General features: G+C 45.3%; 1 protein-coding gene across 1 annotated transcript; it reads left to right on the forward strand.

The window, feature by feature from the left end:
• Positions 1–53,644: 53,644 nt before the first annotated feature.
• On the forward strand, positions 53,645–117,333 carry LOC141140468 (ADP-dependent glucokinase-like). Its single transcript, XM_073627688.1, has 6 exons — positions 53,645–54,212; positions 80,066–80,225; positions 84,086–84,276; positions 98,684–98,780; positions 100,147–100,283; positions 114,128–117,333. The coding sequence occupies exons 1-6, from the start codon at positions 54,029–54,031 to the stop codon at positions 114,793–114,795; spliced, it is 1,437 nt and encodes a 478-aa protein (XP_073483789.1). The 5' UTR covers positions 53,645–54,028; the 3' UTR covers positions 114,796–117,333.
• The last annotated feature ends 26,846 nt before the right edge of the window (positions 117,334–144,179 follow it).

Consider the following 144,179-nt stretch of genomic DNA (forward strand, 5'->3'; position numbering starts at 1 on the left):
TCAGGTAGTGGCTGTTTTAAGATCACTTTTTTATGGCCCGTATGCTGGGCCGGCCCTACGATGGGTCCCAGTGGTTCCATTAGACCCAGACAGCACTTTGAGAGGAGCAGCAAATTGAACAATGGCCACCTCACCGTCTCTTCTATTTACCCATCAAATTGACGACCAAGATTTTTTTTCCAGGAGTTTTGTGTGTCATGATGACAACTGCCCCCGTGCCTTTTCGCCTGCCGCTATACTACCCTAGCCCACTCCTATACTACCCTAGCCTGTCTATATACTACCCTAGCCTCTCTATATACTACCCCAGCCTGCCCCTACACTGCCCTAGCCTGTCCATATACTACCCTAGCCTGTCTATATACTACCCTAGCCTGCCCCTATACTGCCTTAGCCTGTCCATACTAGCCTAGCGTGCCCATATACTACCCTAGCATGTCCATATACTACCCTAGTCTGTCCAAATACTACCCTAGCCTGTACATATACTACCATAGCCTGTACATATACTACCATAGCCTGTCTATTTACTACTTTAGCCTGTCCCTATACTACCCTAGCCTGTCGATATACTACCCTATCCTGTCCATATACTATCCTAGCCTGTCTATATACTACCTTAGTCTGTCCCTATACTACCCAACCTGTCTATATACTGTCCTAGCCTGTCTATATATTACCCTAGCCTGTTCCTATACTACCCTATTTTTCTATCAATGACAGTAATAAAATAGACAGACAACAATCTGATGAACCAATAAACTTTGTTTACTGATATTATAAAGACATATGAGGATGAGTAACATAAACTTACAATCTATAGCAATACTTCAGGTAAAATGTCACTGATGGTGAAACAGCAATGAATAATTTAAAATAATCAAATATAAAGAACAATTAGATATAGACATCCCTTATGCATATATATGTGGCCTATGTGAACAGGCAGAAGAAGGGCAGAGGAATGACTTTCAGCTATATCAAACCACTCCCTTCTGTACCTCAACCCACAGGTGCAAGCAATGTGTCATAACATTCAGCAAACGGTAACTGTTGTGGAATTTAACTTGCTCCTTCAAAGTGTTCTAGGCAAATTCAAGCTCTATGAGCACAGTAAAGGGAATTCCTTATGATGGGGGGAGAGGTTTGATGTAGTCCTGGACTAAAGAGATGAAGTCCTTTGGTCTTCGGCTAGCATTTAGGAGAGTTGTAGTAAAAGAAATCCTGAATGGCAGAGCAAAGCAATTCAACTGGTTTGGCTTTGGCAAGTTAAGAACAGAATCTTCTTGTGTTGGTTAAGTGCTAAGAGGGATCACGGTAATTGTTGACTCAAGGGTATTGTATCCTGTGGTACTACAAGTAACAGCAAGGTGAATGGAGACAATGATGTCTGTATACAGTGTTTATGTAGCTGAATGGACTTATCCTGTAGCACTACAGGTAACAGCAAGATGAATGGAGACAATGATGTCTGTATGTATGTCTATGTATGTGGATGGGCAGGTGCACGCTCACCGATACTGCAAAGGATGATGCTGGTGGTGATGAAAATGACTTTACAGGCTCTCCCTCAGGGACCTGGCTCAGGTGATGGCATCCGACCTCCATCACATCGCATCACGGCCTACCCGGATCAGATGCAACATGATTCAGGTATAGCAGAAGTGGCCTCCAGGCTGCCGCTGGACAATAAGGCAGTGCTGTCCACAGATGCCCCAAGGATACACGTGTGGTGACTCTTCTTGCACAGGCTGCGACTCTGCCACAGAACTCTCAGACACAGAGTCCCTGTTTGCAGATCTAGGCCAGGGTCCAAGAGAGCGATCCAGGCCTAGACCAGACCTTTTTATAGGCTCTCCCAGCAGTCTGTTCTTTTCTTCCCAGCCAGGTAGTTGTAGTTCCAAACAATTCAGCTAAAGGGGAAATCCCAGCAGTCTGAACTATATATTCCTAGATTGTAAGCTCTAACGAGCGGGGCTCTCCGATTCGCCCCTGTATTGAATTGTATTGTAATTGTACTGTCTACCCTAATGTTGTAAAGTGCTGCGCAAACTGTTGGCGCTATATAAATCCTGTATAATAATATTAATATGTCCCAAGATGCTTTGCTTTGCCTAGTCACTCCATTCAGGATATGACAACACAGAGTCCAGGCTCAACACTAGAGGGAAAAAGCACCTGAAAAGTAATGCCTCATACACACGATCGGACATTCTGACAACAAAACCGTGGATTTTTTTCCGACGGATGTTGGTTCAAACTTGTCTTGCATACACACAGTCACACAAATGTTGTCAGAAATTCCAGCAAGAACGCAGTGACGTACAACACATACGACGAGCCAAGAAAAATGAAGTTTAATAGCCAGTGCGGCTCTTCTGCTTGATTCTGAGCATGCGTGGACTTTTGTGCGTCGGAATTGTGTACACACGCTCGAAATTTCCGACAACAAAGTTTGCTGTTGGAAAATTTTAGAACCTGCTCTCAAACATTTGTTGTCAGAAATTCCGACAGCAAATGTCCGTTGGAGCATACACACGGTCGGAATTTCCGACAACGAGCTCACATTGAACATTTCCCGTCGGAAAATCCGACTGTGTGTATGAAGCATAAGGCTACACAATGTCTCCTGATTGCAGGCACAGATAGCTGGCTCTTGGCTACACATAATTTGATAGATTCTTGTTGGGTCTCACCCAACCCTCCTACCCTGGGGGACTGAATCCAGTAAATGGATAAACATGTTATGTTTCAAAAATACACCTATGTTCATCTAAATGCATCCTTGAAGTTCGAAAAAATATGGAGAAAATGGATAGATGCTACATGCTCCAGCCTAAATGCATAATAAAGAGAGGTAGTGGTTGAAGAGCAGGTTGGTCTGTTTAACTTTTTACACAGTGTACCGGTGCCCTGTAATATTTCTGGAAATTTTGGTATACTTAAAATAATTAAACAAATGTGCTGTTGTTAAAGTTTTATCAGCCTAACTGCGCAGTAAGGAAAGGAAAGAGAGGAGAGGAAGAGAAAAGGGGAAAGGGCATTTTTTTGTTCTGGGTTTTTTTTTTTTTTTGGTTGTTTTGCTTTTGTATATGTTTGTTATGTAAAAGGAAAAAAAATTCAATAAAATCTTATTTAAAAAAAAAAAACTTTCTTCATCCTCTATGTATACTAAGGAAAATAAGGGAGCTCAAGTCCCTAAAGTGGAATGTCACCTAAAAAGGGAAGTTCCGTATTCCTTCCTCCAACCCCCCCCCCCCCCCCTCGACCACTGTTGGATGTATATATATATTTTTTTTTTTTTTTTCTTTTCTTAGAACAAGTACCTATTTCTGACATGTACCCACTCCAATTTCGCTCAGCTCACCTAGGTAAGCTGAGTGGAAATCCCCCCCACCCCCCACCGTCCACAACCTCCTAGGACATGTTACTGGTCCCAGGGGACTGTGGGTCTATTGAGAAAGCACATGCGCAGTGGTAAGCCAACAGTGAGAACCAGAAAGTCACAGTCTGCTTCCCACATCCAGGATGGCAGCACCGGGGACCTGAATATCAGCTCAGAGCCAGCACGGATGAAGACAGCTCTGCATCCCTCGACAGTTAAGAACATGTTTATTAAAAGTCAGCAGCTACAGTATTTGTGCTGCTGAGTTTAATTTTTTTCCAGAGTGAAGTTCCTCTTTAATGGGGATATATTGATATAGCCCCACAGTGGCTCAAAACTGTTAAGGTCCAGAAACACTTAAGCCACATACACACGAGCGGAATGTCCGACGGAAGCTTTTCATCGTATATTCCGATCGTGTGTGTGCCTCATCGGACTTTTTTTTTAAAATTCTGACAGACCTAGAAATAGAACATGTTCTAAACATTTCCGACAGAACCAATTCCTATAGGGAAAACCGCTCGTCTGTATGCTGTTCCGACGGACCAAAAACGACGCATGCTCTGAAGCAAGTACAAAACGGAAGCTATTGGCTACTGGCTATTGAACTTCCTTTTTCTAGTCCCGTTGTACGTGCTGTATGTCACCGCGTTCTGGATGGTCTGACTTTGGTCGGACTTTGGTTTGACCGTGTGTAGGCAAGACCGCTTGAATGGAGTTCCGTCAGAGTTCCGTCGGAGAAACCTTCAAAGTTTATTCTGACGGCAAAACCCAGTCGTGTGTACGCGGCATTAGACAAAAGAAAAGTGAATAAGGCAAGATGGCTTAAACCCACAAACAATGGCTCTGTTATTTCTAAGCCATTGTTTCTAACTTTTAGAACTGGTTTCAACTGGCCTAGTACCAATTGATTGACGTAAGGCCAAATGTGGTGCCTACAGTCAAAAAAGGGATCAAAGTCTTTTTTTTTCTTTTAACTTCTATGGTCAGGAGTTTTTGCAAGAAAACATTATTTTAACCACTTGCTAAAAAAAAATGTATGACTTTAGAACCACTTTAACACAGAGAATACAGTAGGGTAAAAAAAGTTTTAGCTTTCAAACCATTTTAAAGTCTATAAGCTTTGAAGATTCAGTTTGTAAATTAATAGAAAACTGGCTAAAACACCATATTTAGAGAGTATTGATTAATGATTCATACTCTAAACGGTCTAAGGTTATTAATGGCATAGCCCAAGGTTCAGTGTTGGTAGCCTTATTTTTACCCTATTTAAACTATTACAACATTAAAACCCTTTTCAGCCTGCCCTTTTCAGTGTATCAGAAAAATGATTTACTACTATGCAATAAATACATACATGAATAGCACGATCTAAGGATATAAGCAGACCCAGACTATCCAAAAAGGTTATTCAGTATAAACAGTATCTCACAAAAATGAGTACACCCCTCACATTTTTGTAAATATTTTGTTATATCTTTTCATGTGACAACACTGAAGAAATTACACTTTGCTACAATGTAAAGTAGTGAGTGTACAGCTTGTATAACAGTGTAAATTTGCTGTCCCCTCAAAATAACTCAACACACAGCCATTAATGTCTAAACTGCTGACAACAAAAGTGAGTACACCCCTAAGTGAAAATGTCCAAATTGGGCCCAAAGTGTCAATATTTTGTGTGGCCACCATTATTTTCCAGCACTGCCTTAGCCCTCTTGGGCATGGAGTCCTCTTCCACTCCTCCATGACGACATCACGGAGCTGGTGGATGTTAGAGACCTTGCGTTCCTCCACCTTCCGTTTGAGGATGCCCCACAGATGCTCAACAGGGTTTAGGTCTGAAGACATGCTTGGCCAGTCCATCAACTTTACTCTCCGCTTCTTTAGCAAGGCAGTGGAGTATTTCCGTTACCAGACTCCCTGATGGTGAGTAATACCATACCACTTATATGACAGAGTCTATTGAAGTATTTATCTGAGCTCACAGTCTTTACCTTGTATTGCTCCCTCACAGGCTTTGCAATTGATACAATCTCTTGCCTAGCAGTTTCCGGTCTTACCAGACTCCCAGATGGTGAGTATTTACATTATCTTGCTGGCGTATTTATTTATCTCAGTTCAGTCTTTACCTTGTATTGTTCCCTCACAGGCTTTGCATTTGATACCATCTCTTGCCTAGCAGTTCCTGGTCTAACCAAACTCTTAGACGGTAAGTATTGCCTATATTGTGGTGTATCTATCTAAGCTCACATTAGTCTACATTTATAGGTATGGAGAAGTGGGAAGACATTTTCAACTGTCTCTCTGTGGGAGAATACCTATCCGAGTATAATAAATGGCAGAGATTCCGGTTTAAGAAGTACGCCTCCAAATTTACACTAAAAGGTTAGTATCAAAAATACCATCAACTTAATTTGGGAAGATAGCTTTGTCATGAATGTAGCTGTTAATTCTTCCCTTTCATTACAGATGGCGAGCTGTTTTTCAAGGGAAAAAAAAATTGTGAAATCCAAGGAAGAAACAAGGAAGGTCTTTGGAAAATCCCATTCATCTCCATGGACGGTCATTCCGGAATCCTAAAAACACAGATGGCATCAAGATTCTTCTGGCTTGGAATGATATTGAGAACTGGGTACACACTAATTAGTTTTGTGTTTTGCAATGTTTTATGAAAGCTATACACGCGTTAACAACTGATTTCTTACAGATCCAGGAATGCGACAAGTGGCAGAAGATTGGAAAGCCTTTGGCAGCTCCCCAGCCATAGAACCCCATTAAAGTCCATGGGACTCAAACATTCGAAATCAAAAGTGCTAATTTTAAAGGCTAATATGCAAGTTATTGCCCTAAAAAGGGTTTGGGGACCCGGGTCCTGCCCCAGGGGACATGTATCAATGCACAAAAAGTTTTAAAAACGGCCGTTTTAAAAACTTTTTTTGCATTGATACACGTCCCCTGGGGCAGGACCCAGGTCCCCATGAATAATGAATAATAAAGTCTAGCAAAAAGTGTTCATGTGTATACAAACATTAACTTAACACCTTATACAGATAATAAAAGAAAAAAGGAAAAAGAAAAAATTCAAATACATATGGTGAAAAAAATCTGAGAAAAAAGACTAAAGCAAAGTCCAAAGCGTGAACTTAAAAAAACTGAACTACAGTCCCAAATTCAAATATCCAAGTGGAGAAGGTTAGCCAGTAGGTTATCACATAGGTGTAAAAACCAGAAGCCAAAGAAAGATCCCTCCTCCAGATAGTTTTACACTCAAGGTGAGCATTTAGTCTCCTTACCAACTTGAATGACCACTTAAGCGGTCTCACCAAGCCCACGGAATTTGGTCTACCAAAAACCAGTATGGATGTCTGGAGCAGCTAGATCCATGTTACTCAAAGATATAAACAGAAATAGGCTCCCATGGTGTAGTATTTAGGCAAAAGTTTAATATGCTTAAATGAATTGCACTTACAGGATAAAACTTCTGAATGCACAGTGTGCCAAAATAGCGGCGTCTTCTCAAGCTTCCTATGCTTGCTGCTTGCTTGTAACCATCGAAGTCCGAAGAGGAAAATGTGATGATGTCAGTGTCACAGGCTCCACCCTATGCGTTTCGTCACGATAGGGCGTCGTCTGGGGATTGGCTGCTGTGACACACCTTGCACAGTGAGAAAATGTGTTTTGTTTTGGAGACAATCGTGTAAGTTAATAATTTCGCTTCATCATATTCGTTATGTTAGAATGATTCATTTTTGAAATTTGTTTCGTATATTCAGATTATGTTCATATATTCGGATTCATTTAGTATATTTCTTGTTCCAAATCGATTTGGAAGTTATTTTGGAAGATTGGCTATATTTGTCAACATGTTTGTTTAACATGTTAATTTGTTATTCCAGGACATTACTTATGCACTCTGTTTGGGTTGAATGGAGGTGGATCCATCAGAATCTCCAAGTCATAACATAATGAATGGAACAAAATTAATTTCAGATTAATTCGTTATATTATGATTTGGAGATTCTGATGGTTCCACCTACCATCCAATCAAACAAATAAATAGGAATCATCATTTTATTTCACTTTTATACCTTACTGTATTTAATGCAATATGTTTCCATTTCATACTACATGTAGTGCATTTTTTAAAATAATGAAAAATGTTAATGCAACATAAAAATCGAAATGGATCCAAATAAATTCAGATCATTTGTTATATTGTTACGTTAATTTGGATGCTTCAGACATTAAAAAAAAGGCCCAAACTATTGCACCGTGTTATCCAAATTAAACACATTTTTTCATTGTTTCGTAAAATTTTATTTTGGATTCACTGAAATTTGTTGCTATTGTGATTCAAAGATTCAGGTACATCCGAATCTCTGAATAATGAACATTTTGTCCAAATTTCGATTCGCAATGAAACAAATAGCACATGTCTAGTAGTTTATAAGTTTGAAAAAAGACACTAGCCCATCCAACCTATGTGTGTGACTTTTATATATAAAAACTCTCATAGCCCTGTATATTCTGCTTTTTGAGGAAGACATCAAAAAATGTCATCCCACCCTCAGCCTCCTGCCATACATCCCAGGAAGTCTCAGGACATTTTCCCCATGGGTTGGTAGGTATGTATTTTTAGGTTTTGTTCACATGGGCGTACTTATGTGCATTGCTTGTTATCATGGAACAAGAATCCCTAGTTTGTTTGCCCTGTCTCTTTTTGCAGTGTTTACCTTTCTGATCTAATAGAGTCTGGTTGCCATAGTAACCTTTCAATTCTCTGGTAGAGAAAATGGATTATCCCACATTCCCATTTTATTAATTAATTTGTTTCTCCCTGTTCCTTTTCCTGTTTAGCCCAGTCGCCTGTTATTTTTTTACTCATGGAAGGCTCTGTAAGTACATCCTGACAAACCTTGCAATAAGCATTCTTTTTTTTACCTCCTTCCTGGATAAGCATTCTATATAGAGAAGCACTCTCTCAACATCTTACAACATCTACAAACTCATCTACCTTTGATAGGAAGGCGAGTTAAGCTATCTGGCCTTATTCATACCCTCACATATGACACTGGGGTTGCAGAATAGTAAAACACAGATTGCTGTGCTTTGAAAAACAGCACAGAAAGCTCCAGCTTCACACAGTCCTTATGCTAGGAACAAGCAACAGTGACAGAGCTCTCTGACAAAAAGGACTGCAAGCAACCTTACAACAATTCTGTCTATTTGGAGCCCTCCCTCTGCATAGCGTTACAGTGAGGAGCAGCCATCTTACCTACCCCTGCGCATGCCACCATTCAGCTGCCAAGATGAGGGTCAAGCACCAGGATACCTGTGAGTCCAGCTACCTCTACGCTGACCGTTGCAGGACACTGAACGGCAACATCTGAGACTGTTGCCCATCGCTGATTAGGTAACAGACCACACGCCACACATGCTGACTAAAGGCCTACACACACCGGCAGCATGGCAGAACGCAAGCCCTCACTAGACACCGCACAGGACAGTGATAACCTGGACACTGAGACCGTTACACAACTGCGAACAACGCAAGAAGGCGCAGTGCCTAAACGAACAATCACTCATACACAAAAGGCCCGCCAAAATTATGAAGCTAACATTGACGCGAACCACGCCAGGTTAGAAAGGGCTTGGGAAGACACAATACTTGAAATATGTAATGCCACAGGTGTTAGCAGTCAAGGACAGATTATGCAAGCCATAACTCAGATTAAGTCATGCCATGGACGTTACGTAGTGCTGTCACAGACTTACTTCACTTATCTGACTAGAATGAACACAAACGAAGGCCTGCAAGAACTTGACCCGCAAAAAGCCATTGATCTGGAGCTAGAAGGAATTGTGGTGACGGCCATCACGAAAGCACAAAAAGAAAGAAAGGAGCTCCTCCTGCAGACGGTGTCACTGCGCTCTAGCAAATCCAGACACTCCTCAAGGTCAGGCAAATCAGTGCAGTCAAAAGCATCCAATGCAAGCGCAAATGCTATCAAGGCTTGAGTCACCGTGGAGGCTACACGTGCTAGGGCCAAATATGGCCAGAAAGAGGCAGCCATAAGAGCTGAGAGAGCACACATAGAAGGAGGAGGAGCAGACAGCCGCCGCCAAAGCAGCCACCGCGCATAAAAAGGCTGAATTGGATACAACCTTAGAAGCCCTAAGTAAGGAAGAGGACGCAGCAGCCGCCATAGCCCAGGCTGAAGTCTTGGAAGCAGCTGTGCAACTGGACGGCGGGGAGCAAAAGTATGTCCTGACATTGCCAGAGGGTCCAGGCAGTCATACGGCAGATCAGGTGAGGAGCCTTCACCACTTCGACACCGGTGCACTCAGTGCAGTGAGGGCGATGTATCTGACACCAAATACTTGCTAGACCCGAGAGAAGATGCTGTTCCTCCAAGGTTACTAGGTGCCTGGGATATCAGCTGTCAAAGAAGTTATCCACATGCCAGTGTGCTCATGGATGCACCACCACAGGCTCGCCATGTGGCTGTGCTAAGACAGAGAGATACAGCTATACACACTGGCCAGCAATCATCAAACACTTGCATCAAAGAGGAGGCGATCACAAGACCCTTCCAGGGAACCATGGCAGAGCAAGACCAGCACACCAATGTATCAGGCCTGACCGACATGGGGAAGTATATGATCCGGCGTGACATGGTGCAGACAGGACTCACCAACTTTGATGACCATCCCGAGAATTACAGGATATGGAAGTTCACATTCAAGGACGCTATTAGGAGTCTGGGCTTCTCCGCCAGGGAAGAACTCAGCCTGCTAACCAAATGGCTGGGGAAAGAATCTGTGGAACATGCTAAGAGGCTTAGGGCAGCCAACGTGAACCACCCCAAGTAGGTCTAGTATGGGAAAGGCTAGAGGAGTGCTATGGTAGCCCCAAGGCAGTCAAAGATGCACTCTTCAAGAGGATCGACAATTTCCCCAGAATTACTGCCAAAGACTATACGAAGTCATGAGAACTCTGGGATTTGATGCAGGAGCTAGAGTCTGCAAGAAAAGATCAATCCCTAACAGGCCTCATTGTCCTGGACTCCGCTCGCAGAGTGAGACCAATGTTGGAGAAGCTACCCTACAACCTCCAAGAACGATGAATTTCGCAAGGCTCCAAATACAAAAGGGAGAAGCAGGTCACCTACCTCCCCTTCTCTCTCTTCTTAAGCTTCAATTGTGAAGCAGCCCGCACAAAGAACAATCCCAGCTTCATTGTGGGTGCACAAACTGCACTCAGTACAAGTAGCCTAAAGTACAAAAGACCAACGGCAAGACATGACAGCGATAGAACATCCCTCTCGGTTCGGAGGACGAACGTGTTCCCCACAACCCACACAAGCCCTGACCAGTCGGCAACAAGTGCATCGGGTCCAGGATGAAATCCATAGAGAAACACAAAAACTTACTCAGAGAGTTGGGAGCTTGCTTTAAATACTGTACTTTCACAGGACATCTATCCAAGGAATGTAAAGAAGCCATAAAATGCAAGAGTGTAACAGTGATAGGTATGTGACAGCTCTACACCCAGAGCCATTTAAGCCTAAAACGGTCAGGACCCCTAACCCTATAATAAGGCAGGACGGGGAGGAAGAAGAGGTTACAACACCTCCCCCATCGGTAGCGTCTAAATGTATTGAGATTTGTGGAGATGGAGGCGAAGGTAGAACTTGTTCGAAGATATGCCTTGTGGCAGTGCACCCAGAGGGACAACCGGAAAGAGCTGTAAGAATGTATGCTATCATCGACGATCAAGCAATTGATCGTTAGTTAGATCAGAATTCATTAACCTATTCAACATACATGATAACGCCTCGCCTTACACGTTCCGAATATGCATGGGACAAATAGAGACAACAGGGAGGAGAGTAAATGGCTACATCATATGTTCCATGGACGGTAAGGTAAAGATGTCACTCCCCACACTTATCGAATGTAATCACATGGGGGAAGATAGGAGTGAAATCCTGACACCAGACATGGCACATCACCACCCTCATCTCAAGGTGATAGCTGACTGCATCCCATTACTAGACGAAAGTGCCCAGATCTTGCTGCTACTCGGTAGGGACATCATGAGAGCTCATAAAATCTGCGAACAACGGGATGGGGAACATGATGCCCCATGTGCCCAGAGGCTTGATCTAGGATGGATGATAGTAGGAGAAGTATGCATTGACAAGACACGCAGATTTGACAATGTAAAAGCCCTACATACAAACTTGCTGGAAAATGGTCGTTCATCTATCTTTAAGCCATGTCTGAACCACTTTCATAAGGAGATGCTTGGGATCAAAAGGAGACATAGGCATGACATTGGAGCACAACAAGAGATCCATGGGTTAGAGAAATGCACTGATAACCTAGGTGCACAGCCTTCCAGACTACAAGGGATGATAACACACCAGCACCTTCGATAGAAGATAGAGAATCCTTGAGGTTGATGGACAAGGAGCTCTACAAAGACAAATCGGGTAGCTGGGACTCCCCATTGCCTCCAGAAAGATGAAAGGAATGGGAAACATGGAAGGATTCTTTGAAGTTCCTTGGACAACTTGAGATCCCACGCCCCTACTCGCCGACATCTCTCACCGCTGTACACAGCAAAGAACTTTGTGTATTCTGGAAAACCAAGGCAATAACAGCGGTGGCCTACTTAAGAACTAAAGATTCAAGTGGTAAACACCAAACCAGGTTCATCCTAGGCAAAGCTAAACTGACACCACAAACCAACCACCATACCATACCCAGACTTGAGTTATGTGGCGCAGTATTGGCAGTAGAGTTGGCGGAACTCATTGAAAATTAAATAGACTGTAAATTAGATGCTATCAGGTTCTGCACAGACAGTAAAGTGGTGTTAGGTTACATATGCAATACGAAGAGAAGATTCTATGTATATGTGGCAAATTGGGTGGAAAGGATCAGGAAGTCTACCCAATCAAAACAATGGCACTATGTGCCCATAGACCAAAACCCTGCAGATATTGCGACCAGATCCGTGCACATCTACAGGATACGTCGTGGCTCACAGGACCAACATTCTCAACACAGGTAGATGGTATACCATCAACCCTAATTAATGACTTTGATCTCGTATATCCCAAAAGAGACCTTGAAGTAAGGCACCAAGTGTCTGTCCTACTTGCCAACATACAGCCCGGAAATGTATTTGGTTCTCATCGTTTTCATTGCTTCTCAAGGTGGATGGCTCTCTGCGAGCAATAGCGCACCTTAGACACATAGCCATCTCCTTCCGCCAAACGCTTGGTGAGAAATCAACCAACTGCCACAGTTGGCATATCTGCCGAAAACTACACACTGTAGAGGAAGTCAAGAAAGCAAAAGAAATTGTCCTCCATCATGTTCAGACAGAAATGTATGCAGAGGAGATTCGTTGTATCTACAAAGAGAAGCATTTCTAAAAAAAGCCCTCTTTGGAAGTTAAATCCTGGCTCCAGGATTTACAGTCAAGCATGGTGGTAGGAGTGTCATGGTCTGGGGCTGCATGAGTGCTGCCGGCACTTGGAAGCTACAGTTCATTGAGGGAACCATTAATGCCAACATGTACTGTGTCATACTGAAGTAGAGCATGAGCCCCTCCCTTCGGAGACTGGGCCGCAGGGATGACCACTACCTTGCTAAAGAAGTTAAGGGTAAAGGTGACGGACTGGCAAAGCATGTTTCCAGACTAAAACCCTATTGAGCATCTGTGGAGGAGCGTAAAGTCTCTAACATCCACCAGCTCCATGATGTCGTCATGGAGAAGTGAAAGAGGACTCCAGTGGAAACCTGTGAAGCTCTGGTGTACTCCATGCCCAAGAGGGTTAAGGCAGTGCTAGAAAATAATGGTGGCCACACAAAATATTGACACTTTTGGCCCAATCTGGACATTTTCACTTAGGAGTGTACTCACTTTTGTTGCCAGCGGTTTAGACATTAATGGCTGTGTGTTGAGTTATTTTGAGGGGACAGCAAATTTACACTGTTATACAAGCTGTAAACCTACTACTAGGGATCAAAGGAGAAAGGGATGAGGGGGGGAGAGGGGGGGGGGATGGAGGGAAGGGGGTAAACGAGACTAGGAATGGAGGGAAGGAGAGGAGGGGAAGGGAAGGGGGGAGGGAGAGGGAGAAGGAAAGAAGAGAGAGAGGGGGGAGGGGGAAAAAAGAGGGGGGAGGGGGGGGTGTTAAGGGGGGGAAGGGGGGGAGAGGGGGGGAAACAGGGGGGAAAAAGGAGAAGGAAGACCCGACAGACCACCATCCATGTAGATACTGAGGGTTGTAAAAATTATAGGAAAAAACTGCACACTGACAGTGGCAGGGCTGGCACTCACCAACTGAAAGTCATGCAAGGCCACGGGACAGAATAGCAGGCAGCCAAATAGCATACAGAGAGGAGGGCAATACTGACCTTGTGTAAGGTAACCCAGAGCTGGCTCCACGTCAGGAAGCTGTCCGGCTCGTACCGGGAATTGTATTTTTATAAACATTTTTTCTATTAAAAGTAAACTTTTATACAAATATTTTATATATTTTTTTCTGTCCTATACCTACCAATGTATACTGATATCAAGTACCGTAATAGTCCCCCTTTCTCCCTTTTGCGGGGGTGGAGAGACTAGCTGACAGTAGCAGCAACTGCGGCCACTACTCTGCCCTCTCATTTCTTTTGATCTTGATATTTTGGGATGATGGTACCAGTACCCTTTAAATTCTCGTGGCAATATAGGCCCCTCATTTTGTAGTCACTACTAGGGATGACCAGAACATGTGAACAGGCAAAAAAATTGTGCGAACACCGTTAAAGTCTATGAGACTTGAACGTGAAAAATGCTCATTTTAAAGGCTAATATGCAAGTTATTGTCATAAAAAGTGTTTGGGGACCTGGATCCTGCCCCAGGGGACATGTATCAATGCAAAAAAAAGTTTTAAAAAGGCTGTTTTTTCGGGAGCTGTGATTTTAATAATGCTTAAAGTGAAACAATGAAAGTGAAATATTCCTTTAAATATCGTGCCTGGGGGGTGACTATATGCTTGTAAAGTGGCACATTTTTCTTGTGCTTAGAACAGTCCCTGCACAAAATGACCTTTCTAAAGGAATAAAAGTCATTTAAAACTGCTTGCGGCTATAATGTAATGTTGCCCCCCCCAGCCCATTACCAGGCCATTTGGGTCTGGTATGGATATTAAGGGGAACCCTGCACCCAAATTAAAAAAAAAAAAGGTGTGGGGCCCCCAGGCCCTATATACTCTGAACAGCAGCAGTATACAGGCGGTCCCTGGGTTACAAACAAGATCGGGACTGTAGGTTTGTTCTTAAGTTGAATCTGTTTGTAATTTGGAACAGGTACATTTTGTAAGTGTAGCTCCAGCCAAAAAATCTACTTTTAAGCTTTTTGGATAACATAGGGAAGGGTTATCTTCACCCCTGTAACATTTGTGTTGCTGTCTGTGCCCCTGTTCAGAAGATTTCACCTCACTTTCTGTCCCAATGACAATTGGATTTAGAACATTTTGGGTTATTAGGGAAACAAGGATTGGTGATAAAGCATCAGTGGAGGCACCTTTTTCCAATATTAACTTTTACAGGAGAGAATTTCCCTTCCCAGGGGTAGATTTCCTCTCACTTCCTGTTGTCTCCCTCCGTTTCTAAGTAGGAGTCCTTTGTAAGTCGGATGTTTGAAAATAGGGGACCGCCTATATATACACTATATGGCCTGCCCTATACACTCTGTGGAAAATTGGGCCTTAGGTGTTGGTGGTACCAGAACACTGCAAGCCCTCACAGTTACTCTTGGTGGGCGGTGGAAGAGGCCCTGCTGTGAAATATTATGTTAAGAATTGTAATTATGCGCCCCTGTTAAACAGGGGCATAAAAATTGGGCCTTCGGCAGTGGTGGTGGCACAACACTGTAAAGCCTAACAGATACTTTTGTTGAGCGCATGAACAGACCCTGCTGTGAAATATTAGATCAAAAATTGTAATTACGCACCCCTGTTAAACAGGGGCAGAAAAATTGGGCCTTAGGCGGTGGTGGTGGTGGCGGCACAACACTGTAAAGCCTCACAGATACTTTTGTTGAGCGCTGGAACAGGCCCTGCTGTGAAATATTAGATCAAAAAGTGTAATTACTCGTCCCTGTTAAACAGGGACAGAAAAATTGGGCCTTAGGCAGTGGTGGTGGTGCCCTGAACTGAAAATATTCCTAGGAGCTATCATCTTGAAGATTGAGGAGGAATAGGATAGTCACTCAGCATAATAGGATAGTCACTCAGCATATGCAGTCTTCAAGGGATCCCACATCCATAGAAAAATCAATTGGTTACATCAGCATCAGGTGCTTGGTAGCTGGTGATCCAAGACTGATTCATTTTTATGAATGTGAGCCGATCAACAGAGTCTGTGGACAGGCGCACTCTGTGATCAGTTACAAAGCCTCCAGCAGCACTGAATGTGCATTCAGAAAGAACACTGGATGCAGGACAGGCCTGTAGCTCAATTGCATATTGAGCAAGCTCTGGCCAGTGGTCCATCCTCAAGACCCAGTAACCCAGTGGATGTTCCGGTGGAAAGGTCTCCAAGTCTGATCTTGCCCCTAGATATTCCTGCACCATGTAATTCAGACGCTGGCGATGGTTGCTGGAACCGATCAGACCTGGGTGCTGAGGACTGAAGAATTGTCTGAAGGCATCGGTCAGCCGGCCACCTTCTCCACCGCTCTTTCTGTGACTGAACGAAGCCTCAGCAACACGTTGTCCAGCACCACGAAATTGTAACCTCCCAGGCTCTGGAAACACATTGCACAAACCTTTCTGCAAGGCCTCCCAAAGATGTTTCATCCTCTGTGAAGGCTGGATAAGTTCTGCAACCTTACCCTTGTAACATGGATCAAGAAGGGTTGCCAGCCAGTAATGATCCCTGTCCTTGATACCACGAATCCTAGGGTCCTTTCGCAGACTTTGCAGGATCAGGGAGGACATGCAGCGTAAGTTTGCAGAGGCATTCGATCCTGAGTCCCCTGGGTCACTAAGGATCACATGATCCTCAACCACCTCCTCCCAGCCACGTACAACTCCATGGGTTTCTGGGGACTGCAAACGATCCCTTGAAGACTGCTGCTGATGCTGAGTGTTATCCTCCACCTCCATGCTGAACACAATCCTCCTCTTCTTCTTCCTGTGTGATCGGCGTGCCTGCAGGAATACTAATATCTGGATAAAGGGGGCCTTGAGAGGTAAGGAAGTCCTCCTCTTCCTCCCACTGTTCTGCCTCAAGTGCCCTGTCCATTATTCCACGAAGCGTGTGCTCCAACAGGTAGACAAGAGGGACAGTATCACTGATGCATGCACTGTTACTGCTCACCATCCTCGTGGCATCCTCAAATGATGACAGGACAATGCATGCATCCTTAATCAGTAACCACTGGCGTGGCAAAAAAAAAACAAGCTCCTCTGACCCTATCCTGGTGCCATACTCACACAGGCACACATTGATGACCCTCTGCTGGGTGTGCAGCTGCTGCAGCATTGCCAACGTTGAGTTCCACCTGGTGGGCATGTCACAAATGAGACGGTTCTTGGGCAGGTTGCATTCTCTTTGAATGTCAGCCAGCCGAGCACTGGCATTATATGACTGGCGGAAATGACCACAGACTTTCCTGGCCTGCCTCAGGAGATCCTGTAAGCCAGGGTACCTGCTCAAGAACTGCTGCACCACCAAATTCAGGACGTGAGCCAAACAGGGAACATGGGTCAAGTGTCCCTGTCAGAGGGCGGAGGTCCTAGCTGAAGCTGGCGTGGCATCAACCACCTCTGAGCCTGCCCCTGCAGAGCTGACAAAATCTCTGCTCCAGTGTGGCTCCTGTTCCTAGGCAGACCAACTCAAACACCGCATGGCATCTTTTTGCCTGAGTGCTTGCGTAGCCCCTTGAACACCTACGGAGCACCGCTGGTTCAGAGGAGAAATCTGCAGAGGAAGAGGCCATAGAGGAAGAAGAAGAGGAGGTGGTGGAGGAGAGAGCTGTGGCAGAATCACCACTAGCATTTTGGAGGCGTGGTGGCGGAACAAGCTCCAACAATACTGCACCCTGTCCTGCATCCTTCCCAGCTGACAGCAGAGTTACCCAATGTGCCGTGAAAGAAAGGTAACGTCCCTGTCCATGCCTGCTGGACCACGAGTCAGCAGTAATATGCACCTTACTGCTGACCGCCCTTTCCAACGAGGCAAGGACATTGCCTTCCATATGCTGGTAGAGAGCTGGAATGGCCTTCCGTGAAAAGAAATGGCGTTTGAGAACCTGCCACTGAGGTACCACACATTCCACAAATTCACGAAAGGGGGCAGAGTCTACCAGCTGAAAAGGCAGCAGTTGCAGTGTTAGCAATTTAGCCAAGCTAGCATTCAGATGCTGAGCATGTGGATGGCTGGGACCGAATTTCTTTCGACGGTTTAGCAACTGGGGTAGGGAAATTCGCCTGCTAAAATCTGCTTTTGGTGTACCGGTAGCAAATTGGCTGCAAGTACTTAGGACACCTATTTCTATACCTTCATTCCTCTCAGTGCAGGTTTCTGAGAGGACTGGAGGTATAGTGCGGTTGGAGATCCCAGCTGATGAGGAGCAAGGAGAGGTCGCCCTTGTTCTTTGATGTGGGTCTTTTAAGTGCTGTTGCGAACAGACTGCATGGGAGGTCGTCATATGTCTGGTCAAGCATGTGGTGCCCAAGCGGCTGCTGTTTTGGTCTCGCTTAATACGCTTCAGACATATGCAACAGCAACAGTGCGATCTGCTGCACACGTGTCAAAAAAGGCCCATACCAAAGAACTTTTCAAAATATGTGGGGAGTCAGCAGTGCCCTGCACCTGCTTAGCTCTGTGGTTTGATGCAGTAGTGTGGCTGCCCTTAATCTGCTCCCTGGAGGGCATCCTGCCTCGTTGGAGATGTGCCTCCTCCTCCTCTCTTCTATCAGGCACCCAAGTAGAGTCAGTGACCTCATCATCCCCTCCCTCCTCGTCACTGGAGCAAACTTGGCAGTGTGCTGCAGCTCGGGGAACATGACTGCCAGTTTCTTAACCTTCTTAGGCACCCCCTCTCTCTAGGCTCACGTTACTCCCTTCCTCAACCTGGGTACTATCATCGGAGCCTTCAAATCGTTGCCCATCCTCCTGCAGCATGTACCCAACACTGTGGCTGAATAGTTCGGTGGACTCCTCCGTGCATGATGGTGGGGCTAGGGAAGGAGTGATTGACATGGAGCTGATGGAATAGGTCGCTTTGGCAGCTGCATTGGCAGGCAAACTACTCTGAACCTGGGTGACAGATGATGAGGAGGATGAGGAGGGCTTTGTTATCCATTCCACCAACTCTTCTGCATGTTGTGGCTTAATTACACGGCCAGCTGCAGAAAAAAAGGACAAGCGTGCCCCACGGCCACATGCTGAGGATGCACCGTGTCCACAACCAGCACTGTTGACTGTAGATAAAAAGCCTGCTTGCCCTCTTTTAGTGGCCTGTGAGCATCTGCCTCTCCTTGGTGGCCTTCCGGACATGATGTAAATTTTGTTTGGCAAAACTACACTGTATTGTGTACTATGTACACCACCAGAAAAGTAGAAGCAAGTGCACTAGGGGTGCACGGTACTGTGTACACCAACAGAAGTGTAATAACAACTATGGGTGTATGTTATGTCCCCTTGACGCAGGGTCTCGCTAGCAATGCTGCAAGTATCTGCTCAGCAAGTTACACACAGGCTGGATGCACTTCTTAACCAGGGAAGGGTTTATTACTCACTCAGAAAGCGATGTACATTCTTACATGGAGGAGTCTTATACAACAGGTCTCCCTCTCAGTATCATGCTGCTGCTTCCAGTCCCACACACACACTGACTGACTTCCTGGTACAGCCCCTCCCCCAGCATGCATCAGGAGAAAGGGGTTAAGATTCACAGTGATTCTGAATAAACATTACACCTCCTCTTTTTCGCGAAGAAAAAAAAAAAAAAAACAACAAGAGGACAAATACATAACCCATAAAATACTCAACACATAAAGAACAAGGCAAACAGGATAAGTAGTATCTTAGTATCTCCAACTCAGTTCTGTGGCTTCTGCAGCACTTCAGAAGCCCTTTGTCTCCGTTTCTTGACCTCAGATGTATCCCGTAAGATTTCAGTGCTTTGCCAAAAAGGAGTTTGATGTCTTTGGCGAGCAGACTTACGAAGTGGCAAAGGACTGGAAGGAATAGTCGGTCAAGGGTTCTGCAGATGTCAGTGGGTGTCCAACAGACCAATCAGTCTCTGCGACTCCAGGCACATGTCTGGACTCCCCAGGAATATGGTCACCAACCATTTCAGGGGTTGGTTGTAAACTTGTGGGATCATGCCAGACACCATGCCATATGTCACCAGTAGAGCCCTGAGTAGACTCTGGTGGTTGGTTAGAAAGAGGGGTCGGGTTTGTCTCTAGTGGTCGGCAAATGCGTTTCCTCGATTGCGAACGGTGTCGTCGAACATAAACGCCATTCTCCAGGTGAACAAGGTACATTCTTCTTCCAAGAGGTCCATCAATTATACCAGGAAGCCAATGAGGCAAAACTCTGTAATTCCGAAACCATACAAGATCACCGGCACGGAATCCATGACGGCCTGGTGAAGGAGGTGTTGGTGACTGTTCCTGTGGACAGACTAAATCAATTTTGGTGCGGAGATGCCTGCCAAACATAAGAAAAGCAGGGGACAGCCCAGTAGTAGCGTGTTTTGTGTTTCGGTACATGGTCAAGAACTCCAGTAGCTTCTCCTCTGACAGTCCGACCTGGTCCAGAGTGGACAGTAAGTGCTTCTTAAACATCTGCACAAACCGTTCTGCCAGCCCATTTGAGGCTGGGTGAAAAGGAGCTATTTTGTAGTGTTGGATGCTCAAACCACTGAGGAAGGATTGAAAATCATGCGATGTAAATTGAGTTCCATTGTCCGAGACTATGGCTGTTGGCAAGCCATATTGGGCAAAGAGCTTTCTTAAGACTAGAATGGTAGCAGCTGAGGTAGTAGAAGGCATTTGAAATACCTCAGGCCATTTTTAATGTGCATCTACCACGATCAAATACATTTTACCCTGGATTGGGCCAGCAAAATCAAGACGGAGTCTTGACCACGGGTCTGTCGGCCATGTCCAAGGTAGCAGGTTTCCTTTCTTTTGGGGTCAATGAGCTTGACAGCGCCCAGGACATTGAGCCACATAATCTTCAATTGCTGTATCCATTTGTGGCCACCAAACATAGCTCCGGGCTCGCTGCTTCATGCGCACCACACCAGGATGGCCCTCATGCAGTATCCTTAGCATGGTTGGTTGCAAATACTGAGGTATAATCACTCTATTGCCCCACTGTAGGCAACCAGCATTAGTCACAAGCTCACATTTTCTGGCAAAGTACAGACGAAATTCACCTGGCACTTTCTGTGGCCATCCAGCCTGAACATACGAGAATATCTGAGACAGGAAGGGATCTGTGGATGTATGTCTGGCAATTAGGGAGGTGCACATGCAGGACCGTAGCCTGTGTACTTCCACTATGCGTATGTCTCTAGGAGGGTGGTCTCCAATTGGCAATCTGGAAAATGCATCTGCATTGCCATGGGCCTCATGAGAGCGGTATCTGATAGAATAAGTATAAGCTCCCAAGAATAAAGCGTACCTTTGTAAGCGAGATGCGGTTGTTGTAGAAATTACTTTCTGAGGATTCAGTATGGACAACAGAGGTTTGTGGTCAGTGATAAGTGTGAACTCCCGACCATAGATGTACGTGTGAAATTTTTTTGTGGCCCATACAATGGCCAAAGCTTCCTTGTCTATCTGGGAGTAGTTTTGTTCTGCTGAGGTTAAAGACCTGGAGGCAAAAGAAATGGGGCGCTCCATGCCATCTGGCATGACATGGGAAAGCACGGCACCCAGTCCATAAGGTGAGGCGTCACAAGCCATGGTGACGTGTTTCTTTAAATCGTAGTGGACTAGAACCTGAGAGGACAGAATGAGCTCTTTAGAAAGCCGAAAAGCTTCTTTACAGTTGTCTGTCCATATCCATTTAGCCCTTGCATCCAGTAAGCGATGTAACGGGTAGAGCTAGTGTGCTAGGTTTGGCAAGAAACAATGGTAGTAATTTAGGAGTCCAAGGTAAGACCTGAGCTGTGTGACATTCTGGGGAGTAGGGACATGGGTAAGAGCTTTAACCTTTTCTTCAGTAGTGTGTAACCCATGTCGGTCCACAGTGTGGGCACAAAATTCCGACTTCAGAAATTCGCATTTTGAAAGATTGACACATAAACCATACTGTTGGAGTCTCTCTAGCACAGCTTCAACATTCTTTCTGTGTTCTTCATCAGTGGGACCAGTGATGAGCATGTCATCTAGTAGACATTGGGTGAAAGGTATGCCTGGCAGGACCTCATCCATGATCTGCTGCCAGATGGCTGGAGCTGGGACTATGCCAAAAACCATGCGGTTATATTGGAATAATCCTTTATGGGTGTTAATTGTCAACAGATGGCATGAATCTGGGTGTACTTGCAGTTGCAGGTAAGCTTACTTTAAGTCTATTTTTGTAAACTTTTGCCCCCCAGCCAGTGAGCCAAATAGATCTTCAAGTCGAGGCAATGGATATTGATCCACAAGAAGTTGGTTGTTCAGGGCAACCCTGAAGTCTCCACAAATTCTAATGTCTCCATTCTTTTTCTTGACAGGCACAATGGGCGATGCCCATTCACTTCTATCAACTTTAGTTATGATCTTTTCAGCCAATAGGTGGTCCAGCTCTGCTTCCGCTTTCTTCCGCAAGGCAAAGGGCACTGATCTTGCCTTACAAAAACGAGGTGTAGCACCAGGCTTTAAGAGAAGGTGGGCCATTTTTCCTTTTTACTGAGCCCAAAGAGTCCTCAAAAACCTCTGTCAGGGAAACAACCGAAATCAAGCCTGTCAGTATCGCCATCTCCCTGCACGCATGCGCGGCGGAACGGCGCTTCGGCACATGTGCGGGCCGGCTGAACGGCGCACGCATGAATAGCGCACGTATAACCTGAATCCTCTGCCTGCCTATAAAAGCTTCATTTGCTGTTTAACAAATTGCTGGTTTGTCTCTCAGCTTCCCTGTGATCTCGTTCCTGCTACCTGCTTATCGTTTACCTGTTGTGACCCGGCTTGCCTTGACCTACGCTGACTCTCTCCTGGATTTGACCCTCTGGCTTGTTTCACGGACTTTGCTTACCTCTGGTGTTTGACCCTCGGCCTGTACTCGGATTGCCTTCTCCTGCCTAGACCCTCAGCCTGTGACCCGGATTTGTCTTCAGTCTCCAGTACCTGGAACCTCTGCCTGTTTTGGAACTTTGCTGCTGCTTCCTGTGTTTGTGTTCGGCCTGCTCTTGGATTTTCTTAAATCGTGTATCCTGGCTCCCAGTCTATCTCGGACTTGTCTGACCCGCTTAGTCCGTCACCTGCCAGCTCCTGCACAACTAACCAGCTCTTTGCTGACCTTCATGCAAGATCTACCCAGCCTACTGGTAGCTTGTGCCTCTTTGTGCAATTCACCCTCTGTACCATCTCCAGGGGGAGGAGTGCGCTTAGTCGCAAGAGTGAACCGCTCTCTGCATCTTGGCCTTGGTGAGTACATTAACCTGACAGTACAAACCAGCCATGTCAGAGGCCAACAGAGCGTGTTCTCCTCTTGAAATGCTATGTCAGCAGGTCACAACACTCACTGAAGCTGTCCAGAAATTGCAAGAGGGTTGTTCAGATCGACGGTCGTCTTCAGCAACTTGCCGGAGCACCTGCACCAGCAGCTGCAGCTCCTACATCCTTCGGTGGGGCCTCTTCTTCTCCGGTCCAATCTAACCCTGCGGTAATGATGGCTGTTCCCGAACCTAGAGTCCCCATACTGGAGCGCTTCACAGGTGACCGAAAGAAATTTAGAGCGTTTAAAAACGCCTGTTCCTTATACTTAGCGCTTCAACCCAGGACTTTTTCCTCTGAAGTTGTGAAAGTTGGGTTCATCATTTCTCTACTATCCTAAGAGCCACAGGCCTGGGCTCACAGCCTTATGGAACAGAGAAGTACTGTACTGAATTCCATGGATACCTTTTTTGAGGCTATGAGTCAACTCTATGACGATCCTTAGCGCACTGCCACAGCTGAAGCCACCTTACATACCCTGCTTCAAGGAAGGAGACCAGTTGAGGACTATACTGTTGAATTCCGTAAGTGGTCAGCTGACACTGGGTGGAATGAGGCCGCTCTTAAATATCAATACCGCCAGGGACTCTCAGGGGGCCTTAAAGATGAGCTAGCGTGGGTTGAGACCCCTACTTCTTTGGAGGACTTAATTCAATTTGCTACCAAACTTGAGAGGCGCATGCGAGAGCGGCGCGCTAAGCGCTTTCAGGCTCCCCATCCCAGCTGGATGCTACCCAAGGCTTCTGCTACTTATCCACCATCCCCAGTTCCTTCAGCCACACCTGCTCCGGAAGGAGAACCCATGCAACTGGGACTGGTCCGATCTCCTCTTACCCCTGATGAAAGGCAACGGAGACGCCAATCTAACCTATGCCTGTACTGCGGAGGGTCCGGACACTATCTACGCAACTGCCCTGTGAGGCCCAGTAAGTTTTTTCCACGGTCCATTATGAATGACCAAAATACAGGTTCTACTCAGTCTTACATCACTCTTTCTGTCTCCTTACAGTTGCCGGGAGAGGAGATTCAACTACCGGCCATTACTGACTCAGGGGCATGCAGTTGCTTTCTGGACATTTCTTTAGCCAAAAGATTACACATTCCATGCCAAGATAAGAAACAAAATCTTCTGGTTCGTCTGGCTGATGGATCCCTTCCTTGTTCCAGACCTGTCTCACAAGAAACTCAACCTATTCTTACTACCACAGACTCCAGCCACCGAGAGTTCCTACGTTTTGATCTCATCAGTTCTCCTTTATTTCCTATTATATTGGGGCTTCCCTGGCTACAAGCTCATGACCCCCAAATTAACTGGAACAAGAAAGAGGTTGCCTTTACCTCTAAATATTGCTCTCAGCACTGTCTTACCCCAGCTTCGGTTTCCTGTTTGACAGTGGTCCCGGCGTCTGACAATCTCCAGCATGTTCCCCCAGTATACCTCGATTTCAAAGACGTCTTTGATAAAAAGAAAGCTGACTGTCTACCACCTCACAGATCCTATGATTGCCCCATCGAACTGTTACCTGGTTCGGAGATTCCTTTTGGGCGCATATTTCCGCTGTCTGAAGTGGAATTAAAGGTCCTTAAAAGCTATATTGATGAGAACCTGGAGAAAGGCTTCATTCGCCCTTCCTTGTCACCAGCCGGGGCTGGTATCTTCTTCGTTGGGAAAAAAGATGGCTCTTTAAGACCTTGCATCGATTACAGAGAACTTAACAAAATAACTATTAAAAACCGATACCCGCTTCCACTCATCCCAGAATTATTCCAACGTTTCCGGACTGCCGAATATTCTCCAAATTAGATTTATGGGGTGCATATAACCTTATCAGAATCCGTGCTTGTGACGAATGGAAGACCACCTTCAGATCCCGATTTGGTCACTACGAATACTTAGTGATGCCTTTTGGGCTGTGCAATGCCCCGGCCACTTTCCAACATCTGGTAAACAATATTTTTCAGGACTATCTTGACAACTTTGTAGTCGTTTACTTGGATGACATCCTCATTTTTTCTGCCACCATTGAGCTACACCGGACCCATGTGAAAACAGTTCTCACCATCCTCAGGAAACATAGACTGTACCTCAAGGCTGAAAAATGCGAGTTTGAGAAAACTACCGTCCAATTTGTAGGATTTGTTATTTTCACTGAAGGGGTTGCTATGGACCCACAAAAGGTCAAGGCGATTCAAGAATGGCCTGCTCCGGTAGACAAGAAAGGGGTTCAACAGTTTATCGGTTTCGCCAACTTCTATTGGAGATTTATTGTGGGCTTTTCCTCCATTGTCTCACCCATCACTCAGCTAACTCGTAAACACAGTCGTTTTCGGTGGTCCCAGGAGGCTCAGGAAGCCTTTACTAAATTAAAGACTTTATTCACGTCTGCACCAATTCTTCAGCACCCAGACCCAGTTTTGCCATTTGTGTTGGAAGTTGATGCCTCAGAAAACACCACTGGAGCCATTCTTTCTCAGAGAAGAGGTCCTAAAGCACTCCTGTACCCAGTAGCCTTTGCATCCCAGAAACGAAGTCCCCCAGAGAGGAATTATGATGTTGGTGACTGGGAATTACTGGTTATCAAGTTCGCTCTGGAGGAATGGAGATATCTGCTGGAGGGTGCGTCCCATCCTATCACAATTTTCACTGATCACAAGAACCTGGAGTACCTTAGGATAGCCAAACGCTTGAGACCCCGACAGGCACGATGGGCACTCTTTTTCTCCAGGTTCAATTTCCATATTTCATACAGGCCTGGTTCCAAGAATGGGAAAGCGGACGCACTCTCCCGGATGTTTCCAGAACCTCTCCAGTTAACTGAGCCCAGTACCATTTTGTCACCTCAAAATTTTGGCCTTCTTACCCAGTCTGATTTAACAGCCGCCATCAGGACAGCATCCAGTCACTGTACTGATCCAGAGGTACACTCCTTAGAGAAGCACGACAACTTGTTATGGGCCCAGAGTAAGATTTTCGTTCCCCTGGAAGTAAGACCTCTAATTCTAAGGACCTTTCATGATCATAAACTGGCCGGTCATTTTGGAACACAGAAGACCTCAGAATTAATTTCCTGTACTTTTTGGTGGCCTGGCTGGAGGTGGGATTGCAAAAAATATGTCTCTTCATGCATTACTTGCCAGCGGAGTAAGGGGTCTAAGGCCAAGTCTTGGGGGCTACTGAGGCCCTTACCTATTCCAGAACGGCCATGGGCAGAAATTTCTATGGACTTCATTGTCGATTTGCCACCCTCAGAAGGATTCACCATCATTCTGGTCGTTGTTGACCGCCTCTCAAAAATGGCACATTTTTTACCCATGATAGGCACTCCTTCCGCCCTGGACACAACCAACATCTTCAAAGAAATAGTAAGGCTGCATGGGATTCCTGTTAGTATCGTCTCGGACAGAGGCGTCCAATTTACTTCTAAGTTTTGGAAAGAGCTCTGCAAGTCACTGTAAATTAAGGTTTGTCTCTCTTCCGCATACCATCCCCAGAGCAATGGACAGACTGAGAGAACAAACCAGACCTTAGAACAGTATCGCCGATGTTTTTGTTCCAGCTCCCAGGACGATTGGTCCTCTCTTCTGCCCTACTCAGAGTTTGCCTATAATAACTCCATACATACAGCTACTAACCAAACACCTTTTTGGGCAAATTTCGGTTTTCACCCCTCTTTTCTTCCAGATTCCGTTCCTGAAACCTCAGTTCCTGCCGTCCAGGATCGAGTAAACTCCATTCAAACGAATTTCCAAAAGATCCAGGAGACTATGCAAGAGGCTCAAGACAGTTACAAGAGGTACTTTGACAGAGGTAGAAGAAATCCTGACTTCAAGATAGGTGAGAAAGTTTGGCTATCCACCACCAATCTCAAGTTATCTGTTCCTTCACGAAAATTGGGCCCTAAATTCATAGGGCCATTTAAGGTCAAAAGAATGGTGAATCCTGCAGCCTTCGAGCTAGCATTACCTAGCTCCTATAGGATACATCCAGTCTTTCATGTATCCCTTCTAAAACCAGTGGTCCCCAGTCCATTTCCTGGAAGAGAGGAACTTCCCCCTCCTCCTGTTGAAGTTGATGGGGAAAATTAGTTTGAAATAGAAGCCATACTAAACTGTAGAAAAACGGGTAGACAACTTCAATATTTAATCAAATAGAAGGGGTATCCCCCCGAAGATAATTCTTGGGAACCCTCCGGGAACCTACATGCTCCACGATTGATCAAAGCTTTCCACCAGGAACATCCAGAGTTGATGGCGAGTTTGGGCATCCGGAGGCTGCCCCTTGGGGGGGCACTGTCAGGGAAACAACCGAAATCAAGCCTGTCAGTATCGCCGTCTCCCTGTGCGCATGCGCCGTGGAACGGCGCTTCGGCGCATGCGCAGCCGCGGGCCGGCTAAATGGCGCGCGCGCTATTGCACACGTATAACATGAATCCTCTGCCTGCCTATAAAAGCTTCATTTGCTGTTTAACAAATTGCTGGTTTGTCTCTCAGCTTCCCTGTGATCTTGTTCCTGCTACCTGCTTATCGTTTACCTGTTGTGACCCGGCTTGCCTTGACCTACGCTCTCTCCTGGATTTGACCCTCTGGCTTGTTTCACGGACTTTGCTTACCTCTGGTGTTTGACCCTCGGCCTGTACTCAGATTGCCTTCTCCTGCCTAGACCCTCAGCCTGTGACCCGGATTTGTCTTCAGTCTCCTGTACCTTGAACCTCTGCCTGTTTTGGAACTTTGCTGCTGCTTCCTGTGTTTGACCCTCGGCCTGCTCTTGGATTTGCTTAAATCGTGTATCCTGGCTCCCAGTCTATCTCGGACTTGTCTGACCCGCTGGGTCCGTCACCTGCCAGCTCCTGCACAACTACCCAGCTCTTTGCTGACCTTCACGCAAGATCTACCCAGCCCGTCGGTAGCTTGTGCCTCTTTGCGCAATTCACCCTCTGTACCATCTCCAGGGGGAGGAGTGCGCTTAGTCGCAAGAGTGAACCGCTCTCTGCATCTTAGCCTCAGAGAGTACATTAACCTGACAACCTCCTTAAAGCGTGACTTCAGGGATTCCACCCAATGGTCTACCTCAGAAAGCAATGTACAAATGGCAAGATGGGGCATGCCCAGGGCTTTGATCCAGTCCCTTCCAGCGGAAGACCTCCTTTACTTGCAACATAAAGGCGTAGAGTTTGACTGCGCTTGCCTAATGTCACAATGGGTTTCACATAACCTAAGGGCTGTAGCAGTTCCTTGCTGTAGGTTTGTAGTGTGAGATTTGTAGGTTGGAGCAGTAGGGACAGACCCGATGCCTTTAAATCAGTCCATGAAATGACGGACACAGCAGCCCCTGTATCAACATCCATGGAGACAGGACAGCCATTGAGTGTGACATCCACTTTTATTGCAGGAGTGTTCCCAGCTACCCGAAACAGTCCAACATGCTGGACACAGGTCTCCTCATCAGAGCTGGAGCCGTTATTGTCAGTATCCACATGAAATGTCTGTTTACGGCTACCTTTTGTGGTAGCGTTCGGGGATCGTGAGTTGCGGCAAACATGCACAATATGACCAGTCTTTCCACAAAGAAAACAAATTATATCCTTGAACTTGCAAGCAGGTGCACTGTGAGAAGTGTTACCACAATGGTAGCAGGTTGGCGTCCTAGAGACAGAAGAATTAGGGTGGCGAGGTTTAGGTTGATTTGGCGACGGCCGTCGTAGGTGTCGGGAGATAGCAGTGTGGAATATTTCTTCTCCCTGGCATGCAGGAGGTTCAGGTGGTGCCTTTAGTAGGGTGGCATCCTGTGTAGCCAACTTCATGACTGTAGAAAGCTCCGTGGCTTTCGTCAGAGTCAAGTCGGGTTCTGTGAGTAAACGTTTCTGTATGGCTGGGTTGCAGAGTCCCATGGCAAACATGTCGCGGAGAGCCGTCTGCAGGTATTCTCCAAACTGACAAGTGGCAGCTAGTTTATGTAAAGCAATGATATAAGTCTTTATATCCTCCCCGGCATGCTGCCTCCTACTGTAAAATTTAAACCGCTCTGCGATTTCTAACGGCTTTGGGTTGTAGTGCTCATGTAGCCTCTGAATTAACTCAGGCAGGGGCTTAGAGGCAGGCTTGTCTGGAGAAATTAGGTCTCTGAGAGTGCCATATGCAGCTTGACCCAATGCTGTGAGGAGAACTGCAACTTTCTTTTCTACAGCCACACTATTTGCTTCCATATACTGCTCCAGCCTCTCCATCCAGGAGCTCCATGATTCAGCAGCAGGATCAAATGGTTGAATAAACCCTATGAAAGCAATGTGTGCTAAAATCGACAATCCTTGTCGCCACTGTTATGTCCCCTTGACACAGGGTCTCTCAGGGTGTTGCTAGCAATGCTGCCAGTATCTGCTCAGCAAGTTACACACAGGCTGGATGCACTTCTTAACCAGGTAAGAGTTTATTACTCACTCAGGAAGCGATGTACATTCTTACATGGAGGAGTCTTATACAACAGGTCTCCCTCCCAGTATCATGCTGCTGCTTCCAGTCCCACACACACTGACTGACTTCCTGGTACAGCCCCTCCCCCAGCATGCATCAGGAGAAAGGGGTTAAGGGTCACAGTGATTCTGAATAAACATTACAGTGTACTGTATGTATTGTTGGAAAACCTAGAATGGCGCTATAAAACAAAATGATTGATAAATGGTATGATCATACACTAACCAATCTGGTGAACGATCGATACCAAGATTGATAAAAGTGAACAAAAGTGTGCAAATTGAAAGTACTGGATATAAGATACCCCACCTAATGGTGTAAAAGTGTCACGCTAACGTAACAATGACAATATAATCAATAAAAAGTTCATAGTAATTGACCACAAAGAAATGATACCAGAGAGGCCAAAACATTAACCCCATTAAATAAGTCCAGTACTAAATAGTGTCTTGAATGCTGAAAAAACTTGTGAAGGGAATCTACCACCGGTGAGTAAGGGGTAGCTGCTTACCAGAAGTCCACGACCCCCCACTACAGAGGGTCAAGGGAAGCCTGTGTAAAAGGAATTCTTGCAGGGCACGTCAGATGGATCAGCTATAGACCTGGATTAGAGATGATACAGCAGTCTCCAAAGCTCTTTAGGGGCTCTCAATATTCAAAACTCTCCTCGTACCATAATGGGATCAAGAAGGTGGATGTACATGGCAGAAAAAGAGATAGACGCTCCATAGTGTAAAATCTTACTAGCAGCTTCCATGGATTGAATGAAGATCTGTATGTGTTGTGTACTGTGTACACCACCAGAAAAGTAGTAGCAAGTGCACTAGTGGTCCACGGTACTGTGTACACCAACAGAAGTTTAATAACAACTATGGGTGCACTGTATGTATTGTGTACTCCACCAGGAAAGTAGTAGCAAGTGCACTAGGGGTGCACGGTACTGTGTACACCAAGAGAAGCTTAATAACAACTGTGGGTTCACTGTATGTATTGTGTACTGTGTACACCACCAGAAAAGTAGTAGCAACTGCACTAGGGGTGCACGGTACTGTGTACGCCAACAGAAGTGTAATAACAACTATGGATGCACTGTATGTATTGTGTACTGTGTACACCACCAGGAAAGTAGTAGCAACTGCACTAGGGGTGCACGGTACTGTGTACACCAACAGAAGTGTAATAACAACTATGCATGCACTGTATGTATTGTGTACACCACCAGAAAAGTAGTAGCACTAGTAACTGCACTACAGGTGAACGGTACTATGTACACCAAAAGAAGTGTAATAACAACTATGGATGCACTGTATGTATTGTGTACTGTGCACACCACCAGAAAAGTACTAGCAACTGCACCAGGGGTGCACGGCACTGTGTGCACCAACAGAAGTGTAATAACTATGGGTGCACTGTATGTATTGTGTACTGTGTACACCACCAGAAAAGTAGTAGCAACTGCACTAGGGGTGCACGGTACTGTGTACACCAACAGAAGTGTAATAATAACTATGGGTGCACTGCATGTATTGTGTACTGTGTACACCACCAGAAAAGTAGTAGCAACTGCACCAGGGGTGCACGGTACTGTGTACACCAACAGAAGTGTAATAACTATGGGTGCACTGTATGTATCGTGTACTGTGTACACCACCAGAAAAGTAGTAGCACTAGCAACTGCAGTACGAGTGCACGGTACTATGTACAACAGAAGTGTAATGACAACTATGGGTGTTCTGTATATATTGTGTACTGTGTACACCACCAGAAAAGTAGTAGCAAGTGCACTAGGGGTGCACGGTACTGTGTACACCAACAGAAGTGTAATAACAACTATGGGTATACGGTACTGTGTGCACCAACAGAAGTGTAATAACTATGGGTGCACTGTATGTATTGTGTATTGTGTATTGTGTACTGTGTACACCACCAGAAAAGTAGTAGCAACTGCACTAGGGGTGCACGGTACTGTGTACACCAACAGAAGTTTAATAACAACTATGGGTGCACTGTATGTATTGTGTACACCACGAGGAAAGTAGTAGCAACTGCACTAGGGGTGCACGGTACTGTGTACACCAACAGAAGTGTAATAACAACTATGGATGCACTGTATGTGTTGTGTACTGTGCACACCACCAGGAAAGTAGTAGCAACTGCACCAGGGGTGCACGGTACTGTGTGCACCAACAGAAGTGTAATAACTATGGGTGCACTGTATGTATTGTGTACTGTGTATACCACCAGAAAAGTAGTAGCAACTGCACTAGGGGTGCACAGTACTGTGTACACCAACAGAAGTGTAATAATAACTATGGGTGCACTGCATGTATTGTGTACTGTGTACACCATCAGAAAAGTAGTAGCAACTGCACCAGGGGTGCACGGTACTGTGTACACCAACAGAAGTGTAATAACTATGGGTGCACTGTATGTATTGTGTACTGTGTACACCACCAGAAAAGTAGTAGCACTAGCAACTGCACTATGTGTGCACGGTACTGTGTACAACAGAAGTGTAATAACAACTATGGGTGTTCTGTATATATTGTGTACTGTGTACACCACCAGAAAAGTAGTAGCAAGTGCACTAGGGGTGCACGGTACTGTGTACACCAACAGACGTGTAATAACAACTATGGGTATACTGTATGTATTGTGTACTGTGTACACCACTAGAAAAGTAGTAGCAACTGCACTAGAGGTGCACGATACTGTGTACACCAACAGAAGTTTAATAACAACTATGGGTGCACTGTATGTATTGTGTACACCACCAGGAAAGTAGTAGCAACTGCACTAGGGGTGCACGGTACTGTGTACACCAACAGAAGTGTAATAACAACTATGGATGCACTGTATGTGTTGTGTACTGTGCACACCACCAGGAAAGTAGTAGCAACTGCACCAGGGGTGCACGGTACTGTGTGCACCAACAGAAGTGTAATAACTATGGGTGCACTGTATGTATTGTGTACTGTGTACACCACCAGAAAAGTAGTAGCAACTGCACTAGAGGTGCACAGTACTGTGTACACCAACAGAAGTGTAATAATAACTATGGGTGCACTGCATGTATTGTGTACTGTGTACACCATCAGAAAAGTAGTAGCAACTGCACCAGGGGTGCACGGTACTGTGTACACCAACAGAAGTGTAATAACTATGGGTGCACTGTATGTATTGTGTACTGTGTACACCACCAGAAAAGTAGTAGCACTAGCAACTGCACTACGAGTGCACGGTACTGTGTACAACAGAAGTGTAATAACAACTATGGGTGTTCTGTATATATTGTGTACTGTGTACACCACCAGAAAAGTAGTAGCAAGTGCACTAGGGGTGCACGGTACTGTGTACACCAACAGAAGTTTAATAACAACTATGGGTGCACTGTATGTATTGTGTACACCACCAGGAAAGTAGTAGCAACTGCACTAGGGGTGCACGGTACTGTGTACACCAACAGAAGTGTAATAACAACTATAGATGCACTGTATGTATTGTGTACTGTGTACACCACCAGAAAAGTAGTAGCACTAGCAACTGCACTACGGGTGCATGGTACTGTGTACACCAACAGAAGTGTAATAACAACTATGGGTGTACTGTATGTGTGTACTGTGTACACCACCAGAAAAGTAGTGGCAACTGCACTAGGGGTGCACAGTATTGTGTAGACAAACAGAAGTGTAGTAACAACTATGGGTGTACTGTATGTATTGTGTACTGTGTACACCACAAGAAAAGTAGTAGCAAGTGCACGGTACTGTGTACACCAACAGAAGTTTAATAACAACTCTGGGTGCACTGTATGTATTGTGTACACCACCAGGAAAGTAGTAGCAACTGCACTAGGGGTGCACGGTACTGCGTACACCAACAGAAGTGTAATAACAACTATGGGTGCACTGTATGTATGGTGTACGCCACCAGGAAAGTAGTAGCAACTGCACAGTACTGTGTACACCAACAGAAGTGTAATAACAACTATGGGTGTACTGTATGTATTGTGTACTGTGTACACCACCAGAAAAGTAGTAGCAAGTGCACTAGGGGTGCACGGTACTGTGTACACCAACAGAAGTGTAATAACAACTATGGGTATACTGTATGTATTGTATACTGTGTACACCACTAGAAAAGTAGTAGCAACTGCACTAGAGGTGCACGATACTGTGTACACCAACAGAAGTTTAATAACAACTATGGGTGCACTGTATGTATTGTGTACACCACCAGGAAAGTAGTAGCAACTGCACTAGGGGTGCACGGTACTGTGTACACCAACAGAAGTGTAATAACAACTATGGATGCACTGTATGTGTTGTGTACTGTGCACACCACCAGAAAAGTAGTAGCAACTGCACCAGGGGTGCACGGTACTGTGTGCACCAACAGAAGTGTAATAACTATGGGTGCACTGTATGTATTGTGTACTGTGTACACCACCAGAAAAGTAGTAGCAACTGCACTAGGGGTGCACAGTACTGTGTACACCAACAGAAGTGTAATAATAACTATGGGTGCACTGCATGTATTGTGTACTGTGTACACCATCAGAAAAGTAGTAGCAACTGCACCAGGGGTGCACGGTACTGTGTACACCAACAGAAGTGTAATAACTATGGGTGCACTGTATGTATTGTGTACTGTGTACACCACCAGAAAAGTAGTAGCACTAGCAACTGCACTACGAGTGCACGGTACTGTGTACAACAGAAGTGTAATAACAACTATGGGTGTTCTGTATATATTGTGTACTGTGTACACCACCAGAAAAGTAGTAGCAAGTGCACTAGGGGTGCACGGTACTGTGTACACCAACAGAAGTTTAATAACTATGGGTGCACTGTATGTATTGTGTACACCACCAGGAAAGTAGTAGCAACTGCACTAGGGGTGCACGGTACTATGTACACCAACAGAAGTGTAATAACAACTATAGATGCACTGTATGTATTGTGTACTGTGTACACCACCAGAAAAGTAGTAGCACTAGCAACTGCACTACAGGTGCATGGTACTGTGTACACCAACAGAAGTGTAATAACAACTATGGGTGTACTGTATGTGTGTACTGTGTACACCACCAGAAAAGTAGTGGCAACTGCACTAGGGGTGCACAGTATTGTGTAGACAAACAGAAGTGTAATAACAACTATGGGTGTACTGTATGTATTGTGTACTGTGTACACCACCAGAAAAGTAGTAGCAAGTGCACGGTACTGTGTACACCAACAGAAGTTTAATAACAACTATGGGTGCACTGTATGTATTGTGTACACCACCAGGAAAGTAGTAGCAACTGCACGGTACTATATACACCAACAGAAGTGTAATAACAACTCTGGGTGCACTGTATGTATTGTGTACACCACCAGGAAAGTAGTAGCAACTGCACTAGGGGTGCACGGTACTATGTACACCAACAGAAGTGTAATAACAACGATGGGTGCACTGTATGTATGGTGTACACCACCAGGAAAGTAGTAGCAACTGCACGGTACTGTGTACACCAACAGAAGTTTAATAACAACTATGGGTGCACTGTATGTATTGTGTACACCACCAGGAAAGTAGTAGCAACTACACTAGGGGTGCACGGTACTGTGTATGTACACCAACAGAAGTGTAATAACAACTATGGGTGCACTGTATGTATTGTGTACTGTGTACACCACCAGAAAAGTAGTAGCAACTGCACTAGGGGTGCATGGTACTGTGTACATCAACAGAAGTGTAATAACAACTATGGGTGTACTGTGTACACCACCAGAAAAGTAGTAGCAACTGCACTATGGGTGCACAGTACTGTGTACTGTGTACACCGCCTGAAGTATATTAGAAAAAGTACACCAGGAATGGCCTGCAGTCAGATATAGCTAAACTGGATACAGTTTTTATATATATATATATATATATATATATATATATATATTCGAGACTGTCTGTGTGTGTGTATATATATATATATATATATATATATATATATATATATATATTACATACACTGCAGCTAACTGAATAACCTGCCTGCCTGCTCAATCGAAATGACACTCCCTCTCCGTCCATGCCAACAACACACTACACTGGGCCGACGTGCATGCAGCCTTATGTAGCGTGGGGCGTAGACTTACTCCCCCTGAGCCATGATTCGAAGAAGGCACCCTGCCTTTGGCCAATTATGGCTCTCTTAGCTGAGGGTGCTGAGATTGGCCAAAGCATGCAGGTCATGGTGCATGCTTTGGCCAATCATCATACAGCAATGCACTGCGCTCCTGCAGTGTATTGTGGGCCGTTACACGCCGCTCAAATTTGCTGTGAACAGCTCATAATGTTCGGTTTTCAATGAACGGGCGAACAGCCAATGTTCAAGTCTAACTCATGTTCGACCTGAACAGAAAGCTCATCCCTACTCACTATTTTACATTGTAGCAAAGTGTCATTTCTTCATTGTTGCCACATGAAAATATATAATAAACTATTTGCAAAAATGTAAAATGTGAGGGGTGTGCTCACTTTAGTGAGATACTGTAACTACTGGGAATACCATAGCTTTGACTATAAGGCACTTTGTCGGTAGTGTGATGTCTCTGCTTTTAATAATGTTGTCTAGGTTTGCCATTGCTTTCCTCCCAAGAAGCTAGCGTCCCTCTTAATCACATAGCTTCAGTCACCGTTTGCCATAATCTTGGAGCCTAGGAAGATAAAATCTGTCACTGTTTCCATTTCTTTTCCTTGTATTTGCCAAGTAATGATGTGACTGGTTGCCACGATCTTAGTTTTCTTAAAGAGATTGTATACACTTTTTAAAAATTTTTTACCTACAGGTAAGCTTATGATAAGGCTTACCTGTAGGTAAAATGAATCTCTCCTAAACCTACCACTGCCGGACCTTGCCAGGAAGAAGACTCCTGCGCGCATGCACGGGAGGGACGTAATCGCGGCTCTGGCCACTCACAGCGCCGGAGCCACGAACCCAGAAGAATCGCTGAGGGCAAAATGTCAGCTCCCTCCGCGTGGACCAGGATCAGATGCCGGTGCCTCGTTCTAAGGTGAGTATTTCATAAAAAGCTAGTGTGTGCTGCATACTAGCTCATTATGCCTTTGCCTTACAGGTTATTTTGTTTTAAAAAAAACAAAAAAAAATTTCTGTGCATGTATACAACCGCTTTAATATTCAATTTCAGGCCAGCTTTTGCGCTCTCCTCTTTCACCTTAAAGAGATTGTATACACTTTTAAAAAAATTTTTACCTACAGGTAAGCCTATGATAAGGCTTACCTGTAGGTAAAATGAATCTCTCCTAAACCTGCCGCTGCCGGACCTTGCCAGGAAGAAGACTCCTGCGCGCATGCACGGGAGGGACGTAATGGCGGCTCTGGCCACTCACAGCGCCGGAGCCGCGAACCCGGAAGAATCGCTGAGGGCAAAATGTCAGCTCCCTCCGCGTGGACCAGGATCAGATGCCGGTGCCTCGTTCTAAGGTGAGTATTTCATAAAGAGCTAGTGTGTGCTGCATACTAGCTCATTATGCCTTTGCCTTACAGGTTATTTTGTTTTAAAAAAACAAAAAAAAATTTCTGTGCGTGTATACAACCGCTTTAATATTCAATTTCAGGCCAGCTTTTGCGCTCTCCTCTTTCACCTTCATTAAGAGACTCTTTAGTTCTTCACTTTCTGCCATTAGGCTCGATTCACATCTATGCATGTTGCTTTTGAGCGTTTCTGCAGATTTGTGTTTTACGTTTTTTTTTTTTTTACACTGTATATAGCTGGTTGCAAGGTGTGGGGTCCCCCCCAAAGTCCATACCAGACCCTTATCCGAGCATGCAGCCTGGCAGGTCAGGAAAGAGAGGGGATGAGCGAGCCTCCTGAACCATACCAGACCGCAAGCCCTCAACATGGGGGGTTTGGGGCAGGGGGGGCTCTAGGCCCCCCACCCCAAAGCACCTTTTCCCATGTTAATGGGGACAAGGGCCTCTTCCCAACAACCCTGGCCGGTGGTTGTTGGGGTCCGCAGGCGGGGGGGTTATCGGAATCCAGAAGCCCCAAGGCATCCCCCAGATCCCAGCCTCCCCCCCCATGTGAATGAGTATGGAGTACATTGTACCCCTACCCATTCACCAACAAAAAGTAGTGTAGTGTGACAAAGGACAATAGACAGATTTTGACAAATCCTTTATTAAAAATGTATTCTTCTTCTATGCTTCTTCCTCCTCCGGGCTTCTCCTTCTAAAGGAAGTTGTTGAGGACGCGTCGGCCAGCTTCCTAGCCCTTTCCTTAGCAACCAGCTATATACAGTGAAAAAAACTAAAATTGCGGCAAAAAACGCGATGCGGGTCCATTGAAGTCTATTCTATTGCAAAACGCTGCATTTTGAGGGAAAAAAGTCCCCGACCTTTTCCAAAAACGCAGAGGCACAAAAATGCATTGATGTGAACGTGTTCCATAGGAATCCATGTTAAAAGAAATTCCCTGCATTTCTGCAAAATGCATCAAAAAACACGTGTGAATCGAGTCTTATGCCCCGTACACACGGTCGGATTTTCCGATGGAAAATGTGTGATAGGACCTTGTTGTCGGAAATTCCGACCGTGTGTAGGCTTCATCACACATTTTCCATCGGATTTTCCGACACACGAAGTTTGAGAGCAGGCTATAAAATTTTCCGACAACAATATCTGTTCGTGTGTACACAAATCTGACGCACAAAGTGCCACGCATGCTCAGAATAAGAGACGAAAGCTATTGGCTACTGCCCCGTTTATAGTCCCGACGTACGTGTTTTACGTCTCCGCGTTCAGAACGATCAGATTTTCCTACAACTTTGTGTGACCGTGTGTATGCAAGACAAGTTTGAGCCAACATCGGTCTGAAAAAATCCTAGGATTTTGTTGTCGGAATGTCCGATCAATGTCCGACCGTGTGTACGGGGCATTAGTGTGGTATCGTCTGCATATGTCAGGTTGTTGATAGTTCTCCCTGCTATCTTAATTCCGGCTTATGATTCCTAGATCCTGGCATTTCGCATGATGTACTCTGCATATAAGTTAAATAAGTAGGGTGACAATATACAGGTGATACTTGAAAAATTAGAATATCGTGCAAAAGTTAATTTATTTCACTAACGCAACTTAAAAAATGAAACTAATATATGAGATAGACTCAATACATGCAAAGCAAGATAATTATGACAAATCACGGCTTGAACTGTGATGATTATGGCTTACAGCTCATGAAAATCCCAAATCCACAATCTCAGAAAATTAGAATATTACATGCAATCAATAAAACAAGGATTGTACATAGAACAATATCGGACCTCTGAAAAGTATAATCATGCATATGTACTCAGTACTTGGTTTGGGCCCCTTTTGCAGCAATTACTGCCTCAATGCGGCATGGCATGGAAGCTATCAGCCTGTGGCACTGCTGAGGTGTTATGGAAGACCAGGATGCCTTTAGCTCTTCTGCATTGTTCGGCCTCATGTCTCTCATCTTTCTCTTGGCAATGCTCCATAGATTCTCTATGGGGTTCAGGTCAGGCGAGTTTGCTGGCTAATCAAGCACAGTAATCCCACGGTCATTGAACCAGGTTTTGGTGCTTTTGGCAGTGTGGGCAGGTGCCAATTCCTGCTGGAAAATGAAGTCAGCATCCCCATAGAGCTCGTCTGCAGAAGGAAGCATGAAGTGCTCCAAAATCTCCTGGTAGACGGCTGCGTTGACCCTGGACTTAATAAAGCACAGTGGACCAACACCAGCAGATGACATGGCTCCCTAAATCAACACAGACAGTGGAAACTTCACACTGGACTTCAAGCATCTTGCAGTGTGTGCCTCTCCATTCTTCCTCCATACTCTGGGTCCTTGGTTTCCAAATGAGATGCAAAATTTGCTCTCATCAGAAAACAGGACTTTGGACCACTGAGCAATAGACCAGGTCTGTTTTTCTTTAGCCCAGGTAAGACATTTCTGACGTTGCTTGTTATTCAGGAGTGGCTTGACAAAGGAATATGACATTTGAAGCCCATGTCCAGGATCCATCTGTGTGTGGTGACTCTTGATGCACTGATTCCAGCCTCAATCCACTCTGCAGAGGCGGCTCTCTAATTAGGCAAATAAGGCGGCCGCCTAAGGCCTCACAGTCCCAGGGGCCTCGCGGCCGCCTAATACGTGTGTGGGAGATGCAGGGTATGTCCCCTGGTTGGTGTCCCCGTCTTGCGTCCGGGGGCCACAACTCATTTTCCCCACCCAGGGGCGGACTGTCACTCACCACTGCCCGAGGTCGGAACCATGTACTCCTCTCCCCCAGCTCCTCCCTCCTGCCGTGCACCGCGGATCTCTGACTCCGGCTATGTGCAGAGCTTGGATAATGCCTGCAGTAGCTGAGCAGCTCCCCCGGCTCCCCGATCTCCTCTGCAGGGTGGACGATCTGAAATGGAGGAGGACCTGTTAGAGCTGAAGCCCGGCGATCATCCAAGAGCCAGTCTGCAACTAACAGCCTCAAAGGTACAGTCCTTCCCGTGCCCGACACTGACACATCCCGACCCGTGACGTCACCTCCTGACTGAGGGCGTCCTGAGAATTACCGCTGCCTTCTGCCCTGCTCCCTGTGACCTCACACACACTGCCCTGAGTGATGATATGCATGCAATCCGGCATATGATGCCACATACTGACCCCATGCTATCATCATTATCCTCCTCATCCCCCTGTTCCTGGCATCCTACCTCCTGTAATACTTCCCACTGTCAGCTTCCTACCAACTTACCCCTGTCATCATCTCCATCCTCATCCTAATCCCCCTGTTCCTGGCATCCCACCACCCTACCATCATCTCTGCTGTACCCCACTGCCAGCTGACTACCACCTCACCCCCTCTCATCATCATCCCCTGTCATTATCATCACCATGTACCCCCATGTCAGCTGCCTACCACCCCATGTCATCATCATCCCCCCCTGTACCCCACTTTCAGCTGCTTACCACCCCACGTCATCATCATCCCCCCCTGTACCCCACTGTCAGCTGCCTACCACCCCACGTCATCATCATCCCCCCCTGTACCCCACTGTCAGCTGCCTACCACCCCACGTCATCATCATCACCTCCCCCTCCCCTATACCCCACTGCCGACATCCCACTCGTCAACATCCCCATCATCCCTCTGTATCCCACCTCTGGCATCCTACCACCCCACACCCTGTCATCATTCTCATCTTAATCCCTCCTGGTACTCCAATGCCAGCTTCCTACCACCCCACCCGCTACCGTCATTCTCATCTTAATCCCTCCTGGTACTCCACTGCCAGCTTCCTACCACCCCACCACCTGCCATCATCATCCCCCCCATACCTCAACCCTGACATCCTACCACCCTGCCTCCTGTCATCATCATCCCTATGTAACCCACCTCTAGCATCCACCACCCTACCCCTGTTATCATCCTTATCTTTATCCCCCACATACCCCACCTCTAGCATCCACCACCCTACCCTGTTATCATCATCATTCTCTTCATCCCCTGTACCCCACTGTCAGCTGCCTACCACCCCACCTCATCATCATCCCCCTATACCCCACTGCTGACATCCTACCACCGCGCCTATTGTCATCAACATCCCCATCATCCCTGTACCCCACCTCTGGCATACTACCACCCTACCTCCTGTCATTATCATTCTCATCCCTCCTGTACCCCACCTTTGGCATCTTATCACCCTACCCTCTATCATTATAGGGGAGATATGATCTCAGTCTCTCCCCAATACTGCCACCATCACCCCAAACTGCATCCTGTCATCCAACCAACTGTACCCCAACAGTTGCATCACACACCATAATACTGCCCTGCCACCCAGTGAGCAAACAGTGAGTGATAATGATAAGTAGTAACCCATAGCAACCCTTCAGTGAGCGGTAATAATGTGCAGTAACCTCTAGCAACCAATGAGTAAGTAGTAATGACATGCAGTAACCTCTAGAAACCAATGAGTAGGCTGTAATGATGTGCAGTAACCTCTAGCAACCCATCAGTGAGCGGTAGTAAAGGTGCAGTAACCTCTAGCAATCCATCAGTGAGCTGTAATAATGTGCAGTAGCTTCTAGCAACCAATCAGTAAGCAGTAATGATGTGCAGTGACCTCTAGAAACCAATCAGTGAGCCTGAAGCAATCCGTGAGTGTGAACTAGATCTTTATGTTTATATTATTAAAGTTTTTTTAAGATAAGTTTATGTTCATTTGTTTTTTGGGATGTTGGGATGGGAAGCAAAATTGCTAGGGGTGGGGGCCAGGAAAATGTTTGAATTATTTTTCCCATAATGGGCGTGAGTGGGGCCTCATGTCTAAGATTTGCCTAAGGCCTCACAAAGCCTAGAGCCGCCTCTGCCACTCTGTTATGTACCTGGGATGTGAGCCTGACGTGTAGAGGAAGGCCTCTTGTACAACTCTGGCTCGCGGACTACTGGTAGTGATACAGCAGCCACAGGAGCACGGTGGGGTATGAGGGCCTGTAAACAGTTCAGTAGTCCGTGTAGTAGCGGTGATCAACATGATCAACAGGTAGATAGTAGATGAGCTGACATGATGCTTGACTGGTGGCAGGCTGGGATGAACCACAGAGCAGTACCAGATGCAGGCTTGCAGGGCTGGGAGCTGTAGCAGGCTGGATGAGCGAGATGTAGGGTCAGACAGGCCGGGTTGGTAATAATCAGGCAGATCAGGCATAGACGGTAGGCAGAAGAGAGGTCAGGTCACAAGCCGAGGAGTACCGGAAGATCAGCAGACAGAATCAGCAGGCAGGATCAGAGTCTATGGGAAGCCGGGATCAGAACAGCCGGCAGGCAATCACAGGTAACAACAAGCTGGATCAGAATCAGAGGTCACACAGGAAACAGGATACAACACAGGAGCTGCAGACCAAACAGCAATGAACCTCTGTAGGAGCCCTGTTTAAATAGCCTGCCTGACTTCAGTATTAGTGACAGGTGTGTGTCTTAAAGTGCTACTACGCATGTGTGCACGCCGGGCGCTTACATGGAAAGCCTGTCTTCCCTGACATTGCCCCTTCCCTACGGGCAACCTCCGGTGCCCAACTGGTTCTTCTTTTGTGGGTTCCTGCGGAAGAAGGCACAATCAAGTCTGTGGCATGTACATTTCGTGCGGGTTCCCAGGAATTCTCCTCTGGACCATAACCCTTTCACTTGATTAAATATTGTGTCTGCCCCCTTCTTTTCCTGCAGTCTAAAACAGCCTCAACCTCAAATTCCTCATCCCCATCAATAATAATAGGTGCGGGAGAACATGGTCTATGATCCGGAAATGGATCTGGCACAACAGGCTTTAGCAAGGATACATGAAACACTGGGTGGATTTTAAAAGACTCAGGTAAGGTTAATTCAAATAAACATCATTAATTTTTCTCCTTACCGGAAATGGTCCTACGAACCTTGGTGCCAGCTTCCTTGAAGGACATAGCATCTTCAAATTTGTTGTTGAAAGCCATACTTGATCTCCTGGTTGCAAGATCAGTTCCCCCCTTCCTTTCTTGTCAAATGATTTCTTGCTGTCCTCCTGCGCTTTCGCAATGGTTTCCTGTAACAACATATTATTGCGAGAGAAAAAGTTCAGAGTATCCTGGACGGTTGGAACGGAAGATTCTGTGACAAGATTAGGTAAGAAGGTGGGATGGAATCCATAATTAGCAAAGAACGGAGTTTGCTTGGTGGCAGAATGGTTGGCATTATTATAGGCAAATTCCGCCAGGGGTAATAATGATACCCAATCATCCTGGACAAAAGAAGTAAAACAACGGATGTATTGTTCTAGGGTTTGATTAGTCCTCTCCGTCTGCCCATTAGTTTGTGGGTGGTAAGCAGAAGAGAATGAGAGTTCAATCTGTAGGGTCTCGCACAAGGCCTTCCAAAATCTGGATGTGAACTGGACACCGCGATCAGACACAATATTTGCGGGGACTCCATGGAGTCTGACAATTTCTTTTATAAACACCCGAGCGGTTTCTGCAGCCGATGGTGTACTCTTTAGAGGAATGAAATGAGCCATCTTTGATAACCACTACCACAAAGATTGCGGTACATTCTTCAGAAGGTGGAAGTTCAACTATAAAATCCATAGCAATCATCTTCCACTGTATGTCAGGTATAGGCAAAGGTCTGGGTAATCCCCAAGCTTTGTTACGGGAACTTTTACTCCGGATGCAGGTGGTGCATGCATTTACATAGGCACTGCAGTCTTTAAACAAACCTGGCCACCAAAATGAGCGTTGTACAAGTTCGACAGTCTTATGAACCTCAAAATGGCCTGCCAAAGGGTGGTCATGACAAACCCCCAAGATCATTGCTTGAACCTTTTTAGGTACAAAAATCTGCTTACCCCTCCATAATAGCCCATTCTTTGCTTGTAGAGTGACCCCTGGAGGACTGGGTGTTTCTGCAGAAGCTTGCTGTAACTGAGACATAAGGTCAGTGTGTAGTAGTAGGAAATTTCCAGCTGGTAAAATGGTGTCTGGTATTAGGATGTCTCTTGGATCTTCGAACATGCGCGACAACGCATCAGGCTTAGTATTCTTTGATCCTGGCCTGTACGTAATATAGAATGAGAATCTTGAGAAAAAGAGTGCCCAGCGAGCTTGGCGTGGTTTGAGGCGTTTAGCAGATCGCAGATATTAAAGATTCTTATGATCTGTGTAGATCAGAATTGGATGGGCCGCTCCCTCCAACAAGTACCTCCATTCCTCCAACGCGGCTTTGATCGCCAAAAGTTCCCGATCCCCTACATCGTAGTTTCTTTCAGCTGACGTGAGTTTGCGTGAAAAGAATACCACTGGATGGGTCACTTCTTTGAGGCCTTGACGTTGTGATAGAATGGCCCCAACTGCACTTTCTGAAGCATCCACCTCCACAATATAGGGCAAGGTAGAGTCTGGGTGACTTAAGACAGGAGCAATGGTAAACCGTATCTTCAAAATTTCAAAAGCAGCTTGAGCTTCAGAAGTCCAACAGAAACGGATACCTTGTTTGGTCAGCTGTGTAATAGGGTGAATGATAGCAGAAAAGTTCTTGTCAAACTTGCGATAAAAATTGGCAAAGCCCATGAATCTTTGTATTCCCTTCTTGTCTGTGGGGGCTGGCCAATATAGTATCGCTGAGACTTTCTGTGGGTCTATCTTGATCCCTTCGGTCGAAATGATCAGACCTAAGAACTGGATGCTCCGTTGCTCAAAGTCGCATTTCTCGGCTTTGGCATAAAGTCCATATTTGCGGAGCCGGCACAATACGCTTTTAACATGCCCTCGGTGCACCTCTAATGATACAGAGAATATCAAGATGTCATCAATGTAGACAATCACGAAAATATCCAGAAAGTCTTTGAAAATGTTGTTAATAAAGTACTGGAAGGTGGCAGGAGCATTACAAAGGCCAAAGGGCATAACTAGATATTCAAAGTGCCTAAATCGGGTACGGAAGGCAGTTTTCCATTCATCCCCTTCTCCTATGCGAACCAGGTTATAGGCCCCTCTTAAATCCAGCTTAGTAAAAATGCTTGCTAATTTGAGTCTTTGTAACATTTCAGGGACTAGAGGAAGGGGGTAGCGATTTTTCACTGTTATTTTATTTATGTCACGATAGTCCACACATGGTCTCAGGGAATGATCCTTCTTTTCTACGAAAAATATACCAGCACTGGCCGGTGAAGTAGAGGGACGGATGAATCCTTTCTGCAGATTTTCATCAATATAGTCCTTCAGAACTCCTGATTCCCGCTCAGATAAAGGGAAGATGCGCCCGAATGGAATCTCGGCCCCAGGAAGGAGCTCAATGGGGCAGTCATAAGGTCTGTGTGGAGGAAGGGTGTCTGCTCCTCTTTTATTGAAAATGTCCAGGTATTCGTGGTAAGAATTCGGAACTACTTGACATAACTCAGGGTCTGCGTCCATACACAGCAGGGTAGCAGGTGATGGTGGCGAAGTTTCCAAACAGTGTCTCTGGCAATATGCTGACTGGAACTTGACACTTCCGGATTCCCAGTCTATCTGTGGGTTGTGGGCCTGTAGCCAGGGTAGGCCCAGGATGATGGGGAATAAGGGCGAAGAGATTGCGTCTAAACGCAGCAGCTCTTGGTGGTTGGTGGAAGAGAGATGGTCAGCACTGGTGGGGTCTCCTTGGTTACCAGTCCAGATTTAATGCGAGACCCATCGGCCAGGAATACAGTGAGACCCCGTCCTCTGGTTTGTAGAGGAATGTGTTGCTGAGCTGCGAAGGACTGGTCGATGAAACAGCTACACGCTCCAGAATCAATAATAGCGGTCACTGATGTGGTTCTTCCCGGTAGTTGGAAGGAAACAGGCAGAGCGATATGAGCTGAGCTGGCAGACAAGGCAGGCAGGGGTGACTGCTTGAGTGGAGAAAGGGAAAGACACTTATGCAGCTTGGCAGGACAGGTATGTACGAAGTGACCGGCTTCTCCACAGTACAGGCAGAGGTTATTTACTCGTCGGCGTTTGCGTTCTTCTGGAGTCAAAGAAGAGCAAATCTGGCCCAATTGCATGGGTTTAGGCAACTCTGGAGTGGGGAAAGCGGAATTTCCAGGAGCCGGGTTAGGAGAAGCAGGGATCTTAGGTAACATCCAGGTTGGACGGAAGTGCTGTGTGGTTCTTTCAGACCTGCGTTCTCGTAGGTGGCCGTCAATCTGAATGGACAGAGTGATTAGGGCTTCCAGAGAGCTTGGCACCCCGACCCTAGCGAGCTCCTCTTTCAGGCTTTCCGAGAGACCCAGACGAAATTGATGACGCAGGGCTGCGTCATTCCAGCTAGTGTCTGCACTCCAGCATCTAAAGTCAGTGACATAGTCCTCTGCCGCTCTACGGCCTTGCTGGAGTGCATGAAGAGCGGCTTCAGCAGTGGTGGTACGTTGTGGGTCATCATAAATCAGCGCCATGGTGTCAAAGAACATTTGCATGGTGTTAAGTTGTGCGTTGTTCTCTTCTAACAGCCGGTGGGCCCAAGACTGCGGTTCCCCTTGGAGGAGGCAAATAATGAATCCCACCTTGGTGGTTTCCAGGGAAAAAGTCTGTGGCTGGAGAGCAAAGTAGAGCTGACAGGCATTGCGAAAGGCTATAAATTTACTCCGATCACCGGAAAACCTCTCAGGAGTAGGTACACGGGGCTCAGGGGTTAACGTCATTACTGTATGGCTGGCTAAAGCCCCAGCTTGGGTGATGGAGGAGGCAGGATCAGATGCAGGAGCTGTGGTTGCTGGAGTGGACAGGGACTGTACCCGCTCTTCCAGATGCACGTATCCTTCCTGCAGCGACCACCTGTGTAAGAGCAGCAAGGTGCTGACATATTTCATTCACTGGAGAGGGTCCTCTTGCAGGCTCAGACATGGCTGTTTGGTACTGTTACATACCTGGGATGTGAGCCTGACATGTAGAGGAAGGCCTCTCGTACAACTCTGGCTCGCTGACTACTGGTAGTGATACAGCAGCCACAGGAGCACGGTGGGGTATGAGTGCCTGTAAACAGTTCAATAGTCCGTGTAGTAGCGGTGATCCGCAGGCAGATAGGAGATGAGCTGACACGACGCAATCACAGGTAACAACAAGCTGGATCAGAATCAGAGGTCACACAGGAAACAGGATACAACACAGGAGCTGCAGACCAAACAGCAATGAACCTCTGTAGGAGCCCTGTTTAAATAGCCTGACTGACTTCAGTATTAGTGACAGGTGTGTGTCTTAAAGTGCTAGTACACATGCGTGCACACCGGGCCCTTACATGGAATAAGGTTATGTTGAAGCCTAGCTTGTAGAACTTTAAGCCTTGCTAGCGTGTGAGATGAGTGTGATCGTACGGTAATTTGAACATTCTTTGGCACTGCCTTTCTTTGGTGTCGGAATGTAAACAGATCTCTTCGAATCCTGTGGCCATTGTTGAGTTTTTTAGTTGGCATATTGAGTGCAGCACTTTAACAGCATCATCTTTAAGGATTTTAAATAACTTAGCTGGGATATTATCACTTCCGCTAACTTTGTCATTAGCAATGCTTTCTAAGGCCCACTTGACTTCACTCTTCAGGATATCTGGTTCTAGGTCATTGATTGCATCATCGTGGTTATATGAGACATTCAAATCAGTAGTGTATAGTTCTTCTGTGTATTCTTGCCGTCTCTTCTTTATCTCTTCTGCTTCTGTCAGGTCCTTGCCATTTTTGTCTATTATCGTGCCCATCTTTGCACAAAACTTTCCCTTAATAGCTCCAATTTTTTTGAAAAGCTCACTAGTCTTGTAAACCGCTGGAGGTTTTTTTTTCCTGACCTGCAAGGTAATGTCATAATGTATATATATATACTTGTATATCAAGTAAACATTCATTAAAAAATGTTGCTTGTCTTGCAAAACGCTCTCAAACCAAGTTACTCTCAAACCAAGGTTTTACTGTATATTGGACAGCCTTGCCTAATACAGATAAAGTGCAAGTCAATGCATAAAGCCTTCTATCCAATGGTGTCAGTTCAAACCACTGCCTTGCATGCAGTACTCTTTTTTTTTTCAGTGCAGCAAGTTGTACTGCACACTACTGCTTCACAAGAGCGCTGTGTGTATAGATGTTTTTGACATCAGTGTATCAGCGTTGTTCCTGCCATTGCACACTAGCAGCCGTGTGTTCACTACAGCTGTCTGGTGTAAACAAGTCCTTGGTTCCTAAAACAGTATAAAACATGGTTACAAAATATTCACAAAGCGATGCAAGCTTGATACTTGAAACTAATTGCACTATAGATGTAGAAACTGAATTTATATGATCTCATATAATCTTCAAGTAAACACCACCTGTGCGTATATTAGATCAGAAGGCTGTGAGTGTTGACCTTAGATCCTGCTGCACTGTTTACAAGGTAGCCATACATGTGTTTAACTGCACATTGTTCCCATGCCATGTAATAAAATCAATACAACACCAGCGAAGGTACAGCAACCGATAACATTTCAGTCTAATTTAAAATGCTCTGATAGGCAGCTTTCTCTGTAGCTACACATCCAATACCAGAGCGTCTGATGATCTGATCAACTCACTGATACACTTACTTCACAAATTCCTCATAGTCATTCTACATGTATGACAGTACAACACAGAGGAGGGGCGATCCAATAAACCACTGATTGCAGACCGCACAAGCACCCCCTTAACCAAAACATTAAGAAAACCACCTGAAATAGAAAAATTAATAAAAAGAACAACAAAAGACAATTATCTTGAAAATTATTAGGCAGCACCCCTTTATTGGGGTTAAAAGCAGGGCTTTTTTCAGCAGGAATGCGGGGTGACACAGTTCCGGCACCTCTAGGACTGAGTGTATGTAATGGCAAGGGGTGCTGGAATGTGCTGTAGGGTCTGTTGATGCTGGCGGCTGGGGCTTTATTGTCTCTGGAGGGGATCTATTTTTGAAGGGGGAGGGAAAAGTAGTTGCTGGGGAGGTCTATTGTTGCTGGCATGGGATCTATTGTTGCTGAGGATTGGGTCTTATGTTGCTGGGGGTCAGTTGTTGCTGAGAGGGATCTACTGTTGAGGGAGGGGTCTATTGTTGCTGGCTGTTGGGAGATCTTTGTTGCTGCAGGGGGTCTGTTGTTGCTGAGGGATGGGGGTGGTATTTTCTTGTAGGTGGTCCATTGTTGCTGGGGGTCTATTGATGCTGGCCTTTGAGGAGATCTGTTATTGGGGTCTATTGTTGCTGGGGGGTATTTTGTTGCGGGTGGTCCATTGTTCCTTGGGGGGGGGGATCTATTGTTGCTGGCTGCAGGGGATCTATTATACTGCTTTTCTTTTTATCATGAACAAGTTCTATACAAAAAATTAGTACCAAAAATGTTACTGTATTCTCTAAAAGGGGTGGAGTTGAGAGTGGGTAGGGGGTGGAACCAAGGAATGGTGCTCGGAGGTGGGTAGGGCCAGAGACAAGGGGCTATTTGGAAAGGGGAGTTTCTGCACCTATTCTCTGAGAAAAAAGCCCTGGTTAAAAGTATTTAACCACTTCAACCCTGAAAGAATTGGACCCTGAATGACCAGAGCACTTTTTACAATTTGTCACTGCGCTGTTTTAACTGGTAATTGTGCAATCATGCAATGCTGTACCCAAACTAAATTTGCATCCTTTTTTTCCACAAATAGAGCTTTCTTTTGATGGTATTTGATTGCCTCTGAGATTTTTAATTTTTGCCATATAAATGACAAAACATGAAAAAGACCGAATATTTTGAAAAAAAATGATATTTTCTACTTTTTGTTATAAAAAAAATCCAATAAACTCATTTTTAGTCATACATTTAGGCCAAAATGTATTCAGCCACATGTCTTTGGTAAAAAAAAGTCAATAAGCATATATTTATTGGTTTGCGCAAAAGTTATAGTGTCTACAAACTAGGGTACATTTTCTGGAATTTACACAGCTTTTAGTTTATGACTGCCTATATTTCTCGAGGTGCTAAAATGGCAGGGCAGTACAAACCTCCCCACCCCCAAATGACCCCATTTTGGAAAGTAGACACCCCAAGCAAATTGCTGAGAGGCATGCTGAGCCCATTGAATATTTTATTTTTTTGTCAGAAGTGATTGAAAAATTACAAAAAATAAATAAAAAATTACACAAAGTTGTCACTAAATGATATATTGCTCACACATGCCATGGTTATATGTGGAATTACACCTCAAAATACATTCTGCTGCTTCTCCTAGTATGGGAATACCACATGTGTGAGACGTTTTGGGAGCCTAGCCATGTACAGAAATCAAACATTTAAGCCCTTAGAAAGCCTGAAGGCGGTGATTGGTTTTCGGGGTCCTCTACACGGCTAGGCTCACAAAAAGTCCCACACATGTGGTATCCCCGTACTCAGGAGAAGCAGCAGAATGTATTTTGGGGTGAAATTCCACATATGCCCATGGCATGTTAGAGCAATATATCATTTAGTGACAACTTTGTGCAAAAAAAAAAAAAAAAAAAGTTTCGAATTTTCCCGAAACTTGTGGCAAAATATAAAATATTGCATGGACTCAACATGCCTATCAGCAAATAGCTTGGGGTGTCTACTTTCCAAAAAGGGGTCATTTGGGGGGGTTGAACTGTCCTGGCATTTTATGCACAACATTAGAAGGTATGTCACACATCACCCACTCTTCTAACCACTTGAAGGCAAAGCCCTTTCTGACACTTTTTGTTTACATGAAAAAAAATTTTTCTCGAAAATTACTTTGAACCCCCAAACATTACATTTTTTTTTAAGCAAAGGCCCTACAGATTAAAATGGTGGGTGTTGCAATTTTTTTTCACACAGTATTTGCGCAGCAATTTTTTTAACCCAATTTTTTTGGAAAAAAACACTTTTTTAAATTTTAATGCACTAAAACACACTGTATTGCCCAAAAAAAGATGATCTTATGCTGAGTACATGGATACCAAACACGACATGCTTTAAAATTGCGCACAAACATGCAGTTACTGCTCTCGATCTGACCTTCACGGTGATACCTCACATGCATGGTGCAATGTCTGTCTACATATGACACCAGACCGACGCTTGCATTCGCCTTTGCGTGTGAGGGGTGTTTTTTTGTTATTATTATTATTTATTTTGCTTTTTTATTTTATTTTTAAACTGTTCCTTTCATTTTTTTCTTTTTTTTTAATCATTTTTATTGTTATCTCAGGGAATGTAAATATCCCCTATGATAGCAATAGGTAGTGACAGGTACTCTTTTTTGAAAAAATTGGGGTCTATTAGACCCTTGATCTCTCCTCTGCCCTCAAAGCATCTGACCACGCCAAGATCGGTGTAATAAAATGCTTTCCCAATTTCCCAATGGCGCTGTTTATATCCAGCGTCATGAAATGCTCGTAGCTTCTGGTCTCTTAGGCCATAGAGATGATTGGAGCTATTCTGGTCTCCGATCAGCTCTGTGGTCAGTTGGCAGAACCACCGGCTGCATTCTCGGGCTCCCGGTTGGGACAGGAGAGCCTGAGAAAACCATGGAAGAAGGTGGGGGGGCGTTCCCTCCCACTGCTTGTTAAAGCAGTCTAGAGGCTAATTAGCCAATAGGGTTGTTTTTAAATGAAAGCCGACCACTGAGAATGATACCAAGATGATACATAAACCTGCAGGCATCATTTTGGTATAACCACTCAAAGTCCAGCAACATACCAGTTTTATTCCTGGTCCTTGTTGGGCATATATTGTAATGTTCTTTTTTTCATGCAGCATGTGGGCTGAACGAAAAAAATAGATTGATGGTGGGTATGCCCACCATTTGAACACCGTCCTTCATCCACCCACTTCTAATGATGGGAATACATGCACCATTTTTTTTAACTGTGGTGGTGAAATCACTGGAGTCGCTGATTTACGTATTGTGAGAGCAAACGCTGTTGCTGTCAACATAAATAAATCAGTGCTGCAGCTGAATGGCGTACCTGAAAAGCAAACAATGGTAATGATAAAACACTAACTCAATAAAACAACTTGATTTTTTAACGCAATCTGTGCCTAAAAAATATATGCCGAAGCATGGGAGCAATCCGCCCCTAATGTTAGGAGCATATTGCTCCTCCACCCCTGCCCCCATGCTTCGGCATATATGCTCTTTTTTTTAACTGTGGTGGTGAAATCACCTTTTATAGCGTTGGAGTCACGGCTTTACGTATCGTGGGAGCAAACGCTGTTGCTGTCGGAATAAATAAACCCGTGCTGCAGCTGAATTGCGTACCTGCTAAGCAAATGATGGTTAACAATAAAACAAAGTAACATTACAGTATAAGGCCCTTTTCACGCGAACGGACCATTCAGGTCCGCCTGTCAGTTTTGTTGGCGGACCTGAACGGGCGCTCCATGCTAGTCTATGGAGCGACGGATGTCAGCGGTGATGGCGATACGTTCACATCCATCCCTGGCGGATCGGATCGGATCGGGTGAGATCTGATGAAAACAGACATGCTGTCCGTTTTCGTCCGATCTCTCCATAGTAACCAGTGGAGCTCGACAAGCCCCTCCCCGCTCAGTGAGCAGAGAGGGACCTGTCATCCACCGGCTCAGCGGAGATCAACGGAGAGATCTCCCGCTGAGCTGGCGGACAGAGGTGGACTCCGTGGTAGCGGATCCGCCTCGTGTGAATGAAGTCTAACAGTAAGACATACCATACCTGCAAACCAAATACAATAAAACATAGTAAAAATAAAACATTACAGTTCTAAAATACAGTAACAGTAGAGAGAGAACAATAGATATAGAACAATAGGGAGCGAACAATAGAGCAGACAATAGAGAGCGAACATAAGAGAGAGAACAATAGAGAGAGAAGAAAAATATATTTATTTTATTTTTTTGTTTCTTGCACTTTTAGATAAAAATTGTATACCGCTCCTCCACCACTCCTGCCCATTGAAATCAATGGGGCAGTGCAGCTATACCGCCAGCAAAGCGCTGCTGCAGCAGCGCTTTGCGGGTGGTTTGAACCCTTTTTTGCCCGCTAGCAGGGGTTAAAAGCGCCCCGCTAGCGGCCAAATACCCTCGCAAATACGACGGTAAAGCGCCTCTAAAAATAGCGGCGCTTTACCGCCAACGCCGCCCCGGCCCCAGTGTGAAAGGGGCCTTAAAACTGTAATTTTCTAATTTTTGGAAATGCCAGTAAAAACTCGGCTGTGCCAGGGTGTCGTGTCAGTAAATTTCAATCTGGTAGGCTGACAACACTGCCTTCTTTAGGTGGACATAAGTAGGGTCGCCACATCATCCCTTTAATCCAGGACGAACCATGGCTCAACCACCTGCTTTTGACACCCCCGGCTGCTCATGTGAATGAGCTCTTTAAGAATTCCATTGATAAGTGTTTTGAGATAACTTCAGTCTTGCAGGTTACTGGATTCCCCTTCTTTCTACTAGTTTGAGCAGACAGCAGTGACATGGCACAAACACAATGCTGAGGAGAGGAGCAGAGCAGTCACACCCTCCTCGGTATTGCTGTGTAGCAGCTTCCGTGTGTGTGTGTCTCTAGCTCCTCCCCAGACAGAGGAAGAGGCCAGTGCTGGGAGAGCAGCTGCTGGCTGTGTGTGTTGGATGGGAGAAGCTGGATGTGGCAGGAAGGTGACTTACCTGAAGTAAACAGGCAGCAGCTCACCTCAGCTCTCACATGAATGAGCACATGCTCTGCTAGCTGCTGTGTGATGACTGTGCATGTCTGTGAAGTGTAGATAGTGTTGCACAGTTGTGCCATTGCATTCCACTCTTTACTATACATATGTAATTGCTCTGTGCCTGTGGTAGTAGCTGCTCTTTGTGTGGGGATCTTCTTTTGCTACTTTTCAGGAACAGGACTGATTTCCTATGTGGTGAGCTTTGCTTTTGAAGAGGACCTGTATTTGACATTTCATGGCTGCCCCCAAGCTCCTGTGTCTCCCACTTTTATCTTTACTTGCCCTGCTCGTTGCCTACTGGTTCCGCCATGTAGAAGAGGACAACCTGCAGAACCGGTTGGATACAGTGTTATCATCTCTGCTTCAGGCTGAGCAGAAAGCTGGACTGGATGTCCACCGTCGTCCTCGTATAGCAATCGGTGAGTACCTTATCTGTGTCACCAATCTGATTTAGAAAATGACAGTGGCAAAGATATTTATGAAGATGAAGGGAATACCTTTTAGACGTTGCAGTATTATTATTGTTATTATTAAAGTTGAAGGAGTGAACAGGTTTCTAAAGTGTATGTGGCTTTCATTAAAAGCAAACACAATTTCGAAATACTGTCAAATGACATTCGTCAAACTGTTGAATGTACTGAGAATTTTGTATACAAATGTTCGTTAAAAAATCTACTAGTGTATGGTCAGCTTTAGTTTGCCAAAGGAAGCGTAAGGTAAAGAGAAAAATGATCTGAGCCATAGTCACCTGTTAGATATGATCGTTAGCTTTTTTGTTTCAGAGAAATCATGAGAACGCTTTTGTGATGCAACTGATGATGCATTTGTTAGATACTGAACTCCAGGTATGAATTCTATTGCACAGTTACATTTCTCCAGCTTGGACCAAAAGTATGCATATGCTATAGCTGTGGGACCGCTGTAGAAGCACAGGAGATCACTTGCTGGGCACGGGTGCCATTCACAGAATGCCTTGGATTTTTCGAATTGAACGCAAACTGTTCACTGATTGGACAAAGTGGAGATTCTGATGTCATCGCTCCACCTCATCCAGTCAGTGAACACCTTTCAATCATTCCACAGCAGTCCCACAGGTATGGCATATGCATTCTTACTGTGGTCCAAGCTAGACCAATATAACTATGCAATAAAATCCATATGTGGAGTTCAGCTTTAAAGTGTATGTAAAGCCTAAGTGCCATTCACACCTAACATGCACATTACTAAAACGCACATCTGTGTGGTGTTTAGGGTACCGTTCATTGTCCAGTTTGCTCCAGATGGAGAAAAAAAGATTGATGATACCCCAATGCATAAAGCATGGCAGCACATTACATCATACATATTGTGCGTTGTGCTGCACTGCTTTGCGAATATACTGTGTGTTCATAGAGAAGCATGGGCTGCCTTAAAGTTGTTGTGAACCCCTACATATACCCAGTCAAGTGCTGGCGCCGTCATCTTGCCTAAGGCTGGGTTCACATTGGAGAATGCAGCGGCTCACAGCAGGAGTCCGGTGTGTCTCCATTCACAGTTTCAGGTCCGATTTCAGCCCAAATTTTTGGCTGAATTCGGACCTGAAATGGACCAAAAGACACACAGGGCTCCTGTGCAATTGGCATCGGAGCCGCTCTGGAGATGTGTGAACCAGCTCCATAGAGAGCCGGTCACAATCTCCTGCTATGCGAATTGGATGCAGAGAAACCCGCATCCAATTGGATGCGGGTTTCTCTGCATCCAATTCGCAATAGTGTGAAACTGGCTGTGAAGCCCAGTTTCCTACTGCGCATGCGCGAATTGCACTGCACTTTGTGAATGGGCCTGCTGTATGCGGAAATTGGGGGGGGGGGGAGAGGCAGATAAGCGGACCTTTCCCTTTTGGGTGGAGCTCCGCTTTAAGTTGTACCTGTATATCTGCAGCCCTTTCTTCTCTACATTCGTTTAAAGTGCTGAATTTAAAAACTTGCCTGAGAGGTAAAAAAAAAGTAGATGGGGAGCCGATTTACACTCTGCAGAGCTTTGACGGCTGATTGGAGGGAAGGACACATGCCCCCCCCCCCCCCCAATACAGCCCACAGGAACGGAGCTGAGGCCCCTCCCGTGTCACCATTTTTCCCTTTGTGTCAGGAAAACTTGTCAGAAGTGATTCATGCTAATGGCAGAGGAACGAACCAGCAGACAAAAGTGACACTTAAGCTTCATACACACGGTACGATTGTTGGCCAAACGAGCGTGTGATTTTTGTCAAAAGGGCGTGTGCCAGAATCTTGTCTTGCATACTAACATTTACACAATTGTCTTGCCACAAATACGAACGTAGTGATGTACTACGAGGAATTTCAGCTCTTGAGCGCCACCCTTTGGGCCCCTTATCCTGTTTGGTGAGCATTGATTCGGAGCGTGCGCGTTTTGTACTTTTGACTTTTGTGTGACGGATTTGTGTACTGACCATACGAAAATCTGTAATCAAACCGTTGTACGCCGAAAATTTACTAGCCTGTCATCCAACATTTGTTGACCGAAAGTTGGACAACAGTTGTCAATGGGAGCGTACTAAAGGTACGATATTAGGACAACAGTCTGTTAACAGACAATGCCCTGCCAACAATCGTACCGTGTGTACAAGGCTTTAGTGCTCCTAATTGAGACAAGTAGACACTATAGAGGGATATGCTTTTGTTAATGTTTCATGTCGGAGGTTCTATGCAGTTTACGATTGGTGCGTTCTACAGTGCATTTTGCTGTGCGTTTTTGCAAACGCGATTTTCCCGCAATTTTGCGGCTATTTGTGTTTTTTATGCTTTTTTACATTTTTGGCAAATTTGTTGTTGAGCAGATTAAACAACACAAATCGTGGCAAAACGCACTACATGCTTTTTTGCAGCTTCTCCATTGAAGTCTATGGAACCAAAAAGCAAAAAAAAGCACTGTTCTGCGATTACAAAAGTCCCTGACCCTTTCCAAAAACGCAGCAGCTGAAAAAAGCTTACATGTGAACTTGCCCCATAGAAAATTATGTTAAATGGAATATAGTGCATTTCTGCAAAAAGCACCAGAAAATGCATAATGTGAACCAGGCCTTGTGTTTCGTAACATGTTTTAATGCACTGCAACAGACTGTATCAGGGGTCTCAAACTCGCGGCCCGCGGGCCAACTGCGGCCCGCGGGACAATATTTTGCGGCCCCCCGCCTGGAAAAGCACTTAGCCACCTTCCCTCCGGTACTTGAAGAAGATGAAGTCGCCGCTCTGAACGCACTTGGTGCAGGTCAGCCTCCGGCGGTGTTACACAGCGGGCAGCGCTCCACCGCCAAGTACAGTACCTCGGCGTCTCACCAGGGGGAGTAAGTGGCGGTGGAGCGCTGCCCGCTGTGTAACACCGCCGGACGCTGACCTGCACCAAGTGCGTTCAGAGCGGCGACTTCATCTTCTTCGATGGGAGGGACACGGAGAGGCAAGTACCAGCCTGTCAGTCACGCTCTCCACGCCTCACTTTTTTTCTTCTCTTTCCCGTTCAGGCGACAGGACGTTCTGCCATTGGAGGCCCTGCATGGGAGGAGGAGACGCAGGGGTTTCTCAATGGGCGTCTCCTTCTCCCTGGCTGTGTTGTGATCCAATCACATCAAAGAGTGTCACAGACAAGGAGTTTTTTTCTTCCTGGCTGTGACTCTCACTGTGATTGGATTGAGGCACATGGAGAAGGAGACGCCCATTGAGAAACCCCGGCGTCTCTTCCTCCTTGATGCTCAGTATTAGCATACAGGGCAAGAAATATACAGGGGGGCACAGCAGAGTGGAGGAGTGCTATTTTTATAAACCAGACAGGTGCGTGCCCACCCTAAAGGTATTTGGCTACTCCTGTGAGTAAAAATCAGGTCCTCTTTAATGTTGCCGAAGGTCATGCTAGGCAGCTAGGGGGACTGGGAAACTCTATTTCCGCTCATCCAGAGCACCTTGTGCTGAAGTGGGTATCTCAAGGCACCATAGGCCTAAGTTTTTGGTACGCAGCCCCAAATATGTCTTGCTCAAAGCCTGCAGTGAAGAGAAAGGTTGATGATGAGCACAGACAATTTCAGGAAAAGTGGCAAAAGCAATATTTCTTTATTGAGCACAAGGGCATCCCAACTTGTCTTATTTGCACAGAGAAAGTTACAGTGCCCAAAGAATACAATTTGAAGCGTCATTACACAACTAGACATGCTGAGGAGTATGCAAAGTACCAGGAAGATGAGAGAGCCAACCAGGTTGCTAAACTTAAGACATGTCTGCTGAGGCAACAAGATTTCTTTAAGAAAGCAACCAAAGAGAATGATGCAGCAGTCGAAGCCAGCTACGTAGTTAGTATGATGATTGCTAAAGCAGGAAAGTCATTTAAAGAAGGGGAATTTATAAAAAAGTGCATGTTACAGGCTGCAAGTATTATCTCTCCAGAAAAGAAAGGTCAGTTTAGCAACATCAGCCTTTCTTCCAACACCGTGGCAGAGCGCATTTCTGACCTTTCAAGTGACATTTATGATCAACTGTGTGAGAAAATAAAATGTTTCAGTGTATACTCAGTCGCTCTTGATGAGACCACAGACATCACCGACACTGCCCAGCTTGCAATCTATGTCCGGGGTGTTGATGACAATTTTGAAGTCACAGAGGAGTTGCTCTCACTAGTTCCAATGCATGGCCAGACCACCGCCCAAGAGATATTTCACCAGCTGTGTGATGCTTTTCAGAATGCTGGTTTGCCTTGGAGGAAGTTTGTCGGAATAACAACTGATGGAGCGCCATCAATGATCGGGAGGAAAAAAGGACTGGTGGCACTTGTTAATAAAAAAAAGAAAGAGGAAGGTTTAGAGGAGGTCATTGCTCTGCACTGCATTATTCATCAGCAGGCCCTTTGCAGCAAATGCCTGAAGTTTGACAACGTGATGTCTTTCGTTGTGAAATGCATCAACCAAATCAGATCCAGGGGCTTAAAACACAGAATGTTTCGTGCTTTTTTAGAGGAAATAGAGTCAGAATATGGGGATGTGCTCTACTTTACCGAGGTGCGTTGGCTCAGCAGGGGAAACGTATTGAAGAGATTTTTTGAGTTGAGAGCGGAAGTGAAAGCTTTTATGGAGAAAGATGGGGCTTCTGTTCCTTTGCTAAGTGATCCAAAATGGCTCATGGACTTAGCTTTTTTGGTTGATATCACACATGAGCTTAATGTACTGAATAAGAGGTTACAAGGCCAGGGGCAACTTGTCAGTGCTGCCTATGACAGCGTGAGAGCGTTCTCTACAAAACTTATATTGTGGAAAGACCAGCTTTCTCAAACAAACCTTTGCCATTTCCCAGCATGCAAGTCACTCATTGATTCAGGCACACTATTCAGTCATGAGGAGTATGTGGATGTCATTTTGAGGCTACAGGAGGAATTTGATCATAGATTTGCAGACTTCAAGAGACACAGAGCCACATTTCAAATTTTTGCAGACCCCTTCTCCTTTGATGTGCAAGATGCCCCTCCAGTGTTTCAAATAGAGCTCATTGACCTGCAGTGTAACTCTGAACTCAAAGCCAAGTTTAGGGATGTGAGTGGAAAAGCAGACAAACTTGGGCAATTTTTAAGAGAATTGCCCCCCAGCTTCCCTGAGCTTTCCCGAATGTTCAAGCAGACCATGTGTCTTTTTCTTCTCTACCTTGAACTTCAATAAGTCAAAGTACAGGTCTAGAATTACTGATGCTCATCTTCAAGCTGTGCTGAGGGTCTCAACTGCTTCCTCACTTACGCCAAATGTGGCTCGGCTATGCAAGAGTAAGCGCTGTCAGATCTCTAGCAGCAAGAAGTAGGCAGATAAAGCCATGTTCAAACAGTTTATGTCCATTCATGTTCTAAAAGTTAAATGTTAAAGAACTGTTAATAAAGACATTTGAATCGGAATAATGATATTTTGTAAGCGCATTTTTTGTGGAAAACTTGATGCGGCCCAGCCTTACCCAGAATCTACCTCCAGCGGCCCCCAGGTAAATTGAGTTTGAGACCCCTGGACTGTATAGATGTACAGTAAGACGTTTCTTGTAGTTGGTTACCAGGTTTGCACACATCTCAGGAGGGATTTTGGTCCACTCTTCTTTACAGATCTTCTCTAAAAGTGATACAAAATGCTCGTATTTTTTTTTTCTTTAAAAATAAAAAATAAGGATGAGCTAAGGCGTGTTTGCAACTTGCAACTCTCTCTCTCTCTCTCTCTCTCTCTCTCTCTGCTGCTGTGTCTCAGTCAATCAGGAGGGAGAGTCCCGGACGACCGAGGCATTTGAGCACAACGCTGGATAGAGATGGGGCTTAGGTAAGTATGAGGGGGGCTGCTACACACTGAAGACAGTAAACTCACTCTTTGAAAGATCTAACCATGTGTAATCCAGTCTACACATAATTACTTCTGCCAAATTACAACCAAATAATAATGCTTCAAGGTCACTGAACATGCTGTATACATGTGCTATATAGCTATAAGCCCCGGTTCACACTATTGCGATGCGGGAAACAGTGCGATTCCAGTGCGGGTTCCCGCATTGCATCTCCCTCGCAGGCAGTTAACACTGCCCTCTGTGAACCGCTGCAGGTGTGAATACACAGTTAATGACACCCCCAGATTGGTTCGGAGATCGCAGGGCGAACTGTGAATTCAGACAAGAATTGGATTGCATGGGATTGCATGAAAAAAAAAAAAAAAAAGTTCCTGCACCATTTTTGTGCGAATCCAATGCAAGTTCAGCCATACAAACTGGCTGAGTTTGCATTGCACAGACATTGCATGTGATCTGCTCAGCAATGCTGTGCAAATCACATTCGATGTCTGTGTTCGCAATAGTGTGAACCCAGGCTGAGTCTAGGTTCACGCTGATGCAGAATCGGCGCTTATTGCCGGCAATGGCACCGTCCGAATCGGTGCGACACTGACTTTGCGGCGCCACACTGATTCCCAAAAGTAGATTCTGTACTACTTTTGGCGACTTTGGGTGTGATTTCAATAGACATCTGTCTTCAGCTGAATTCACACGATTTTATTCCCGCAGCGTGAACCTGGTCTAAATGTCACTTCTTTATTGTTTGCCAATTACCAGCTAATTTAAAAAAAATATATTTTATTAAAGTTTGAGAAGTATTACAGAGAAAAGCAGCCACCAAATGGCACAAAAAGCCGTAGACTAAATATGGGTACACGCAGATCTAAATTCAGCCAGTTCAACAAATTTCGATCTCTGTGTAGCCTTCCGGTTCTATAGAACCGTTTGGCTTCTGTCGAATAGGGCTGCTGGAAAAAATTGTTCAATCAGCAGTTTGCAGCTGATCGGCTGCAGCACTGATTAGTGTATTCTGACAGCAACGAGTCCCCCACGGTCAAAATACAATGTTCCCGTGGGGGTGGGAGGGGGTTGATTCCAGCAATGCTTGTGTGGATGCAGGAATCCTGAGTTCGTGTTTTTTTTTTTTTTTCGTTCGTTGAATGAAAAAAAAAAAACTGTGTGTACCATATATTTTTTTTCTAACATATTCTTTCATCCATGCTATATAGTGCGGATGGACAAATCTCCCACTACAGCTATTGTATTTTGACAGCTGGCACCGCCAGCTGTCAAGTACCCAAACAGCGCCTGCATCTGATTGGATGCAGGCACTGTTAAGCTGACACTTTTCTGCCTGGCTCCTTTTTATTTTTCAATTGAGGGACGTCAGCTTAACTAACTCCAACTAGAGTAATACCACCCACTGTGCAATTACCTGCTAGTTAAAGTGCCCCTAAGTATGTATGGGAAAATATCTAATAATCCATACAGATCTCCAGATATTGGTTTTATGTGAATTACTCTTCAAACTAGGACAATCAGACTCCTCAGTCATTATAGGGTTTAAATGAAGCCAGTATGTCTTCTCTTAAGTTTGGCTGGTTTTTAAACCTCTGGTAGGTTTTTGTTTTTTTGTTTTTTCTGTCCCTGCTGGGTGGATTCACCTTTACCAACAGAAAATCAGCAAATGTCCAAAGTGTTACAGATGTGTGGGGAAATAAGACAATAAATGAAAAAAAAAAAGATAAAATGAGAGAGGAAATAAGACATGACCGCGAGGGAACAGGGCCAGCTACTGATGGTGTGTTTTTTTGTTCTTTGTTTTTTTGTTTTTTTTTTATTATTTTTTTGTGGAGGTAGGCAGATGAGGGCAATGGGGGGGGGGGGGTATTCAAAGGTGCAAAGGTGAGGGATGAGGGGGTTCCACTGTGCGCTGCGGACACAGGTTTACTATAGCTGGGGGTGTAGAGGTGATCTGTGGAAGGGGGTAATTGTGGGGAGCAGAGCTGTAAGGGGTGTAGAGGTGAGTTTCAGAAAGGGGGAGGGATGTGCAAAGGTGAACTGCAGCCAGGGGGGGATGCAGGAGTGAGCGGGGGGGAGGTTAGCTATGGCTGGGAGTGCAGAGGTGAGCAGTGGAAGGGGAGAAGCCTGCAGAGGTGAGCTGTGGATGGGGGTGAAGAGGTGAGTCTCGCACAAAAGGTGTAGAGAGGATCTGTGGATAGGGATACAGAGGAGAGCTGTGGATGGTGAGGTACAAAGGTGAGCTTTGGACAGGAGTTCAGGGGTAAGCTTTGGACAAGGGAGCATAGATGACCTGTGGAAGGGAGGTGCAGAGGCGAGCTTTGGATGGTGGGGTGCAGGGGCAAGCTTTGGAAAGATAATCCGCCGATCCTCTGAGTGCAAGACTGGTCCCGGACGCTCCTGCTGTCCCGCACCCTAGAGGTTTTGTGAATGATGTCATCACACCCATAGACCGGCTCTGGACATGAGGACGGCAGGAACAGTCCACCGCTGGATGTGGGGAGCTACGTTTTCCAGTGGAAGGATCGGGTAAGTACAGCACCCCGGATAAATCGAATCGTTAACCCATGCAGTGCAGGCACAGCCCCACTGCATTGGTAAATTAAAAAATTTACCTGGAATTCTTCTTTAATGTTGCACTTTTAAGACCCTCTTACTGTAAGTCAAATTTGGCAAAAATCACCTAATGATGTGCACTAAAAGCCACATGACTACTCCCCTCAGGGGGATGGGGGCAGGGTGGATGAGTTCCTGCACTTATTTTGTGACAAAAAACCTGTTATGAGGTGACAACTGTCTAAACTGTTTACCAATTGTCCTACTGCCACCTTGCGATACACAGCCCTGATGGAAGTTACTAGTTTTTCTACTGAAACACATTGACATTGTACAGGTATGGCCCATCATTGTCAGTATAAGGCTCGATTCACACCTATGCATGTTGCTTTTGAGCGTTTTTGGAGGTTTTTTTTTTCATGCTTGCCACGTTTTTGAGCCGCGTTTTTGCCGCGTTTTTGCCGCGATTTGCGTTTTGCGTTTTTTTTTTTTTTCATTTTTTTTTACAGTCTTAAAAAAAAATTACAAAAAAACGGCAAAAACGCACCAAAAACGCACCAAAAACGCTGCAAAAACGGTGCACTTGCGTTTTTGATGCTTGTCCATTGAAATCCATTACATGCAAAACGCTGCTTTTTGCATGAAAAAAAGTCCCCGACCCTTTCCAAAAACGCAGAGATACAAAAAAGCATTGATGTGAACATGTTCCATAGGAACCCATGTTAAAAAATTCCCGTGCATTTCTGCAAAATGCAAAATGCATCAAAAAACGCGCTAGTGTGAATGGGGCCTAAGGCCCCTTTCACACGGACGGATAGAATTGTGCTTTTAGCTGCAAATTTTCTAGTTTTCTACCGCAGCTAAAAGCACACAATGCTTTCCTATGGCCCCATTCACACATTGCGTTTAGCTGCGATTTAGTTACATGCGGTTTGGTGCGGATAGAAAAAATAGAATTGACTGCGTCCAGGAGCAATTTAGCGCAGCTATCTGCACATAACTGCAGGTAATCGCAGTGTACTATTTCTCCTGCGGATAGCAGCGGCAACAAGGAAAGAAAAGCAACAGGAAGCACATCAGAAATGGCAAGAATGTTCTAAACGCAGCCGCATGTAAACGCACGTAAACAAAGGTAATCGCACTGTACAAATGCAGCTGATCACAGTGCCTGGAGTCTTGAATTTCACAGAACATATTATATGCTTTTAACTGCAGCAGAACAGCCGTCCGTGTGAAAGGTGCTTAACAATGTCGGTACTGAGTAATGATGTGGATCTTATGCTGGAGCAAGTGCATGTAGACAGGAAGTAACTAAAATAGAAAGATGAAGATTGGCAGCACTGAGATGCAACATTGTTTATGCTTTGGCAAACTAAAAAAAATATTCCAGTTAGGGTTTAGTTTGACTTTAACCACTTACGGACCACCGCACGCTGATATATGTCCTAGGTTTGAAGAGGAATATCGTTGTTATGGCAGCAGCTAGCTGCCATAAACCCGGTATCCTCTTCTTCGGCCTGCAGTCCGCTTTCCGATAAGAGTGGTCTCTGTGGCGGATTTGCCACAAGATCACTTTTATCGGCAGTGCTTCGGTGCCCTCAGCCACTTACCGGAGCGGTCGGCAGCGGCGGAGGCGATCAGATGTTACCCCTTGCTGGGTATGGAGACGAGTGAGGGGAAGATGGCCTCCACCCGTCTCTATAACATTGCAGGGCGGAAGCGACGTCAAAACGTCACTTCTGCCCGTAGCTCTTAAAGGGCCTTTTTTTTTTTTTTTTTTTTTAATGACAACATTTTTTTTATTTTTTTTTTTTATTTTTTGCATTTTAGTGTAAATATGAGATCTGAGGTCTTTTTGACCCCAGATCTCATGTTTATGAGGTCCTGTCATGCTTTTTTTTCTGTTTACATCCCTTGTAATAGGAATAAAAGTGACACAATTTTTTTTTTTTTAAACAGTGTAAAAATAAAAGGTAAAATAAATAAGAAAAAAATAAATGTTTTTAAACGCGCCCTGTCCCGCCGAGCTCACATGCAGAAGCGAACGCATACGTGAGTAGCGCCTGCATATGAAAACAGTGTTCAAACCACGCACATGAGGTATTGCTGCGATCGGTAGAGCGAGCACAATAATTCTAGCCCTAGGTCTCCTCTGTAACTCAAAACATGCAACCTGTAGCATTTTTTAAAGGTCGCCTATGGAGATTTTTAAGGGTAAAAGTTTGTCGCCATTCCACGAGCGGGTGCACTTTTGAAGCGTGACATGTTTGGTATCAATCTACTCGGCGTAACATTATATTTCACAATATAAAAAAAATTGGGCTAACTTTACTGTTGTCTTATTTTTTAATTAAAAAAAGTGTATTTTTTCCAAAAAAAGTGCGCTTGTAAGACCGCTGCGCAAATACGGTGTGACAGAAAGTATTGCAACGACCTCCGTTTTATTCTCTAGGGTGTTAGAAAAAAAATGTATACTGTTTGGGGATTTTAAGTAATTTTCTAGCAAAAAAAAATGTTTTTAACTTGTAAACACATCTCAAAAAGAGGCTCGGTCCTTAAGTGGTTAAGCAGGGATTTGTAATGGGTACAAGACAATGTTTGGCCTTCAGGCCCAAGCAACCAGTTGCAGCTAGTTTGTCATGTGGGGAAGAAAAGTATTCTAATCTTGGATAGTATGCATAAGACATTAGGTTTGACATTCGGCATGAATACAGCTAAATACCATTCTCGCATTCCGTTTTAAAAACCCAGCAAATTTTACCTTGCATTGAATTCAGATAAGGATACAAATAATGAATGCTTCTGAGTAGCTGCTTATGTTTCTGCCACAAACCATTTAGAGTCTGCATATAAGAAAGTCTCAAAACCTAGCTCCACAAAAAGATGTATATGGCCTCATGTTCTGGTTGCAGGTTTGCTGCATCTTACATAGTTACATAGTAGGCGAAGTTGAAAAAAGACACAAGTCCATCAAGTCCAGCCTATGTGTGGGATTTTATATCCCTGTATTTGTGGTCGTTCAGGTGCTTATCTAATAGTTTTTTGAAAAAAACGATGCTCCCCGCTGAAACCATTGCCTGTGGAAGAGAATTCCACATCCTTACTGCTCTTATAGTAAAGAACCCTCTACGCAGTTTAAGGTTTTCTTCTAATTTTAGTGAATAGCCGCGTGTCTTATTGAATTCCCTTTCGCGGAAAAGGTTTATCCCTATTGTGGAGTCACCAGTATGGTATTTGTACATGGAAATCATATCCCCTCTCAAGCATCTCTTCAGAGAGAGTAAGTTCAGTGCTCGCAACCTTTCTTCATTTCCCCAACTAATGTCCTCCAGTCCCTTTATTAGTTTTGTTCCCCTTCTCTGGACTGTCTCCAGTTCCAGCACATCCTTCCTGAGGACTGGTGCCCAGAACTGGATGGCGTACTCCAGGTGCGGCCAGACCAAAGTCTTGTAGAGTGGGAGAATTATCGTTTTATCTCCTTTTTAATGTGTGCCAATATTCTGTTTGCTTTGCTGGCAGCAGCTTGGCATTGCATGCCATTACTGAGCCTGTCATCTACTAGGACCCCCAGGTTCTTTTCCATCCTAGATTCCCCCAGAGGTTCTCCCCCCAGTGTATAGATTGCATTCATATTTTTGCCACCCAAATGCATTATTTTACATTTTTCTACATTAAACCTCATTTGCCATCTAGTTGCCCATTCCATTAATTTGTTCAGATCTTCTTGCAAGGTTTCCACATCCTGCAGAGAAGTTATTGCCTTGCTTAGCTTAGTATCATCCGCAAATACAGAGATTGAGCTGTTTATCGCATCCTCCAGGTTGTTTATGAATAAATTAAATAGGATTGATCCCAGGACAGAAGCCTGGGGGACCCCACTACCCACCCCTGACCATTCCCCATTTATCACTAACCTCTGAACTTACCCCTGTAGCCAGTTTTCAATCCATGTACTCACCCTATGGCCCATGCCAACGGACCTTACTTTGTACAGTAAACGTTTACGGGAACTGTATCAAATGCTTTTGCAAAATCCAGATATACCACATCCACAGGCCTTCTTTTATCTAGATGGCAGCTCACCTCCTCATAGAACCACTCTCTCCCTCCCCCTCACCCAAACTGGATGCCATATGATGCCGATCTCTCAATAGCATGGTTAGAACATTTTTCTGTTACCATATTACATCTTTACCATGTAAATAGTTGTATATATGTACTATATTTTTTGATATATAACGTTTTCCATTGTGTGTTTTCTCTGTCTTTTTTCTACAATATTGTTCCTCAGACAGATATACACCTCACCTCCAGTCCCTGAAGAAGAGGTGGCAACCTCGAAACGCGTTGGGCCTGCACTGTCGATTAGCTCCTTGCTGATACAGCCTCTGTGGGGTTTTGTGTAGCTCTGTCGACTTGTCGTGTATATCCTGGTTGTATTATCAATATTTGTAAATCTTGGCATCCATTTTTTGCTCTTATTTATCCGTTCTTTATTTAGTATATGTCATACTTTAAAATCTTTGATACAATAAAATTTTGATATTTTTTATAATTTCTGTTATACTTTTTTGAGACCTCCGCCCTTTAAAATCCCACGTGGAAAAAAATCTTCCAGTGTATATGAATATAGGGATGTGGGCTGGTTGTCTCATTCCATAAAGTTCGTGTCACCACCCTAGTCTCTACCTCCTCATAGAAGGTTAATAGATTGGTTTGGCAAGAACAACTCTTCATGAATCCATGCTGAAATGCATACTCCTAACCCCTGCACTCTGTAAGCAGTGTTTTCTGTTAAAAATTTCTGTTCTTTGCCTACAGTTGCTGGTTAGTATGGCAACAACTGCAGAGTGTGTGTGCAATGTAATCTGTGAGTAGAAGTTCCAATTTACCTTGCCCTCTTACAACACTTCCACTGCCTATGCAGTAGAAATCCATGGGCTGATCGTCTTGAAAGATGACCCCATAGAATTCATAGGGATTTACTATGCAGGCACCACCAGGACACTGAAGACTTTCAGTGCAACATACAAACCCAGGAGGCTGCGGCCTAAGTAAGCATCTGGTGACGGGGAGGGTGGTCAAGTAGGGGCCCAAATTGAAAATATTCATTGTTTTCAAGTGTACTTATTGTTCAGGCCTGGTTCACACTAGTGCAATTTCAGATGCGACTTGAGTCGCACAGAATCACATGACAGTGGAAATCACATGAATTTCAATGGTGCCTGTTCACATCAATGTAACGCAATTGCGATGCAACTTTGGAAAAGGAACCTGCTACTTTGGTGCAATGCAGCACAATTTTGTGCCGCATAGACTTCAATGGAGACACACCAAAAACATTTTTTGCCTGCAATTTGTGTTGGGTTTAAAGGAGCCTGCACCCACCGGCGTCCTAGCAACCAATGACTAATTTCTGCAGTCAGTACATGGGTTGTATGTATGGCCATAGTCATATGTATTTCACAATACAGTTAGGACTGTATTGTGGGGGGGGGATGAGAACTGTGACGTGGGGGGGGGGGGGTGAGGGCTGTGATGTGGGTGGGGGGGGACCTAGGACTGTAATGTGGGGGGAGGGTTAGGACTTTAAAGTGGGGGGGCTGAGGACTGTGATGGGGGGGCTGAGGACTGTGATGTGGGGGGGACTGAGGACTGTGATGTGGGGGGGACTGAGGACTGTGATGTGGGGGGGACTGAGGACTGTGATGTGGGGGGGACTGAGGACTGTGATGTGGGGGGGACTGAGGACTGTGATGTGGGGGGGGACTGAGGACTGTGATGTGGGAGGGGACTGAGGACTGTGATGTGGGAGGGGACTGAGGACTGTGATGTGGGGGGGGGCTGAGAACTGTGATGTGGGGGGGGACTGAGGACTGTGATGTGGGGGGGGACTGAGAACTGTGATGTGGGGGGGGGACTGAGGACTGTGATGTGGGGGGGGACTGAGGACTGTGATGTGGGGGGGGACTGAGGACTGTGATGTGGGGGGGGTCTGAGGACTGTGATGTGGGGGGAGACTGAGGACTGTGATGTGGGGGGGGGACTGAGGACTGTGATGTGGGGGGGGGACTGAGGACTGTGATGTGGGGGGGGGACTGAGGACTGTGATGTGGGGGGGGGACTGAGGACTGTGATGTGGGGGGGGACTGAGGACTGTGATGTGGGGGGGGGACTGAGGACTGTGATGTGGGGGGGGGGGAACTGAGGACTGTGATGTGGGGGGGGGGAACTGAGGACTGTGATGTGGGGGGGGGACTGAGGACTGTGATGTGGGGGGGGGACTGAGGACTGTGATGTGGGGGGGGGACTGAGGACTGTGATGTGGGGGGGGGACTGAGGACTGTGATGTGGGGGGGGACTGAGGACTGTGATGTGGGGGGGGGACTGAGGACTGTGATGTGGGGGGGGGGACTGAGGACTGTGATGTGGGGGGGGACTGAGGACTGTGATGTGGGGGGGGACTGAGGACTGTGATGTGGGGGGGGGGACTGAGGACTGTGATGTGGGGGGGGCGGATGAGGGCTGTGATGTGGGGGGGGCGGATGAGGGCTGTGATGTGGGGGGGCACGTGGCTGAGGACTGTGATGTGGGTGGGGGGGCGCGCCGGCTGTGGACTGTGATGGGGGGGGCGCGCGGCTGTGGACTGTAATGGGGGAGGGCTGTGGACTGTGATGTGGGGATTGAGGACGATGATGTAAGAATGGGTTCAGACCTGTGCATGTGCATTAGGTGCATACGTCATGGGTAGGTCAGCCCATTTTAATGGGCTGCACTACCCGCGAGAAATGCAGAGAAGGGTCAAGGACTTTTTTTTTTTTTTAATTAAAAAATCACGGCGCACCAAGCCGCATGGAGCTGCATGGCACATGCTAAAATGCGCCATGGGTACCAATATGATATTCTTACCTCTGCTGGATAAAAAACTTTACTGACAGGACCTCAGTGAATTTTAATTCAATACTCCTGTCCTAGATCAACACTCGATCCTGCCACAAATAACTGGAAAGATTGCCATTTTATGTTTATGATTATTTTTAGGCTTCATTCCCACGAGGCTGCCATGGAGTCCGCCTCTGTCCGCCAGCTCAGCGGGAGATCTCTCCGTTGATCTCCGCTGAGCCAGCCGATGACAGGTCCCTCTCTGCTCACTGAGCGGGGAGGGGCTTGTCGAGCACCGCTGGTTGCTATGGAGAGAACGGACGAAAACTGACAGCATGTCCGTTTTTATCAGATCTCACCCGATCCGATCTGCTAGGGACGGATGCGAATGTAGGGCCATCCATCTGATTTTAGCGGATCGGACTGGACATGTCACCGCTGACATCAATCGCTCGATAGACTAACATGGAGCGCCCGTTCAGGTCCGCCAACAAAACTGATAGGCGGACCTGAACGGTCCGACAGTGTGAAAGGGGCCTTAGATACTGAAAAAATCCCATCAAATCAGTTTCTGAAATGTGCAGAGCTCTTTTGAAAGTAATTTGTGGTGAAAAGGAGGTTGTACAAGGTCACTGACTTCTATGTAAACTATGGATAACAAATAGATTGTGTAGCTGGAAGAACCAGTTAGGGGGTTATCATAGCTTAAAAGATTTGCAAGCCGTTGACAACTAAAATATCCTAATACAATAATACAATTTGGAGCTGTACCTTCAAAACTCTTGCTGGAACTGTACACATCCAGATAGAAACTAAAGTATATATGTAAACCCTCCCCTTGTAAAAAAAACCCATTCAGTTTAAAATAGAATGAAAGGCAAAATATTTGTGTATACATATAAAAAAAAATACAAATATCCTTTTCCCTTTTTTTTTTTTTTTTAAGTGATCACATAACCTCTGTTCTCAGCTGCATAAGGATCTTAGAGCACTAGGGGAGGATAAACAGCAGTGCACTGGTTTTCCCAGTGAATGGTTGTGCAGGGGTTGAGTGCCAGCACCAGTCTGATCATTGGAGCAGAGCCGACTGCGTTCCCAGCACAGCCAGAAAACCGACCACGCTGTGCTCCCAAACAAAATTATCTTTCCATGAAATGCTCAGAATTTAGCCTTTTTCTACTTAGAGCAAAGTTTTCTGTATATACTGTGCCATGATGACAAAAGCATTTGCACTTTGCATGGTGTATTCTCTGTATCAGCGATATGTTGGAATGAAGGTTTCACAATGTGATTCTGACATCAGCAGCAGTATCGCTACAACTTATTTAGATGAGCCCACAAGTATGAAACTATGTATGCAAAGTCAAGTATGCGATAGCAGTGACAAATCACAAATTACATGTATTCAAAGCTAACACCAGTATCTGGCAGCAGAAAGGTTAACCACTTAACGACCGAGCCTCTTTTTGAGATGTGTTGTTTACAAGTTAAAACAGTTTTTTTTGCTAGAAAATTACTTAGACCCCCCAAACATTATATATTTTTTTCTAACACCCTAGAGAATAAAATGGTGGTCATAGCAATACTTTCTGTCACACCGTATTTGCGCAGAAATCTTACAAGCGCACTTTTTTTGGAAAAAATACACTTTTTTGATTTAAAAAATAAGACAACAGTAAAGTTAGCCCAATTTTTTTTATATTGTGAAAGATAATGTTACACCAAGTAAATTGATACCCAACATGTCATGCTTCAAAATTGCGCTCGCTCGTGGAATGGTGACAAACTTTTACCCTTAAAAATCGCCATAGGCGATATTTAAAAAATTCTACAGGTTGCATGTTCTGAGTTACAGAGGAGGTCTAGGGCTAGAATCATTGCTCTCGCTGTACCGATTGTGGCGATACCTCACATGTGTGGTTTGAATACCATTTTCATATGCGGGCGCTACTCACGTATGCGTTCGTTTCTGCACGTGAGCTTGGCGGGACAGGGCGTGTTTAAATTTTTTACATTTTTTTTTTTTTTATTTGCTTTACCTTTTTATTTTTTCACTGTTCTTTTTTAAAAAAAGTCACTTTTTCCTATTACAAGGAATGTAAACACCCCTTGTAATAGAAGAAAAGCATGACAGGACCTCTTCAAAAAGACCTCAGATCTCATATTTACACTGAAATGCAAATAAAAAAAAAAACCATATGGGCGGAAGTGACGTTTTAACATCGCTTCCGCCCTGCAATGGTATGGAGACGGGTGAGGGCCATTTTCCCCCGGCGCTGCCGACGGCTCCGGTAAGTGGCAGAGGGCACCGGAGAGCGGCGTGAGGGGGGGACCCTCTCCCGCCGACGATAAAAGTGATATTGCGGTGAATTTGCCACAGAGATCACTATTATCGGAAACCAGACCGCCCGCTGAAGAAAAGGATACCAGGGTTATGGCAGCTAGCTGCTGCCATAACAAAGATATCCCTCTTCAAAGAGAGGATGTATATCAGCGTACGGTAGTCGGGAAGTGGTTAAAGTGATTGTAAAGTCTGTTTTTTTTCTCTAAAAATAACAAACATGTTAAACCTACCTCCTCTGTGTAATGGATTTGCACAGGGCAGCCCAGATCCTCCTCTTCTCTGGTCCCTCTTCGGCTCTCCTGGCCCTTCTCTCCTGTCGAGTGCCCCCACAGCAAGCAGCTTGCTATAGAGGCACCCGAGCCTAGTCACTGCTCCTTGAGTCCATTCAGACACTGAGCCCCCGTTCAGCCCCTCCCTGTCTCTCTCCTAAATGGCTAATTAACTTTGATTGACAGCAGCGGGAGCCAATGGTGCCACTGTGGCGTCTCAGCCAATCAGGAGGAGAGTCGTCGACACTGGAAAAAGATGGGGCTCAAGTAAGCATTAGGAGGTATAGAATTGAATGCATCCTTTAACTCGGTGTTCATTTCTTTGACAAAAATGTTTTCCTCATAGTTTTCGTCAACTGCATGTTTTCAGTGACAAAAACTAAACAAAAATAAAATTGGAATGAAGTCAATTGACGAAAATTGATTCCAATTTTTATTTAGTCGACTAAAATCTAATGGGTTTAGTAAAATTGTAATTCATTTCACTAGAGTTTCCAAACTCATTATATACTCCTGGAATAAAAATCTAATAACATGTTATTATTTATGGTAATAAGGTTTGAACATGCACTACAGACACAGATTTTTAGCCAATGTGATATATAACCTCTTTATAAATCCAAATTTATAAACATACCATAATGTTGCTTTTTGACAAACAGAAGTTCAACTTTAACCACTTCAGCCCCCTTCCTGACCAGGCCATTTTTTGTGATATGGCACTGCGCCGCTTTAACTGACAATTGCGTCGTGTGACGCTGTACCCAAACAAAATGACTTCCTTTTTTACCCACAAATAGAACTTTCTTTTGGTGGTATTTGATCACCTCTGCAGTTTTTATTTTTTGTGCTATAAACAAAAAAAAGAGCGACAATTTTGAAAAAACCCCAATATTTTTAACTTTTTGCTATATTAAATATCCCCAAGAAAAAATTTCTTCATCAGTTTAAGCCAATATGTATTCTTCTACATATCTTTGGTAAAAAAAAAATCGCAATAAGTGTATATTGATTGGTTTGCACAAAAGTTATAGCATCTACAAAATAGGGGATATATTTATGGCACTTTTATTATGTATTTTTAATTTTTTTTACTACTAATGGTGGTGATCTGCGATTTTTAGCAAGACTGTGACATTGCGGTGGACAGATCAGACACTTTTGACACTATTTTGGGACCATTGACATTTATACAGCGATCAGAGCTAAAAATAGCCACTGATTACAGGTCACTGGCAGGGAAGAGGGGTTAACACTAGGGGGCGATCAAGGGGTTAAGTGTGTCCTAGGGAGGTCTTTCTTACTGTGGGGGATGGGACTGACTGGGAGTAGAGAGAAATTGCTGTTCCTGATTACTAGGAACAGCAGATCTCTCTCTACTTCCCTGACAGAACGGGGATCTGTCTGTTTAGATCCCTGTTCTGTCTCTGTGAGGAGCGATCGCAGGTGGCCAGAGGACATCGCGACCGCCGGCCATGCGCATTGGCAGCGCGCCGTGGGCGTGCGCGTACCCCCCAGAGCTCTTAAAGCGGCCGATGTACACCTATGGCGATTTGCCCAGGAGAGCCAACCTGCTGCAGTATAACGGCGGCAGCTGGTCGGCAAGCAGTTAAAATATAAAACAAAGAAACTGTAAACTTTATTGACTGTAATGCCAGGCTGCAAGTGGGGATGAGGAAGTAAATGGGCATGAGGGAGTGCACAGGGCTGAGAACTGGACAGTCTGGGGAGGCTGTTATTTTACACAGTGCTAAGCACTGCTACCTTGCTGGGAGGAGAAACACTACATCAAATCCAGACAGACACAAATCCAACGGAGGAGTTCCTCTTCTGTGGTTTGCAGGGCATTGTTCCAGAACCCCCAGGCAGCAGGCAGACAGACTTCAACCAATACAGCTTCCCAATAGAATCAGGGGGCTGGGGATTTAACAGATAGGTGAAGATCCAAGGAAAGTGGAAGTTCAGGTGGGTAAAGGATATTTGAATTGACTAAAATGTACTGGAGATTTTAGATGACTAAATTACAACTATAACAATTCAAATGACTAAAATACGAATAAAACTAAAATGGCATTTTAGTGAAAAGACTATGACTAAATTGAAATTTGACGTCAAAATTAACAATGGTTAAACAACGCTCTAGTGATTGTGGCCCACGTTCTGTATCCACCTCAATACTGGGCACTTTCACCCCCTTCCTTCCCAGACCAATTTTCAGCTTTCAGTGCTCTCTCACTTTGAATGAGAATTACTCAGTCATGCTACACTGTACCCAAATGAATTTTTATCATTTTGTTCACACAAATAGAGCTTTCTTTTGGTGGTATTTATTTACCACTTCATTTTTTATTTTTTGTGATATAAGCGAAAAAAGAGTGAATATTTTGAAAAAAAAAAAAAATAAATTTTCTACTTTCTCTGTTAAAAGAAACCAAAAAAACTAAACTTTGTCGAAAATTTAGGCAAAAATGTATTCTACCACATGTCTTTGGTAAAAAAAAATCCTGATAATTGTATGATCATTGGTTTGTGTGAAAGTTATAGAGTCTACAAGCCATGCTACTCATTATTGAAAATGTATCAATCCTAATGCACTGATGGCCTAATGCACTGATCTAATTTTTTGAGGCCCTAAAATGTCAGGACAGTACAATAACCCCCCAAATGACCCCTTTTTGGAAAGAAGACAGGCTGAGGTATTTAGTAAGAGGCATAGTGAATTTTTTGAAGTTGAAATTTTTTTCCCCACAATGCTTTGGAAAATTAAGAAATATAGATTTTTTTTTCTTCACTAAATTGTCATATTTACAAGTTATTTCTCACACACGGTGCAGGCATAATTGCAATTACACCCCAAAATACATTCTGCTATTCGTCCTGAGTATGGCGATACCCCATGTGTGAGACTTTTCCACAGCCTGGCCACATACTGAGGCCCAACATCCATATAGCACCATCAGGCGTTCTAAAGGCATAAATTACACATTTCATTTCCTGAGTACCTATAACATTTTTGAAGGCTCTGGAGCACCAGGACAATGGAATTACCCACAAAATGACCCCATTTTGGAAAGAAAACAACCCAATGTATATTCTATGAGGCATAATGAGTCTTTTGAACATGTCATTTCTTTCCACAAGTTTTTGGAAAATGTGGGAAGAAAATGAAAACCTATTTTTTTTCTCACAAAGTTGTCAATTTAGAAGATCTTTCTAACACATAGCATGTACATAGCCAAAATAACACCCCAAAATACATTCTGCTACTCGTCCTGAGTATGGCGATACCCCATGTGTGAGGCTTTTCCACTACCTGGCCACATACAGAGGCCCAACATGCAAGTAGCACCTCCAGGCTTCTAACACATAGCATGTACACACCAAGAATTACACCCCAAAATACATTCTGCTGAGCAAAAGGTAAAAAAAAAAAAAAGCCTCACCTGTGGTTTTAGCAGGCAGGAATACCGTTCCAGAGCAGCCAAAGCATTTGTCCAGACAGCCAAAGGAAATGTCCAGGAATTGTCCAGGCAGCAGACAGCTATGGAAAAGTATGAACATGGTTCAGTACAGTCCAAGGTTTAGCAGGCAGTCCAGGTGGCAGGCATAGGCATGGCCAGTCCAGGTGGCAGGCAAAGGCATGGCAAGGTCATGTGGCAGGCAAAGGCATGGCAAGGTCATGTGGCAGGCAAAGGCATGGCCAGTTCAGGTGGCAGGCAGAGGCATGACCAGTTCAGGTGGCAGCAGGCAGCACTTTGTACATTGGGCCTTGGTCAGGTAAGACCTGATTACAGGGGTAGAGGCTTCTTCCCACCCAAATCTCTACGAAGCCTCTGAGTCTCCAGATCCTAATCCGAGAAAACTAAAAACCCGAAGAAAAATGTTTTCTCCACTCGGAAAACCTTTTTTGGAGCCCCTCACATATGTGAGACCCCTGTGCTGTACAGTGGCAGGGAAAATGATCAGTTTAGGAGGCAGGCAAAAAGCATGGTCATTTAACAGTCCGGGTCAATTCACATTGAAGGCAGAAAGATGTTTGGCAGAGGCATAGTCGTTAACAGTCCGGGTGTCGCGTACCTGGTAGGAGTCTAAAATGACGAGGTCAGCCTCTCTTGTATCTCCAATCCAAGCCCCACTGGAGATGGAACAGATGGTGGCAAGGATCAGGAGGAACACGAGTGCCTGTGAATGCTGCGTGCAGAACTTGCTGGAAGTGTTGCAGACTGGGAAGTGCAGGCAGGTTTTCTGGTGAAGAGCTGGAACCAGCAAAGCTGAGAGGATGGACGGCCAGCACAGGTACTCGGAAACAGCGTGGAGCCAAACAGGAGACAGGAGCGAGGTCATCAGGTAAGCCGGGTTCAGTAACGGGCGGGCAGCGAGGTTCTGGTGCCTGGTATAAACAGGAGCAAGGTCAAACAGGAAGCCAGGATCAGGAACCGGTAATCAGAGTCCAGAAACAGGGTCAGGAAGGCCAGGGTTTCAGCAACAGGAAGTCAAGTCAAACAGGGTTTCAGAATCTCAGGACACAGCTGAAGATCAAGCAGCACCTGTCAGAAATCAGAGCAAGCCTTAAATAGACTGTCAGGCGCCAATTGTGGCCAGATGTGCACGCACATTGGTGAGCAAGGAAATCTGCCCATGCCCGTGAATGCGTGCATGCGCACGTGGGCATGTTGGGCGCATCCTGACAGTTCTCTTACACCGTGTCAATTCACGTTGAAGGCAGAAACATGTTTGGCAGAGGCACAGTCGTTAACAGTCCTGGTCATTCACAGAAATGGCAGATAGTGAAAAAAAAATCATCTTCACTGTACTAATAGTCTAGTGAAGTATGATAGCTCCGATAGCACGTTCCAATACAGAGGCGTGGCTGGGAGGGACATTGGGGACAGTAGTATCGGGTGTCACGGCGAATTCCTCTACTTGCACACACACGACATTTTTTTGGGGGGTTTGCGACCTGTTTGGGTAAGAGGGAGGATTTCGGGAAAGTGCCTTTCATGGAGTCTGGCTAATGAATCGGAGCGAATTAGTTGCCCGTGGCCCTGTCACACGGCTTGTAAAATTTTACCCCACGTCTGGCTCTTTTACTGGGGAGGTATTGTTTTATTCCGAGTCTTCCGGTGAAGTGTACTAGGGATTCATCCACACATATATTTCTGTCAGGGGTAAACATCTCCTTGAAGCTGGCGCAAAAAAAATTGATTAGGGGCCAAATTTTGAATAATTTATCGTAACTGGGATGATTTCGAGGGAGGCATTGAGCATTGTTGTTGAAGTGTAAAAATCTCATGATCATCTCATGACGGGTTCTGGGCATCAATGACGAATAGACCGGCATGTGGTGGATAGGTTGGGTAGACCAGTAGGAATGGAGTTCATTTTTTTTGTCAGCCCCATGTTGAGGGTTAGGCGAAGGAAAATTTTAAATTCTTCCACGGTGAGGGGTTTCCAAACAAAAGGACGGGCATATGAGGAACTTGGATTGTTGGCTATATGTTGGCAGGCGTATAGATTACATTGCTCCACAATGTAGGTTAGGAGATCATTGGTAAAAAATAAATGAAAATAATAAAGTGGGGTTACATTTTCCATCTGCATCTGAGGGCCTGGCTGGGCTGTAAAAAGGGGTATTACAGGTTCTACTGACGTATCGGGCAGCCATGTTGGATACAGTAGAACATCTGGGAGGCTAGTATGGGCACTGCCTCGTTGATGGGATCCGTTGCTAGCATCTGGCCTATCTTCTAGGAAGGTTGCAGAACTGCTGGTGGATGCCTGCCTATCCCAGAGTGCTGCGCTGCTGGTGGATGCCTGCTGGTAGATGCCCTGGAGTGCTGCGCTACTGGTGGATGCCTGCATATCATCCTGGAGTGCTGGGCTGCTGGTGGATGCCTGCATATCATCCTGGAGTGCTGGGCTGCTGGTGGATGCCCTGGAGTGCTGCGCTGCTGGTGAATGTCTCCTCCTGCTCATTTCTCCTGATTCTCCTTGCTAGGATTCTATCTTCCTCTGTTTCCAACTCGGAGCCACTGCTTTCCACTGGCTCATAGTCACTATCCGAGTCTGACGGAGAGAATTCCCCGCTACTCTCGTCCGACATACTCTGGAGTATTTGGAGAACCCCTCTCTGCGCTGTAAGATCTTTTCGTCATGTTGGCGGGCAGATGTGCCAGATGGCGGGTGTCAGATGGCAGGCGGCAGATGTATCACATGGCCAGCGGCAGATGTGCCAGATGGTGGGCGGCTGTGCCAGATGGTGGGCGGCTGTGCCAGATGGCGGGTGGCTAGATGTGCCTGATGGCGGGCAGATGTGCCTGATGTTGGCGGGCAGATGTGCCTGATGTTGGCGGGCAGATGTGCCTGATGTTGGTGGGCAGATGTGCCTGATCGTGGGCAGGTGGCAGATGTGCCAGATGTTGGCGGCGGCAGATGTTGGCGGCAGATGTGCCAGATGTTGGCGGCAGATGTGCCAGATGTTGGCGGCAGATGTGCCTGATGATTGGCGGGCGGCAGATGTGCCTGATGATTGGCGGGCGGCAGATGTGCCTGATGATTGGCGGGCAGATGTGCTGTGTTTTGGGGACACTGTGTTTTGGGGACACTAGCTGGGTGATCAGTGGGTAAACAGCAGACAAACAGCTATAAAACTCGGCTGCAGCACAGATCTCTCTTCCTCTCCTCACTGACAGGCTCTGAGAGATGAGAGCAGTTACAACCGCTCTCTATTTACATTACATGACGACTGTGATTGGACACAGTTGTCATGTGATCAGGAGGGCCAATCACAGGGCCCTCCTGTGTTATAATACTACATTGTCTCTGGGGGGCACAGGCAGATCGGATTGCACCGCTGTGCGGGCACGTGGCGGCGCGATCTCCTGTCAAAAGCCACCCCTCCCCCATATTTAAGTCACATTGCCCTCCTGCCATTCCGAGATGCGGCGTGTCCGGGTGAAACGCGTGCATCGGGATCGCACGGCTGCGCGATCCCGCTCCTTCTGAAGGACGTTCGGGAACATCCAGTCAGAAGGAGGGAGCTCCCACCCGGCTGTTTATGTGCAGTGGCCGGGTGGGAAGTGGGTATACACTGGAAAGCTAGAGGGGTTGCTTTGGGGATTCAAAGATTCTTTTAGTTCTTCATGACTGTAGTTCTGCTAAAGGTCAACTCTGCACAAAACTATTTCGTTTTGGGAAGGCACTGGTAAATTTGAATTGTTTACCAGCTTCTGTGATGTTTGAGACTCCAATGGTGTGATGTCTTTGCTTCTTCCTCAAGCCCACAATGAAGGTGTTTTCCTCTCTCAAAGCTGGAGACTCTAGTCATTAGTTTATGGAGAATCTGTAAATCGAACCTTATAGCATTTGGGTAAGTAATGGCTGTTATTTGTTTTGTTTTTTGTTTTTTTTGTTTTTTTTTTGGTTTTAGCACTGGAAATAAGGTTAGGCATAGCTTATGACTAGAGCCTATATAATATAGCACATGATTTATTTTGCTGCCTGAAACTTTGCAAAACCAAGATGAAGACATTGCAAACCAAGATAAAGTTTTAGATAGTTGCCATTTAATTTGGTGAAACACATTCTGACAAGAATTTTTTTGAGCAGTCACTATATCAATTTGTCATGGTCGGAAAGTTATATAAAACTAAAGGGACAGTAAGCTCCAAAGAGCACCATTTAGGATCAATCTGGAGCACCTTTTTAAACTTCTGCTACTTGTAAATAGATGTGGCTTTTCTCAAATATAATTTGACTCCTGGTCATAATTTTGTTAACAAATATAAGAAGGCCTAAAATTAAATTGAATAAATCGAATTGGTGAATTGTATCAGTACAAATGCTTTTATAACCTGTAGGTTTGTATTCCCACACAGGTTTTGGTGGCTGCCTGGATATCATTGTAGATGGTGTAGCCCTGATGAAGGAAACCGGCATAGGGCCTAGTTACAACCCAATTCACCATAACTTCATTGAGACAGAGACACAGCTGGCTGAGAGTTTTGCCTATTTCTTTCCTCCCGGTGCAGCTTCAGAGTAAGTGTTTCATTTAAAACAACACCAGAAATAAGCTTCACTTTAAAGTGGATTTCAAACTGTTAACATTTGTTTTTTGTTTTTAATGAATATTTTTTTTTTTTAAATCTTATTAATAGCACTCACGTTTCTCTGATGAATCACCACTCGATTGCTGATTTAATAGAGGACGATATGTTATAGTGCTCGTTCTTGGCAATTTCCATCTTGCTTGTGGGCATGTGAAGCCCACAAGCACTATCTTCCGGGATCAGGTGCAGAATAGCGACCAGCATGCACCGCCCGTTCTCGCTCATGTGCAGTATGTACGTTGCGCAGCGCCGTACACTTCTGATGTTGCCATCACAACGGTGTCGTCGTTGGAAGTCAGTCGGCGCTGGCCACTGACTCCTGGGAAATGATGACAAGCATCTCCCAGGAGCACTAGCGAGCACGGGCGCCGAGGGAAACGACGTCAGGCACCAGGGAGAGGAAGAGGCAGATTGCAAGGCAACCCTTAGCAACAGACATGAAAAAGTGAGTACAAAAAAATATTTTTTTCCAAATGTTGTTTCTTAGGTTTAATGCTGCTGAATAATGCAAAGTTAATTTTATGGGTGGAACTCCGCTGTAACTATGCAAAGCCATCCTTAAAATATTCTTCTACATATTTTTGGTAAAAAAAATCGCAATAAGCGTATATTGATTGGTTTGCGCAAAAGTTATAGCGTCTATAAAATACGGGATAGATTTATGGCATTTTTTTAAAAAAAATTTATTTATTTTTTTTTTACTAATAATAGCGATTTTTTTTCGTGACTTGCACATTATGGCGGACACATCGGACACTTTTGACACATTTTTGGGACCATTCACATTTATACAGCGATCAATGCTATAAAATTGCGTTGACTACTGTGTAAATGTGACAGGCAGTGAAGGGGTTAACCACTAGGGGGACACAATGTGTTTCCTAGGGAATGCTTCTAACTGTAGGGGGCAGGGATGTACAAGGGGGGAGACCGATCAGTGTTCCGCTGTTCTGGGAACACAGATCGCTCTCCTCTGAGCTGACAGGACGTGGATCTGTGTGTTTACACACACAGATCCACGGTCCGGCCTGGTTAACGGGCAATCGCGGGTGCCCGGCGGACATCGCGGCCGCCGGGCACACGCACCGGGCCCCGAGCAACGCGGCGCGCGTGCGCCCCCTAGGCGGCCGGGAACCCAAGGCCGTCATATGACGTCCACCCAGGATGGGAGATCCCATCTGTGGACATCATTTGACTATAGGCGGGTAGGGAAGTGGTTAAAGTGCTAAAAAAAAAATTAAATATGGTTGCCCTGCAAGCTAATGTCATAATGTGCTAGTATGCATCACATACTAGCACATTATGGAAGACTTACCTTAAAACGTAGCCCTCTAGTGGTGTGATGTCACTTCCATCTTCACCCAGTCTTCCTTCCGAGTTCGCAGGCTCTAGCCATTTGAATGCCTAATCCGCAATAACGTCACCCCCGCATATGCGCACGGGAGTCACGGCAGCGGCACAGAGCTCTGAAGGGACAGCATGTGTAAATGCTGTCTCTTTAGGGCGCATGTGTCGGTGACACCACCGGCTGCAGAAATTGAGAATATACCTGTAGGTACAAGTGACCATGCAGTGTTTACTAACACTTTTTAAATCTGACTGATTTAAGTACATTTTTTAAAATAAAAACTGTAAGATTTTTATCATTGTGACTAATGACTGGCACCTCAAAGGCCTTGTATGTGGTTTCACAGTTTAAGCACTTGCAAATAGGGGTTGCAAACAGATACAATAAAGTAATCAGAATGAATTAGCATGACAATTGTGAACCACTATAACTGGTTTCTGAATTGCTTTGCATTATTGCACAATATAAATCTATGGCACACAAATATCCAGCACAGGTTCTCATTCCTATTGAGGATAGCGCCTTAGTCAGAGTTTCATTTTGTCACTGGGAGTGTCACCCCTTACAAACATCTGCCTGTGGTCCTGTTTCCACCAGCCCTTTGCAGTCCTGCAATATTACCTTACCTTCCCTCCTACAATGTCAGCCAGCCCCCCTCCCCAGTATCGCCCAACCCCCTTCCTGCAGTGTCAGCCAACTCCCTCCCCCCTCCCCCCATTATCACCTAGCAGCTTCCTGCTCCCTCAGACAGCCCCCAACTAAACTGTCAGCCAATCTCTCCTCCTGCACAACACCTGTAGCCCCCTTCTCTAAGGCCCCTTTCACACTGGGGTGGTTTGCAGGCGTTATTGCGCTAAAAATACCGCCTGCAAACCGCCCCAAAACAGCCTCCGCTGTCTGTTCAGTGTGAAAGCCCGAGGGCTTTCACACTGAAGCGGTGCGCTGGCAGGAGAAGAAAAAATCTCCTGCCAGCCGCATCTTTGGAGCGGTGTATTCACTGTATTCAATGGGACAGCGCGGCTATAGCCGCGCTATACGAGTGGATTTAACCCTTTTTCGGCCGCCAGCGGGGGGTTAAAACCGCACCGCTAGCGGCCGAATACCGCGGTAAAACAGCGCTAAAAATAGCGCTGTTTTACCGCCGACGCCCCCTACCGCCCCAGTGTGAAAGGGGCCTTAGTATCCACAGAGCATGTACTCCCTTTTCATTCATAACTCTCCCTTTTGGCAAGCTGCCCTCCACACCAGCGACCACCTTTCTCTCAGCAGCCCTTGTTCTTGCACCATTCTCTCAGCTTCTACTGTGCCTGCAGCCCCTTTTATTCAGCATCCACACTTCCAATCTTAGGGTTACAACATTCTCTGTATTTGTATATATAGAGAAGCAGGGTTGTCTCCCCAGGATGATTGCTCCTAATTTGAACTGCCATCTCCCCCACTCCTAATCTCTTTAACAGGTATTCTGTAGTTCAGAGGTAACCTGGGAGAGTTAATAAGACCACTTGGGATTTCAGAGCAGCAGTAGCACAATGTTGTCAGCTCACTACAGGAAGTTGCAAGATCATGATATTTCTGGCAGGATCAATCAGTATTTTTTGCACTTGTCAAACAGCTATAAAGGTTAGCTATAAACATGGTAAAAAGAAAGGAGCAAACAATTGTATATTAAAGAAAACCAGTAATGAGAGAAACTTTTTTAGGCTGACATTGCTGACTTCTTTCTGAAAATGTTAGAGCGAAGTGGGAAGGTCAGCAACTCAGAAAGTGCTAAAGCCAGAGGATCAGACGACCAGAAAAACTATAAAAATTCATAAAAAAGATTAGCAATGGTAGACTTCAAATTAGGTTTCTGAGCACTTAAAATACTCTCTTTGGGTAGCCAAATTGTGGCCCTTCCTAACATATAATAAAGCTTGAATTTATTTGATTCTTTAAGTTCATTTGATAGCGTCTTGTGCTGCTGTCAATCAAATCCTGTAAGAAGGCTCTGAGCTGTTCTGTGCGTGTCTATAAACACACACAAGATTGCCCTCATAGCAAGTGGCTGGCTATGAGGGTACTCTGAAAGGAGGAGGAGCCGAGTGCACTGGCGGGGACCCCAGAAGAAGATGTGTGGGCCACTCTACAAAATCCTTGCACGGAGCAAGTAAGTATAACATCTTTATTATTTTAAGAAGAATCAACCTATACAACTTTTTTTTTCTCGGTAATGATTGTTTTCTGACTGACTGTATCAATAAAATTTGCATTAACAACAGTTTTATCAAACATTGTTTCATACGTTTGTATAGCCTTCATTTACTAATCTTGAGTTACATTTTATATAAATTATAATGGTGCTGTTAAATGTTGCATATCTTCAAAGGTAGCTAAGCTGGAAGCAAGTAAAACCTGTAACAGTGCGGGGAAATTTATTTTGAACTTATTATTCATTGTAACAGGAGGTATGTGTCCAACGAAACGTTGTTTAGAAAGCTTGTAGATGCCTCTAAAAGACTTCCGGAAATGCGCTGGGCTCTGGGTGGAAATGCTCCAGTCATGGCAAACCGCTTGGCTGCTGAAGGTTGTGATGTTCTACTAGGGGGTCGCCTAAGTCAAGAAGAAGCTAGTGTGTTATCTGATCACATCAAAGGTGAGTTGTGATTCCTTGTTAATCTGTTCTACATAAATAACATGACAAAAAGAACCATACAGGTGTGGTTTCTCTTGTTTTAAAATGTGTGTATTGGTTGCATGTTGTTGTATCGCTTTTTTTTACTACATATTTACTATTTTTATTTAAGAACATTGGTAACTAATAAATACACTCTGCTAAGGTTCTTTATTATCGGTTGAGAAATGGACACAAATGTAAAAAGAAATAGAAAAATGCTTTAGCCTAGGTCCACACTTATGCGATGCGGGAACCAGCACGATTACAGCATCACTTCCGTAGGCAGTTCACACTGCCTTTTGCAAACCGCTGCGGGTGTCAATACATTAATGACACCCCCAGATTGGTTCACAGATCGCAGTGCAAACTGTGAACTCGCATAGGTGAGAACACCCATGCGATCCAATTTCAGTGCGGGGAAAAAAAAAGTCCCTGCACTTTTTTTTCCTGCGAATTGGCTGAACTCGCATCTCACAGACATCGCATGTGATCAGCACCTGCAGTGCGGGTGTGAATAACATGCAATGTCTAAGATTGCGCTAGTGTGAACTTAGGCTAAAAGTCTTTTTTTAAAACTATGGTCTTCTCTAAAAACTGTGTTTCTTTGTGTGTACACAGCGAGTGCATACAGAAACAAATACTGTGACAGCTGGAGCCAGTAGAGGCTTGTTTATCTATGTACCTTATGTAATCATTTAATAGCTGTCATGTGATCACATGACCAGGAACCATGCTGCTTGGTTCCCAATTGTTAGTTTAGACCAGAGCTGCCAGAGACAGTGTGAAAATGGAAATCTGGCCTGAGTCAGTGTGAATGACTATGCAACTTAAAGCGGGGTTCCACCCAAATTTTGAGCAATATCTGTATGTATTCTCTTCCTTGCCTAGATGCTGACATGCCGTTTAAAAAAATTTAAATCCTCGTAATTACCTTTTATTTTTCTATTCTTCTTTGTACTTCCTGGTTCTCCTCCCGTGGGAGTAGGCGTGTTTCTAGCCTCTCTCAGACTCCTGGGAGCTAGTCTCAGGCTTCCCAGGATGCCACTGAGCATGTGCGGGAATGAGCGGTGAATGCTGGGAGCACAGCATTCACCACATCCAGGAAATAAATGCTTGTGGGCTTCAAATGCCCACAATGAAGATGGAAACCGCCTGCAGTGAATAATATAAGTTATTCTTTCCGACGAAATCTGACACAGGCGGACATATTACACACAATATGTGAGTATGTAATGCTGAGAAGAAAAGTTTGTGAATGAACTAAAAAAAAAAAAAAAACGATAGATAGGTGGACCCCCGCTTTAAAGCTGAAAATCAGGCAGGGAAAAAAAAGCCAATAAATGCAGTTATGTCTTTAATAAAATGGAACCCCATGCAAACTACTAAATACAGAGTTCAAAGACATGTTTACTTAGCTGTAATAACTGTGATTCCAAAGTTTTATTTAAAAAAAGAATAAATATATTTTAAATGTATTGTGCAGAAAGGGGTGTTTTTTTTTTTTTTTTTTGTTTTGTTTTTTTGAGTGAACGTGGTAAAAAAAACAGGCCAGTTCATTCCCTGTCAAAGTGTATCTCTAGGCAACACAAGTTCACCAGATTCAGAACACTGCAAGCCATTTACAACTTGCAGAACAGCTTGTTGCTCACCGAGCAGATGCCCGGAGATGGCAGTAGTGAGGTGGGTGGAGGCAGCCGAGTACAGGATCCGGAAGGCTACTCTTAAATTATAAGTTCACATTTTGTAATATGTTACACCCATATTCAGGGTGTAACATGTTATTGTAGCATGTATGAGTATGAAGAAAGTGTCTGATACAATTCACATATAGCTATACTGTAGTGCAGTGATTAAAAGAATACTGCCAAAAACACCACCATCTTAAAGTGGAGGGCCACCCTAAAATAAAAAATAGCATGAAAAATCGTAAAAAAAAAAAAAAAAAAAAAAACATTTGAAAAAAATAAAATTTTTTAAACTTACCTGAACACTTGTTGCTAGGGAGTCTTCCTAATCTGCCTCTTCCTATTCCGTGGTGTGTCCTGCTCCTCGGTGAGCAGCCCCGTTGCCTTCTGGGAACTGTGTGGGTTCCCAAAAAACACGGGCCATTCACAGAGCGCGGCGCCGCTCGCCTGTGCGCAGTAGGAAACTGGCAGTGAAGCCGCAAGGCTCTACTGCCTGTTTCCCTTAGGATGGCGGTGCCGGGACCCGAGAGCCAAGGGACGGGTCGGCCTCAGGCGGCCGACATCGCGGGCACCCAGGACAGGTAAGTACTTATTTAAAGTCAGCAGCTACAGTGTTTGTAGCTGCTGACTTTTAAAAAAAAAATTTTCCTGGCCGGAATCCCGCTTTAGGGATAACATGGAGAATAGAGGTATAAAGTTCTTAAATTAATAATGGGCATTAATAATAGGACAAGTAATCCCACTTCCTATGAAAGATAGGTATCTTATCCTAAATGGTGTGATGAATCCTCTCAATAAATCTAAATGACTCCATGCAGTCTAATGCCCCGTACACACGATCGGATTTTCCGACAACAAAACCGTGGATTTTTTTTCCCGAAGGATGTTGGCTCAAACTTGTCTTGCATGCACACGGTCACAAATGTTGGCCCAAAATTCCGACCGTGAGAACGCGGTTACGTACAACACGTACGATGAGCCGAGAAAAAGGAAGTTCAATAGCTAGTGCGGCTCCTTCTGCTTGATTCAGAGCATGCGTGAACTTTTTTGTGACGGACTTGTGTACACGTGATCTGACTTTCCGACAACAAGTTTTATTGTCGGAAAATTTGAGAACCTGCTCTCAAACATTTGCATGCAGAAATTCCGACAGCAAATGTTCAATGGAGCATACACATGGTCGGACTTTCCGACAACATGCTCACCTTGAATATTTCCCGTTGGAAAATCTTATGCCGTGTACACGGCATAAGACCTGTGACCAGGGTGTAGAGTTAGTTCACCAATGATGGGTTATAACCCATTGAATGCCACTATACAGGTTGCGCAACAGTTTTGCAGAGGGGGACAGGTACATCTGGGATGGGGGCAAACAGCCACATTGGCATAGTCAACTGAAATGAAAAAACAGCTATGTAGGTGGTGTTGGTGGCCTCATGTTGCCACAATGGATGTAGTACATAGTACTTTTTTTTTTTTTCTTTTTTCCAAGACTTTCAGGGCTGGCCTGAGGACCCGCATCCTTACTCGTCACACAGTTGGACAAACCGTGTACAAACATAAAAAGACAAAACGTGACAAACATAGGCATCAATCAAAATAAATAAAAGAAAGTGGGGAAGGGATAGTGAAGAGGAGAGTGAAAAAAGGTGGCCATTGTGTAAAATAATGACCAGGCCCTCCGGCCAGGAATAAAAAATTCCTCTGGTCCCAGCCAAAAGGCCCGGCCCAAGAGGCAGGTGCTAAAAAAGCGTGTTCTATGGTGCAGTGACCGTGGTGCCTCAAATCAAAGTGACTGCCACTCACAGTAATTCTTTGGCACCCCTGGACTGCCACTCCAGGGGCACATACTCCATAGGCTTTCAGGACCAACCCTGGCCCACGGCCTCGTACATAGTACTTTTCAACTCCAAAAAGAATGAATAAAAGTACCCCAATCCTGACAGACGTGAAAGCAAGTTGCACAAATGTTGGAAAAGTCATATTACATAGTTACATAGTAGGTGAGGTTGAAAAAAGACTCAAGTCCAACCTATGTATGTGATTATATGTCAGTATTACATTGTATATCCCTGTATTTTGTGGTCGTTCAGGTGCTTATCTAATAGTTTTTTTTAAACTATCGATGCTCCCTGCTGATACCACCGCCTGTGGAAGGGAATTCTGTATTCTTGACGCTCTTACAGTAAATAACCCTCTACGTAGTTTAAGGTTAAACCTCTTTTCTTCTAATTTTAATGAGTGGCCACGTGTCTTAAACTCCCACAAAAAAGTTTTATCCACCAGTATGGTATTTGTAAATTGAAATCATATCCCCTCTCAAGCGTCTCTTCTCCAAAGAGAATAAGTTCAGTGCTCGCAACCTTTCCTCATAACTAATATCCTCCAAACCCTTTATTAGCTTTGTTGCCCTTCTTTGTACTCCGCTCCATTTCCAGTACAACCTTCCTGAGGACTGGTGCCCAGAACTGGACAGCATAGTCTAGGTGCGGCTGGACCAGAGTCTTGTAAAGCGGGAGAATTATCGTTTTATCTCTGGAGTTGATCCCCTTTTTAATGCATGCCAATATTCTGTTTGCTTTATTAGCAGCAGCTTGGCATTGCATGCCATTGCTGAGCTTATCATCTACTAGGACTCCCAGGTCCTTTTCCATCCTAGATTCAATATTACAGGGCCTTGACAAAGTATGCATACTCTTTGAAATTTTCCACATTTTGTCATGTTACAATCAAAAATGTAAATGTATTTTATTGGGATTTTATGTGATAGACCATCACAAAGTGGCACATAATTGTGAAGTGGAAGGAAAATGATAAATGGTTTTCAAAATGTTTTACAAATAAATATGTGAAAAGTGTGGTGTGCATTTGTATTCAGCCCCCCTGAGTCAATACTGTGTAGAACCACCTTTCGCAGGAATTACAGCTGCAAGTCTTTTTGGCTATGTCTCTGCCAGCTTTGCATATCTAGAGAGTGACATTTTTACCCATTCTTCTTTACAAAATAGCTCAAGCTCTGTCAGATTGGATGAAGAGCATCTGTGAACAGCAATTTTCAAGTCTTGCCACAGATTCTCAATTGGATTTAGGTCTAGACTTTGGGCAATTCTAACACATGAATATGCTTTGATCTAAACCATTCCATTGTAGCTCTGGCTGTATGTTTAGGGTCATTGTCCTGCTGGAAGGTAAACCTCCGCCCCAGTCAAGTCTTTTGCAGACTCTAATAGGGCGTACACACGGTCGGACTTTTCGACCGGACTGATCCGATGGACGCTGACGGATCAAATCCGGCGGACAATCCGACCGTGTATGGTCTGCATCGGACTTCCGACAGACCGTTTTGGTCGGAAATCCGACGTACTTGAGATTTGAAGCCTGCTTCAAATCTTTACGTCGTAACTCCGCTGGACTCAGTTCCTGAAGGAAAGCCTGTTCGTCTGTATGCTGGTTCGATGGACCAGATACGGCGCAAGGGCAGGGTACTGCATCTCGCGCTCGCTGCAATAGGAAAAACAAATTTTCCTATTGCGGCGAGCGCGGGGCATACCAGGCCATTAGGTCTGGTATGGATCTTAAGGGGAACCCCCCTACGCCGAAAAAACGGCGTGGGGTCCCCCTCACGATTCATACCAGACCCCGATTCCAGCACGCAGCCCGGCCGGTCAGGAAGAGGGGTGGGGATGAGCGAGTGCCCCCCCCGAACCGTACCAAGCCACCTGCCGTCAACATGGGGGGGTGGGTGCTTTGGGGGAGGGGGGCGCCCTGCGGCCCCTGCCACCCCAAAGCACCTTGTCCCCATGTTGATGAGGACAAGGGCCTCTTCCCGACAACCCTGGCCGTTGGTTGTTGGGGTCTGCGGGCGGGGGGCTTATCGGAATCCGGGAGCCCCATTTAATAAGGGGGCCCCAGATCCCGGCCCCCCACCTTATGTGAATGAGTATGGGGTACATGGTACCCCTACCAATTCACCTGGGGGGGAAAAAAGTGTCAAAAAACACACTACACAGGTTTTTAAAGTAATTTATTAGACGGCTCCAGGGGTCTTCTTCCGACTCCGGGGGTCCCTCCAGCCTTTTCTCCCGGTGTTCCAGTTCTTCTGCCTCTCTTTTGCTAGCAGTGGCCCGGAATTCTGCCTTCTGCCTTCTTGCCTTCTTGTCTTCTTCCCTCTTCTCTTCTTCCGATGTTGACACGACACTCCCTCCGACTGCAATGCTCTCTGAGCGCTCTGCTAGGGCTTATATAGGCGGTGACCCCGCCCCCTTAAGACGTCACAGTCCCTGGGCATGCTGGGACTGTGACGTTTTAAGGGGGCGTGGTCACAGGGTGATGACCACGCCCCCTAAAACGTCACAGTCCCAGCATGCCCAGGGACTGTGACGTCTTAAGGGGGCATGGTCACCGCCTGTATACGCCCTAGCGGAGCGCTCAGAGCATTGCAGCTGGAGGGAGCGTCGTGTCAACATCTGAAGAAGACAAGAAGGCATAAGTCTGGGTCACTGCTAGCAAAAGAGCGGCAGAAGATACCGGAGGAGCGGCAGAAGAACTGGAACACCGGGAGAAGAGGCCGGAGGGACCCCCGAAGTCGGAAGAAGACCCCCAGAGCTGTCTAATAAATTACTTTAAAAACCTATGTAGTGTGTATTTTTTTATTGACACTTTTTTCCCCCCAGGTGAATTGGTAGGGGTACCATGTACCCCATACTCATTAACATAGGGTGGGGGGCCGGGATTTGGGGCCCCCTTATTAAAGGGGGCTCCCAGATTCTGATAAGCCCCCCGCCCGCAGACAGCGACAACCAAAGGCCAGGGTTGTCGGGAAGAGGCCCTTGTCCTCATCAACATGGGGACAAGGTGCTTTGGGGTGGCGGGGGCCGCAGGGCGCCACCCTCCCCCCCATGTTGAGGGCATGTGGCTTGGTACGGTTCGGGGGGGCACTCGCTCATCCCCACCCCTCTTCCTGACCGGCTGGGCTGCATGCTTGAATCAGGGTCTGGTATGAATCGTGAGGGGGGCCCCACGCCGTTTTTTCGCTGTAGGGGGGTTCCCCTTAAGATCCATACCAGACCTAATGGCCTGGCATGCTCTGCGACGGGGCTCGCAAGGTGTCAATCTCGCCGATAAAAGCGGCGAGATTGACTTCCTTTTCTAGTCCCGTCGCACCCGAGTCGCGTTCAAAATGAACGGTCTTGTCCGTGTGTGGGCAGGTCCATTCATTCTGAAAGTCCGCCGTAATTCCGGCGAAAGTCCGTCGGGAAGACCGGCAGACCTAGTCTGCCGGAAAGTCCGGTCGTGTGTAGGCAAGTCCGTCCGTTCAGAAAGTCCGTCGGAAATCCAGCGGGAAGAACGTCGGACCTGGTTTCCCAGAAAGTCCGGTCGTGTGTACGCTGCATAAGGCTACTTTCACACTGAGGTGTGCATGCGGGCGCTGGCGGTACAGCGGTGCTAAATATAGTGCCGCTTTACCGTCGTTTTAGCAGCGCTAGTGGGGCGGTTTTAACCCCCCGCTAGCAGCCGAAAAAGGGGTTTGCAGCGCTGTCCCATTGTTTTCAGTGGGAAGAGGCGCTTTAGGAGCGGTAAATACACCGCTCTTACAGCGCTCCAAAGATGCGGCTTGCAGGACTTTTTTGACCGCTCTGCAAGCGCACCGCTCCAGTGTGAAAGCCCTCGGGGCTTTCATACTGGAGTGCATTGAGCGGCTCTTTCAGGGCGCTTTGCAGTCGCTATTTTTAGCACTTTAGCGCCTGCAAAGCTCCTCAGTATGAAAGTAGCCTAACAGGTTTTCTTATAAGATTGTCCTGTATTTGGCTCCATCCATCTTCCCATCAACTCTGATCAGCTTCCCTGCCCCTGCTGAAGAAAAGCATCTCACAACATGATGCTGCCACCACCATGTTTCACGATGGGGATGGTGTGTTCAGGGTGATGTGTGGTGTTAGTTTTCCACCACACACAGCGTTTTGCTTTTAGGCCAAAAAGTTTAATTTTGGTCTCATTTGACCAGATCAGCTTCTTCCAGATGTTTGCTGCGTCCTCCACATGGCTTCTCGCAAACTGCATGCGGGACTTCTTATGGCTTTCTTTCAACAATGGTTTTTTTCTTGCCACTCTTCCATAAAGGCCAGATTTGTAGATTGCATGACTGATAGTTGTCCTGTGGACAGATCCTCCCACCTGAGCTGTGTATCTCTGCCACTCCTCCATGGTTACCATGGGCATTTTGACTGCTTCTCTGATTAATGCTCTCCTTGCCCGGCCTGTCAGTTTAGGTGGGCCGCCATGTCTTTGTAGGCTTTCAGCTGTGCCATACTCTTTATGCTTTCAGATGATAGATTGAACAGTTCTCCGTGAGATGCTCAAGGCCTGCTTTAAACTTCTCCACAACTTTATACCTGACCTGTCTGGTGTGTTTCTTGGCCTTCATGATGCTGTTTGTTCACTAAGGTTCGCTAACAAACCTCTGAGGGCTTCACAGAACAGCTGTATTTATACTGAGATTAAGTTACACAAAGGTGGACTCTATTTACTAATTAGGTGACTTCTGAAGGTAATTGGTTCCACTAGATTTTAGTTAGAGGTATCAGAGTAAGGGGGGCTGAATACAAATGCACACCACACTTTTCACATATTTATTTGGAAAAAAATTTTAAAACCATTTATCACTTTCCTTCCACTTCACAATTATGTGCCACTTTGTGGTGGTCTATCACATAAAATCCCAATAAAATACATTTATGTTTTTAGTTGTAACATGACAAAATGTGGAAAACTTCAAGGGGTATGAATACTTTTTCAAGGCACTGTATGTATTTTACCTACTTGCCTGGAGTTTAGCTTTAAGACCATAACCATAACATGACTGTGAAAATGATTAAGCACACTAGGAGCTGAAGCCATCTTACATAACCTGGTTTAGCTTAGGTCACAATGAGTCGGCATCCTGTGTGCGATCAATTGCCATTTTTCTGTAGACTGACAAGTTGTTTTATACAATCTACATCAGTTCATTAAATGTCATGTTGGCTAATCTCAGGGATAGGCGCATTAGAGCGGTATTATTTTTAAATTAATTAATTTGTTAGACAAGCTTGGCTCATTTTTTAATATTGCAGATCTGTTTTCAGCAGCAAAGTGGTTGAGGAATAAAGACTTTTCAGGAAGTTAGGTATTGCAACTTCCTGTTTATCTGTTATATGTCACAACCTCCTATTTTTTTTTTAAATGAACCACATAGGCAAGCCTGACACAATCTGTTTCTACAAATTACAGAGTGACTTATTTTGAGCACTTGTTTTAAGGCTGGGTTCACACTAATGCCACCTGGATGCACTGGACCGCATGAACGCAGCCTTAGACTATACCTAAAGGCAGAACCTTTTTATTTTGATAAAGTGAAAAGGAATTAGAACCCCTGTCTGTTTTGATTACTGTCTGTGCCCCGTTAAGGAGATCCACACTCTCTATTTGTCCTGTTTATCATGATCATTAAAAGTGAAAATTCCGGGGGCTTGGCCTGACACAGCATGGAGTAGGACGCCTGTACCTTGAGCTCCGTCCATTACTCCTGCTAACATCAATCCTGGGCTGATTATACTGACTCACCTGCTGGATCACCCTCCCTGGGACACCTATAATCCGCAGAATCAACTTCTGAAAAAAACGGATACCTGGCGGCCCGAGTGGAGCCGCGATCTTCCACCCGGCGGCTGAATTCAGGCAAGTCCGCGGCTTCGGCCTACACCTGGAGGTCGGCGGCCATCTTGGTCCTCCCTAACCTCAAATCTAATTCAGGATAGCTGTGCCCTGCCGATATTTAGCCACTGGAAACCTCCAACCGGAGCTGGATCACATTGACCCTCATATGTGTAGACCCCCCTGGCCTTCAGAACCTCAGGGGATACGGCGACAGTATTTGGGCTGGGTTGTGGCCTAGGACTGCACGTGGAGACCGGCGGCCATTTTAGCACACCTGCTCATCCAGTCTGTACTACATATACAGTCTGCGGCCTTCTCGTTCCCCTCTGAACAATTTATATTGGGGTCCTGTCATATCTCCTACTACAGCCCCAGACTGCTAGCACCCCGGGAGGGGAAGTGAAGTGTCGAACACTCGCCATATAAGAACAGCCCTCGTCCCCGTGCATACGAGTGGCCCTGAGTCCCTCGCCAGCACTTTCCCCTGACCCACAGGCAATTAATTTCGCCAATACAAGCTTGGAGACTTGGTGGGTACTGCCCCGACCCTCATAGCATGTCACCAACCAAAGCACAGAAGGCAGCGGCGGCAAAACTTGATCAATACCGCCGACAAGAAAAAGAGGACATGGAGGAAGATGGAACCTCTGAGAAAGCTGGGGGGGGAGAACGAACAGCGAGTGACACTGACAAACTCCTTGAAGCAATCACCTTTTGCAGAACGTCTCTCACAGCACAAATTGAGGAAGTCAAGATGGATATCTCTCTTATCAGGCAAGACTTTCAAAAGCTCAGAGACAGGGTGAAGGAAGCTGAGACCAGACTGAGCATGGTGGAGGATGCCATTCCACCCCTACAAACATCCTCAGATCGTGTACAACGCCAAATACAGCAACTCCTTACAAAACAGGATGATATGGAGAATAGGCTGAGAAGATGTAACATACGCCTGATGGGCCTGCCGGAGGGAGCTGAGGGCAAGGACACTACCACGTTTTTGGAACAACTACTGATCAACACCTATGGGAGAGAAGCCTTCTCCCCTATGTTTGCGGTGGAGCAGGCACATCGCATGCCAGCAAGACCCCCCCCCCCCGCAGGGAGCTCCTCCTCGCACGTTTATAGCTAAACTCCTTAACTACAAAGATAGAGACACAGTTCTACGAATGTCGAGGGAGAAAGGCAATATCCCAGTAGGAAATGTTAAAGTGGCTATTTTCCCAGATTTCTCGGCAGAGGTACAGCGCCGTCGACAGAGCTTTACGGAGGCCAAGCGTAGGCTAAGGAACTTACAATACAAGTATTCTATGCTCTTTCCTGCCCGCCTCAGAATAGAACACGACGGTCGTGCAATCTTCTTTGAGGATCCTGAGGAAGTGATCTCCTGGTTGGAACGTGGAGCTAATCCTGAAAGAGCTGATTAAGTCCCACCAACTTTGTGAATGTGTCCTAGAACGGTTCATGAACCAGCGCAAGTACAAAGCACAAATCCTTGATATCCACAGTATAAGAGTCAACTTACCCTCCGGGGCTCCGGAGAGACAGAAGTCCTACAGACCACATGCATCGTGCAGCGAGACTTTACCCCACACAGTTCTGGGAAGCAGCACCATGCTTGCTGGAATTTTTTCTGGAACTTATTTGTTGCACTTAACTGGAAGCAAGGGGATCGGGAGACTATACCATACCTCATACAAGTGATATGGAAGATACTCCTAGTTTTACTTAGTCCCCGGAGACTTAACCAGATGTTTTGCATTCTACTTACAACCAGGAAGATGGAATGGTTCCCAGTTTGACATAAGTTAAGGGAATATGCACGCACAAGTTTGGGACGGTGTAGGGCAGGGAGGGGGGTGGGGGTTCATTTGTTTATGGTTTGGTTAAACTTGAGTGTGCATACTTCTCATAGAAAACAGGTAACGTCTCGAATGCCAGATCCACGTGAATGTATATACATGTTGGGCGATGCAAGATTGCTGCAGCTATATCTGAATACTAGAAATATGAGTGCCTTACGCATAGAAAGCAAATTGTTAAACATAAATGTTTTATTAGAGATTAAAAGGTTTGGTTTATGGCATCTCTGAAGTTTCTCACATGGAATGTGAGGGGCCTGCGTGAGAAATTTAAGCGCGCGGCAGTCTTCACATTCCTTAAGAGGCAACATGCTGATATAATAGCACTGGTGGAGATGCATGTTGAGGGGAGTGTCCAGATGGCACTTCGCCGGCCATGGGTTGGATGGGCGTATCATTCTACCCATACATCCCATTCCAGAGGAGTCTCAATCTTGATAGCCAAATCAGTGCATTTTGAGCTGTGTGAGTTATCCACTGACCCATTAGACCGCTATGTCTTTATCCTTGCTAAATTATATGGAGAACCTCTACTTATAATGACTTTTTATATACCACCCCCATTTAACGTTTCCATAGTTAAGGAGGGACTATCGTTCATGGCCAGTCATCCAACTGTATCTGCGGTTTGGCTAGGCGACTTCAATATTACCCTAAATCCAACTTTAGACAGGCCTAAGCTTGCCTCGCCTACCCGTAATACTCCCAACGAGACTAGGTTCTCTAAGCTTATCTCCACCTTTCACTTAATTGACACATGGCGCCACAAGTTCACACAGGCCAAATCATACTCGTGCTTCTCGTCTTCTCATGGTTCCATGTCCCGTATAGATTTTATACTCATCTTCCGCAGATTGACACCAAGACTGTCAGAGGCTATGTTTTGCCCTAGAACACTTTCGGATCATAGTCCCTACTGGATTACATTAAGTATTCCAATAGCAAAACCAATACGTTCATGGCGTTTGAACCCATTTTGGCTCTCTCTTCTACCTGAGGATGACGAGCTTAGTGATAAATGGAATAGGTACTTTGAGGAAAATGACAAGTCAGCATCACCAGCCGCAGTATGGGATTCATTTAAGCTATTTGCTCGACACACAATAATAACTGCTATTAATAAAATTAAGACAAACTCTTCCAGTGCCCTCAGTAAGGCGCTGGAGGAACTATCCTCTGCTGAAAGAGACTATGCCACCACCCCAACTCCCACAAATGCAGACCTACTTAAACTACAAACTAGAGTAGCTAACCAGCTACAATACCAGAAAGCTAGACAAAAAATATTTTTCTCCAAACAAAAAATGTTTGAACATGGGGAAAAAGCAGGCAAGTTGTTGGCATACTTGGTACATAGCGAAGATAGACCCCCGGTGGTCATAACATTAAACCCACCTAGAGCAAAATTTTTTTGCTGACCTATACAAAACGACGCCCCCCACTGAGACACAATCTATGTCTCTTTTCCTTGAGAAGGTGATTTTCCCACAGCTGACAGAAGAACAGATAGAACTATTAGAGGCACCCCTTACCACAGACGAAATAACAATTGCTATGGCTAGCTTTGCTAGGTCTAAATCCCCAGGATCAGACGGACTCCCTATTGAGTTCTATTCCCAATTCAGTGAAATACTAACCCCTAAACTACTAAAGTTATACAATCATCTCTTTGAAACTGGGACTTTACCCCCATCTATGACAGAGGCAACAATAGTCCTCATCCCCAAACCCGGAAAGGACCCGGGATACCCAGAATCCTATCGCCCATGTACACGACACAATGGGCTCACCCCTAGCTCTAGACCCAAAACAATGCCTTTTGGGTATAATCCCGGACACAATTGACAAATACACTAAAACATTTTTACATGAAACACTCTTTGCAGCAAGAAAGGTTATAGCCAAAAAATGGATGAGGCAAGAGCCTCCTAAAATAGTGGAATGGAAGGTGGAGGTGAATAATACATTACCGTATAAGAAATGTATATATATCAATAGAGGGTGTCCTGCCAAGTACAATAAGATATGGGATCGCTGGCTTCAAGAATTACTACTTGTGTCTAACGTAATCATATGGGAACAGGGTGAATTAACGGATGTGGGTCTGGATGTGTAGTATATATAAACCAAATATATACACCCTGAATATCCTCACACGACAAACATTTTGTACTCAATATCATATGTATTACAGCTACAACAAATATTGTATTGTTACCATGTTTATGTACTTAAGCAATCGTATTATGTATGCACCAGTTACTCAATAAAACTTTGTTTGATTTAAAAAAAAAAAGTGAAAATTCCAAATTTTGGGTTGTCCACAGAAAAGTAATAGAGGGAAAATCTTCAAATGGGTTCACTGATTCTGGTGATCTGGGAGGCCCAAGGGATTCCCTTAATTTGCAGGTATTTCCTCTCACTTCCTGTTTAGCTATGGGACAGGAAGTGAAGGAAAATCTCTGCAATGGGGCACAGATAATGAAAAAAATGGGTTATAAGCCTTCCTTGCTCTATCCAAAAAAAAAAAAAGTTTTGCCTATAGTTCTACTTTAACTAGATAAACCTATTCCTAAAGTTGATCAATCTAGTGCAGATCCTTTTTTGGGTTCAGTGATGCCCAGTGTCATTCACTTTCTGTGAATCCACAGCTTTGTGGCTCTGCCCTCACCCTGAACTCACAGGAGAATGCCACAGAGAGATTGCCATTATGTGGCGTCACTCTCTGTAGCATTTAAGATTCGCCCACATCCACAGGGAGAAAAGTACCTGTGATGTCAGGGTAGCAGACTAAAGACACTTGGGGGAGGGGGGGGGGGGGAATGTGTGTATATATAGAGGTGTGTGTAAAGGCTGCAGGAATGCTCTCATGCTCTCATTGCAGAAGGGACAGGGACAAACGACCTGTGAACACCAGGATCACAGTCTAGGTAGTAAATACTATCTCCGGACAATGTCTGGACGAAGATGGTGCTGTCCTTCCAGTGAAAGAAGCAGATGAACGCAAAAAGGGAAGTCCGGGGATTTCTGTAAAAAGCAATGCATTTACACACTGTGTAACCTACATGGATTTAATATGAACAAATACTGTATATCTTATGTTAGGTCTACTTTAATTGCTTTCCTAACTGTGTTTTTCATTTGCAGTTGCTGGTGAGCCAGTATTAGATCCTGACATCCACCTTATTATGGAATATCCAACTGGTGCCAGATGGGGTAACCACATCTCTCGACGAGCAAACAGGTGTCTTATCTGCTTCTAAACCTTAGTTGCTGTCTTATTTAAATATTTTTGTGAATGTGAAGAACTAATAATCAATTACAATGTTTATTCTTCATTTCTTATTCCTCCCCGTACATGGGAGCCTTGTCTTGATGACCAGGTCTTGCTGAAGACTACCAAGCCTAAAAACCACTGTATACAAGGCTGGATAAATGCATCTGTCTGACCTGTATACCTGTAGCTGTGGATGAACAGCTGGCCACAGGCACATGGAAGGACTACATGATTTTGCCTTGAATAAAACCTAAGAATAAAAATTAATTTTATTTTGTATTTTTGACAGAAACAAAGCTTGTGTTTTAAATAGGCAATACTATACCTCACAGCGCTACAAAGAAGGGCATATTTGGCTCTGTCTTTGTATCCTGACTGGCTATCCTGTCACTTTGATATTTAAAAATAATGCATTTTTATTTTTCTCCTCAGTTGAACTCCTATGTTATTACAGACTAAAGTTGATTCACTAATGAAATAATGACTGTTTAGCAAAGTGAATATTCACTGAGTTTAATAAATAAGGGAAAGTGGTGTTTACTTCAATCATCCAATTAAAAGCCAATTTTTTATTTCCTTTCTCTTTGTACGTTATTGGGTATTACAGCTTAACACTGGTCAACCTTATTTACTTTCATTCACTTTGCAGACTTTACTCCTTTAGTTAAATATGTGGTATAGCTGCTCATTGTGCACTGTAACAGAAGTAATAATGCAAATCACATTTGCAGAAGATTCAGCTATCAAACAATGAGCACTTCATGCCGTTAGCAGACTATTACCCATGTTTGGCAGTTGGATTCTTGCAGTTTGCCATTCCTCTCTCCCATGAGCCCACATCACCATTTTACACCTTTTACCAAATGAGCACCCAATGTTATACAGTCAGTGAAAAGAATGGACACATGGATCAAAATCCAGATCTAAGTGTGTTCTTTGTACGATGACCATCCATTAATAGCAGAAATAAATATTCACTACTGCTGCAGCCTTCCTAATAGCCTGCTTTCAGCTTGGGGAGAAATATTGTCATATGTAAGTATATGACATACTATTGGTGTTTTATAAAATGTTTGAGTACCAGCTAGCTTAAATATGGGGGTATAAGGAGTGTAGGTACAGCCTGGCATTTAAAGAAATTATTCCTGTGTAGAATTGCTGGTAGGGACATACATATGGTTTTAGAAGGCTCTTATACTCCTCTATAGGACACCACAGATAACCTTCTTTGTACAGGCAGTAGGGGTAATAGGTTTTTTGAGGACAGAGAAAGCAAAAACAGATTAGTCAGATGACCAATTTTTTTAACTTGAAATAATTTTATTACTGACAGGTACATTGTACACAGTGACTCTCATAATCCCATGATTGACTCCCTTGAAGATTTCAAATCACAACTGAAAAGTTTTAAGCCTGATCTTCTTGTGATCGGTGGGCTACAAATGATGGATAGCTTCCCCTTCAAACCAGGTGAGGATAAAGCAACTCCATGGCCAGAGGTGCCTTCACATACAGTACCTGCAGCAGCCTCCAAAACACTGTGGCTACTGCCAAATTTTGAGCCACTCTGATGGGCAAAGATCTGGCACATCCTGGTAGTGTTGAAAGCCTACCTTATGCATAATCCCATTGGCAATAGATCGTAGTGATGGGCCAGTTGGATAGTATGAGAAACAGAGCTGCAAGCTTCAACATTACCAGGAAGTGTTTGAATGTTGATGATTAGAACTTCCCAGGATGCAGCTAAAGATTGCTGTACATATGAAAAGCACCTTTAGGTGCCTGCACTTTATATTTTACAGCTTTTTTTTATTATGTAATTATGTAAAGTAAATTGTGAGCAGCTTTGCCAAATTATGAAAACAACTTCTCTCTGCTTGGCGTTAAGTGCTTTTTATGTCATTGTGCTGCATTGGTACACACATGTTAATATTATGCTGCGCGTTGTGTTGCATTAGTTTTTGTTGGGGTGTCATTCAGAATAAATTGTATCAGTGAACGTGCGTTGCAGTAACAGTGCAAAGGTGTGAGAGGCCCTAATTGTGCCTATAAGTCAGTACCCTAAGCCTGCAGTTGAACCAGAGAAAGACAGAAATGTGGTGCAGTTTGTCCTAACAGGAAAAACATCCTTAATTCACTGGATCAACATTGTACAGTGTTATTTCTTATAAGTATTATTAGCCATTTATATTTTGTGACTTTTTTTTTTTTAATGACCGCAATACACAATTATGTGGCGTCAGGTCGGGTGGACCGTAATTGTTTTCACACCCCCCAGTAACGTGCGCTTCCACCATATATCCTGGGCCCTACTTGCCCATCTGCGGGCTTGGGACTGGCATAATGGGTACTGCCGAGCATGTCTGCTCTCCTCCTATTCTTGTTGTTGGGGGACCTGGAAGTGACATTAAACATGAGTTGGAGAAACCTTGATTGGAATTGGGCAAATTGTACTGCCTGGAAGGAGGCCACCATTAGGCCTAGGACTCTCATTGAGAATTTCAATGTGGGATGTCTCTTGGATTTCAGTTCTTAAGCATGTGATCTTAGAAAACGAACTTTTTTTCTGGGAGAAAGACTTTTGCTTGTGTCAAGGAGCAGACCCAAGTATTTCAGGCAAAGGGAAAGCTGGAGAACAGATTTGTTGAAATTGGCAAAAAAATAAAAAATTCTATATTTTATTTGCTGGTGTTAATTAAAAAGGTTTTGCATTTTAGTGAGGTTGAGTATTTACCTTTTTCTCTGGGCTATGTTTGGTACCTTTTTAAAGTCCTTTTGCCTCTCTTTTTTGCCATCTATGTTTATCTTGGATGTGAAGCTAACTGGGTACCTTTTTAAAGTCCTTTTGCCTCTCTTTTTTGCCATCTATGTTTATCTTGGATGTGGAGCTAACTGAGCAAACTATATTCCTTATAATCCAATTTATAACTTTTTTGAAATGCGTTTTTCTGGCTTTTTTTTGTTCTGTGTCTCACTGTTAAAATCTACCATTAAAATGATAGACTAATCATTTCTTTGTCAGCAAACATACAAAATCAGTAGGGGATCAAATACTTTTTTCTTTCACTGTATTAAGATTTGTTGAATTTGATCACCCAGGCAAAGGCTTGAAGCAGCTTAATTGTCTTGAGGACATTTTCTGATAGCTGCAAGGGGGATGAGTATTTATGAAGAAGGTTGTCTAGATAGCCTGTGATTTGAATGCCCTGAGTTCTGAGAAGAGCAAGTAAATGGGCCAAGACCTTTGTGAACTCTCTGGGAGCAGAAGATAGGCCAATGGACAGTGCAACAAACTGGAAGTGGTTGTCTGTCAATGCAAAGCACAGAAAGAGCTGATAAGGTGGGTAAATGGGAACATGCAGAGAGCCATCTTGGATGTTCATGGATGCTATGTGTTCCCCCTGTCTCAGGCAATTACTGACCCTGCTGATTGATTACATATGAAATTTTGGAATTTGAAGGAATTTGTTGAGGGATTTTAAGTTGAGAATAGAATTGCCACGTTATGCTGTGGTACTGTACAGAGGTTTGAGTAGAATACTTTAAACCCATCTTGTAGTGCTACTGGCACAGTAAATCCCTTGCACAAGAGGTGGTTCAGGGCTTACTGCAAATCTAACTGTCCTTTAGGCAGTTTTTGGTTGATATCAAAGAAAAAAGTGGTGAGGTGGTAGAGTTTTGATCTCTATTTTGTACCTCTTTAAAGCCACTGATTGAACCCACGGGTCTGGGACATCTGTGACCCAGAAAGAGGCAAACTGTAACAGACATCCCCCCTATTCTAAAGAGTAAATGCACCCCTTCATTGCGAAGAGGGCTTTGGAGAAAGCTTGGTGGCCTTTGTGGCCCTGGCTTTGCATCAAAGGGAAGCTCTAACCTTAGGTTCTGAAGTTGATGCCTGTTAGAGTGGACATGTTCTCTGTGTTTAGAGGAGCTAGGGTGGTTTTGGAACCTTCTGCTGTGGAAGTAAAACCTTCACAGCTATGACCTCTTTGATGAACTAATCAAGTGCCTCGCCAAACAGGCATCTTCCTAAGAAAGGCATTTCTTTTGCAGGCAGCTTCAACTGTTCAAGCTTTTACCCATAACATTCTGTGCCTGTGAATGGAGATTAGAGCCATTTCTGGAAAATTGTCTCATGACATGTTCTAGGGCATCCACACAGAAAAGCAGAGCAGAAAGCAATTGCTGTAATTGTTCTATAACAACATGATCCTGAAATCATCATAGACTGCACATTCTATTTGTTCATGAACGGGGAATTTTTTGGCAGACATTTGCAGGTCACTTGATACCCAAAGGAGCATGGCGAGATGGAGGTCAGGTTGACAATGCCAGAGGCAATGAGCTTTCAAACGTTAGCAAGCATGTTGCATGAAGCATGAAGCTCCCTCTTCAATATAGTGGCTATCTGGGGAAGAAAAATCTTTCACAGCTTCCTCTTACACTGCTTCAATAGTCTCTTCCCTCGCTTCTGTGACTGTGTCCTTTAGGACTGGCTAATCAGGATGCGACTGAGGTTAAAAAAGGTAATAGTAGAAGAGGCATGGCGTTTTTGGGCCCTGGAAGATGGCTGTAGTATAATCTGTCTGAGGAAATGTGACACGGATGCAGAGGATTCTGCTTTAGTTAAATAGGCCACTTGTTGCCTGAAAATAGGCCTGAAATAGAGCTAGAATCACATGCTGAGACTTGTGTTATGCCCCATACACACGGTCAGATTTTCCGACTGAAAATGTTCGATGGGAGCCTTTTGTCGGAAATTCCGACCATGTGTAGGCTCCATCAAAATTTCCGTCACACAAAATTTGAGATCTGGTTCTCAAATTTTCCGACAACAAAATCCGTTTGCGTAAATTCCGATTGTGTGTACACAAATCCGACGCACAATGTGCCACGCATGCTCAGAATTAAGCAGAAGAGCCGCACTGGTTATTGAACTTAATTTTTCTCGACTCGTTGTACGTCACCGCGTTCTTGACATTCGGAATTTCGGATCAACCTTGTGTGACCGTGTGTGTATGCAAGACAAGTTTGAGCCAACATCCATTGGAAAAAAACATGGATTTTGTTGTCGGAATGTGCGATCGTGTGTACGAGGCATTAGAGTCAGTACTTGCTCCGGTGCAAGGGTTGCCACATTGAGTTTTAGAGGCTTGAGTGTTATGTAGGCCTTCGGTAGAGTGAATGTTTGCCTGTAACGTATCCTCTTGAAGAAAAGCAGGAGTAAGCACATGAGTACCTTTTTATAAAGGCTCTAGGATTAAGTGGCAGCAAAGAGTGCAACCATTGTTGTGATATAACACTTGGTCATCCATCTGAGACTAGGCTCCAAGTGGTTGAATTCTAGCACCAAGTTTGAAAAGTTTACATTGCAAGGTGAAATACATTCCAAACATAGCCCCTTTTTTCAGTAACAGTCCACGATGCTGGACTGTAAATTAAGCCCAGACTTCGCCTGTCACATCGGGCATACCCCCACCAGTCAAGGTGATCGCTCATGCAGGATCCAATGCCCAAAGTAACATTACAGGCCATTCCCACAGCGTGGGGTCCAGGTATGAATCGAAAGGTTTTATCGAGGTTGCGCCGATCTCAAAACACTTCTTCTATGTTGACCTTGTGACAGTGAGGGCTTGATTGGAGAATTGAAAGATGCAATTAAAGAAAAAAAAAGTACTAACTAAGCTAAGGGTGACTTTGTCCATGAAGGAGAAAAGGTGCATTACCTTCAGACACTAAAACAAAGTGGGGTAGGATTATAGGGGAGGCACCCAGGGGGGTGTGTCCTCTCAAAGCTTTGCAAATGTCCAAGCACCTGAAGGTACACACCTATAACCCATGGTGTATGAATACTCTCTGCTTGAGTTCTGTACAATTAAGATATACTGGGCGGCACAGTGGTGTAGTGGGTAGCACTTTCGCCTAGCAGTAAGAAGGGTCGCTGGTTCGAATCCCAACCACGCCACTACCTGCCTGGAGTTTGCATGTTACATACATAGTTACATAGTAGGTGAGGTTGAAAAAAGACACAAGTCCATCAAGTCCAACCTATGTGTGTGATTATGTTCTCCCTGTGCCTGCGTGGGTTTCCTCCGGGTACTCCGGTTTCCTCCCACATTTTCAAAGACATGCTGGTAGGTTAATTGGATCCTGTCTACATTGTCCCTAGTATGTATGAATGTGAGTTAGGGACCTTAGATTGTAAGCTCCTTGAGGGTAGGGACTGATGTGAATGTACAATGTATATGTAAATTGACGGCGCTATATAAGTACCTGTAATAAATAAATAAATACTGTTTTTCATACAACCAGAGCAAATAGTGCTTGTATGGAATACAAGGTTTTCCAAGAATTCTCAGTTTCCTGAATTACCTCACTACCTTTTTTAGAAGACTGCACAGTGGCTTGGAACATCGCATTTACTAGAGATTAAAATTACACTAAAGCATATTTATGCATATCTGTTTCCATTGACATACAGTGCCTTGCAAAAGTATTCACCCCCCTTGGCATTTTTCGTGTTTTGTTGCCTCACAACCTAGAATTAACATGGATTGTTTGAGGATTTGCATCATTTAATTTATAGAACATGCCAACAACTTTGAAGAAGTGTTCTTCAAGCAAACAACAAATAGGACAAAATAACAGAAAAAGTCAATGTGCATAACTATTCACCCCCCTAAAGTCAATACTTTGTAGAGCCACCTTTTGCGGCTATCACAGCTCCAAGTTGCTTTGGATAAGTCTCTATGAGCTTGCCACATCTTACCACTGGGATTTTTGCCCATTCCTCCTTGCAAAACTGCTCCAGCTCCTTCAAGTTGGATGGTTTGTGCTTGTGAACAGCAATCTTTAAGCCTGACCACAGATTTTCTATTGGATTTCGGTCTGGGCTTTGACCCCATTCCAACACATTCACATATTTCCCCTTAAACCACTCAAGTGTTGCTTTAGCAGTGTATTTGGGGTCATTTTCCTGCTGGAAGGTGAACCTCCATCCTAGCCTCAAATCACGCACAGAGTAGTACAGGTTTGGTTTTGCTCAAGATTATCCCTGTATTTAGCACCATCCATCTTTTCCTCAACGCTGACCATTTTCCCAGTCCCGATTGCTGAAAAACATCCCCACGGTATGATTCTGCCACCACCATGTTTTACTGTGGGGATGGTGTTTTTTGGGTGATGTGATGTGTTGGGTTTTGCTCCGGACATAGCGTTTTCTTAATGGCCAAAAAGTTAAATTTCAGTCTCATCAGACCAGAGCACCTTCCGCCATACATTTTGGGAGTCTCCCACATGCCTTTTCGCAAACTCAAAACGTGCCATTTTGTTTTTTGCTGAAAGTAAAGTAGTTCTTCTGGCCACTGTGCCATAAAGCCCAACTCTGTGGAGCATACGACTTTTTGTCGTCCTGTGTACAGATACTCCAGTCTCTGCTCTGGAACTCTGCAGCTCCTCCAGGATTACCTTAGGTCTCTGTGCTGCCTCTCTGATTAATGCCCTCCTTGCCCGTTCCATGAGTTTTGGTGTTGCCGCTGTCTGTTGGCAGGTTTGCTGTTGTGCCATGTTCTTTCCATTTGGTTATGATAGATTTGATGGTGCTCCTAGGGATCATCAAAGATTTTGATATTTTTTTATAACCTAACCCTGACTTGTACTTCTCAACAACATTGTCCCTTACTTGTTTGGAGAGTTCCTTGGTCTTCATGGCAGTGTTTGGTTAGTGGTGCCTCTTGCTTAGGTGTTGCAGCCTCTGGGGCCTTTCAAAAAGGTGTGCATATGTAATGACAGAACATGTGATACTTAGATTGCATACAGGTGGACATCATTTCACTAATTATGGGACCGCTGAAGGTAATTGGTTGTACCAGAGCTTTTAATGGGCTTCATAACAAAGGGGGTGAATACATACGCACATGCCAATTATCATTTTTTTATTTCTGAAAAATAGTTTTATGTATATATTTTTTCTAATTTTACTTCCCCAACTTCGACTATTGTGTTCTGATCCATCACATATAATTCAGATTAAAAAAACATTGAACTAAAGGCTGTAATGTAACAAAATAGGTAAAAAGCCAAGGGGGGTGAATACTTTTGCAAGGCACTGTAAATGAAAATGCATGTCGACACACGTAATTGTGATTCTCACAAATGTGCACTGACATGCAAAACTAGGAGCATTGCGGCATTTGTTTTTTCATGTGTTTCTATTTGTTTTGATAAAAAGTGCATGTTCCTAGTGTGAATGCAGCCCATAAAAAACCTTCCTAAAGAGGAACTGCAGTCTGCTCACATAATTTGTAATAAAAACATATTTGCCATTCTAAAGCTTTCCTCCAACCACTTTGCATATTATTTCAGATATACTGTGATTCTGTACTTTCCAAATATGCTGCAGAAATCTCCCTCCACTAAATCTGGCTGCAACCATTTTAACTGTGGGCAGCTGGAGCTACGGTCCACTTCCTGGATTTACACAGACACACACTTCCAGCTCTGCAGCTCTCATTGGCCCTTTTATGAATTATCCCCCCTCCCATCCTGGCAAACTCTAACGAGAGTGAGAGAGAGAGAGAGCTGTGCACGAGGTCATAAGCCTAGGCTTTTTACCGGACATGAAACAGGAAGTGGGTTGTATAAGGTATTTACTGGCAGAAAAAAATAGTTTCTCTTTCGTTCATTGATGGACACAGCACTTCTAATCTTGACCTTAGGGTTATATCACAACCTTTAGGAATAGGACTAGGCAGAAATAACAAAACAAGCACAGCACCGCCTAGGGGCGGTCCCTATTGGTAGTAACCCCCCACTCTGCTACAGGCAGCTCAGTTTTTTTTCTGCCTAGTCCAGGAAGAAGGACTTGGCTCCCCGCTGGGACCTGTGGTCTTTTTGGTTTATTTTATTTTATTTCTTTTTCATTTTTTCTACCGCTGGGCTGGGTGACAGGCTGCATATTATAGATCCTGGTAGTCTCCCCAGCCTGGCCACCGACCTAAGCCCCGCGCTGGGTCGGCCGTGACAAGCCCAACTCTGCACTGGGGCAGCCGGCGGGCTAAAACGCCTTGCAGGGACACATATGACCAGGCACCTGACGTCTGGGTCACAGTGTTGCCACGGCCGACAGCCACTCTGTCTAGGCGGGAAGTGGATGTCCAGGGAGTGAGACCTTGCAATCACTACTGGATGGGTAAGTATGAGCTCCACCGGCCCAGTCCAGGCACGGTGGAGCAGCTGGGTACTCCCTGGGGTGCTTGGTTTTGGGGTATTTTCCTTCAACTCTCCCTTCCCCCACCCCTCGGCTACACCGCTGGTTACTGGGTTACCTGGCTTGGAGGTCCCCTCCAGGTGGTCTCTGTATGTGGTGCTGGGGGAGCAGTGGCTGGCATCTATCTCCTCATGTAATAGAGCCGTTTTCTGTGGGGACGGGCGCCGCGGCCAACTTCTCGTAGTCAGCGGCCATTTTCCTGTAGTCTCAGGGCACTCGGGTTCTATTGGCGGAAGTACAGCCAGCGGCCATTTTTTTTGCGGCCGGTGGCCATTTTCATGTGGTCTCAGGGCACTCGGGCTCTAGTTGTAGTAGCGCGGCCGGCAGCCATTTTCTTGTAGCCTCATGGGGAGTTCTCGGCTGGTCCTCTAGCGCTAGTCCCTGTATTTGAAGCCAGGCAAGATCGCGGATTTCCTCATGGTTGTCCCATCTGTGGAGGATGGACAGTACAGCACTGCTCCTTGGAGGTCAAGGTGGTGAGTCCTTCTGGGGGTCCCCCAGTGTGCAGCAGCTAGGAGGGTGGTCTGCTTTTCTCTCTCCCTAGTGGGCGTTCAGTCCCTGGTAGTGTCCAATCAAGTGTGGGACGCTATGGCATCTGAAGCAGGTGCCCCCCCGACACCCCTGTGACGGCAGCTGGCCCCTCTGGGTGTGCAGTGCCCCTGGACGCTTTGTCGGCAGTCCTGGAATCCTTCCTCTCGTAAGGCGGGTAAGAAACATCCCCTTCCCCCTCCATCTTCTGGGGAGGACTCTGATCTGGATTCAGGCTTCACAGTGGCAGGCGGTCCTGCCTGGAGGGTTCGGATGATGCAGCCCCTGATCCTTCGGACAGCGAGGAGTCCCCTGCATCTGTTGCGGCGCATGAGAAGGCACTGTTGAGTGCTCTTATTACGGCGGTGCGCAATACTTTGAAAATTGAGGATACGACAGGGGCGTCTGCAGAAGTGTTGGTCCTTTTTGGGTCGCAAACCGGTCCGCACCGCTACGGTGTTTCCTTACCTTTCTTATTTTGATAAGTTTATTTACAAGGATTGGGAATGACCGCAGTGGTCCATTTCAGTTCTGAGGTGTTTTTCGGTGTGTTACCCCTTTTGAAGAGAGTTTGTTGAAGAAATGGGCTTCCCTTCCGGTCGTTGATCCTCCTGTGTCTAGGTTAAATAAGGCAACCATGATTCCTGTGGAGGGGTTCCCTTCTTTCAAAGATCCTGCTGACAGGAAGGCTGAGGCGATTGCGCGATCTATGTTTTCTATGGCGGGGTCGGCTCTTCGTCCGGTGCTAGCCACGGCTCTGGTGTCGCAGACACTTACTGAATGGGCTAAGCTATTACACCGCGAGTTGAGTAATGAGTGAGCATCCCCAGTCTGTGTGGAACTGGCAGACCAGTTAAGTATGTCTGTGATGCGGCCCTGGACACGGCCCGTTACGTTCTAGGGTTTCTGTGTCGGCTGCGGTTCTTCGCCGGCTGCTTTTGGCTCAAGTGCTGGTCAGCGGACCAGACGTCTAAGAAGGCTTTGGCGGATTTGCCTTTCCAGGGTGGGAGGCTATTTGGAGCCTCTCTGGACGACATTATTAAGGACATTACTGGGGGGAAAAGTACTTTTCTCCCACAGTACAAAAAAGGCAAGGAGCCCCGTCATAGGCAGGGTTCCTCCTTTTCCGCTCACAAGCATCTTCTTTGTCCACCCGGTTCTGCGGGCAAGCATTCCTAGCCCACCAGGACTGCCACGGATGGGCAAAAGTGCCCTTGGCATCGCAAGCCAAACAAGCCCGCGGACAAGTCCTCTTCCGCATGACGGTTTACCCCCACCCAACTTACGGGTGGGGGGTCGCCTTCGGTGGTTTGCAGACCGATGGACTTCTCTTCTTTCCGACCCAGTGGGTCTGCGAACTAATTTTTACCGGTTACAAGATAGTTTCTTTCCTGTCCACCAGACTTTTTTTTTCCCTCCAATCTTCATCTTCTCCTGTCTTGCAGGGGGCCTTGTTTGGAGCGGTACAGGACTTCTTCTGGGGTTAATAGTTCCTGTACCAGCTTCAGAAAGTTTTCGGGGTTCTACGTAGTTCTGTACGTACGTAGGTAGATCTGTACGTAGTTCCAAAGAAGGAGGGGGTTCGTCCTATCCTGGACCTCAAGGCCCTCAATTGGTTTGTGAGGGTATGGAGGTTCAGGGTGGTGGCTGCACTTCATCAGGTGGATTTCCTGGCCTCCCTGGACATCAAGGACACATACTTGCATGTCCCCATCTGCGTCATGCACCAGCAGTTCCTGCACTTTACGGTCGGGGACACGCACTATCAATATGTGGCACTTCCCTTTGGGCTGGTGTCGGCACCACGGGTCTTCACCAAGGTGCTGGCACCAGTTCTGGCGTTATTGAGACAGCGGGGGATCACAGTTGTGAGTTACCTGGACGATCTCCTCCTGAGAGCGGCGTCAGCCTCAGAACTGGGAGACGACGTGGCAATCGCCATGCAGACCTTACAAGAGTTCGGCTGGGTGTTGAATCTCCAGAAGTCCGCGTTGCTACTTGGGGTTGATTCTGGACTCTGCACAGGCGAAGGTTTTCTTCCACCGATCAAACTGCAGACCCTTCACTCCGTGGTGCGGTCGCTGCTGTCCCGCAGGTGGTCATCACTGCGTGTTTGCACGCAGGTTCTGGGACTCATGGTATCCACCTTTTGAGGCGGTTCCATATGCACTGTTTCACACGCGGCTTGCAGAGGGAGATCTTGTCCAAATGGGACAAGTCCCCGGCCTCTCTGGATTGTCAGATCCGGGTGGGCCATCTGGCCAGGGCCTCACTCCTTTGGTGGCTTCAGTCCCCGGTTCTACGGTCCAGGAAGTCGTTTCTTCCTCTCCATTGGACGGTGATCACGACAGATGCCAGCCTAACCAGCTGGGGGGGTTCTGGGCCTTCGGTCAGCCCAGGGCCGCTGGACGCCAGAGGAATCCTGCCTATGGATCGACGTGTTGGAGTTGCGGGCGATCAGGTTATGCCTCTTCATTTGGATGCAGTGGCTGCGCAGTCGTCCGCTCAGGATCCAGTTGGACAATGCCATGGCTGTGGCTTGCGTCAACCACCAAGGGGGGGACGAGGAGCTCGGCAGCGCCACTGGAGGTCTCTCATATTCTGCGGTGGGCAGAACTTCACGTACCGGCTCTGTCAGCCGTTTACATTCCAGGCGTAGAAAACTGGCAAGCGGATTATCTCAGCCCTCAGTTGCTGGATCAAGGGAAATGCATCCGTCTCATTTGCCTGCGGTGGGGCACGCCGGACGTGGATCTTCTGGCCTCTCGTCTCAATCGGAAGGTGCGGAGATTTGTGGCCAGAACAAGAGATCCCTTGGCAGAGGCGCCGGACGCACTGGTGGCGCCATGGGGGCACTATCAGCTCATTTATGCCTTCCCTCCTCTCAAACTCCTTCCTCGTCTGCTACGCAGGGTAGAGGCCGAGGGAATTCCGGTGATTCTGATAGCTCTGGATTGGCCTCGAAGTCCATGGTACGCCGACATGGTACGGATGGTGGCGGACGTTCCCTGGCGGCTACCAGTGCAGGAGGACCTCCTGTCCCAGGGTCCCATATTCCACCCTGCTTTACCATTTCTGGCTTTAACGGCCTGGCTTTTGAAAGCCAGGTGCTGAAAGACCGGGGGTTGTCAGCTTCTGTGATGCCCACTATGTTGAGGGCAGGTAAGTTCACTTCACGGAAAAATTATTATGGCACCTTGGAAGTCTTACATCTCATTGTGCGAGGCTGTGGGGTGGCATCCACGTTCCTATTCGGTGTCTAGGTTCCTGGTATATCTGCAGCGTGGGGTTGATCAGAAGCTTGCTTTGAGCACTATCAAGTGGCAAATATCGGCTCTGGCTGTCTTTTTTCAGCGGCCTTTGGCCGCCCACTCGGTGCATACTTTTATTCAGGGGGTTTGACGTGTAGCTCCCCCGGTACGCTCACCGCTGCCTCCGTGGGATCTAAACCTGGTACTTTTCGGTACTTCAGAAGCTGCCGTTTGAGGACATTAGGGAGATCCCTTTTTAGTGGCTATTATGTCCGCTCGGCGAGTTTCTGAGCCAGCGGTCGTGCAAGTCTCCTTATTTGGTTCAAGAATAAGGCGGTGCTGCGCCTGCATCCCTCATTTCTCTCTAAGGTGGTATCTTTCATGCAAATGAGGAGATTGTGCTCCCTTCTTTGTGTCCTTGACCGTCTCACCCCAAGGAGGTCACTCTGCACTCTTTGGATGTAGTTCGGGCTCTCCGTGTGTATCTGTCGGTTACGGCTCCTTTTCGTCAGTCGTATTAACTGTTTGTAACTGTGGATGGTCTAAGGAAGGGCCTGGCGGCTTCATCGGCCACTATTTCTTGGTGGAACAGACAGATTATTGTCCAGAAGTATGCCATTAAGGGGCGGGTGCCCCCCTTTCCCATCGTGGCGCGTTCTACCAGGGCGGTTAGTGCTTCCTGGGCCTTCCGGCATCAAGCATGCGTTTCTCAAGTATGTAAGGCAGTATGTAAGTACTGACTTGTCGTCAGTACACCCTTTCACCAAATTTTATAAGGTGGATGTTGGCGCATCTTCAGATGCGTGTTTCGGCCGCAAAGTTTTGCAGGCGGCCCTCTGAGGTGTTTTGGCTCCCCTTATGGGGGACTCTGGGTGGAGGTTATTTGTTTTTTTTCTTTTGGTTTATGTTCCCATCCCTCGTTGTGGCACTGCTTTTGGATGTCCCTAAGGTCAAGATTAGAAGTGCTGTGTTCGTCAATGAATGAAAGAGAAAACAGGATTTTTTTTTCTACTCACCGTAAAATCCCTTTCTTTGAGTTCATTGACAGGCACAGCACCCACCCCTCCTGTTTGTTTGTATTTCTTGTTACAAACTGAGCTGCCTGTAGCAGAGAGGGGGGTTACTACTAATAGGGACCACCCCTAGGCGGTGCTGTGCTTGTTTTGTTATTTCTGCCTAGTCCTACTCCTAAAGGTGTGATATAACCCTAAGTTCAAGATTAGAAGTGCTGTGTCCATTGATGAACTCAGAGAAAGGGATTTTACGATGAGTAGAAAAAAAATCCAGTTTTTACTATCCCAAGTTAAAGCAAGACAGAAGTTTTAAAAAATGACTAAAGGTCTGCTTTAACTGCTACCTGCCCGGCCTATAGCACATTGACGGGCGGGTGGTGGTTCTGTTATCCTGACCGGAAGTCACATGACGTCCAGCAGGATAATAAGCCGGCGTGCGGAGGTGTTGTGTGTCAGTCTAACACACTGCATCTGCTATCGTAATATGGAGCCTCTGACGTGATCAGCTGTGACCAATCACAGCTGATCATCATGTGAACCAGGAAGCGCCAGTAAACACGCTGATTGGTGGCTCTCCCTGTCGGGGGGGGTGGTGGTGGTGCTGATAATCAGCACATTGATTACCAGCACAGCCCCCATCAGATGTGCCCAACAGCTGCCAATCAGTGCCCCAATAATAGTGTGTCAGTGCCAATCAGTGCCCAGCCTGTCAGTATCTCATCAGTGCTGCCCAGTACCGCCTGTCAGTGCCCATCAATTCTACATATAAGTGCCGCCTCATCAGTGCCTGTCAGTGAAGGAGAAAACTAAATTTTTGACAAACTAAGAAACTTTTTTTTTTCAAAAATTTCGGTCTTTTTTAGTTTAGCAAAAAATAAAAACCCCAGAGGAGATCAAATACCACCAAACAAAAGCTCTATTTATGGGAAGAAAATGATAAAAATTTTGTTTGGGTACAGTGTTGTATGACTGCACAATTGTCATTCAAAGTGCGACCGCTGAAAATTGTCCTGGGCAGGAAGGGGTGAAAGTGCCTGTTATTGAAGTGGTTAATGAATGTGTGTAAAGCAAATTGGGGAAAACAGGGTAGCAAAAAGTGTAATCCAGCATCTAGTTATAAATTTGTGTATATAGTCTGCTAATTACATTTTTAATAAATAAAATACATCCTTGGCCCTAAATTGTGTTCTGTTGGCGTTTTTAAAAACCCATTCTCTGTAATTTCACCACTTATATATGATTATTTTTTAGGTCAGCGTGAAGCAAGATTGAAGGGGATTCAAGAAATGGTGTTGTCCATGGACCAAAATATAGGCTGCCACTTTGAGATGGCATCCTTTGTGGAGCAAAACCTCATGAAAGACTTGCTAGAGTATGTCATACCTTACTCAGATTCTCTGGGAATGAATGAGCAAGAACTTCCAAATCTCCTCAGTTTAATTAAAGGGGGAAACATTACAGTCCTATCTGACCCTTATCCCCGTGTGGCTTCCATTCTTGACCAAATGCGTGAACTTTACCAGCTGCTTAGATCCAGGGAACTTAAAGAGGGTCAGAGGAGGCTGACCCGACTGCATGTTCACACTCTAGCATTTCAAGCTATGTTAGTGGGCAAAGAATCCATGTGGAAGAACACTATGTCTGCTACAGCAAAGGCATCTCTTACTGCTAATAGGCATGTTTGTGGTTCTGCACATATTGACACCGGCAAGGCTAAACTCATCATGGATGATTCTTTCTCAATCAGCAGAGAAGTGGGCAGCCAGAGGATACCTTTTAAAGAAAACCGTCCTGTATCTTGTTGGGAAGAGGACACTTATGAGATCTGTCTAGCACCTGTTTTGGTCTGTACTGAAGTTTTCCAGACAGCAGGTGGTGGGGACAATATATCTGCTGCAGGACTGGTGTTGCAAATTTGAAACTATAGTAGCTTCATGATTTTGAGAAGGCCAACATTCCACAACTAGAGAACCCTGTAAAAGTTTAGATGTATGTTTTAAAGGAGGGTGTGAGAAAAGGGGTACAATGCATACTGACATGTTTTGAGGCATATTTTGTTTACTAAGAAAAAGCAGAATCAGTGAGGATTCATTATTTTTGCTCCAAATACCATTCCATTTTTTCCTAAAGGTCAGTCCACTGAAAACGAATAGAGAATACTGCACAAGATTCAGATTCTATGTTGCTGAGTGAGCATGGACTTAATAGGATAACTCCAGTGGGAAGATATCACTACAGAAGGCACTTTCAGTATCTTCCCAAAAAATAAGTTCAATCAGTTTTGAATGAATAGACATTTTAAAGTCAAAATGAGCCCCAGTGTAAATCTGCTAAATATACATTCAGGTGTTCAGTGTCTTACAATTTGTATCATTCCTAAAGTGGCCACAATCTGAGTAGAGAAGCTTCTTCCCTACCAGCCTGCTTCAGAGTGGGACCCTTGCTCATTGTGGGGAAGCAGTGGTCCCCCTGATAAGCCAAAGCTCTGCAATCAGAAGGCAGCATGACTGCTGCAGATTTGCAATATCTCAGACGCAGTGGTCCTAAATGCTCACTACTGAGTCAAGCAGGGAACAAGAGTCCTTTACAGTGCTGGCAGGGAAAAGGCGTGCAAATTATGATAGCGGTTTTTGTGTATCTTCCCAAAAACTCTACAAAAACAATTTTTTTTCTGCTCTAAACGCTGAAGTTTGAAAATACTTCTAGCACAAAATAGTGTGCAATGGACTCGATTTAACACAATTAGCTTCTAGGAGCAGAAAATAAAATGCTCATAATAGCTGCTAGGAACTTAAAAAAAATGCTAGTGTGCATGGAGCCTAAGACATTAAACTCTTTTTGTTTTGATGCACATATAGAATATATTTAGCAAATTTAAACTGAAGGTTCAATTGGGCTTTAAAGTGTCACTTTTCACCAGTAGAGCATGAAGGTAGACATTTTGACAGCTAAATCAATTTTATACCTGTTCCTTACCCACATCTCTATAATAACTCAGAATCAGTGGGGTGTATTCCCTAAACTATTAAATACCTACTTGCTTTTATAATGTGAAGAGGTCAGACAGACCTTCCATATTTTATATATGTTAATTTTATACATGTATGTTCATTTTAAGATTTTTTTTTTCTCTTTGACAATGACTATGCATAGACTTGCATTCCTTACTCTCATTGTATTACAGTAACTGAAATGTGTTTGGGGCCATTTTTTCCCCATTTAATTTTGCTCAGTTCAATTGCTTTTTAATGGCACAAGTGTGTTGTTCTAATCATTCCTCCAAAAACATTGATTTTAATGAAAACCTTACTTGACCCTCCTTACTCACCTTTCTTGATCCATATACAACACCAGTGCTCCCACAAAGACCCCTTTCCCCAAAAGTCACTTTTTGCATTCTGCTATGTGAGCTAACCCATATCACATATATTGTCTTCTTCGGGACAATGTTGCATTGTGGGTCAAAAGGGGAGAGAATGCATGCCTGACCCATGGATTTTCAGCAACATACTCAAGCAGTAGTGGTAAATATATGCCAAGGAGTTCGCCTGTGGCTGGGATAGGAGGTTCTAATACAGGTGTATTTTAAGTGATAATTCCATCCAGCACTGAACTTTGCACTCGGCAGCATATGCCTTATAAAGAAAAAGTATCCTCAGATTTTAAAGTTCTAATTCAAATAGGGAGAGTGGTCAGCATTGATTACAACAAATCAGCCATCTGCTGGTAAACTTTTAAACAAATATTTACCAGCAGCTGGTTGATCACACAGCCCCATTGGTGCTGAGTGTGTCTAAATAGTTTGTATAACTTCTTCTACAGCGTCATTAGGTGCCTGGACACCCCTCAAGAAAGCTAAACAACCATTCTAGTACAGTCAGCGCTGGCAGGGCTGTGTGCTCAGCCGGCTGTTAGTAAACAATAGCTGACTGGGCAGACATTGTGCATCCAAGCAACTGAACGCTTACTAGTAACTGGTTGATCATATAGCCCCCGCCAGCGTGGAGTGTGTTGGAACAGTTTGTATTGATTCCCTGAAGTGCATACCAAAGAATGCCAGGGAGGTGGTTAAAACTTAGTTACAGTCAGTGCTGTATAAAGGGCAGCAGGCTGCAACACTACACAATCCTTTCTAGAGAGAAGGGGGTGTTGGCTACAGTGTGGTCTTCTACCTCCCATGTAGGAATTCCAATAAATTGGGCTTCAGTCATGGGTGGAACTACAGCAGTCAAATACAATTCAAAAATGGGCCATGGATCAGAAAAAGACCAAATGCTACTTGTACTTAGTCCCTTTGGGGATTTAACTAAGATTTTTCAAATGTCCTAAAACTTCTTTAAAAACACATTTTGTGGCACATATAAACTGATGATCACCCCTGTGTGTTCATAGTCTTGTGCTTCAGGTATGCATTGTGCATTTTCAACTTTACCTCAATAAAAAGTAGTGGGATTTCATGTGTGCCCATGGTTTGTTTCATCTGTGCAATACTTTCCTCATTAGTTTAAGAATGCATTTTGTCGATCCCACCTTTTACTTGGACTTCACTTAGCAAATAGGGAACTCAATAGTGTAATTGTGATTCATGGGAGAAAGAGGGAGAACATCATATCATTAAACACACCTGGAGGGCTATCTACTAGCAAAATGTGTAGCAATCTGGCCACAGTTAAAATTGATAATGCTATGCCTGGTGCATCTTACACGCTGGAGATCGAGATTACACTTTCTTCTCTACTCCTCACCAACTATATTCCCAGATAGACCTCTTTGTAGTCCCCCACCAGCTACTGTCATTCATCCCGGTTCACATAACCCAGTCTGATCACGCATCGGTAATGTTACGTCTCTCCCTGTCTAACTTTACCTCCTCCCTGGATTTACAATGGCGCCTGAATGAGAGTCTATTGCAGATCCCAGAGGTATTAACTGACGTGGTTCAAGTACTCACAGCTTATTTTCAGACAAATTACACCCCTGAGAGTGACCCGGGTATAGTGTGTAAAGCCCATAAAACAGTCATACAGGGAATTCTGATTAACCGCTTGCCAACCGGCTCACGCCAATATACGTCGGCAGAAGGGCACGTACAGGCATATTAACGTACCTGTAAGTTGCCCTTTAAGAAACGGCTTGCGGGCGTGCGCCAGCCGCAAGCTCCGTGAGTGTGATCGCGGGTCCCGGGGACTCGATGTCTGTGGGGATACCCACGATCGTCACACAGAGAGGAAGAATGGGGAAATGCTGATGTAAACAAGCATTTCTCCGTTCTGCCTAGTGACGCTGACACTGATCACCGCTCCCTGTAATCGGGAGCGGTGATCAGTGTTGTGTCACACATAGCCCATCCCCCCCACAGTTAGAATCACTCCCTAGGACACACTTAACCCCCACAGCGCCCCCTAGTGGTTAACCTCTTCACTGCCAGTCACATTTATACAGTAATCAATGCATTTTTAATCGCATTGATTGCTGTATAAATGTGAATGGTCCCAAAATAGCGCCAAAAGTGTCCAATCTGTCCGCCATAATGTCGCAGTCACGATAAAAATCGCTGATCGCCGCCATTACTAGTAAAAAAAAAAAATAATAAAAATGTCATAAAACTATCCCCTATTTTGTAGATGCTATAACTTTTGCGCAAACCAATCGGTAGACGCTTATTGCGATTTTTTTTTTTTTTTTTTTACCAAAAATATGTAGAAGAATACGTATCGGCCTAAGCTGAGGAAAAAAAATGTTTTTTATATTTTTTTGGGGGATATTTATTATAGCAAAAAATAATGCGTTTTTTTCAAAATTGTCGCTATTTTTTTGTTTATAGTGCAAAAAAAAAATGCAGAGGTGATCAAATACCACAAAAAGAAAGCTCTATTTGTGGGGAAAAAAGAACGCCAATTTCGTTTGGGAGCCACGTCGCACGACCACGCAATTGTCAGTTAAAATGACGCAGTGCCGAATCGCAAAAAAGTGCTCTGGTCTTTTGCCAGCCAAATGGTTTGGGGCTGAAGTGGTTAAACGTGGATCCCCCGTGTTAAAAGGACGAGAGAAACACAATTGACAAAACTGTTAGCTGATATCCAGGTCCTTGAGCTGCAACATAAAAGGTTCCCAGTCCCTTCTGTGGGGAACGAACTCTTCCACCTTCGTCGGCAGGTCTCTGACCTACATAGTTACATGGTTACATTGTTAGGTTGAAAAAAGACACAAGTCCATCCAGTTCAACCTTAAAAACAATAAATAAATAAATAAAATAAAAAATATCGTACAATCCAATATACCCAATTTTATACCCTCAGTTGATCCAAAGTCTGTCTTTCATGAATCTATGCTGTCTGTGCTTAAAATGTTTTTTTTCCAGCAAGAATTCATCTATGTGATCTTTTATTAAACGCTCCAGTATCTTCCTGACTATAGGAGTTAAACTAACAGGTCTATACAACCCCTGGCAAAAATTATGGAATCACCAGTTCCTGAGGATGTTCCTTCAGTTGTTTATTGTTGTAGAAAAAAAGCAGATCACAGACATGGCCAAAAACTAAAGGCATTTCAAATGGCAACTTTCTGGCTTTAAGAAACACTAAAAGAAATCAAGAAAAATAATTGTGGTGGCCAGTAACAGTTAGATTTATAGAACAAGCACAGGGAATAAATTATGGAATCACTCAATTCTGAGGAAAAAATTATGGAATCACCCTGTAAATTTTCATTACAAACACTAACACCTGCATCAGATTAAATCTGCTTGTTAGTATGTAGGTAAAGAGGGTAAATCATCACGCAGTCTTGCACAAGATGTTGGTTGTTCACAGTCGGCTGTGTCTAAAACATGGACCAAATACAAACAACATGGGAAGGTGGTTAAAGGCAAGCATACTGGTAGACCAAGGAAGACATCAAAGCGTCAAGACAGAAAACTTAAAGCAATATGCCTTGAAAACAGAAAAACAAATGAGGAACAAATGGGAGGAAACTGGAGTCAACATCTGTGACCGAACTGTAAGAAACCGCCTAAAGGAAATGGGATTTACACACAGAAAAGCTAAAAGAAAGCCATCTCTAACACCTAAACACGAAAAAAACAAGGTTACAATGGGCTAAGGAAAGGCAATCGTGGACTGTGGATGATTGGATGAAAGTCATATTCAGTGATGAATCTCGAATCTGCATTGGGCAAGGTGATGATGCTGGAACTTTTGTTTGGTGCCATTCCAATGAGATTTATGCAGACGACTGTCTGAAGAAAACATGCAAATTTCCACAGTCAATTATGATATGGGGCTGCATGTCAGGTAAAGGCACTGGGGAGATGGCTGTCATTAAATCTTCAATAAATGCACAGGTTTACATTGAAATTTTGGACACTTTTCTTATCCCATCTATTGAAAGGATGTTTGGGGATGATGAAATCATTTATAAAGATGATAATGCATCTTGCCATAGAGCAAAAACTGTGAAAAAATTCCTTGAAGAAAGACACATAAGGTCAATGTCATGGCCTGCAAACAGTCCGGATCTCAATCCAATTGAAAATCTGTGGTGGAAGTTAAAGAAAATGGTCCATGACAAGGCTCCAACCTGCAAAGATGATTTGGCAACAGCAATCAGAGAAGGCTGGAGCCAGATTGATGAAGAGTACTGTTTATCACTCATTAAGTCAATGCCTCAGAGACTGCAAGCAGTTATAAAAGCCAGAGGTGGTGCAACAAAGTACTAGTGATGTGTTGGAGTGTTATTTTATGTTTTGTTTTTCATGATTCCATAATTTTTTCCTCAGAATTGAGTGATTCCATAATTTATTCCCTGTGCTTGTTCTATAAATCTAACTTACTGGCCACCACAATTATTTTTCTTGATTTCTTTTAGTGTTTCTTAAAGCCAGAAAGTTGCCATTTGAAATGCCTTTAGTTTTTGGCCATGTCTGTGATCTGCTTTTTTTCTACAACAATAAACAACTGAAGGAACATCCTCAGGGACTGGTGATTCCATAATTTTTGTCAGGGGTTGTAGTTACTTGGTAAAGACTTTGATCCCTTTTTAAATATAGGTACCACGTTCGCCCTGCGCCAATCCAGTGGTACTATTCCCGTCATTAATGAGTCCCTAAAAATTAGATACAATGGCTTTGAAATTACAGAGCTCAATTTTTTTAGGATCCGTGGGTGGATGCGATCAGGTGTGGGTGCGATCAGGTCCAGGTGCTTTATCCACCTTTATTCTGTCTAAATAATTCTGGACCATATCACTTTTGAGCCATTGTGGATCATTTGGGGCTGTGTCACTACCACCCGCATTATGGACATGTGCTCCCCCGTGCTCTTTCGTATACACAGAGCTGAAGAAATATTTAATAAATTTGCCTTCTCTTTGTCCCCAGTCACCCACTCTAGATTAGATTATTTTGTAAAGGGCCTACATGCTCAGACCTGGCCTTTTTACTATTAATATATTTGAAGAATTTTTTGGGGTTTGTCCTACTATCTTTTGCAATCTGTCGTTCCTTTTGAATTTTTGCATCCTTGATTTCCCTTTTACATATTCTGTTAAATTCTTTGTAACATTTAAACGACACTAGTGTTCCTTCATTTTTATATTTTTTAAAAGCTCTTTTCTTTTTGTTTATAGCTTCTTTAACTTTGGCCGTGAGCCACATAGGTTTTGTTTTTAGCCTTATAAACTTATTGCCCAATGGAATATACCTTGTAGTGAGGTCCCAAACAGTCTTTTTGAAGAATTCCCATTTCTGTTCTGTGTTTATCAATGCAAATATTCCCTCCCAGTCTAAATCCTGGAGAGCAGCCCTCATCCTTGAAAAATTTGCTCTCTTAAAGTTAAATGTTTTTATCTTTCCCGTATGTATTTCTTGTTTTCAGCTAACATCAAATGAAATCATGTTATGATCACTGCTACCCAGGTGTTCCTTTATCTGGACATTAGTAATAAGCTCTGCATGGTTTGAGATTACCAGGTCCAACAGAGCTTCATTCCTAGTTGGGGCCTCAATAAACTGGACCATAAAATTGTCCTGTAATAGGTTTATACATTTTTGCCCTTTAACTGTCCCAGTAGTGCCATTACTCCAGTCAATTTCTGGGTAGTTAAAATCCCCCATTATTATCACTGTCCCAGCCCTTGCAGCCCTTTCCATCTGTGCAAAGAGCTGAGTCTCCACCTCCTCGTTAACATTGGGTGGTCTATAACAAACTCCAATGATTAACTTTGAACTACGCCCATCTATATGCAGTTCCACCCATAATGCTTCAGACTCATCACATTCTCCATCAACCAGGTCTTCTTTCACACTTGCTTTGAGATCACTTCTCACATAAAGACAGACCCCGCCACCTTTCCTTTTTACCCTGTCTCTCCGAAAGAGTGCATATCCAGGAATATTAATAGCCCAGGCATGTGAGGATTGAAGCCAAGTTTCAGCAATACCTATTACATCATAGTTCTCCTCATGCACCAGAGCTTCCAACTCATCTATATTGCTTGGCAGACTTCTGGCATTGGTGTACAAACACTTTAATGCATTATTACATTTTGCTCTGGTGTTTTTCATATCATTTTTAGTAGTACAAATGGCACTATAGTTTCCAATGGCTGTTTGCAACATGGGAAATTTCTTGTCACCTGCCATAACCCTCCCCCCATCTATCCCCATTCCACCCTCCATTAATGTCTGACCCCTAACTGACCTGTCTGCCCGATGTAATTCTAGTTCACCCTCCCCCTCAATCCTAGTTTAAATACTCCTCCAGCCTTCCCATAAACCTCTCCCCAGCACAGCAGACCTCCTTCCATTCAAGTGCAAACCGTCTTTAGCATATAGGTTGCACCCCAATGAAAAGTCAGCCCAGTGCTCTAGAAACCCAAATCCCTCCTCCCTACCCCAGGTCCTTAGCCATGCATTCAGCTCTCTAATCACCCCCTGCCTTTCCTGTGTTGAGCATGGCACAGGTAATATTTCAGAGAATATCACCTTGGAGGTCCTTCTCTTCAACTTGCAGCCTAGTTCTTTAAATTGATTCTTAAGGAGCCTCCAGCTTCCATGTATACTGTCATTGTTACAAAGGTAAAGTGGCACTCCAATCCTGCAAGAAGCTAGTACCATGTTTCCCCCGAAAATAAGACCTAGCGCTATTTTCCAGGAAGGCTGCGATATAAGCCCTACCCCAAAAATAAGCCCTAGTTTGAAGTGCTTTTGTGCTTTTTGCGGAAACACGGTATAATTCTCTGTTACAGCGGTGTGCTGTGTCTCTGATCTCCTGGCTGTCGACGGGGGATCTCGGCCCCCCTCCCTGCAGTGTTCAGAGCGGAGAATACAGCTTGGGGCTGGCCATGGAAGCGCCGGGTCTCAGCAGGGGATCTCGGCCCCCCTCCCTGCAGTGTTCAGAGTGGAGAAGACAGCTCGGGCAGGCGATGGAAGCGCCAATATACGGTAAGGGTGTTTGCCCAGTTGTATTGCAGCAGCACCTTTTGCATTATATGATCCTTTTAGTGGTATGTTCATACTGGGGATTCCTGTATGGCAAGCCCTATCCGAGAATAAGCTCTAGTGTGTTTTTGATGTCCAAAATGAATACAAGACCCGGGCTTATTTTCGGGGAAACACGGTATATTTGAGTCTGGTGACAAGTGTGGCAAATGGCTAAGCAGGACTCTGAAACCAACGTAAGGCTTCCTCTATCCCATATAAAGGGGAAGGATGGATGAAAACTTTCCTTACCCAAGGATATCACCCAAACGTTTGTGGAATTTTATTATTCCCTATACAATCTCCCTTGTTCTCCCCACTCTTCTTCCATAGAAAATTACCTCTCTTCAGCACACCTATCGCGCCTCCCATCCCCGATCCAAGGGGAGCTTGAGATCCCCCATCTCATTTGAGGAACTGGGCAGGGCAGTGAAGTTCGCCAAACAAAGGAAAGCACCTGGCCCAGACGGATTTACCATACACTACTACAAGACCCTCCTACCCCTGCTGGGCCCACATGTGGTGAAAGTGTTTAATGGCCTAAGACAGTCTACATTGTTTCCACTGGCCTCACTCTTAGCATGTGTCTTGGTTACCCCAAAGGAAGAGAAAGATCCCTCTGTTTGCGGCAGTTACAGGCCAATTTCTTTGCTCAATGTGCACCTGAAGCTTTTTACCAAAACACTTGCATCAGCTTCAGTCTTTACTACCCCAATTAGTCCGCTTGGACCAAGTAGGCTTCATCCCATCTCGCAAGGCAAGAGACAACACTGTTAAAGTGCTCAATTTGATCCACCTTGCAGATCAAACGGGCTCTCCCTGCGCGTTCCTCAACACCGATGCGGAGAAGGCCTTTGATAGGATGAACTGGACCTTTATGTTTGCGGTCCTGAGACATATGGAGTTTGGGGAACAGCTGCTTCACTGGATCTCTAGTGTGTACTCTTCGCCACGGGCTGCGGTTAAGGCGAATGGGGTGTTCTCTGAGCCGTTTCCCATTTTTAACGGCACCCGACAAGGATGGCCCCTGTCGCGTTCCTTAGCCGAGGCCAAGATGCTGAGCGAGGCTTCCCTTGCGGCTGAGCACAGTATACCCCTGAAGGTGGTACAGCAGGTATAATACTCAAAGAAGCACAGGTTGCCAGCAGGATGAGGAGGACTTGAGCAGATGATCCCTTGAAAGCTATCTGAGGCTGTAGCAGCAGTGTAGGAAAAAGTCTTTAATGAGCTGTAGCGAAGTACAGTGGCTTGGAGCATCTAGGGAGCTCAATAAAGGACCGGCAGAAGATCCAACACTGGAGATCAACTTATAACCACTTCAAGAGGAGTTGGTGTGGCAAACCAGGGCCGTGCATGGGTAGACAAGCAGGTGAAGCAGGAGCAGGGTCCTTGAAACAAACCAGGGTCATACACAGGTAAACAGGTGGGATCAGGCAGAGACAAAGTCCTTAGAGGCAAGCCAGGGTCATTCACAGGTAACCAGGCAGATAAGCAGAGAAGAAGTCCTTAAGACGAGCTGGGGTCAGAGCCAGGAGAAGATCAGGGTAGGTCAAGAACAATCTGGACCACAAGAAGCAGGTTCAGGGAGAGTTGAAGACAATCCAGCAATGAGAGGAGATCCAGAGCAACCTTTTATAGGCCACCAGGGAATTGCGTCTTGCATGCTACTGCGCGTGTGCCCACGCTGTCCCGTTCCATTGCGCACCCGCCGAACCGCCGTTCTTCTGTGCATGCGTGCAGGAACCTGCCAATAGCACCTGTTAATAGTTCTGCCATTGATTCCATTGCCATTTCCCTGACACCCCTCTCACCCCTGCTCTTCGCCCTCTCGCTGGAGCCCTTTTTGAACAGGATTAGATTAAACCCAGATGTCTCGGGCGATCTTAACCATAAACTCTCCGCTTATGCAGACGATTTGCTGTTTTCTTTGACCAACCCACATATCTCTTTGCCGAACCATCCTGGATGGACTATATTAAATATGAAGCAATGGGAGTTGCCCTGCGCTCCCCTTTGCGTCACACCCTACAGCTCAACTTTAGCTTTAAATGGTCTTTAGCATTGAAATACTTGGGCACCCGCATCCCTCCAAATCTAGCGGATACATTTAAGTTGAACTTCCCACCTTTGCTCAGCGCAGTCCGTTCCCTTTTGGACAAATGGCATTGAGGATTGCATTCCTGTTTAGCCGCTGTAACATCAAGATGAGTATCTTGCCAAAGTTCTTGTCTCTTCCATACTTTACCTATCTCCACCCCCTCAGCCTTCTTCCGCCAAATCAACACCCTCTTTACCACGTTTATTTGGGCACACAAATGGCCTAGGATCTGTAGACGCCTTCTGACGTTACCTAAACTCTATTGGAGGGGGTAGCCGTCCCGGACCCTTTCATATACTACCAAGCAGTTCACCTTGTCAGAATAATTGACTGGTGTAGACACAAGGATCTTAAGCTTTGGATGCACATAGAACAGCAGAGCAGCCCTATTTCCCTGAATAGGGCACCATGGTGTCACGCATCACCTACCAACTTCCCTCAAATCACATCCCACAAGAGGTCCTCTCTCTGAGTTGTTCATATGGCAAAAATTTTGAGCACCAGCTGCCACTGTCTCCCAACAATTTACAGACTTTACAATTCTGCAGGATCCTGCCTTCTTCTTGCTCCACTGCTCACAAATACCAATTCAGACAAACAAAAAAAATCTGTCCTTTGTCACTTGATTAATGCCGCCAAAACTTGTATCGCTCTGTGTTGAAAAGATCCTAATCGTCCTTCCATTGCCATGTGGCTTAATAGGGTTAGGAGTATCAATACCCTGGAAGACTTGGTACTTACTGATCAAAATAGAAGAGAACGATATACGAAAACATGGACATATTGGAATACGTTCGTATATTTGGACGAAGGGAAGTCCCTCCTGGAGGGCTGCTCTGGGGATTGAGACCCTCCTGTCATTTTTTGCTGTTGCACTCGTGCATCACATCACCCTGGTCCCTCCCTTTTTTTTTTTTTTTCTCCTCTCTTTCTCCCCCCACCCCCTCTTCCTCGCCTTTAGTTTCGGCACCCTCTGGGGTGAACTTATACCTCCTGTAATTTAGCTTCCTTCTATCCACAACTGCTAAGTGTCTGCTCATGTAAACACGAGCACATGTTTATGATCAACACCTGATTATTGGAAGTGAGACATTTTAATTTGGGTATTATTGATGTCGTACTAATTTGTTGCTGAGCGACTTTGCTCTATATGGTCTTACCTGTTAATGTGGATTGTCCCTATGTTTGTTGTGACTTGGCACCCCTAGTGCCTTTGTTAAATTATATCCTTTTTTTTTTCCAATACTTTATTTAAAGAAAGCACACAGGAATACAGAAACCACAATCGTGATGTGTATAACAAGGAACAATTCCGTGAATAATAAGTCTACAGCACACAAAGCTTCTGCATATAAAGATGTGAACATTTAAATGAGGCGCAGACTAGAAACTTCAGGGTCTAGGAGGTCTCTGTACCCCGTGTGGCATTTTACATGGTATACACCGGATTACAAGATGAAAAATCATAGCAGGCCCGGGGACCTCTCATCAAGAAAGAAACGAGGGTGTGAGGACAGGAGTCCCTTGTCAACCACTCCTTCCAAGCCTGAGGAGCCAGCATTATAGGCTCTCACTCTCTGGCATTTAATTAACCAGTTCCGCATACTCCTTGGAGTAGACAAACTCGTGCCAATAAAATCATGTTTGAAGAAATTTCTCCCGAAGGCCCTTCTCTGTGGCCACCAAGTCCTCCATCACATTGACGGTGCCTGCGTCTGCTTTCAGTACAGCGGGATGCAAATTTGCCCAACTGTGAGCAGGAGAGGCAGGATAGATTTCCTGAAAACCTTGCTCGGAATCTTGTGGTGATGCAGAAGGAAGAATGCAGGATACCTCGGCAACTCCCAACTGTGAACTTTTGAGCAATGCGGTGGAACTCCGTCCAATATGATTGCAGAAGGCGGCAGGACGAGAAGATGTGTAGAAGAGAGCCAGATTCATCCCCACATCTCCAGCAGAGATCCAAACACTGGGGGAACATTCTATGGATCTTCACTGGTGTATAGTACCGCCGGGTCAACACCTTAAACCCAGCTTCCTGATGTTTAGCGCAGATCGAGGTTTTGTAAGAGAACAGAAGAATTCTGTCCATTTGTTTCCCTGTGAGTTGGAGCCCTAACTCCCGTTCCCATCTGGTGAAAACTGAATTTTGAAGTCCGGTGGTAATGCCAACATCAATTGGTAGGCCTGAGAGACTGCATGCCGTATTGGTGATTTGGTCCAGACGTAGTAATTCAAAGGCAGTAAGGCATCACTGAAAAGGCTCAGGAGGAAGTAAAGAGCCAATAAAATGGGCTAGTTGTACCTCCTTCCCCCCTTTTTTTTCCAAAAAGACAAGCCCACAAGAGCCGGATCTTCATTGATTTGCCGTTTGGTCATCCATCGTCCATGGGCAATCATGTCATGACGGGCCTGCGATCTCAGTTCCCACAATCTAGGGGTGAGTGGCGATGGCGTCGCCGTGACAGAAAAGCCGCTGGACGCCTTCAAACATATCCTCCGTGCCTCTCCCACCGTGGGGTGATCTAAAATCTGGTGAGGCAAATTTGTTAGGCACCATGGCACTGACTCCAGTGGTATCCCTGCTAGAACCTGCTCCACTTGTACCCATTGCTTAAGCACGCCATGGCGACACCAATCCAGGACCCTCGTCATATGGCATGCCATGTGATAAAGGTTAGCATCTGGCAGGGCCATGCCCCCCGAAGCTTCGGTAGTCGCAAAATAGATTAAGCCAGACGAGGAGGTTTCAGGGCCCAGAGGAAAAAGACACAAAAGCTTGGTTCACCGCCCAAAGAAAGCACTCGGGATCCAAATAGGGAGGGCTTGGAAGTGGTACAGCAGACGCAGCATAACATTCATTTTCACTATGTTACACCTTCCGAACAAGCCATGCTGCCAGGATTGAAGTTCTTTTTTGATTGCTGCCAAAAGAGGGAAGTTGATTGAAAACACATCTTCCACCCTATTAGGTAAACAGATGCCCAGGTATTTGATATGCGCTGTGGCCCATCTGAAGGGAAAATCCACCCGAAGTAACGCAAACATCGCGACCAACATGGCTATGTTCAGCACCTCTGATCTATGATGATTTACTCAGATGATAACCCTGCATAATCAATTTTTTTTGCATCCAAGGGGAAGCCAGGGATATCTGGATTGATTCTAATGGTAGAGAAAAAGGGTTTCAGGGTCAGAATGAATATCAAGGGGGCAGGGGGCATCCCTGGCGTGTCCCATTCGTTATCCCAAACGATGTTGAGATATGGCCATTAACCTTTACTTGAACAGATGGGCAAGAATGAACAGCCTGGACCAAGTGCATCATCTGCTGCTCCAAGCCGATAAAGCGAAGGGTCTCCATCAGAAAGTTCCAATCCACCCTATAAAAATGTCATTTCTGAGTCGGTTGAAAGGAGCAACAGGGGGATTTTGCAAGCCTCCGCGGCATAGATCAAGTTAAGCCTCTTGGTTGTGTTGTCCCTGGCTTCTCTTGTAGGGGCGAACCCCACATGGTCAAAATGAACTTGCTGTGGGATCAACGCTATCAAGCGCATTGATAATACTTTGGTGAATATTTTAAGATCCATATTTAGAAGGGAGATCGGCTGATAGTTTTGACAAAGTAGTGGATCCTTTTCCTCCTTAGGCAGCACAGTGATATGTGCCCAAAGTGTATCCTCCGGGGGAATAGTCCCTTCCTCCGCAGCATTATAGGCGGCAAGAAAATGTGAAGACAGGAGATTTCCAAAGGTCCTGTAGTATAAGGGAATACCCGTCGGGGCCAGGGGCCCAATTTCATCTGAGCAGTCGCCAGAGTCGCTTCTTCAGCCATCAGAGGCTCTTCTAGGGCGGCCAGGTCTTCTTCTGAAAGGCGTGGAAGTCCTGACTTCTGTATATATTCCTGAATGGCCCCCCGTTTGGAGGAATTCTCCATTTCGGACATAGGATTATAAAGTGCAGTGTAATATTTCCTAAAGATCTCTGCAATCTCCTCCGTAGTATGTGCTTTGGTGCGACTCTCATCCAAAAGTTCAGGGACGAACGTGCGAGCTTGCTGGCCTTTCAAAGCATGCACCAGCAACTTCCCACACTTGTCACTATGTTCATAAAACATACGGCAGCATTTAGCAATCGTGGCTTTGGCTCTGTCCAATGCCAATGAGCGCAATTGGTTCCGCAAGATCGTAAGCCATCATGATGACCCTAATATAGCTCTTATGTGCCTCCCACACCATCATTGGAGCGATATCCGAATTGGCGTTAGAAGAAACCTCCTCTAATACCAATGAGTTTGGATCAACTAATTGTTTAGCTTCCACATCCACTGTTTAGCAGTGGGGGACAGCAAGTCTAGGTCTACAGAAACTGGAGCATGATCTGAAAAAGTGATTGACCCAATGGAGGTGGATATGACTTTGGACAGGAGAGACTAAGGCAACAAGAAAAAGTCAATTCTGGTGTAGGAATTGTGGGGGTGCGAGTAGAACGTGTAATCTCGTTGATTTGGGTGCAGTACCCGCCAGATATCTACAAGATGGAAGGCGTGAAAATTCTTCAGGCATTTTAACGTGGCATAGGAGATCTGAGAAGTACTCCTGGAAGCGTCTAGGGTTGGATCCAGTGTGAAATTCATAACACCCCCCACAAAACCCCCCAACTTTGCAAGAGCCGTTTCCAGATAGGCAATCTGATTCGTGTTCGAGGTAGAGGTTCACCAGAGTAACCAAGGAGCCTTCCAAGGTCCCCTTCACAAAAAGCGCCCTGCCCTCCTCATCACCCCACTGATCCTTGAATACCTAAGGAATCGAGATACGTAAGATGCTAACTCCCTTGGACTTGGAATCAGGAAAACAACCTTGGTAAGCTGTCGGGAAAAAGCGATCATGGAGTCTTGGTAGTTTCTCATGAAAATCTGGGCCTTCATGTGTTTCAGATTAGCAAGCACCATGGAGCATTTCTCCAGAGTGTTCAACCCCTTCACATTGAAAGACACAATGCGAACAGGCTCTATTTTACACGTATCCATATTGGAGGTTGACGGAGGAGTGGGAGGAGTCAAAAAAAAAAATTTTAAAAAAGGGGAGAAGGGGAAGAAAGGAATAGAAAAGGAAAAGAGAAAAGTAGAAAGGGCAACCAGAAGGCAGCCCAAAAAAAGACAAATACGCTGTAAGCGTATAAGAGACCTAGTCTCAAAATACCCAGGCACTACCAAATAGCACTACCAGTAGGACGTCATCCTATGTGTGGTAAGCAGTTGTATACATCAGAGGTCAGAGACTCCCGATCCCGACCCAAGCCACATTATAACTAAACATCAGAAATATAAATAATGAATACTGAATGTGACAATATGGACCATGTAGGCCTGAGGTACACGTCCAGGGGCACAAAAAGAGGACAGAATGTATACCTTTGGCTCGCCGATGGATCACCATGAAAGAGATTGTGAGCACAACATAACAAGAACCTGTAAACAAAAAGGTTAAAGAATGCAAGCTCCCACAAGAGAGCCAACATAGCAGATTATCACATTCTGGTCAGTGAGAGTCCACATAGCTTAGAAACTACATCCTGCGGAATGAAAAATAAACACTGACATGGACACAGTTATCAGCTATAGCAAAACCTAGGCCCTCAAGCCACCGTTATAGCCTCACCCACCATATACATGCAGTAGAAAGAACCCCCACTATCAGCAGCAAACAACCCTGAACACAAAAAGCCCACCGCTCCATTCCCAGGGGGATTAGCAACCAGTTCAGTGTATAGCAGATGGGGTATAACAAATAAACCTGTCCCTCCATCTTCTCAGGGTGTTTCTGCAAGCAGGTTCACTTGGTAAAGCCCAGGGGGGATCTCTGGGTACAGTCCCGTAGGTCATAACAAGAAAAGGGGGCGAGGGGAGTCTATGAGTGGTACTCAACAATGGTAATAATCAGGCCAAATATTCGGAGCAAACTAAGTCCAATGTAATGCTTGGAACACTCACAGCCTGTCAATGGCGGGATCACAGTTCAGGATCATTCATCCAAGCTGGGGCCCGATCACCCCTCCTTCTCCTCGAAGAGCAGCGTAGCAGTCCAGATCTGGGGTCCCGATCAACTGAGCAGGGATCCCTGCCGGGCACCAGGCGCAGCCAATCTGGTACAGGTACCGGTTCGGGGTCTAGGAAGGCAAACAGGCCCAGAAGGTCTGCATGGCGTCTAAGGAGAGCTGCCCTTGCAGACGGTCAATTGGAGAGGGAAGCCCCAGTGGTACATCAGCTCCGAGTGGCGTATTATCTCTAATAATGGCTTCACCATCGCTCTTCTCTGCAAGGTGGCCCTGGAAACATCTGGGAAGATGGATATCTTCGCGCCATTGAGGTCAATCAGCCCCCTGACCCACGCAACACAGAGAACCTGTTCTTTCTGACCATAGCGGTGCAGGTGACAGATCACTTCGGGTGGGCGGTCCAGGTCTGTTGGCTTAGGCCCAAGTGTCCTGTGCACCCTGTTAAACTCCGTGTTAGTGGAGAAGTCAGAGTCCAGGACTTTGTGGAGGATTGCCAGGATTGTCTCCTGCAAGTTCTCTGAACCTGTCGCCTCCGGCAGCCCCCAGAGCAGCAGGTTGTTTCTGTGACCTCAGTTCTCTAAGTCCTCCAGGTGGAGCTGCAGCTCTGCTAGGCTGTCTTGGTGTGATGAGTGGCCCTGCTCTAGCTGAGCTACCCGCCATTCCAAAGCACTCACCACCGCCCCCCCTTAGACGATCATTCAAGTGGTGTACCGCTGAGTTGCTGGAAGTCCCATCTGTGCTGCTCCTCCACCTGCAGCACCAGCACTTCGATGTTGGATTTAGTCGGAAGTGCTCGGAGCAGGGCCCTGATGTCGCGTCATCTTCGATGTCTATGTGGAGGGTCCCGGGCTGCAGGAAGTGCCAAGTGAGGGATCCAAGATGGCCGGCACTCCTGCCAGCGAGCTGGGGACAAGAGATTGTGAGGCGGCCATGGTTGGGGAAGATGATCCTGTGAGCTGGCGAGCACCACGTGGTTTAGCGCTGCACACTGCGGTAGAAGAGCTGGACATCTCCAGGAAGGAACGGCTGATGAGGGTTGTCGAAAAAGCCCTAGATGTTCCCCTGTTCCTCCTGCACTTGTTGTAGCTCATGGCAGCCCAAAAGTATGCTGAACATAGGCATAACAGCCTAGCAGTGAGCGTCTTCATTCCGCCATGTCCCTGTTATATTATATTCTGATGGATACTTTATTTTTCTATACCAATAAGGAATTTGAAAAAATAAAATAAAAATTGATAATGCTGGCAAGTATAAAACAGGACAATTCAAATCTCAAAATCATACAGGCTGGATAGTATCTTCAGGTAGACACTGGCATAGCTTGCCTGGGTATACCCTTTTAACCATATCCCACTCCTTGAGACATCAGTTTTTTTGCTAGTGTTCGAAGGTTATGGACATCTTCCCCCTCATGGTACTGGTCTGGTCAGACCAACCTGTTATTGTTCTATGAGGAAGTAAATGATAAATTGAATGGTGGAAGTCAAGTGGACATAGTTTGTCTCACTTTTGCTAAGGCATTTGATAATATACCTCAAATATTTATTCTATAAAATAAGGTCTGTTAAGGTTACATAGTTAACCACGTAGTCCATCAAGTTCAATCAACAAGAAAACGATATTGAAAGCCTCCATATGCACAATCCCACACCCAAAGATGATCCAGAGGAAGGAAAAAAAAACCCAATAAAGCATGATCCAATAAGCTCCAGTGGGGAGAAAAAAAATTCCTTCCCTATCCCCTAGGAGGCAATCGGATATTCCCTCAAACAGCGACAACTGGTGTTATTACCATTTATATTTATATTATGTGCATTTAGGAATGCATCCGGGTCTTTTTAAAAACAATCTACTTAGCTAGCCAAAACCAGTTCTTGAGGGAGTCTATGCCACATTGTCACAGTTCTTGTGAAAAAGCCTTTCCATAGGTGGAAGTTAAATCTCTTTTCCTTCAGACATAAAGAGTGCCCCCTTGTCCTCTCTAATGGCCTGAAAGTGAAAAACTCTACCAAATAAACTGAATACAAGAGGAAAAACTACTCTAGGTGAGATCAGTGTGAATGCAATGATGCCAATGAATCCAGTGCAAGCAACATGGTGCCAATCTGGTTTTTGGCTGGGAAATACACACGATATCATGGTTCAACAAGCATGGAAACAGTTAATGCATTTCACGCAACATGTGCTTACTCATAAATGAGCACACAAACCAGTCCACCTAATTTATATATATATATATATATATATATATACACATATACATACACACACACATACCGTACATAGGCATACATACACATACCTACACACACAGTATCTCACAAAAGGGAGTACACCCTCACATTTTTGTAAATATTTTATTACCGTATATACTTGAGTATAGTTTGATCCAAATATAAGCCGAGGCCCCTAATTTACCACAAAAAATGGGAAAACTTATTGACCCGAGTATAAGCCGACGGTGAGAAATGCAGCAGCTACTGTAAGTGGGAAAAGAGGGTAAACAATGCCCATCTGCAGCTGCATGTCTCCCTGTGTCCTGTGCAGCCTCCCTGTGTCCTGTGCATGTGTCCCTGAGTCCTGTGCAGCCTACCTGTGTCACGAATTTCCCGGGAAATTCTTATTTTACCGATTTTTTTTTTTCGCCACCGCCGCTAGAGGTCTGTGGCCGACGGAGACAATGTCTCCACCGGCCGCCATTTTCCTGAAGACCAAATTGCTGTTTAGCAATGGCCGGGTGGCTGCCAATAGAATTTGAGCTGTGGCACCGCCCACCTCCCGCCCCGCTGCCATCTGTCTGTAATCTGATGTGGGAAGGGGCGGGGTGGGCGGCGCCACAGCTCAATTGCTATTGGCAGCCACCCGGCTATTGCTAAACAGCAAACACCCGGCTATTTTGTCCCATTATCTTTAGTAATGGCGGCGGATAGAGGCTCCACTGCTGGGAATGCCTGATGTAAGGAAAGGGGGGGCTCTATTGGGGGATGCCTGGTGTAAGGGGGGACTCTGCTGGCAATGCTTGATTTAAGGGAGGACTCCGCTGCAATGCCTGATGTAAGGGGGGACTCCGCTGCAATGCCTGATGTAAGGGGGGACTCCGCTGCAATGCCTGATGTAAGGGGGGACTCCGCTGCAATGCCTGATGTAAGGGGGGACTCCGCTGCAATGCCTGATGTAAGGGGGGACTCCGCTGCAATGCCTGATGTAAGGGGGGACTCCGCTGCAATGCATGATGTAAGGGGGGACTCCGCCGGGAAAGTCTGATGTAAGGGGGGACTCCGCCGGCAATGCCTGATGTAAGGGGGGACTCTGCTGGCAAAGTCTGATGTAAGGGGGACTCCGCTGGCAATGCCTGATGTAAGGGGGGACTCCGCTGGCAATGTCTGATGTAACGGGGGACTCCGCTGCAATGCCTGATGTAAGGGGGGACTCTGCTGCAATGTCTGATGTAAGGGGGGACTCCGCTGGCAATGTCTGATGTAAGGGGGGACGCCGCTGGCAATATCTGATGTAAGGGGGGACGCCGCTGGCAATATCTGATGTAAGGGGGGACTCCGCTGGCAATGACTGATGTAAGGGGGGACTCTGCTGGCAATGTCTGATGTAAGGGGGGACTCCGCTGGGGACACCTGATGGCATCTGGTGGCAGGCGACGTGGCAGGTGACACGCTCAGGGCTTCCACTGATTCAGCATTATGGTGAGTTAAATAATTTCATTCTATATTACAATGTAATAATAGAAATAATGCACTTCAATCATCCTGACACCATAACAACCATGGTGTCGGGATGATTGAAGCGCTAACACCAGGTGTTTGGAGTATCTTTATCTGCTGGTTGTTAAACTTTCTGGAATACAGATATTTCTACTGTTGTGTAGGATCTGGGCCTGCTGTCCCTCCATCCCTCTTTCTTTCTCTCCCTCTTTCTTTCTTTCTCATTCATCTCATACCACACCCCTTCTGAGCCACGCCCATTAAAGACATGCCCACTATTCTGCTCAAACCACGCCCATTTTCCGTCTCAGCGCACTTCGCGCACCGCATTTTTCTGTTGTGCTATACCCCACCTACAAAAGAATGCCACATCCCCTAATTATAGCAAGGCTCCGCCTACATGCAAAAAAGTGTCCCAAATTTTTTTTTTGCAATGTTGGAAACTATGCCTGTGTCCTGTGCATGCCTCCGTGTGGCGATCTGCAGCCTCCGTGTGGCGATCTGCATCCACCGATCAGCGTGTCATAATAACATTCGGCGGCCATTCCAGTGTTCAAAAGCCTCGCCTCCTCCTCATCTGTGATAGGCAGAACACTCAATTTCCCAGCAGTCAGTGTTCAGCCTATCACGGACATTCGCTCATCCTCATACCACGGACGAGGATGAGAGGATGTCCGTGATAGGCTGAACACTGACTGCTGGGAAATTGAGTGTTCTGCCTATCACAGACGAGGAGGAGGCGTGGCTTTTGAACAGTGGAATTTGTCTGCATGACACGCTGATCATGTAGGCAGACGGCGATGATTCGAGTATAAGCCAAGGGGGGCACTTTCAGCCTAAAAAAAAGGGCTGGAAATCTCGGCTTATACTCGAGTATATACGGTATATCTTTTCATGTGACAACACTGAAGAAATTACAGTTTGCTACAGTGTAAAGTAGTGAGTGTACAGTTTGTATAACAGTGTAAATTTGCTGTCCCCTCAAAATCACTAAACACACAACCATTAACGTCTAAACCGCTGGCAACAAAAGTGAGTACACCCCTAAGTGAAAATGTCCAAATTGGGCCCAAAGTGTCAATATTTTGCGTGGCCACCAAAATTTTCCAGCACTGCCTTAAACCTCTTGGGCATAGAGTTTACCAGAGCTTCACAGGTTGCCACCGGAGTCCTCTTCCACTCCTTCATGGCGACATCATAGCTGGTGCATGTTAGAGACCTTGCGTTCCTCCACCTTCCATTTGAGGATGTCCCACAAATGCTCAATAGGGTTTAGGTCTGGAGACATGCTTGGCCAGTCCATCATCTTTACCCTCAACTTCTTTAGCAAGGCAGTAGTCATCTTGGAGGTGTGCTTGGAGTCATTATCTTGTTGGAATACTGCTCTGTGGCCCAGTCTCCGAAGGGAGGGGATCCTGCTCTGCTTCAGTATGTCACAGTACATGTTGGCATTCACAGTTCCCTCAATGAACTGTAGCTCCCCAGTGCCAGCAGTACTCATGCAGCCCCAGACCATGACACTCCCACCACCATGCTTGACTGTGGGCAAGACACACTTGTCTTTGTACACCTCACCTGGTTGCCACCACACACGCTTGACACCAAATACGTTTATCTTGGTCTCATCCGACCACAGAACATGGTTCCAGTAAACCATATCCTTAGCTTGCTTGTCTTCAGCAAACTGTTTGCGGGCTTTTTTGTGCATCATCTTTAGAAGAGGCTTCCTTCTGGGATGACAGCCATGCAGACCAATTTCATACAGTGTGTGGCGTATGGTCTGAGCACTGACAGGCTGCCCCCCACCCCTTCAACCTCTGCAGCAATGCTGGCAGCACTCATATGTCCATTTCACAAAGACAACCACTGTATATGATGCTGAGCACGTGCAGTCAACTTCTTTGGTTGACCATGGTGAGGCCTGTTCTGAGAGGAACCTGTCCTGTTAAATTGCTGCAGCTCAGTTTCATGGTCTTGGCAATATTTTTATAGCCTAGGGCATCTTTATGTAGAGCAGGGGTCTCCAAACTTTCTAAACAAAGGGCCAGTTTATTATCCTTCAGAATTTAGTGGGAACTGTGGCCGGCGGGATTGGAATATTTCCTGGCATCAGTTAGAGTAAACATCGCCATATTTGGTATTAGGGGGAGGAATAGTGCCCCATTGTTGGTGCCAGTGGGAGAAATGGTTTCCCATTGTTGCCATAATAGTCTTCTATCAGTGGGAGCAGAAGTGCCCCGAGGACCGGATAAAGGCAAGCAAAGGGCCACATCCGGCCCCCAGGCGGCAGTTTGGAGACCACTGATGTAGAGCAACAATTCTTTTTTTCAGATCCTCAGAGTTCTTTGCCATGAGGTGCCATGTTGAACTTCCAGTGACCAGTAAGAGAGAGAGTGATAACACCAAATTTAGCACACCTTCTCCCCATTCACACCTGAGACCTTGTAACACTAACGAGTCACATGACACCGGGGATGGTGTCATGGAGGTGTGGAAGAGGACACTAGTGGCAACCTGTGAAGCCCTGGTGAACTCCATTCCCAAGAGGGTTATAGCAGTGCTGGAAAATAATAGTGGCCACACAAAATATTGACACTTTGGGCCCAATTTGGACATTTTCACTTAGAGGTGTACTCACTTTTGTTGCCAGCTGTTTAGACATTAATGGCTGTGTGTTGAGTTATTTTGAGGGGACAGCAAATTTACACTGTTATGCAAGCTGTACACTCACTACTTTTCACTGTAGCAAAGTGTCATTTCTTCAGGGTTGTCACATGAAAAGATAATAAAATATTTACAAAAAAATGTGAGGGGTGTACTCACTTTTGTGAGATACTGTATAGATCTCTATATATAGATATATATCTAGATATAGATATACATCACGATATAGATACCGTATCTACTCGAGTATAAGCCGAGTTTTTCAGCACTTTTTGTGGTGAAAAAGCCCCCTCGGCTTATACTCGAGTCACTGTGCCCATCTGCAGCCTCATGCACCTGATCTCCTGGTGCTGTGACATGCAGTCTAGTCAGCGGCCGTGCAGTGTAACAAAGTCCTGCCTTCTCCTCGTCCGTGATAGGCGGAACACTGACTCACTGCTGGGAAACTGGATCAGTGTTCTGTCATGGACGAGGAGGAGGCGGGGCTATGTTACACTGCATGGCCGCCAACTGGACTGCATGCCACAGCGCCGGGAGGTCAGGAGATCTGGTACATGTGGCTGCAGATGGACACAGTGAGGGAGGGAGAGAGATGGCACAGTGAGGCATGCAGATGGCACAGCGGGGCATGCAGATGGCACAGCGGGGCATGCAGATGGGCATTGTTGATCCTCTTTTCCACTTACAGGGCTGCTGCATTTCCCACCCTAGGCTTATACTCGAGTCAATACGTTTTCCCAGTTTTTTGTGGTTAAATTAGGTGCCTTGGCCTCTATTCAGGTCGGCTTATACTCGAGTATATACGGTATATATCTCTATCTCTCTCTCTCTCTCTCTATATATATATATATGCAAATTGGCACAAATGAGGCTGGTGGTTAGCTCTAAATCCTTGAATAGCAGACCTGAGTTTGTTTTTTTTTTTTTTTTAAACATCAAAAATAAACAAATCAAATCTGTATAATACAAGACAAAACAAACATGTATACTGTACAGACCCATATGGAATATTATAATGTAATATACTCACCATATGAAGTAATCAGTGAGATCATGTAAATAAATGCATGCTAAAAGTAGAAAAAAGAAAAAACTAGCAAGCAGACTCCCCAAAGGATTAACCCTTTCCACCGCCACCCCCCCCCCCCCCCCCGACTGATCAATTAAGTAAAAACAGCTAAAAATCATAAATATTTTAGACCATACGTCAAAAAACCACAAGGAGAAAAAGGAGGGGTTGAAACAACAAACTATACACAAAAGATACACATATATTTAACATTGGAAGCCAAAGGAAACCAGAATCAAAAAGTGTAAAACCTAAAGTGGTTGTAAACCCCATTCATGAAATTTGACCTAACATATATATGTATTGTTTACTTATCTCTCTCCAAAGCTCTAAGTGCCATGTTTCCCTGGTACTTTGTTCCTTTGTTATCAGCAGAGTCACTTCTGACAAGTTCTCCGACACATGAGATAACAGCAGCTGAATATTTGTGTTGGGAGGGAGATTAGCAGGGAGCTTGTCTATTCAGACTACAACTCTGCATGTTCCTTTGTTCCTCCGCCTATGTGGAGGGTGGGGGGTGTGACTTTCCTCCAGCAGATATATATAAGACAGCAGATATATACTGGTATATATATATATATATATATATATATATATATATATATGTAAAATTATTGCAGAGAGATTTGTTTAATCTCTGTGTATAATCTGAGGCTATTCACTTCACTGGGTATATGTGAGGGTTTACAACCACTTTAAATAATAAAATATTCATGCAGGAGAGAGGGGTTACTAAAAAAAAAAAAAAATATATATATATATATATATATATATATATATATATATATATATATATATATATATATATATATATATCTCTATCTTGTGTTCTTATGGAATTACAATAAAGCTGTTTGGAGTACTTCAACCCCTGAGTGCGGTCATCCGCTTTCCTTTCATCCTGTGGTTCACGAACCAGACCGGCACCTTGTGGTGTGCACTGGATTCATCAGTACCATTACATTCACACTGATCTCACTTGAAGCGGCGTTTCCTCTTGTATTTATTTTATTTGGACTTCGAGATCTTCGACAGCTAAGTGCTTTAACTGAGTTTATGCTGATGCCTAATGATTTACTTGTATGTCTAATATGACACATCACAGTTCACAAGGTACTGCTAGCCGCACATTTCGGACATTGACCACTGAGAGCTAATACACAAGATGTCTTGCGGATAAAAAGTCATGATAATGTGAGCAGTCTGAATTATATTTTCCTCAAGCTTAAATAATAATAATCAAGGAAGCCAAAGCCTACTCAGATAAATCCACCTTGACGGAGTACCTTGCCCTTGAACGGATACTTAGGGGACTTAGAATCAAGAAGTTTCCCACTTTTGAACTATGCGATGGGGAGTTAAAAATCATGGACAGATGTCCTCTCTGTCTGCTCTTTTGATTTGATAAGCATCATCATTTTGTCTAAAACACAAGAAATTGAGAAACTAGAGGACAAGATCACAGCTCTACAGAGTGACATCTTACCCTTGAAAGAGATAGGCGGGTTCGGATCTGGACAGACAATAAAATGAGAAGATGGATTGCATAGAAAAAGACCTTATCAAAAATGATGCATGACAAACTTGATTATAACTCTAATAATGTGTTTGTCTGGAAGCAAAAACGATCTTCAGAGCACCCTTTAACAGCAAAAGGAGTGTTCGCTTCTCTGACACTGAACCCAAATATCTAGTGGACATGCTGGCTACCACTGGTTCGGATTTGTTACCTATATAGTCTACAAGTGTAAAAACACAACAAAGAGCACCACCTGCGGTTGCAAAAAACGGGGGTCAGAAAGGAAAGATCAAGAACAAGAGTGGACAGTACAGAGGTTCAAAAAGCACAAAAGGGGGCAAAAAAGGATGAAAATTCCCACAACAACCCATACTGCATTCCCTCCGCACCCATCCACACTAGATGTAACTAATGTTCATAATGTTTCCAGCAGTGACATCGGATAACTGAATTTTTGTCCTCAGACATTTTAACTTGTTTGAGACTATCTTTCTTAGATGTCAATACATTTTTGAGAAATATTATAGTTAGTAAGCATGACTATAGTACAACAGATGTTACATACCCACTGCTTACCCAGCCAACCCACTCCAACATTTTATTACCCCCTTTCATCCCATTAAAAGAGACCACACCATTATGGAGTACTTATTGGCCACAGCAGCCCCTTTATTAATAAATCAATTAAAATTAACATGTTTGGAAACAACATCTGTTGAACCTCAACTGGACATGTTGGTCTATGCAGGCCATACCTCCCCCCCAGCATCAACATAATGATCATCACCATGCACTGCAGTACCTTTAACTGAAAATAGGCCTCCAGCTGACAAGCTAGCTCGGAGACCCAAACACTGCCCGCAGTGCACCCTTTCACCAAATTCCAGCTAAATAACATTAGCTGAAATACCGCCAACGGGCCCATACTACTGATGAGTCCCGCATTCACCTTGTCTGGGGGGGGGTTTCTTCCTTCACTAGCAACGACCAACACCCGCCACAGCAAACAAGGGTAAAACCTACCCTTGAGCGCACCTCCACACCCTCCGTGCTCGTTCAATGCCATCCTGAATTCCTATAGCCCACATATCTATCCCCACGTCACTGAGGTGTACACCATCATCTCGAAGGTAACGCCAAGTATCTACCTCCAACTCCAGATGCCTGATAGCTAGCCCCCCATTCTTCACCACAAACCTACTGACCTCTCTATTAACCTTCTTTCTGGCCTTGTTAACCCTCTCCACCGAACTTGCCATCCTCCATGTGGTCCTGGCAATCATATCCGACCACACAATCAGCATCCTGGGAAAGGCAGAACGTAAACGCAGAAAATCAAATTTGATATCCCGCGCAATATCCAGTTTTGACCTCAGGCCCAAATCATTCCCCCCTACATGTAGAACTAAAATGTCCGGGGACCTGTCTAACCTTGCAAAACGGTGCACTTCAGGCACAATCCTGCTCCAAAGCATCCCTGGAACTCCTAACCATTTAATGCAAGCTTCCCTTTTGGAAATGCCCAACTGTCTACCCGCAGGCCTAACATCCGCCCTTCTTGTTCCCCAACAGACATAAGAATGTCCCATAATCCAGACCAACCCCTGCGGACAACCTGTAAAAAAAGAAAAACAAAACATCCAACATGACAAATAACTCAGTGTCCCCATACACACAAACCCATGCCGACATCTCCCTATCCCCCCATCCTCTACATCTCTAACAACTCTGGCCGAACATATGACCTAAACTGTCTTGACTCCCACCGACCAATTGCTTAACTGACTCCTCGTCCAAACCCCATCTCACTGCCTCCGTAGCCGCCCCTATCCTAAATGAATGGGAAGGAAATTTCAGACCCCCCAAGCCCAGTGCCTGCAAAGACTTGTTAAACACTGAAATAAACTGGAATCTTGACAGCGATTCCCCATTCTCATGTATTAAAAAGGAGCCCCCATCCCTCCTGGACGTATCTCAAGAAAACTCTTAACAGTTGAAACTGGGCACAAGGAGGACCCTGGTATCGCAAAAACCATTATCCATTTACCTTTACCTTCCTGATCTGTTTTGGACTTTCTTACCCGCATGGATAACCTATCCTCACCGCAAATTACCTCCTCCATCCCAATCCCCCCTTTTTCTTTTTTTGAAGGACTGACAAGCTCCCCGATCCTGAATGCCCCAAAAAACGCCAGGGCAAACGCAGTTCTGAACAGCAGCGTTTCATAACTTGATGAACAGGTTTCACTTAACTGCGCAAAGAGCCTTCCCAGCAATTCAAATGACACCGTACGCCTATCATCCTTGCGCTGTACCCCTCTCCTATACCCTTTCACGGCTTGCCTAACCCAAAATTCCTTCGTAAAATCCTGTTCACCGTTCAGTTTGAACCAAAAGACAAGGCCCGCCAATTTTTTTTCCCAATCCTGACACCGACACCCCCTCTTCCAGGTTCCTATATACAAAATACATCACCAGTAGCCTAAGATCCGGCGTGCTATCTGACCCGCCAACCTGTGTCAACAGTGACTCCCATTCTGACCACACTCTGCTGTACGCTGCCTATGTTGCCACGCTTACTGACCGTCTGATCCAGCCGGAGACGACTCCAATGCAATCTTCCACAGACCCGGGGGACAAGGGACCCCGTGCGTGTCCGCCGCGAGTGCCAATTCCCGAAACTTGTCCCACTGAAAGCGAGACAGCGCGTCAGCATTGACGTTTTCAACTCCTGGCAAGTGCATTGCATATATAAACACCTTCAACTGCATGCACCTTAGAACTAAATGTCTCAACAAACGCACCACCGGCGGAGATGCCGCTGACACCTTGTTGATGACCTGAACCACCCCTAGATTATCACCATGGAAGCGCACCTTCAGATCCCTGAAGGATTCTCCCCATTGCTCCACCGCCAGTACCACCGGAAACAGCTCCAACAGCACTATGTTGTTTAAGAACCCTGCCTTTTTCCAAGATTCTGGCCATGGCCCCGCACTCCACTTCCCCTGGAAAAAAGCCCCGAAACCCGTGGATCCCGCCACATCCGTGTATAACTCCAAATCAAAGTTGCTCACGGGCCCCGACATCCACAAAGCCCTACCATTAACAAGTGCCATATCCGCAAGTCATCCCTATGTTCCTTTGTCAACCTTACAAAGTGTTTTGGGGATTCCACCCCCCCCCCGTGCTGGCCGACAGCCGCCTGCTGAAAACCCTACCCATGGGGATTATGCGACACACAAAATTCAACCTACCCAAAACAGACTGTAGAGTCCTAAGCTGTACCTTGCGTAATCCCACAATCGCCCGAATCTCCGCCTGCAGTGCCCTCAGCTTGTCCTCGGGCAGTCGACACTCCATCGCCTCCGAATCCACCACGATGCCCAAGAAACTATTTACCATAGTCGGCCCTTCTGTCTTGTCCGGAGCCAGGGGAATCCCAAAACGTTCCGCTATGTGTTCCAGCATTGTCAATAACACCGCACAAACTTCGGATGAAGCCGGGCCTACGCACAAGAAATCATCCAGATAATGGATGATGGAATTCACTCCCGCGACGTCCCGGACCACCCATTCCACGAATGAACTGAAACGTTCAAATAGTGCACATGAAATAGAGCAGCCCATTGGCAAGCAGCGATCCACATAGCATTCCTCCTGCCAATGACAACCTAGGAGATGAAAACTGTCTGGGTGGACA

Source organism: Aquarana catesbeiana, linkage group LG04, assembly GCF_042186555.1.
Source record: "Aquarana catesbeiana isolate 2022-GZ linkage group LG04, ASM4218655v1, whole genome shotgun sequence".
Taxonomy (NCBI): Eukaryota; Metazoa; Chordata; class Amphibia; order Anura; family Ranidae; genus Aquarana; species Aquarana catesbeiana.

What these genes read in the sequence shown, in the direction of transcription:
- LOC141140468 (XM_073627688.1), top strand. Translation starts at nt 54,029, where the DNA reads ATGGCTGCCCCCAAGCTCCTGTGTCTCCCACTTTTATCTTTACTTGCC. An exon ending in TCGTCCTCGTATAGCAATCG is followed by an intron (nt 54,213 to 80,065) that starts GTGAGTACCTTA and finishes ATTCCCACACAG; the next exon opens with GTTTTGGTGGCTGCCTGGAT. An exon ending in ATCTCTCGACGAGCAAACAG is followed by an intron (nt 98,781 to 100,146) that starts GTGTCTTATCTG and finishes TATTACTGACAG; the next exon opens with GTACATTGTACACAGTGACT.